Genomic DNA, 135393 nt, shown 5'->3' with positions numbered 1-135393 from the left:
CAATCCCGGATTGCACTGCAAAAAATTTACTAGGCTAGATTCCTCTTAAGGCCCAAACTAGCGCAGCCGGGCTGAGTTCAGAGGGCGTGTGAAGCTACTCCGAGTTCAGCACAGGCCTTGCAAGGCTGCACCTTCTCAGCCACACTCCGCTCCTCTCCACAGTTCGGTAACAGATGCTGTGATTCAGTGTGAACTTAATGTACAGAGGTACGCTGGCTGATGCAGCATGCAAAGCCATCCCGGGAACAGCTGCTTTTCCGTCATGTTTGCCTGACCCTGCTGCTGGCTCTCCGTGTCCCCATGCAGGCTCCTGGCTGCCGGCATCCCAGCGAGCTCTGGCCCACTAAGAACCCCTGGTGTCCTGAATGTGTGTAGCCCCTCGAATTTGGAATCCTGCTGGAACTGGAAGGATGAGGACTCACTGCCTCACCCGGGCCCTTGCGGATGGCTCTCTCTTCATCTTGCTTCACTTTTTCCCCTTTCTCATTCTCTCTCCCTCTCTCTCTCTCTTTATCTCTCTCTCTCTCCAAGCCCCTCTAAGTCGCCTCTCCTCAGGACAAATTCTGGGAAGATGACCCAGGGCCTGGGCACACCACACTAAACCCACAGCCCTAAGCCAGCAGACGCTGCACCTGTTTTCAAGGCTCTTGTCTGCCAGATACCAGAGGCAGCAGCTTTTCGGAACTCACTTTTTTCCCCCCTCTTGCATGACTAGCTTATAAGGAGAGTCTAGAGAGAGAATTTCCAAATATTTTCCACTTTAAAAAAAGTATGTGACTTCCTTTTGGCTCTAAACTAAGAGTAACTCTGGTGTGTGTAGCCCCATGGCCATGCCCGAGTCCAGGATACTCCATTCCCTTCCCCTGTTCAGGCTGTTTGTATAATTGTATATAAGAGTAGCAATAAATATATTCTGACACCGCCTGCTGCCTCCTCTCCGCTTGATTCTGTATCCTGGCGGGAGGCAGTGGCCGTCCCCGTGTCGTCACCCTCCTGACCTCGCTGCCCCATCTGAGGTTCCAGTCATCTCCTGATTGCATCAGCTGTTGGGTTGCTGTTTTGGACCAAGAGGGTTGAGGGGAGTAGAGTGGCAGAGCCAGGATGCGGAGTGACATTATTAATTCACTAGATAGCACCAGCCCTGGCACTGGAGGTGGCTCGAATGTCTAAGGACTGTGGCTTAGAGGATCAGGTGACAGCTCCCGAGTCTGCAGCTTTAGCCACTCCGCATCCGTCAGGAATGTACTGTGCATGACGGGCACAAAGGTAGCCTACAAAGACTTTCAGAAAAATCACACAAACATGCCACTGTAACACAGAACCTTCCATCTGTCACTGCTGCTTTTCAAAGACATTGCAACCTGTTGTCTCAGAGACAAGCTTATTCTACGAGGAACGTATTTAAGTAGGTAACCTTTTAGTTGGCAGATATAATGCTTGGTTTAATGTCAAGAAGTATTCTCAAACTGATGTGCCATAATTTATCAGGACTTTTTGATACTTGAAAGGCAATCATATCCTTTGTTGTATGAGAGTGTGTGTGTGTGTTTTTAAGTCAAATGGTTATTTTCTGGCCCTCTCAAATATAAGCAGAAACTGGCATAAAATCATTCAGTAGAAACGCGTGGGAATGCAAGGAAGCCAGAAGTTCAATATCCTATAGCAGGAGTCTGCTGCTATGAAAAGGCTACCCATGTATTCAAAACTTATGGCCTGTGGAGCTGGAACTATGGTGGAGCAGGTTAAATCGGTACCTGCAATAGCAGCATACCACGTCAGAGCATCAGTTCGAGTCTCTGCTGCTCCAGTTCAGATCCAGCTCTCTGCTGATGTGCCTAACAGAGCAGGTAATGGCTCAAGCACTTGGGCATCTCCTTCCTGTGTGGGACCCTGGGATGGCATTCCTGGTTCATGCTTCTGCCTGGCCCAGCCCTGATCATTAAGGCTACTTGGAGGAGACATCCAGCAGGTGGAGCCTCTCTCTCTTACTCTCTTCCTGTCATTTTTTTAAATTACATGTACATGCATACACACACGTGCACGCACAATCAATTGGAAGGCCCTTAAGGCAGAGACCTGTCTGAAGGATTGTGCCACATCCATTCTTCCTCTGATCTGTTCATGGATCCAAGAGAACCTCTGGCCATGGGCACAGGTAGCTGACTGGGGGGTGCTGCTCTCCCCTGCAAGGCCATGGGATCCTGTTTGCCTCGAATTTTTCCCCTTGTATCTAGCCGAGAAGATGACATGGAACAAGCTGCCACTTGCTTCTGGTGATAGTGCAAGTAAGAAATGACCCCAAAGAGAGAGAAAAGGCTGCATTCGTGAAAAGCTCACACATGTTAGTCTGTTGAACACTGACCACTTGCAGCTTAGAGGGTTCAAACCTAGACACAGGCTGCGGGCTCTGCCACCAGTTAGCGCTGGGGCGTTGGAGTCCTCTGCTGTTCTAGATGAGGTGTTTGGACCAAATGATTTTAAGACCCTGCCTCTGCTTAGGGTCTTCCCTCTTCTAAGAAAGGGAAGAAAGGTAGCATAGTCTTAACACCACAGGCAAAGGGCATGAGATGGCCAACGGGGGCACCTGACTAGGGAAGACTGCTGATGCGCAGGCACTTAGGAACGCATCAAGACAGTCACTCCAAGTACCACCTAAGTACATCCCCTCTAGGAAGCCATAGTCAGCTTTCCCTTTGCACCTCCTTCTGCCCATTTCTTCTTGGGCTCTCCCTGTGCCAGGCACAACGACTTTTCTTATCACAGGAACAGACGAGCAGGAAGAAACAATTGACAAATACGCAAAGGAAAATTCCTCAAGGCAGTTAAACACAGCCGCGTCTATTTAAGCAAAGCTAATGACTTGTGCATGGAGCAGCTCCCAGAACCACAGCAGGTTCTGAGAACAACAACGCAATCAGTCAGCATTTACAGGAAAACCGAAGTGAGGTGGAGAAAGCAACTTAGTGGGTTACAGCCAACTTGGCCTGTGGATGAGTCATCAAATCTGCTATGGGGGGGGGGGGGTTGCTGAACCCAACCAGAGCTCAGTCACTGCGATGCAATTCCACAGTGCAGGTGCTTTGTCCACATCCAAGACCTTGCACAGCTGCTGGACAAGGAGTCTCCTTTCTTCACCGGATACCAAGGCCCTTACTCCTAATGCCCTTGACGAACCAATCATCAGGCCCTGGTTTCTCACCTGTAGCTTGCACCACCTCAGTTTCCACTTTGATGACACTAAGCTCAATTACTAAAAATGAGTGCATTAAGGCACTAAAGCACACATTGGATTATGAATCCCACAATGACCTGGATTACAAGACTCAATTACAAGAATTCAATGTTCACTTTCTTTAACATCCTAATGTCAGGCAACTTTGCCATGTTTCTCAGGCTTTCATCCCAGGAAAATCCAGCTACACACAGCCCCTAGACAGCCTGGAGTCCACCTTCCATCCTAGCACCTTCAGAAGCCCACACCTGCTGCCTTCTGCTGGCCAATCAGAGGCAAGCCAGGAGACTGTGGACCAACCCCGCAGCACATGTAGGAGTGAATCGCATACTGCTCGACTCCAGCTCACCACCTTTAATCCCACAGGGAGTCTGGGAAATGAACTATGGTTGTGTTGCTTACCCCCACCTTTGCATAAACAGCTACTCTGTCCCACCACTCCAGTGTCAGGGACTGGCTTACTGCATGCCAGGCAAGCAGACCTGGTATTCATGGTTCTACAGCATACCCGCAAGTTGCTCACAGCCACCCACCCTAGCAGGAGCATGAAGAGCACCCTCCAGCCCCAGAAACTGTTCAGCCCTGGTTGCCTTCTACCTCCAAGAGAACGTTGCTGGGAAGGAAAGCGACTCTTCCCTAACCAGCAGTGACCCACATCAAACCTTTAGGAATGCGATAGGGTGAGGCAGAGGGTCTGCCCTACAGCACAGGGGCAACCTTCCTCAGCATAGCACACCTGCCCCAGTGCCTGTTTCTCATTCCTCTCCCAGGCGTGGGATGAGCTGTTTGGCTCAGAAAGTGGCAAGGCACCCACAGAGTCCAGTCCCGATCCTGGACTTGCCCTCTGGAGTTAGCTAGCTGGCTGGCTGCCTGCAGGAGGTGGGCAGCTCCAGCACACGCTCCTGTTCCAGAGGCCGTCCCGGGTGCTCCTGTAGGAGAAGCGAGCCTAACAAGCTCTGTGGTGGAGCCCCGTAACCAGGAAGGCAGCCCAGCCGCCCCAGGCACAAGCCCGCCCTCCCCAGCTCCGGCTGCTGGAGCAGCGAGAGGCCACGCGACAGCCTTCACCTGTGTCTTCTTCTTGCTTGATTACTCAATTGCTTTAGCACAGCGGTTCTCACCTTAACATGCCTCCCAGTCACCCACAGGACTTGTCAAGACACAGATGGTGCGCCCCACTCCGTTTCTGATCCAGCAACTCATAGGTACAGCCCAAGAATTTGCCTTTCTAACTAGTTCCCAGGCGACATGGAGGCTGCTGGACTGGGGACGGCACTTACGCCCCAGAGAGCACTAGGCTGGGGGAAGGAGTTCTATTTATTGCTGCCCACAGCTCCTAGAAGAACCCAATGTTCCGCCGGCTGAGCCAGCAGAGTGCTCTCTGCTCTGGAGGGGCTGGCAAGCGTTCCTGGGTCAGTATGAGTAATTCGGAGAAATCAATACCCTCTCCTAGCCCATGCCTCGGGGAGAAACAGACGGTTCCAAGCAGAACACACGATGAGTCAGTGCCAACTGTCTATCAGCCCTGAAATGGCGACTGGAAAAGAAACTCCAGGAGATGTGCGTCTAGCTCTCCTCTGAGCCAACCTTGGAAACCACCACACACACACACACACACACACACACACACACGCACATGCACGCACGCGCACGCACACAGAGCCAGGGCTTCCTAGTCAACAGGCAGCGTGTCGGTCTCAAACTCTGTTCCTCGAGATGAGAAAACCCAATCATCTCACACACCAGCGAACACTGGGAGGGACGTGTCCCACACGTTGCACGCAGGTGGCATTGGCACAAGGTTACCCACACAGGCATTGCCCAGTCCCCACCCCCAGGAGGGCGTCAGCCCCAACTCAACGCAGCTCAGCTCCACCTGGCACATTCTTAATGAAATCATTCGGCGTGTGCTTTTTAACCCCTGCCTTTTTTTTTTCTCCACAAATTCATGAATTCTCACAACTTCGGTATCCAGCCGGTCTTGCCGCAGTTCACACCACACAAGTATCACCATCACCTCACACAGGCCCTGGGTGCCCTCCACCCACCCCTGGAGTCCTTCCCTGCACCTTGCATGGCGGGCCCAGCGCAGCCCAGTCCCTCTCCAAGTGTCCACACCTGGTCTTCCCTCAAGCTGCCCTTCTCCCGCTCACTTCCACTGGTCAGAAAGGGCTAGGTTCTCTACAGAGGCCCACCCCTGGCTCCGTGGCTGGCATGGGCCTCAGTGACCTCACCACCTGGCTCCCAGATCAGGGTCACAAGGGCCTACATGACCCTTCTCAGCTACAGCGGTGCTGGGAGAAGCAGGGGAGCCCAGGGCCTCTTGGGCCAGTGTATTTGCGGTTGGCACTGCTCACCAGGACCCCTCAAGTGCTTTTATCGAGAACGGAACTCACTGTTCTGTGGAGGGTCCCCGCGGCCTGCTGCGGCGTCCTGATGAGGGGGTCCCGGCTGGGTGGTGTCGTGTTGAGAAAAGGACACCTCTGCCTCCACAAGTGGCTAGGTTTCCAGGACCTGGGCTGCTAAAGACGTCTCACATCCAACGCATCTGCGGAAATCACCACTGCTTCCGTGGGCGGTACTTCCGTGACCTCATCACCTCCCACTAGGCCTCACTTCTTAAAGGATCCACCGAGACCCTCACTGCTGCACACCTCGCTCCCGGCCTGGCCGAGCTTCTTGTTCACGGAATGTCCGGAGTCACTCTCACAGCGTCCCCAAGCCACGGCCGGAAGTACCCCACCTGCCACTGCTCACACTGATGCTTCCCGTCTGTGCCTGGCGGCCCACACGCCCCAGGTTCTACCATGATCCTATAGTTTGCACTCCGTATGCAAGGGTGGTCGCCTTGCCATGGGATGCAGGTGGCACTGGTGCCCAGAGGGCAGAGACGAGGGAGAACGCTGGAGAGCTTCCCAGGATGCGCAGGATGCCCGGGTCCCAGCCCCTCACACAGAGTGGAGCCTGGACCTAAACTGCAACGGCCGGGCCCGAGGGCCCTCCTCTGCACGCGCTGCCTCACGTGGGCTCAGATCCTCCATGGTTCCTGCAGAAGGCAACCGCGAGCGGTGACTAAGACCTGGCGGGGCTGTATGACCTGGGACCCGTTGTTCTGACCCGCTCCTTGGCCCCAAAGACTTCAGAAGAAAGGGTCTGCGGGACAGAGTACAACTATAGGAGGAGCTAGGAGAGAGAAGGGCCCCTCAGGACACTCCTAATTTTTGCCCCAGCCTCAAAAGCAGAGTGGGCGGCGGCTGGGCCCCGCTCTCCAGCTGGCTGCCCGGTCCTCCATCCGTGCAAGCCACCTCTGAGAGAAGCCGGCTGTGAAGGAAGAAGCTGAAGGTTGGAACACACAAGAGTCTTCCCCCAAAATCAACAGCATCTGCAGTTGCCCAGGGCTTCATCTCACACAAGCAGTACCTCCTGGATGGCCTGTGCCTGGGGCAGCAGGCTTCCCTCGCCCTGGCGAACAGGTACTGGACAGAATGGAAGGGCCGTGATGCTGGGAACCATTGTGCATGGCAGGGGAGCAGAGAGAAGGCCATCCCGCAGTCATTCAGCAAACATTCTCCTTTAAGATGGATTTGTTTGACACACACACACAGAGAGAGAGAGAGAGAGAGAGAACTAATGCATATCCTGGAAGGCAACAGGTGATGGTTCAAGTACTTGGATACCTCTTTCCCACATGGGAGACCTGGAAAGAGCCCCTGGCTTCAGCCTGTCCCAGCCCTGGCTACAATGGCACTGGGGGGAGCAAAGCAGTAAATGGAAGAGTTCTGTTTGTCTCTCTCTTGCTGTGATCTTCAAAAATAATATATTCAAAAGTAAAAGATTAAAAACATGTTCTAGGTTTCATGTTGTGGCAACGGGGGCACTGGATTGGTAACTGGCTTCATGGTTGCCTTGTGTAGATTATACTCCACTACCTTGCCTTCTCTCAGTAAAAGTCCCCTGCAGTCTGTATGCGAAGGTGATGGAAGGGGATCTTTCAGATCCTCTTCCTCGTTTGTCTTCATGTCCCTGGGCACCCTCTGCCTGGGAGAGTGAGGAGGCAGACTGGCTGTCCAGATGACTCAGAGTCAGGAGGAGATGATGGGGTAAGGGGGCGGAGTAGGGGGTGAGGTAGGTGCAGGTAGTGTTTGAAGAAGGCAGGAGCTAGAGGGCTTCAGGTTTGGTCAGAGGCTTGTGGGCGTGGGGGGGGGGTTGCAATTTGCCTGGCCCTCCCTGCTGCAACCTCCCCCACACCACCCACCACCCAGGAGCCCCAAGGCTTCCTCCTTCCTTCACTCAACACAGGCGCCGGGGTGGAGCTTGCGCTGGCACCTGCTTCGGGCTCTGCTCCTCCCTGTATAATTGGCAATGTTCATCAGGGCACGCAGTGCTTTGTCTTCCTCTAGTTAATTTGGTAACACACACAGCAAACTCCTAGAGATCAAACTCCCAGGGTTTACTGAATAGCTTTTCATGTAACTCCCCAATTGTATTTGCCATCTCCCTTCATCTTTTCACATGCATATTTGATACAGTTATTCAAATGAATGATAATTACATCCTTGGAGAGGGAAGAGCGGTGCTTTGAAGGCTGAGATGTGAGAAGGCCTGGTGCTGGGGGCCGTGTGTCTATGTGTACAGGGACTGAGGGCCATGTCTCCAGCCCCAGGACCACAGCACAAAATGAATTAAAGCCTTGCGTGTCTTTTGCTTTTGGTATTCTGGCCCCGACTGGATTCTCCTGGGGAAGGGAATCTAGCCATCTAGTTTAATAACTAGTTAATCTCATGCCTCAAGTGTGTAAATTCAAGGCACAGGGAAATGCAAAATATGGTTGCTTCCACACAAGAGTTGAGTTAGTGGTGGACCTTATTAAAAGCTACCCTAAGAGGGCTTTGTAAACAGCAGTCAATGCCGTCTGGTAGGCAGGTAGAGCTGCCACCTGCAGCGCCAGCATCCCATATGGGCGCTAGCCCCAGTCCTGGCTGCTCGCCTTCTGATCCAGCTCCCTACTCATGCCCCTGGGAAAGCAGCAGAAAGCGGCCCAAGTGCTTGGGCCCTTGTACCCATGTGACAGATCCAGAGGAAACTCCTGGCTTTGGATCTGTCCAATTATGACCACGACAGTCATGTGGGGAGTGAACCAGCAGACAGAAGAGCTCTCATTCCCCCATGTAAATTCTGCCTTTGAAATAAACAAATCAGACAGTAATAAGTGCCCTGCCTTTTACTCTTCAGGCACACACAGAAGTCTCAGGTGTCTCTGAGACCAGTGCCGGGTTCAGTAACCTCCTTCTGGCATAGAACTCATCGGACACATCCACCGCAGGCAGGTGGCTGTGGGTTTCTCTCCATGCGGTCAGCTGGCCATCACTCCAAGGCTCAGGGCAGGTAAATCTCTGGCAGGAGTCTTTCCTCCAACACAAGGGATGTCTTTGTGTTGACTCCTGGGGAAGCAGAGTGAAGGTGTGTGAGTAGGCTCAGTAGAGAACAGGAGCTCTATTTCCCCTCCCCCCAGCCTGCCATGCCCCCATGTAAAGGCGCAGCAGGTTAACATTCAAAGAGTTGGAGTATAATCGGTTTTCATTTCTCATACTGTTTTTAGAATAAATCATAGCAAGGCTGATCAGGGCCCTGTGCCAGTACTCCCGTGAAATGGGGCAGACAATGGGGAACTATAAACATGGGCTGCCTTTGAGTACCTGCTTTATCTCCCATCTTTTCTCATTGCTAAAATTGGGATGGTAAATCAACATTTAGGCAGGGATAATATCTGTTCCATGATTTTATGCAAAGATTCCATCCTAAAGCCTCAAATAGGAAGGTTTTCCCTGTCAGCGGGGTCTCTTCAAGGGAGCCAGCCAGGAGCAAATGCCTGCCACCTGACATCTCCCCAGAAGCGACCACCACCCACTGGAGGCTGTGACACCTGTTGTGCTGTCCATGGAGTCTGCAGGTTCTTATAAGGGGACTGACCCGCCCTTTCACTTAGGTCAGGAGCCTGCGGTGGAGCAAAGAGGCCTGGGCAGCCTCACCGGGCGCCAGCCTCAGGAGGCCAAGTGGACCTCAGAGGCCATCAGTCCATTCTCGGGAAACCACTCCCCTGACATTCTGGAAAGTCCAGATTTTTTTTTCAGTAATTGGTATTTGTTACAGTATTCATTTCTCTTTTATGAAATTTGGAAAATCCCTTCAGGCAAGAAAAACCTACCAATGGGGGTCACAAGGAAATGGACTTTGCGAACTGCCTAAATATTAAATCCTGAAAATAGATCTTACCATTGAATCCACCAGATTAGAGACAGCTTAACAGGATAGATAGGGAAGACTCTGATGAGAACATCTGAAAATTACATGCACTTAAACATAACCTCTTCTCCCCAAGAATTGCTGCCACTGAACATACACGAAAGTTTTCTGTTTTAATTCATTTGATCTTAACAGCCCCAGGAGAACAGGACCCTCCGTACGCCCTGTGAGAACACCCATGTGCTGTGTCTGAGTGAAGGCTGTGTGTCTGGGGAGGAGGGTTGGAGATGCATCCTCTTCATTCTTAGGGTGAAGGGTCACAACCGCACCTGGAGAAAAGCAGTGTTAGAAAGCTGCCCTCAAGACTCTAAAGGGGCTGTGGTTGTGGCTCAGAGGGTTAGGATACCACTCGGATGCTCCACTCCCCACACTGCTGCACCTGGGCTCCAGTCTTGGCTCTGCTGCTGCTGCTGCACACGCTGCGAAGCAGCCGAGGATGGATCCAGTCCTTGGGTCCCTGTGCTCACATAGGAGACCAGAACTGCAGGCTTCTCACCGCAGCCAGCTGCAGTCCCGGCTCTTGTGGGACTGGGGGACTGAACCAGCAAAGGGAAAGTCTGTCTGCTTTTGAAAAAATAAGCAACCAACAGAAATCTTTAAAATGTTAAGAGATTTAAAAAGGAATCCCTACAGGGTCTTTACAGACACCACATGAACACCGTGCACTTGACAACAGCTCCCAAGGCTAAGGCGCAAACACTAAGGACATAAGTTTAACTGGGAGGAGACCCAGTTGTTAAGTTTAGATAAGATTCAAACACTAATAAAGTCATCACGGCAGTTGCTTTTCACAGATCTCTTCCTTCCAAGTGCTACTTCATTCATCAACATGCAGCACCCCTTTGTCTTCAGACAACAGTACTAAGGTGGGGAGTGGGGGGTGAGTGGGAGAAGGCACAGAGTTCTGGCTCAGCTACTCCGACAGCTCAGCCTGAGGAAGCACCTGCAGCCCGCTCCCGTTCCCAGCCTAATGCTTATCTTGGATAGGTTGAGTTCCCTGCCAATCAACAAGTGAATCTGCCCACAGAGCCAAAATAAACAGACTACACCTCTAGGATCCTAAGCAGCTTAACTTAAGATCATGAAGCGGGCAAGAAAGAAAACTTGACAAGGACAAATAGCCATCTAGGAAAAACAAACAAAAGTCAATGTCTGAAAGGCAATGTGAGAGGAAAACCTTGCTATCTGAAATAAAACTTCCTTTTATCCTGACACAGGAACCAGGCATGTTAAATCAGGAAGGCCATTAGAATGTTTGGGTACTGTCACTGTGTCTCATACTTCGATTCTGGAAAACTATTAGAACAGGGTCAGGAAGATTTTTTAATTTCTTTTTCTCTCTTCCTTTTTCTTTCTTCTTTCCCCTTTCCCTCCTTTTATTTGTTTTAATGGCAGAATTATACAGAAAAGGAGAGCTTTCACCTGTTGGTTCACTCTCCAAATGACCTTGGGCCAATCCAAAGCCAGGAGCCAAGAGCTTCTTTCCGGTGCAGGGGCCAAAGCACTTGGACCATCCTCTGCTTCTTTCCCAGGTTGTTAGGAGGGAGCTGGGTTGGAAGTGTAGCAGCTGGGACTTTAACTGATGCTGGGATGCTGCTTTACTTACCATACCACAGCAGCCAGCCCAGGAGGATACTTTTTAGAATGGTAGGAACTTGAGCAAAAGTGTGATGATGGAAGCAGCATTGTACTTTATTACCTGTGTCCTTGAATTGTTCTTATGCCCACCACCATATATAACTGATCTTCAAAGTTACTCAGGGGTGGGTATTGCAGTACGGGTTAAGCCCCCGCTTGGGACATCTGTATACCTTATCTGATGCCCTTCACTTCCAATCCAGCTTCCTGCTAATATGCCTCGGAAAGCAGTGGGAGATGATCTGAGTACTTGCGTCCCTGCCTTGCATGAGGGAGACCAGGGTGGAGTTCCCACTCCTGAATTCAGCCCTGCCCAGAACCAGCTGTTGCAGGTGTCTGGGGAGTGAACCACTGGATAGAAGCTCTCTGCTTATCATTCTCAGTCATTCAAATGCCCAGGAGACAGAAACATTCAAGCACCTCCTTGAAGGGGCCATGCGGGGACCCAAGCCTCTCGTGGTTTCACCCACTACAAAGCTCAGTGAATGAATGGGTCCAGTGCCCATACACAGCTCCGCACTGAGGACCTCTGCATCTTTGCTAACTCCTGGACTTTCTTGGCAAGCGGTGAGGCCTCCCGACATTTCTTGTGAACTCACTGGATAAGTGACCCGTTTTAATCACCATGCTCAGCTAGATACCTGAAGACACTTCAAAATCACCAGAAACAAACCTGGAGACAGATGAGAAAGGCAACACACCAAAAGCCTTTATCGCTGGTTGTGATGTTTAATTTCCATTTTCATAGGAATGAATTAGGCCTCTAACATATTAATACCACAACATGTGCTTACACTTTACAGCACGTAGATGAAGCCACCAACACTGCATACAGGCACCTGCAGAACTGCAGGCCCGCGTGCTCATTTATTCAGCATCTGTGCTAAGCCAGGGGTCACTACCCTCATGGAAAAAAAAAAAAAAAACAACAGATCACCATAAGCAAAATGACTTTCTAAAACATTTTTCTCCTCAGTGAAAGAATCACAGTTTCTGAAAGGGATTTCCAAGAGATCTAGCACACTGCTTTTGGGATTTTAAAAGTCTCATTACAAAAGCACACAGGACAGAGGGCAAGTGACATCACATTTGTTTATCAGAGGGCTGCTCTAAACACATGACCGGTTCGCAGGGTCTACTATCAGCATGCCGCTGTGGTTGGGAGAGAGAGATCTACAAGGAAAACATCACCTTTAGTGATCTGCTGTGTCTCTTTGTGAGTATTTAACACAGAGTGAAAGGTCGCGAACATTCTTCATAGACACAAACCACTGCTCACCAACGCCAACACCCTTTTCCTTTGGAGTGTCAGTTGCTTTAGAAAAAAAACCCAAAAGGTGGTGAAGGTTTCCTGGACTACCTTTGTTATTCATCTGAAATGCTTGGATAGAACACTGGCCATCTGACACATGGCTTGGAAAATCATACTCTACATATTTTACCAAACTAAATTAAATGTGTGTGACATTTTCCACTGCCGATTGTTTTTAAATCCGAAAGACTCTAAGGATCTTAGGAAGAAAGTCCCTTTTCATGCAATATCTTATTCTTACCACAAAAATAATACGCAAATTAACAGAAAACACACACACACAAAATTATGTAACCATTTCAAACAAGAAACCCCACTAAAAACAAGAGTAATGTTCCAAGTTTTAAAGAAAGTATGACCAGGTAAGCAGATGGTGATGTTCACGAACTATTTAATGTTCTCATGAAAATGTTATAACACCATACAGGAAGCATTACAGGGAAACATGCTCAACGGTGGGTGCTTCAATGATTTCCAAATTACACATGATCATATTAACAACATCATTCACTATTGGCAGTCCTAAGATTTCTTAGGAATCTAAACATTTGGTCAGAGAAAGCAGAAACACAGTTGCTTGCTCATTAATAGTCACAATGTAACAAATACACTGACATTATAGCTACAATTATACTAGTCACAATTTCAAATTGTACAAAAGAAAGCTTTAGTATGTGAAATCACAGCATACTTATTTTCTGTAAAACCAGTATTAAAGAAAGATCTGTCAGTTATTGGAAGCCAAAAAAACGAACAGAAGAATGAAACTGACAAAGGCAGTCATTAAAACATTTGTGGCTAATTATTGGCTAATTGTCAAAATATAACAGTTTTTGGTCCATGAGGCCACTGAGAAATCAAAGACAGGTAAATTCAAAGTTCATGAAAAAAATTCCAATATTTATTGAAGCATCTTTTTACAGAATGCTTTAGACACAAGAAGTATCTAATAAATAAAAGGCGTGACCAGATTTAAAAAAGAAGATAGTTTGTGATGACTGCCTCGGGCCTTATTTTGAAGGGCAGTAACAGAGGTTTTCCATGAGTGTCAAGTGAAACACAATGATTACTTCTCATATTAATACTCATCAGAGTTTACTCCTTAATGTTGTCCTTTCAGGGCAGAGATCATGGCCAAACGTGGCCTGCTGCGCATTTCTGTAAAAAAAGTTTTATTGGAACACAGCCATGCATATTCATTTACATGCTGTTTGTGGCTGCCTTTATGCTGGAGGGGCAGAGGTGACCACAGTACTCAAAATCTGAACGAGTCACTGGAATACACTTCACAGAGAAAGCCGGTCAACACTTGCCTTAGGGGAGACGCGGACAATGGCAGATAATATTTATTTTTTTCCTATTTCTGACTCTGCACTTTCTTCAAATGCACCTTGTGTCATACAGCTTTTTATACATCTTGTCTATTGAACACATCTTGTAAATACAACATCACAGGTGCATGTTCAGCTTTAGTTTACTTGGAACATAAGCCAATCTGTAGCCATGATGTGTTTGAATTCTGTTAGCTCAGGAGTTGTCTGGGACTTAGACAATAATAAAGACGAAGGAGCCATGCTCCTAGCCAGAACATCGTACATTTTTATTTTATACTGACTAAGGAAGTTGGATGGTAAGAAGAATAACAACAGCAACAACAAAAAAAGTATTTACTTTAGAGTAAATGACGTAAGTCAGGAGAAAACAGCTTAAAAGTTTTACACATACACACACACACACACACACACACACACACACATACACACACCAGCCATTCTCCCATACAACACAAACTAAGACCTACAACATAAAGCATATTTGTTTTATAAATATATTACTGTATATATACACATAGATACATTCATAAAAGGTAAGTTAAATAATTATTTATATAATCAACACAACTTTGTGTGTATTTTAAAACTGCAGTCCTATTAAAATTACCAAATTAATTTTTAAAAAATACCAGGAATAAAACCAGTGAATAGTTACTTTCCATTTAAATGGTTCTAAATCTTATCATTGGTCATGCAGACCTCAGGCTTGGCTAACACTACTGAAAGAAACACAGTTCAATCCGGGAAAAGTCAGCCATCAACAATATTCTCTTTTCCCCAGTTTTAATGCTTTATAACAATTATGTGTGTGTGTATAGATATATAAAACATTTCTTTAGTTTTATACACATTTTCAAAGCTGAATTTTTGTGAAAGCAAAAGATTCACGTTTCCACTAGTATCAAATATTTTATAACAGTGGGCATGTCTTTCCTTGTTTAGTCAATGACAGGCTCTGTTAGGAAACAAGGATTATACAAATGAGATGAAAAGTTTCTGTATCACATGAAAGACAGGTGCAAATACAAAAGACCAGTATTTGGCCATTGGGTACTGTTCCCTCTGGACTAAGAAATACAGACTAGGGACTGCTGATCACAGTGAAAACTCCAGTCCCCTGTCCACCAATCAGGGGCAGAATATTTCAGACTAAGTCATTTTTTTCTTCTATAGGTTGATCACTTCTGGCAAGTTCATGACTTATTAGCACATCTTTTTCTCTCTTTCTGGTTACATTTTTGGTTTTTGTTTTAGCAAATCTGATCAAGAGGGATTAGTGAGAAAGTATTGGCTAAAATGCAGGTCTGTGATCAGCTAGGATCTTAATCTAATGCTGAATTGGTTTTTATTTACTGCTTTGATAAAAACAAGACAAAAAGCAATTAGAAAAAAACAGAACATATTATCCCCCTGACCACAAGAAAACCACTCTTGATGAGTGCACAGTGAATGACACTGAAGGGTCTGAGAGTGGGTTAGCTCAGTGCTAGTCACCTGGTTTGTGTGGCAGTAGGGGCTAGGACTGTTCAAGAAAGATGGTGACAGTCTATTAAAAATATGAGAAAGTCAAATTAAAAGCATCACATCCATGTCTTCTTACATGCCTTTCAAACAAATTTAGTAAGGTTTGGTAGAATCTTCAAATAATTTAAACGTTAGAAGGAAGAAAATGGAAGTCAAACCTACACATACAATTAAAAAGCGATTTCATACGAAAAAGAAGAAAGTCTCAGAAAAATAACTACAAAGGTACTACATATTTGTAACCCGATTTATTTGTAACCCTAGTTTTGGCACTTGTTTAGCCTCTACTTTAAACCTGTTCTACAGATAGTGACCAAGAGACTCAAGTGGAACAGTTTCAGAACGAGTGAGTAGGGTCGCTCTGGACAGACACCACTCAGAATGGTTGGGTGGCATCACCTGTCTTACTGCAGGGGACAGATGAGTGCCACATTCACTGCAAACACAACAGCAATAATTGTGTAGAACACCACTTTCCTGAATTAAGTTTGCTGAACACGGTTCAGATTATTGGATATGTCAATATGCACAATGCCTTTTAGAAGCATTTACTGTATACCCAAATCCTACTTCATGCAACACACAGTGTCACACAAGTAGTGAAAATGTTATCCTAGTCAAAGGTGCTTGGACGTTATTTTCAGGCAGCATTTTACCTTTATTTTAAGTTCACACTAGATAAGTTTTAGGAGAAAGAAAAATGCCAATAAATTTATTCAACATTTTAATATATTATATAAAACTAAGACAGACACTTGTATTTACCTAAATTGTTACTTTTATTTTCTACCCTATTCTAAATCTCAATTTCACTTTAAAAATTTATATTTCAATAAGCGATAAAATGTTGCCCAAAAGTCTAATCATAGTTACACATTTGTGTTTTAACTAGATCTACAAATCAAAATAGCTCTTATAGTTAAAAAGATACAATTTGTATCAACAGTAAAAGGTACTTTCTGGTTTTTCAGGGTTTCACTTCAAACTGTAACAGTTAGAATCATCCCAGGGACCGCACAGAATCATCCCAGGGACCGGGGCCTTCAGGCAGACAGTGGAAACAGAGCTGAATGTGTCTATTACCACCACGTCATGTCTCTCTCACAACTGTCTGCCACTGATGGCAAAACCTGTCTTCTAGAACCTGCGTGAAAGCACTCACTGCCGGCAAAGCCCATGACTCTGAAACCAGAAATCTCCCTTACTAATACTAGAACAGACTTGAGTCTGGATCTAAAACTACACTATTTGTGGCAAGAATCTGGCCTTAATAATATAACAGGTCCCCCCCCCCCAAAAAAAAAAAAACCTACCTTCAGGAAAATGGAAAATATACAGTATCTTACAAAAAAAATTAAGTTACCATTTACAACTTCTTCATCACCGTTTCTATAGTGCAGTTATCAATAAAGGTTGCATATCCTCAACACAGAAATTCACTCAGGCCAGTCTTGATAAATAGCAGGAAAGCTAAAGAGTATATTAAATATAAAAGTTGCATTGAGAATAATTAGATTCATTAAAAATAGGCCAGTACTGTAAAAGGGTTATTTTATCCAGTATTATTGTGCCCCCAAACAAAAAGACATACATATTGAAAATACAGGCTAAGGAAAACCTAGGAATCCCATTCCATTGCTACTGTCTAGAAGCACAGTAGAGCTGGGTAACAAAGCTCTGACCTGTACAGTGACGGCTTTTGCCTTATTCATGTAAAAAAAAGGGGGAACAATTTTTTTCATTGATTGCAACTGTTTTCTTTTTAAATCTTATTAAATTAACTAGTTTCTTAACAGAAAATAACTCAAACAAAAACGAAAAGTGCCATACTGAAACTCATTCTAATATATGTGTGTGTGTGTATATATATACATATATATATATACTGTTGCCAATTTCAACATAAATTGGTAACTTACACTTTGTTTAAAATATAAAGTCAGTGCTGTAGTATATCTTTGTCTCTATAAATTATGATCATAGCACAAAGAAACCCACTTTCCCCAAAGAAAAATAACTTAAAAAGCTGTAAAAGATTCTAATTAAGCTTGGCTTAAAAAACCAGTTTGCTAGGTCTAGTCAAATGTTGCACATTCTGAAGATATCGTAATTGCTTGCAATTGATAGTTAAACTCCCAGTTAATAAAACATGAAACAAGGATAAAAAGTGCTGCATATAAACCCCTGATGCACCAAAGATTAATATCAAAGATCACAGATACATCTATTAAATCAAACTGGAAAAACTTCCAGCCAAGGATATAGTTTTAAAAAGCAAATGTTAAAAAAAGCTTGAATGTAAAACAATCTGTGATATTTCCACTGTGTGGGGCTATAATACAGATTCCATGATACAGTATTTCACATAAATGGATACTACATGACCTCCTCGCTGGGAAGATCACATGTGCTATTGTAGCAAACCTCCCTCAGCATTTAAGCTGAACAAAAAACTACTAAACACCACAAAGATGCATCAGCTTTCAATAACCCATTTGGGATTTCTCCACTAAAATGGCTGCGGCGAGCTGCTGGGCGTCGGTCATGTGAGGATTCCTTTTCATGACGATTCTCACAAGCTCAGGTGGGAAGATGTTGCACAGGTTGATGTAGATCTTCTCCCGGCTGTCTTGGTACCTCGGAGGATCCTGTGGCATCGCACAGTATGGCACTCGCCAGGTCTGCTCCTGCTGTTCGGGTAGGCTCTGGAAGGTGAACTGCTCATAGCACGGCTGTGTGGAGTTATCCGGCAAGGAGTAAGTCTGCCGATACCCATACGCCTCCATCCCGTAACCGGGCCTCTCCCAGCTGCCCAGCCCTTCCTGGCGGGAATAAAGCTTCCTCTGTCTGGAAGGAGAGCTGTCGTAGAGTCGAGAGTCTGAAATGCTGTCGATCCTCGTGGCTACGAGGGACCTGCCGAGGTGGGGTGCCTTAGAGTGTGTTGAACTTGGCGGGGAGGGGTAGTCGCCAGGGCAGCTGGAGCGGGCCCCCACAGCCGGGTGCTGCAGATGCATAGCCAAGTGCGCAAGAGGAGGCTTGTGATGGAACTTTGGTTCTTCATGACTGTAACTTTGCACTCTGGTTAAGGGATCGTGGAAATTCTGCAGGAAGGGCTGGGAATTAAGGCGGCTGTGAGGGTGCATGTGCTGACACTTCAGATTCTCTTCCAGCTGTGGGTCAGGAGAACTGACGTAGGAGCGGTCGTTGTAGCCCACGTAGGAGTCACTGCTCCCACAACTCATGCTCCCTTCACTGCTGTCAGAGGCTACAGAATTTATCCTGTAATCCGTGTCTAATGAGAACCGCCTTTCAGGACTTCGTGGGCCTGAGATGCTCAGATTTGAATATGCGTTCATCATGGAATAATACCCGATGTCAACTGGCGAGTCACATTTTGGATACTGTTCATAAGGCATTGGCGTTCCATGATTTTTGGTTGCCATCATCATTGGAGGATATTGTCCCTGTGGTCTTTGATCCTGAGGTGGGAAATGAACTCCAGATGGAAGGCCATTGCTTAAAGATGTAGTGCTTTGGGGTTTTGCCGTAGAAGTAGCCGGTATACTAACTAAGGAAGGTACAGACCTGGTTTCCAGTTTGTTTTTGGTGGGAAGCTTTTCTTCTAGGTCTTGGTAGACTTGAGTCCTTATGCTTGGATCTGATTGCCTCTTGGGGGCACCTCGTTTGACATCACAAGCGCTGTCAGCCTTAGTGCTGCAAGGGACACTGTTGCTTTTCACCAGTCCTCCTTCGTTGGCAGTTTTGGCCACTGTGTTTCTAGACATGGCTCGAAGTTCGTCAGCCACTGAGCGCTGAGGCTGACTGCCCCTCTCGGGATGGTAGTATTTGCACTTGTGTCCATAGGTGCACTTCTTTCCTATAAAGGGTAAGATTAATTAGGCAAAGGGACATCCAATCAGATGCTGAAAATCCAAGGCAGCCCTGCTATTTTAACCTTAAAAGAGATAAGGTCGGGCCCGGCACAGTGGCCTAGCAGCTAAGGTCCTCGCCTTGAAGACCCACTGGGATCCCATATGGGAACCGGTTTTAATCCTGGCAGCTCTACTTCCCATTCAGCTCCTTATTGTGGCCTGGGAAAGAAGTTGAGGATGGCCTAGCGACTTGGGACCCTGCACCTGCATGGGAGACCTGGAGGAGGTTCCTGACAACTGGCTTCAGATTGGCACAACACTGGCTGTTGCGCTCACTTGGGGAGTGAATCATCGGATGGAAAATCTTCCTCTCTGTCTCTCCTGCTCTCAGTATATCTGCCTTTCCAATAAAAATAAATAAATATTTTTTTAAAAAAAGAGATAAAGTCAGGAGAGGACAGGTGCTCAGTTTTCCTGATTCTTATCAATATCTGTACAGAGCCTGGCGTGGTAGCCTAGTGGCTAAACCTTGCCTTGCATGCACCAGGATCCCATATGGGTACTGGTTTGTATCCCAGCTGCTCCACTTATCAACCAGCTCCCTACATGTGGCCTGGAAAAGCAGTCAAGGACGGCCCAAAGCCTTGGGACCCTGCACCCACATGGGAGACCTGGAAGAAGTGTCTGGCTTTGGATCTACTCAGCTCTGGCTGTTGTACCCACTTGGGAAGTGAACCAGTGGATGGAAATCTTTCTCTCTGTCTCTCCTCTATGTAAATCTCATACTCCAATAAAAAACCAAAATTAAATCTTTAAAAAAAAAGCAGTACAGAAGTTGGTGGAAGACAAATAATCACCGACAGAGTTTTGGGCTAATATTCCACTTTCTCAAATCATACCTGGCTCTTCCATCTTGATAGGACTTAATAATCGATAGGAAATTCTGCTTTGAAGGGAAGCATATACCACCATGATAGAATAAACACCATGATCGCCAGACTGTAGCTAGATGTAAGAACTACAGTCTTTTATGCACCTGAAAACTAACTTCATGTAGGATTAACTGAGTTTTTCGAACCGTGTTTCAATTTGGGCAATACGCTTACATTGAATCCACTACTAACAATAACTCTCTCTTGGCTAACATTTTCTTAAATTTGATTATAATAAAAAGAACCACATTCTATGTCATGTAAAATTTTTAGTGTTGGCCTGGTATAATGGCTCAACTATCTTTTCCTCCCCTTACAAAATGCCAGGATCCCATATGAACACCAGGTTGGATCCTGGCTGCTCCATTTCCCATCCAGCTCCCTGCTTGTGGCCTGGGAAAACAGCCGAGGACGGCCCGAGGCCTTGGGATCCTGCTCCCACGTGGGACACCCAGAAACACCTGGCTCCTCGCCTCAGATTGGCTCAGCTCTGGCTGTTGCGGCCATTTGGGGAGTGAACCAGTGGATGGAAGATCTTTCTGTCTCTCCTTCTCTGTCAATCTGCCTTTCCAATAAAAAGTAAATAAATCTTCAGTAACACTGTATGTGAAGGTATCTATGATATATCCATAGAAAAAGGTACCGTATGGACAGGGCTGCTTTTTGTGTTCAGGAACAATTGGTTTCTTCCTCAGGAAATTATCCAGGCTTGGGCCATGTCTGCCAAGAGGGTCATCTGGGGGCATGAACCTGCCAAGGAGATGATAAAAAATGGTTTGTAATTCTAACAATACAATACACAGATTTGTTTGCTCTGACGTTATTTTTCCGAAATTTTAATCCCAGTGTTTTGAGTTGACATTTACAGAATAAGAAAATGAGTGTATGAAGTTTTCTTTTCTTAATGAAAACAAAATGTTTCAATCTGAACTTGTATTTGTTTTAATTCAGCCATGTTTCCAGTCTAACATGTAGTAATTAATTCTTTTCCTCGGATTTTGTAAGGATTTTTGAAAACAATTGCAATGGCATTTTAAGAGAGCTTCACAAATATTAATCTTGTAAAGTCAAAGCAAACAGGAGGGGAATGAGCAGCTGCGGAAGAGGGCAGGAGGCAGGACGCCATGGGAAGAGGAGCCTTGGCAAGCGCTAATTACTGGTCAGACACTTTACACACACCGTTCCACGTCATCCTAACTATAATCCCAGCAAGCAGCTCCATTTTAGAGTGTTATTTTTCCAATTTAGGTTCAGGTGAGTAAATTCTTTTTAACTAATGTACATGGTACATCAAGAGTCTATTATAAGTAACTCCAAAATCTATTCTCTTCTAAATTGCACAATGTGCATCTCAACTGGGGGTTGTGGGGAATAAACCTTACACAGGCAAACTTATTATTCTGGAGTGACTGCTCAATGAGTGGAGGAAAGAATTCATGGCATGCCTAACCAAATGAAAGTAAGAGTAGAGAATGCTACCACTTTAACATGCCATTGTTCATATCTGAAATGAACACAAGCATTATAAAATGTGAAGAATGTAAATACCGTATGAGCTCATGCGGTGTTTATCCAGCAAATAAAGTGCTTATTCTCAAAGTAATATGGCAACATTAAAGGTAAGACAATAGAAGATAAAGTCACTCTAGTTCATAATTTCAAATCATTTTTTCATGTGTATGTTGGATTTGTCATTGTCCACATTGTTACCACATTCAGTTTTAATTAAATTCTATCATATGCTTTTTTTAACATGAAATTTTTTTTGTATTTCTTAATAGCTTTTAAAATAAAACATTCTGAACAACAGAATAATATTCCAGCAAGAGTTGATTTCTCTGTTGTATAGTTGGTTGCCTTTGGATCCCTGCGATCATAAGCAGTATAGCAATGAACATATCTGGTGTTTCTTTTTTTCTTCATTTTAGATCCTAAGAATTGAGAGGGCCCATTGTGGTGGCCTAGTGGCTAAAGTCCTCGTTTGAATGTGCCAAGATCCCATATGGGCACCAGTTCTAATCTTGGCCTGGGAAAGAAGTTGAGGACAGCCCAGAGCTTTGGGACCCTGCACCAGTGTGGGAGACCCAGAAGAGCTTCTGGCTCCTGGCTTCGGATCGGCTCAGCTCCAGCCATTGTGGTCACTTGGGGAGTGAATCACTGGACGGAAGATCTTCCTCTCTGTCTCTCTTCCTCCCTACATATAACTTTGTAATAATAATAATAATAACGAATTGAGTTTACTGGGTTGAGAGGGTATGCATACTTTTGAAGGCTGTGCTAATTAATGTGTGCTAACCTGCACATCAATTTACATGCATCTTTAACAGTATAAGGAGTGTTGTGAAGTTCATATGTGATAAAAATATATTCTTTTTAGAGTTGGTTTACATTTTTGATTGACCACAGTTGCACTTTTTCTACATATTTATACCTGCATTTACTTCTCATGAGAAATGTTTATTTATGTCAATTTGTTCAATTGTGACTACAGACTAAAACTGACAAACCCAACTTTAAAAATTCTGTCTTTTGTAGGCTACCAGTGCTGTAATTTTGAGCCATGGTTTCTTGGGGCGCAGATGGGAATTCCCCCTCTGTCAGCCTTGCCAGGTTCTTAGAGGAAGTCTCAACAGAACCGTGCCTCACAGGCTCTGTTAGTGATGGGCAGGGCAGGGCAGGGCAGGGCAGGGCAGGGCAGGGCCTAGCTCTCCCACTGGGCCTCCTGTGGCATGGTTTTATAGTTTGCGACTGCTGCTGAAAATCTGTGTGGAAGCTGACCTCAGGAGCCTGTCTTCAGAGCTGCGTTAAGTAGTAAAAGCGGGAGGATTCCACAGCAGTTGCCAGGGGCAGCGAGGCTTTCAGGGAAGCCACCTCGCTAGTGGGTTGAGGAAACGGCTTTACTTACTTGTCATTGACAAAGGAATACATCAATAATCGCTCGTCTATGAACTTCTTCCATTCTGGTTTCTCGTTAGCCAAATCCCTGTAGTTATCATTGGACACAATGATACCGTCTGACTCAAAGGCCAGCTTCACGATGAACCTGTCGTCATAGCACACCACGCGTCTCCCCTGCACCCGCCGGGACGGGGTAAACACTAGGATCTTCTCCTTTTCTAGTTTACGTAAAACTTCCTGATCTGCCAAAACAGCAACAGTCAGACTTTAGAAATAAATACAAACATATCAAGTATGGTGATTTTCATACAACCGTTTTGTGAACTGGAATGCATATAATCATTTAATTAGGGATTATGCTTTACCGTTCATAGAAATAGCATGATTTGCTATTCCCAATATTTTTCATTAAGAATTTCAGTCGTAAGAACTTTAAGTCTAGTTAAAAGGCATAATAACACTTAAATATGAGCAAATTCTGATTCTCATTGAATAGAGCTTTTGCATAAGAGCTGGAGCCACCAGCACAAGCATGGTGACCAGCTTCCTCCCCATCCTTTCTGGAAGGGCCCTCCAACCACGCAGCTGTGCATGTACAGGTGTGAACAACAAGTCCTTAACCTCCAAAGTCCGTGTGTTTGAAAACTCTTCTATTATTTTTGAAAGGGAAAGAGGGAGGGAGAGAGGAAAAGAGAGAGGGTTAGAGAGGAGAAAGAGGAAGAAAAGACGGGGAGGAAAAGAGACAGAAAATGCTCCCCATCTGTTGGTTCATATCCCAAATGTCCATAGTGGTCTAGTTTGGGTTGGGGCTGTGCTCAGGAATCAGCAGCTCAGTCGAGGTTTCCCACACAGCCATCACCTCCTGCCTCCCAGGCTCTGTGTCACTGAGGAACTAGAACCAAGATTTGGAGCTGGGTTTAGAACCCAGGCACGCTAATGTGAGAGGTGGGAATCTTAAATGCTGAACCAAATGTCTGCTCCCTTTTTTAAAAAAAAGTATTTTCTGATTTTTTTTTTTTAAATTCACAAATGTGATGGTAAAAGAGCCTGGAAGGAAATAATAGAGACAATCAAGGTAGCAAAGGGAAATTTTTAAAAAAGATGTATACTTTCATTTGAAAGAGCTGTATAGAGAAGGGGCAAGACAAAACGATCCTCCAACCACTGGCTCACTCCCCAGGGGACAGCAACAGCCAGGCTGATTCAGGCCGGGAGCTTCATTCACATCTCCCACGTGGGTAGCAGGGATGCAAGCGTTTGAGTCATCTTCAGTTGCTTTTCATTGGCAATTAGCAGGGAGTTGGGTAGGAAGTAGGGCATCTGGGCCTCGAACCAGCATCCATATGGGATGCCAGAATCCCAGGCAGTAACTTTACTTGCTAAGTCACAGTAATTTTGGGGGGAAACAAATCTTAAAATATAAGAAGTTAAGAGAATAGATCAATGAGGCCAGATGTGTTGCTAGGGACTTGGCTATTAACTGTTTTGTGCTGCTTCCTATGCAACAGGTGTGACAACTAGCTCTATTTTATTAAGAGAAATTCTGTCTTGGGGCTGGTGATTGGCCTAGTAGTGAGGTTGCTGGTTCAGATGCCCACATTCTGCATCAGAGTACTTGTGCTCAGTTGCTGCTCCTGGCTCCTGATTCCAGTCTCCTGCTGTCATGGACCCCGAGAGGCAGCAAACGGTGGCTCAAGAGCCAGGGTTCCAGCAACCCACAAGGAAGACCTAGACTGAATTCCTGGTTCCTAGCCTTAGCTCCCTGGCTGTTGTGAAGATCTGGTGGAGTAAACCAATGGAAAGAAGCTCTTTCACTTTGCCTCTCTGCCTCTTTGCATCTCTTCAAGAGACAACTGCTATGTCCACTCGGTGGTGCATGCCATGCTCGGTGTCACGGGCAGCAGAGATGAAGAGTGGTCTGTCCTGAGACAGGTCAGTCTCGGCGCAGCGGACAGACAGGTCAGCCAGAAAGCAGGAATGTAGATGCCTTCACAGAAGCACAGCAGAGCGCATAGGAGGAGGGGATGAAGAGTGACATGAGCCTGCTCTAACACTGGCAGCTAGGTTTTACGGCATTCCTGACAACTAGGTTCGGGAAGACTGGAACCTTAGTTTAGAAAAGAGAAGGGCAACAGAAAGAAACGTGGGCATTAAAACCTAAAAAAGAAAAAAAAAAAAAAGAAAAAAATCATAGATAAATCTCAGGTGCTACTGCGTTCCACATCAGGCAGTCATAAACGCTGCTGACAGGTCATGGGGAGAAACACGCGTTAGCAAGTGTCCAGAGTCCCCAGCAGTATGTCTGCCAGTAGCCTCTTCTTAAACACTGTGCTCTTCTACTTCATGTTAACAGATGCACGTAACAGTTGATCTTTCAAAAAAAAATCCAGAGAAACCCAACATGAAATCCAAAGCCCAGGCCCACGTAGAGTCTTTGGCACATAAGGATTACCTGATGTGTTTCCCTGATGGGCACTGGCAGGGCAGACATCACATCTCATTCATCCTTGTACCCATCAGCACCCAGCCAGCACATGAGGTGTGTCAGTAGTTGTTCAATGTCCGTGAAGTGGGAGCAGGCACAGTTTACTAAGAGACCATGCTCACAGCTAAGCCACCGCACGGTATCATCCCTGAGACTGTTTACTCCTCCATGGTATGTCTTGAACGTCACTGAAAAGAGGGGAGGAGCCAGTGTGTCTGCCTCATGGGGATTATTGGCTTAGCTTGCATTTCTTCAGCAGCTGGTAAAGTTGGACTGACACTAGTTAGCATCATGTGCAAACAACTTTAACTTAAAAAGATGTACTCAGCATAGTTGCTAATTCACTAAATCTCTCCTCCTTGGCACCGTGCCTCATATATAGCTACAGCCTGTGAGATATTTGTTAAACGAATGGGAAAAGTGCTAGACTGGATCTAAGACTGACAACTTTTAAGATTTTTTTTGTTTCTGCTTTTATAGCAGGTTTCTACTACTGGATTACTCAGTTTATCAGGTATTGTCTGGAAGAGGGCTTTCATCAAGAAAATCATTCAGAGCTGGTGCTGTGGTGCAGTGGCTTATGGTGCTGCTGGCATTGCCAGCATCCCGGATGGGCACTGCTTTGAGTCCTGGTGGATGCACTTCCAATCCAGGTCCTGGGAAAGCACCCGGGAGAGCAGCAGAAATGGCCCAAGTGCTTGGGCTCCTGCACTCATGTGGGGAGACTCTTGGCTCTTGCCTGTGGCTGGGCCTGGCTCAGCCATTTGGTAAGTGAACTAGGCGATAATGGAAGCTCTCTGTCTCTAACAGTGCCTTTCAAATAATTAAAATAATTATTTAAAAAGAAAGAAAATAATTATTAGCCTGGGGTAGTTCTATCATTTTGCAAAGGAAACTGTACAGGGACACACTCTGGAGACCCAGAAGGATGGTACTTTAAAACCAAACCCAGCTACCCCTTGCACTCTGTCCTTCCTGGCCCCGCCTCTTGCTTTGCCAACCCTTTCATGCTCAGGAAGCTTTCATTTACATACGATTTTGATTAGTGTACCTAATGCTAATTTTATACAGCACATGAGAAAACTGAGGTCTAAAGAAGTTCAGTGTCTTGCTCTAATACTGGCAAAGCCAGAATTTGAATCTAGGTACCCTGCTAGTTGACTGTGCGTGTTACAATTTTCCAAAGTCTGAAGTCAAAATTTCCACACAGCTGAAGAGCAAAAACAAAACGACATGAAGCAAGGGCTGGCATTTGGTTAACAAAATCAGATTTTCGAAATTTGAAAATAACTTGAATGTCCCACCCAAGCGAATGTGAGAGTTACACTGAGCAGACAGAAACAAGGCATCTGAGTACCAACATCTGCTTGAGCCTAACACGGGAGGCAGTGCGAAGCGCCTCTGGTCCCGAGCGGGCTCACCTGTGATGAGAGCATCAGGCCGGGACTGCTCTTTCCTCCACGCAGGCACAAACACTGTGATATCCTTGTGGCCTCTCTCCAAAAACCAATCCACCGCCAATTTTATTCCTCGGCAGGAAAACACTTCTTTGTTTCCATGGCTGAAAGATTGTTTTAGAATACTTAAAACACAACAAAACTTAAATTCAATTTAATTAAAATATGTAAACAGAAATGATCACATAATCACAAACAGTAATACAGGATTTCAATGTAAGATGTGGTTGTATAGGGCAGAGAAACAGTAAGATGACTTAAAATCAAGATCTGTGACAAAGAGAAATTAAATTTGGATGATCACTGTATGCAGAATAATGAAAACTGAGTTTTCAAATGAAAAGCTGTACAGGTGAATTAGTCAAGAAGTATTAGTTCTTTTTGATTAGGACACGGGGTGTTCCCTGCTGCTCTAGTGGTTAGGATTCGGTGCTCTCGAAAGGACAGGGGAAATGCAAAGTGCTTTCACCTCAGAAAGGATAATTTCAGTCAAAGGTAATGTTGTCATATAGAAAAATACCCATAAAAGGAGTGGGGTGGAATACTTGTGAGTTTCTGAAAACTTTTCTCCCTCAAGAGGTTTTATGGGTACATTTCATTTAGTGACTCAGCAACATGCAAAGTTAAACCAAACAGCACACAATTAAAAGGGAAACACGTTCACAAGGCTTAATCTCATACAAGCAACACTTTCCAAATCCCACAATGAGAAGCCACCTTGCTTCTGTTCAAACAAGATTGTGTTGGACGAGAATTAATGATGACAAAAGGGCATTCAAGATTGGATTAGCAGTCTCAGGCTCTCAAAGAAAATATCCAACTAGGAGTGCAGGTGTTCAGTAAGCATTTATCTAGTAGGTGCTCCCGCACCCCCAACCTGGGTACACTTGATCCTAAGAAGTTAAAAATAACACTCACTCCAGTCTTTTCAAAGAAAAGGCTTCCTGCTTTGAATGCAATTAGCTATCTTCACTTAATGGTGGAGCTCTGTTTTTTATAGGTATTTTTACTTCCTAAGAGAGCTCAATGAAAGAATGCTTTGTTAACTTCTGGCATAAATCAAACATTAGGTATCTGGAAATACTGCTCTAGGGGGTCTCTGGGAAGCTCTAGAATGGTCTAATACAGGATTAGACCTTTTTGATATGAAATGGAAACTGATCCACTTGCTTTACAGATGTGGAAGACTACAGGTGCAAACACAGAGCTTGCTGATGGTTTAACAGGCCTGCCTTAACAGTCCAGGGAAATGTGAGATGTGAAACCAAATGCACTGGTCGGTGCAGAGAACATGATAAGGGAAGGGAGAGTCTGAGGCCACATTCTCTACATCACAAGGGATACTTGGAAGACTTCACAAGAAAGACTGAAATTTACTTAGTCATATGATAACCTATAGAAAATGATGCTGGCTCTTGAGAGAACATCATCTTACATCAACAATTCTTAAATACTTAAGAATTCAATTTGTGAAAAACCTTACTATGCTGTTACTCGGTATTAAGGCTAAGAAACTGACCAACTTAGGGTTTTCCTAGAAAACTAGCAATATTCGATATTCCAAGAGTTAAGCATTTAATTACTTCTGGTTCTAAACACAGGCCTACATAAATTCTGGTTTGGGCAACAATAATGTTTACTTGCTCCAGAAATAGAAGTCCCCACCCACCAATTAAAGAACCTTCATGAAAAGTGTGTAAACACAGATCCTTTACAGTCATCAACAGTGTTCTGCCAACTCTAGAGATACCAAACAGGATATTGGCCCCGGCGATTGCCATCATTCAGGCTGCCCTTAGCCTCCTACCCTCTCCTGCAGCACACCCGAGAGGGAGAAAACAGGCCTGAGGACGGGAAGTGACACGCCGAGTGTGAGCAGGCTCAGCTCCTAAACCGATAGATCTATATTGATTGCCAGCCTTGTTCCCGGAGGGAAAAATCATCCCCATCTATTTTAATAACTGAAGCCAAAGTGGTCTATTATGTGCAACTGAACATATCCTAACTGCAATGGGAAGCATACCATAAACCAAAAGAAAATTGACACTGCTGTATCAATACCAGCAGTAAGAACATTTTAAGGCTAAAACATTATCAGAGACAAAAAAAAAAAAAGTTATCACATTATAGTAAAAATAACAACCCACAAGGAGCTAAGAATAATTCTGAACTCTGTCTTCCTAACAGCAAGATGAAATATCTCAGGATTACAAGAAGAAATGAATACATGTTTGGTCCTAACAATTGACAGATGGAGAAAGTCTGTAATAAGGAGACAGACAGACAAGTGCAACAATCACATATGACCTTGGTATAAGGGATATACACAAATAACATAAATTCTGGAGAATATTATAAAAGAAAAAGTCTGAGTTCACTCTCCAGATAGCTGTAAAGGTCAGCACTGGGTCAGGCCAAAGTCAGAAGCCAGGAGTTTCATCCAGGTCTCTCAGGTGGGTGGCAGGGACCCATACACTCTTGTAATCTTCTGTTAGTTCTCTTGATCATTGACAGAAAGCTGGGTCAAAAGTGCAGCAGCTGGGACATGAACTGGTGCTAATATGGGATGCCAGCACTGTAAGCAGCAGCTTAATGCACTCTGCCAGTCTGGTCCCTTCCTGTTGTTTTTTTTCCCCAGGCACTAGTAGGGATCTGGGTCAGAGATGTAGTATCCAGGATGTAAACTGGGCATCCACGTGGGAGGCCCAGCAACACAGGTGGTAGCTTTACCCACTACACCAGCATAACAGACCCACACTATCTCTTTTTAAAAGCACACAATCGAATGTCATCAAGGACAAGGTAGACTGAACTGAGCACATGAAAGTTATTTACACAAAAGACTCAATAATAAAAAGTCACAGGTTGGGAGAAGATTTTTCGACATATAGGAACATCAAAAGGTTAGTGTCCAAAATATATTAGGTATTCTTATATCAAAATAGGTACCAGGTTTTTTTTTTAAAGGCAAAAAGATCTGAATAGTCAATTCATAAAAGAAACTCAAATGACCAATAAATATATGAAAAGATGCTCCCTAGCAGGGAATGCAAATTAAAGGCAAAATGAGACACTATTTCACACTCATCAGATTGGTAAAAATAAAGTCTGCAAACACCAGATGTTGCCAAGAATGTGTTAAAGTGGGAACTCAGACGTTACAGGTGGGAGTGTAAATTGGTGTAACTATTTGGGAAATCTGTTTGTCATATTTTATGAAGTTGAAGCATGCTTTTTCTGAAACACTGCAATTCCACATCCAGGTATAGTAAAACCCCGCATTAATCTTTTTAAAAGATCTATTCTTATTAATTTCTTACTTGAAAAGGCAGAGTTACAGAGAGAGTGAGTAAGAGCAAAATCTTGCATCTGCTGATTTGCTATCCACATGGTCACAATGACCAGACTGGACTGGTCTGAAAGCAGGAGCTAGGACTTTTCTTCCAGGTCTCCCATTTGGGTGCAGGGACCCACTTGGGCCATCCTCCGCTGCCTTCCCAGGCCATTAGCAGAGAGCTGGATCTGAAGTGGGGCCATCGGGACTGGAACTGGCACCTACAAAGGATGCTGACACTGCTCATGGTGGTTAGCTTGCAACACCATGGTGCCAGCCCCACCCACAATAATTTTAAGTTAAATTTAGTATAATTACCAATTAGGTTTTCATCCTCTCCCAAAATTTAGGCTTCAAAAGGGGGCAGGATAATGCACCATCGTGTATAGTAAGAGCCAGAGGCAAGGGGAGGTGTGTGGGGTAGACTTCTAATCTGGCCAAGAATATTAACTAGGAAAACTCCTGCAATAGAGTGACTGCTGTTGTCTTTGAAGTTTCTGTCAGTCATCAAGATTCAGGCTCATCCCTAGGAATAGTTAAGGCTGAGCAAATAATCACAGGTTGCTCTTATCTGAAGTTGCAATTTAACACTAGGAGGGATATTAGGAGGCTGAGCTTTGACCTTCCTGAAGCCCACAGGGATGTGACCAATCACAGTCCTAGTTACAGTCTCCAGAGTGAGTCATAAAACCAGTGTCACCTGATAAAGAATTAAGAAAACTAGGACATTGGGTTGTGTGCACTGCAGCTGCTAACAAACGTTAACTCTCTGCTGACAGCTTCGATTCCAGTGAAGAAGGTTCGTCATCATCCCAGAGCACGGATGTGCTTTCCATCAAATCAGCTGACTATAACGACCAACGTTCCTTTGGCTCTCAATTTCTCTTTTATTCTAACAATCTGGCAATGAGGAGGTTGGTACCCCTAAAGCAAGGCTTCTGCTGGTTGAATTCACCGGGTCTGTGCTGACTTTTCACTGGGTAAGAGGTCTGACTTCATTAGAATGTCTCCTCCTGGCCACTTGTGCTCGTTGGGATTGGGTTCACGGGGAAACTCCCAAACTCTCATGGGGAATTTGGAGGTATTCAAATTTTGAGCAAAACGGGTAATATGAGCTTGAAGACTCCCTCTGATTCACTGCTGATTATAATAATAGAAAAATAGGAGAAGCCCACAATGTTGTCCGTAGATCTCTTTCTTAACGATAAAAGACTTATTTTATTCAGCCATGTTTGGAATAGGTAGACTTCTAAAAATCCTGCTTTGTAATGGTCAGAGGAAGGTTCTTTTGAAGCAAACCGATGGGTTCAGGAAGATTCTTAGAAAAATCTTACTCAGGATAAAAGGATTATTCATGTCTCTGGCTCTCAGAAAATCAGAGAATAAGCCAGTCAGCCCTTGGCCCTTCTCTGTTGCTGCTCCTTCTGTTACTTCTTCAGTCCTTTCAGTTTCAGTCTGGGACTAGGGAATGTGGCAATGCATGCATGGTTCCTGATGTCCTCAACATCTGGGAACCACTTCCCCTTGCAGGGAGGAGAGGTGCCATCTTCATCAGAATATTCTAACATGGTTTCTCCATCACTCTTTTAAACTGGACAAATCAAAATGCAGTTGGAGAAGCAGAAACGACAAACAGGAAGGAACAAGGAGTTGGAGAACTTGGATAAAAGGGGAAACAAAACCAAAGGCGTCAGGTCACTAAACAGCAAAATGAGACCAAACTACAATGCCATTTTCATCTCTATGTGGGAAGAAATTGGCCCTATCCTCTTGGAACTCTTAGGACTCAATTAAAAAAAATATTTATTTATTTGAAAGGCAGCATTAATGAGAGAGAGGGGGAAAGACAGATCTCCTGTTTGCTGATTCACTTTCCAGATGGCTACAATCCCAGGTGCTAGGCCAGCCCAAAGCCAGGTGCCAGGAGCTTCACTCAGGTCTCCCATGTCGGTGACAGGGGTCAATCACTTGATCTATCTCCCAATGCCTTCCCAGGCCATTAGCAGGGAGCTGGATTGAAAGTGGAGCATCCAGGACTTGAATCGGTGTCCCATTGGATGCTGGCATTGTAGGCTGCTGAGCCACAAAAGTGCAAGCCACCAGATGTGTTTTATAAGAGATCCAGGACTATCATGTAGATCACATGGAGTAAGAATGCTTATATTCCTGTTTGCAGCAGATGTTATCTGTCTTAAGAGATGTTTTTCAGTGTTCTGGAAAGATCTGCAACAATCTGCTATGCTATAGGGAATGGCTTAAACTGCTGCCTGCAATGGCAGCAGCACGTGTGGATGCCGGCTGGAGTCCTGGTGACTCTATTTCCGAGAGAAGTACTTTAGCTGCCTGCTAAAGTACCTGGGAAAGCAGCAGAAGACAGCAAGTGCTTGGGCAGCTGTGATTAGGATGAAACTCTTGACTCCTGGCTTCTGCTTGGACCAGACCTGGCCATTACAAGCGATTTGGGGAGTCAACCCAGAGGATGGAAACTCTCTCCTCTCCCACTCATCCTATTACTCTGTCTTTGAAACTAGTAACATAAATCTTAAAAAAAAAAATCATCCATGCAGCATGCCATTTACTTATGGCCCTGTGCCTGAGGATGTAAGTTGGCTGCTTCATGGAAGGTTGCGTGAAACTTCTGGCTGACGTCACTTGACTGATGAAACAGATACTAACGGACAAACGATAGCCATCTGCCACCTTCCTGTGCCCGGAAGGGCTTGCGGAGGTAGCAGGAAGCTCACCAGCCATCATCCCCAACAACCTGGCTGCTTCCCAGGCCTCGGAAATGTCCATGAGTGGCCCCTGAGGCACTGCTGATGGAGTCTTGGAGGTTTTCCTGCAGGAGGAGATCAGAGAGAAGCTGCAAAGCTGGCTTCATTAGTGGTTCACCACTGCCAGGGGGAGGCAAGGATGGAAGTACAACTTTACTCCTGTCTACTTGTCTGCAGCCATAAGTAAAAAATATTTGCAAGGTAAGGGAAGACAAAATCCTCACATAGTGGAAAGACCAATTTAGTTTTGGGGGGGAAAGTGGAGAAAGATAAAGGAGACAAGAGGAAACTAAAAACTGTAGTGTTATCTACCCTATTCGAATTATTCACAATTGTAGCAAACCCTTTCTTGAGCCACCAGCAAACAAGAGAAGCCAAACCAATATCTCACCGTGTATGAAGCTAAGATACTGGGAAGAGGAATGCTGGAAGATGGCAAGGAAGATGCAATCGATACAAGCCAATTATGAAGCTTTACAACTTCCCCCAGGAGGTTCCTTCGCTGAAGAAATAGGGCAGGAAATAACTGCCTGGTTGTGAAAACCTTGATCAGCACAGACACAACAGCGGCACCTCGGTGCAAGGACGAGGAGAATCTCATGCTTGCTTTTCCTGCCTTTGTTTTTCCTGTCTTTTCCTGTCTTTTGTTTGTGAGTACTTGCAACCATACATTTTGCAGTTTCTAATGCCCTTTCCTGCCTCACTCTGGCCTGGAAGAACAAGTTGTGAGTTCCTCTGGATGCTCTTCTAAATGCTCTTTCTCTTCTGAGAGTTTTGAGCACACCCTCCACCCCAGTCCTTCTGAGCAGGGATACTTTCTCCAAGTTTCACATACATGCAACTCTATGATCTAGAAAACTGGAAACCAAGAGGAACTCACATGAATACCAACTGCTCTGACATATGAATATATTCTTCATTAGATTTTCACCAGCATGACTTTATACTAACATGTAACTTTGTGTTATATATCTAATAAGATTATCTTTAATCTTCTATGTATACTACCATGATATATCTGAAAAGCACATACATTTTGCTCTTCTGTTTTCAACAGATGGGCAAAATTCTACAAAAAGTCAAAATAATATGTTTGTATACTTGCTTGTCAATGCCATACACTATCTGTCTATGACGGTTGCTAGAATATAACAGAGAATTTTGTAATGCAGAGAGAAATTCAGGCAACTACCTACTTTAATGTAATATTTCTTACTTTGAGACCTAGAAAAGGAGAATCGTGGGTCAACTACTCCATCTGCCATATCTAGAAAACCTAATTTCACTTACCACATTTTCTTCAGTTATCTATCAGTTAGTCAATCCATATGCTAACCACAGCACAGGAAGGGTTATTGCACGGCTATAACTGCTATCTTCCAGTGTCAGACACGAAAAATAACTAAAAAACAGAGAGAAACCCCTAAAAGGGAATGAAGGTATTTGTTAAAGGAGACTGCTCTTTTTAATACTTTCTATAGCATTGGTTAAAAAAAAAAAAAAGCCGACTCTTGTCAATTAACTTTCAAATTCATCAACTTTGATTTTGTCAGTCTGCACATAACAGTTTCAAAAAATCTTGGAAATCACAGGCTATTTTTTTAATTTCCTTCTTCATATTCTAAAATTAATCTAAGTGTAATATTTATTACAGTTTCATAATATCAAAAACCTAATTGTAACTGCTATACCTAGAATGTTACATTTTAGCATTTCTACTAAAAAGCTCTTTCCAGGAACAGACCAACACAGCGACAAAAACACTGTCCTTATGATTAGACATAAGTTTCAAACCTTTCTTGGCCATTGTTCTATGTGGTGTTGGTATACTCTTGTTTTGAGCCATGATTTCTCATAATTAGAATGGGAATCACCCCACTGAACTCGGTGGTATAACACAAGAAAACCGAGCAGCAGTGCTTTGCAGAGACCTTCAACCAACACTAGCTCCTTTTCTTTCTCACATCCCTAGTCTAAATGTTTCAAAATTGGAAAATAAAAACAACACCAACAACATGCATACTTGCAAAACTGGAAGACTAAACCATGTTTATAAACTTCTATGAGGCTTTAATGTCTCATAAGAATAAACCACCTGTCCTGGTAAGGGTATCAGTTGGCCCAATGTCAGCGGATGAAAGGAAGAAGTATATATAAATCACAAGGTAACTTTCGGAAACTGGAACACTGTACACTTCAATCCTCAATACTGAATCTTTCACGTTTAGACACAGTTAGCTTAGTTATATTAGAAAATCTCATTATGGTAGGATGTATTCGATGATAATCACAGAGTAAATGTAATAGTAATGAATATTTTCTGAACATTAAATTATTAATATGAAATCCAGAAGCTTGTCAAATATTTGATGAACTTTTAAAAAAATTTTTCCTTAATTTTTTAGGCTTGATTATATGTAACCACGATGGACACTTGGAAATAATTTCAGTTTTAAAGAATTCTTTCATAAAAATGCCACCAGTAATCTCTTCACCAATGCATTTTTTTCAATAATCAATGACTGTCAGAAAAAATAATTTTACATATATCTTAAGTCCCTTTGGCTGAAAGAAAAGCAATTGGCCATCACCTCCTGGACAAAAATATGGAAATAAAAAGGTGTACTTTCTATCCCTGTAGACCAATTAAATCTCCTATCATAGTGGAGAAGCTACAAAAAAATTCTATGTTGCTGGCTCATGGGCATCTGGAATTTTTCTTTTGCACTGAAGACTCAATTTAAAAAATCACTCTGGGGGCTGGTGTAGTGGCCTAACAGGCTAATCCTCCATCTACCAGCACTAGTATTTCCCATGGGTGCTGATTTGTGTCCTGGCTGCTCTACTTCTGCTCCAGCTCCCTGCTAATGGCCTGGGAAAGCAGTGGAGGATAGCTTAGGCCATGGACCCCTGCACCAATATGGGAGCTCCTGGCTCCTAGCTTCAGACCAACCCAGCTCCGGCTGTTTCAGGTATTTTGGGTGTGAATCAACAGATTGAAGAACTGACTTTTCAAGTAAAACATATAAATCTCTTTTAAAGATATTTATTTTTATTTGAAAGTCAGATAAACAGGGAAGAGGAAATACACAGGAAGATCTTCTGTCCGCTGATTCAACTCCCCCAGGGACCATGATAGCCAGAGCTGAGCTGATCCAAAGCCAGGAGCAAGGAGCTTCTTCCAGATCCCCCATGCAGCTGCAGGGTCCCAAAGCTCAGGGCTTTCCTTGACTGCTTTCCCAGGCCACAAGCTGGAAGCTGGATGGGAAACAGGGCTGTTGGGATTAGAACCGGTGCCCTTGTGGGATCCTTTTGTGCAAGGTGAGGATCTTAGCTGCTAGGTTACTGCGCTGGGCACAAATAAATAAATGTTTAAAAAAATTTTAAATCACGTTGAAGATAGCATCCCAGGCTTGCTGGCAGGAAGCCAGACAGAAGCAGAAGGAAGATTTGATCGTAGGTCCTCCAGTCTGGGGTGAGTGCATCCCCAGCAGTGGCCTAAGCTGTTGTACTAAAATGGAAGCCCCTCTGTTTCTGAACACATTAGTAATGGTAGCTAGGTAAAGATCTGTGATCAGTTTATTTATATGCAACAGGTTCACTACAGTTGCTTTTAGCTAGCTAAAGGTTTAGAAAGCACATCTGAACTAACAGGAAACATTCATCGCTCCTCGTTCTAGCTTGGTCCTACCACACTCGTTGTGTGTTTGGAGAGGGAACTAGTGATATGATTTGAGATAAATTATATTTTATATGCCACTCTTCCCTGCATTAAATTCATTTGGTGCTTAGCAGACATAATGCAAACACAGACTCTATGCGCCAAGAGTGGTTCATCTGACATTTTTAATAAGCAAACATATTTATTCTAATACTCTGCATAGACGTGTACCAATAAGGCCTACTCAGCAGCCAGGCTATTGCATTTAATGCTATAAACTAACCAAGACTGGAGATTTTCAAGGAGAGATAAAGGAACCATTTCAAAGAGAAGACTGGTGGGTCGGGTTTTGTTCCAAAGCTTAGCAGGAGAACTTAGGCTAACTGGACATCTGGATTTTTCGTATTCTCCATCTTACTTTCTCTAAGTTTCAGAAGAAGCTGATATAGAATATGCAGTTTAGTTAATTTTAGTGACGTCACACTGGGTCAAGGACATACACTGAAGAAATCAAATACTCGGAGGAATGAAATGGCTCTGACATCAGCTTACAGCCTCAACCCTAATGGTTCACAGGATTGTGCTTAGTGACACAAGTCATCTGAACCTCAAATCACAGTGAAACTTAAAAAGCAAAAGGCATTGCGTTCATGAAAGGAAATAGATGAGTTTCTTTGACTGGATACATGCGGATGGAAACTCGTTCTATACCACATTGGTAAGCTGTACCAAGTTTAACACACTCACAGATTTTGAAGAACTGGGAAGGTACTGGGAGGAGTCAGAAATCCTGGCATCGCACGAACTCCACCTCTGCATTGTGATTACACTAACCGCGCGTCACTTCTACAGGACAGATTTCACAGCCTGCATACATTACCGAGCATCCGTCCTGTGGAGGAAGGAGGCTGTCCACATGCTGACTGACCAATCTGCTACATTACAGATTTTCTTTTTCTTTCTTTTAAAAGATTTATTTATTTTATTGGAAAGTCAGATAGACAGAGAGGAAGATCTTTCGTCTGTTGATTCACTACCCAATCAGCTGCAATGCCCAGAGCTGAGCTGAGGCAAAGCCAGGAGCCTCCTTCCGGGTTTCCCACTCGGGGGCAGGGTCCCAAGGCTCCGGAGCTCCTCAACTGTTTTCCCAGGTCGTCAGAAGGAAGGTGGAAGGGAAGCGGGGCCTCCAGGACCCGAACCGGTGCCCATATGGGATCCTGTTGCGTGCTAGGCAAGGACTTTAGCCACTAGGCTATTGAGCTGGGCCCACATATTCACTTTTTAAAGATTTATTTACTTACTTATTTTATTGAAATATTCACAGACAGGAGAGACAGGAAGATCTCTGTCTGCTGAATCACTTCCCAAGTAGCCATGACAGCCGGAGCTGAGCCAATTTGAAGCCAGGAGCCCAGAGTTTCTTCCAGGTCTCCCACGCGGGTGTAGGGGCCCAAGGCTTTGGGCTGTCCTCAACCACTTTCCTAGGTTACAAGCAGGGAACTAGATGGGAAATGAGGATTCTGTGATACAAACTGGCAGCCATATCGGATCCCAGCATGTGCAATGCGAGGACTTTAGCTGCTAGGCTACTGTGCTGGGCTCTTTTTTCTCTTTCTTTCTTTTGAAAGAATCAAAATTGCTTCATTCTCTTGTCAGGAATTGTTAGTCTAGATTCTGCAAATGTAAATTCTATTGTGTTTCATATTTCAGAAACCAAGCATTTCTAAAATTGTATATGCAAGTTTAGGGCTTCCTCAAAACTTCTTTTCCTGTCTCAGTTCACGTATATACCTCCTTTTGGTTTCTGTAACTAACAGTGAAGTAGCTGTCATAAAAATGCTAAACTATGGCTTTGTGGGGTAGCCTAATTCCTTAGGTTCTCGCTCTGCACGCACCAGGATCCCATATGGGCACTGAGATCCTACATGGGTGCCAGTTTGTGTCCCGGCAGCTCCACTCCCTGTCCAGCTCCCTGCTCGTGGTCTGGGGAAGCAGTTGTGAATGGCTCAAAGTCTTGGGACCCTGTATCTGTGTGGAAGTCCCCGAAGAAGCTCCTGGCTCCTGGCTTCAGATTGGCTCAGCTCTGGCTGTTGCGGCCACTTAGGGAGTGAACCAGCGGATGGAAGGTACTTCCTTCTGTAAATCTGCTTTTCCAATAAAAAAATACATAAATCATGAAAAAAAACTTGTAAACTAAGTTCCTGGTATTTTTCTGTGAATTTTTGGTGAACTACTCATTCCACAAGCTTACTCAAAGTTTTTATCATGGTGGTGGCACATTTTTCCAAAGGCTATTGATAGGCTAAAAGAAAAAGCCTGCTTCTTCTCAAGTAAACATGGGAGCCTGGGCTATATGTTTTGGGGGAAATTTTGGAGTTTGCCCAGCTGCAAGAGCCTGTCTCATTTATGACCTGGTAGAAATGACATTGTTAACACTGGTGCTTTAAATTTGACGTCAAATTTAAAATATACCCATAGGTTATAAGAATAGAATGGAGTGTTAAATTGCTATGCCCAATAAATGTTGCAAAACTAAGTTTAACTGTTGAATGAAAAGTTGAGATAACTAAGTTTTCATTAATTTTTTCTCCTATATTCTGGATTCAGAGTTAGCTTTTGAAGATATTGATTCCTTAATGTAATAATGACTATAATTTAATGAATGCCTATTATATGCCAAACAAGTGGCATTGATTATCTTAAAAAGGAAGCCTGCAAATAAGAATTTCTATTTTTACAGTTTGAAAACAGAGGCAGGAAAGTCTAAAGAGGTCACTCAGAATCAGAAATGTAGTATACAGAGAATGAAATATACTTTTTTTTAAAAAAAGTGTGGTAGTATCAACAACGATGCTGTTGCTTTCCTACTTAAACTTCCATTTGAAGACTCATTTTTATTAATTCTGTGGTTAATACATAAATGAAAGCAAAATGTATTCACCATATAGATAATAAAATAGCATTTTTGTTCTTAACCAACCTCACATTTATTATAATATTTCATATATGAATTTATTACATAAAATAGATTTGCTAAGTTTATCATGAGTAGAAAACTAACCTCAAAAGTAAAAGGAGATGACATTTCTCCAACATGGAAGGAGTGAAATCTTCCTGCATCGAGATTTTTGGATCTGAAGTAGATATGCATTTTTAAGTGATTTTGCTATTTTAGACAGTCTTATAAATGGCAGAATGGAAAAGTTCACTATAAATTTTCATGAGCCCTGGCATGGAACATTTTATTGTGACTGACAGTATAATGTTGCTATAATAAAAATTCCTGTCAACTTCATCTCTCCTGAAATGCCTGAAGCTTTGCAGTTCAAGTGTCAGATTAAAATCTGTGATGGAGAGAAGGAACGAATCTCTATGTCCCCTCTTTACAACAAGTGAAGTGAGATGGTGCCAGCTTCATGTGGAATTTGTTTTCAAGAAGTTTGTTTCCATAATTATAAGGATGAGTTCCTGATGTTTTAATGATGCCCTCTATTTGTGTGTGTGTGTGTGAACTTTTCCTGGGGACTGTTACTACCCAAGTCAGACGAACAGACTCAGAGATTTATGTAAATTCTCAGTTATCTAAATATTTCCACTGGGAACTAGGTTTCACAATATGAGTTAGTGTGAGGCTGACCTGAATATGACATCATTTATCTAAATGACATTCAGCTTAAAAATTCATTTCTGCAGGCTCCATGTTTGAGGTCTCAAGCTGGGAGTTTTCCAAAAGATTTGTTCCTGCCCATGTGTTTCCTTCCCATGCCAAATGTGTTCACACCTTTCTTGTCTCCTACTTGGTATTTCTGCTTCAGAAATTACACGCCTCCCACAGGACTGCTCTCTTCCTGCTCTGTGCAGGCCCCTCCTCCTCCCCCTTCAGCTTACATAGCTTCATTCTTAAACACAAAGTTAAACAAAGTCATTTCGCAACTCATCTTCCTCCACGTCCTGTCCTCTCTCTGTCAACTTCCTAGAATAACAGTCCAGACAGATGCCTTCATTCCTTAACATCCTGCAGATGGGTTTCTATTTTTAAAATATTTTGGCATTCTTGAAGACAATGACTGGCTGTCATGTCTTCTGAATTTTTTTTTTGGTACAACTTATAGAGTATCTGACTTTAAAACCTTCCTTTTTCAACTTGATAACATTTGTACATTCCTTGGCTTCTGTAGCACCATGAGTTTTGCTAACAGCAGTGCTTGCCACACTACTGTTTTCTAGAATCATCATTTTAACTCCTGACCCATAAAGCTCAATCATTGGCTACACATTAGAAATAACTGGCACTTTCAAAAATTGCTATTATTTGGCCTTTCCCACGACCCCATTGGATATAATTCTTCAAGACTACAAAGCTGGAAGATGTATTTTTTCCAACAACTCCTATGGTAATTTTGGTGCACAGTCCTGGCTGTAGGTGTTCACCAAGGATCTATCACCTGTTGTCAGTACTCTCTTCTTTCGCAATGTCATGGCCTTTGCTCTTCCATATTATCATGAAGGTAGTTTCTGTAAAGGTACTATGAAGGAACACATGTTGGTCCTCCTCCTATTTTACCTGGAGCAACAACTTGGTATCACCTATAGAACACAGTAGTTCTTAAATCTCTGTACAGAGCACTGTAAGAAGTTTTCATTTATTTGCTTTCTTTTAAATGAAAGAACACACCCTTAACTGTGTCTGGTTGCTCTACATGAACTCTACAACTCTACATCTACTCTACAATAGATAACACTCACACGTGACTATGGGGCACTCAAAATATAGTTATTCCAAAATGACATGTGTTGTAACTGTAAGATAGATTTTAAAGACTTAATATCAAAAGAATATTATAAATTATCTTATCAGTATGTTTTTAATTGATTGCATGTTGGGATTTTTTTTGATATTTTGATATATGTTTTATCTGTTTCTGCTTACTTTTTCATATAGGTATGATACAGGGGCTTGCATTGCATAAGAGTACTTCAATATGTAGAATATGAAATTAAAAGTTCAGTTTAGGGATGGGGATTTGATCTACCAGTTAAACTGCCAGTTAAGATGCACAATTCCCACAACAGAGTACCTAAGTAAGATACTTCCCCATGGTATCTTACTCCAACTTCGTGCTAACGCAGATTCTGGGAGTGTGGTCATAGCTCTAGCAACTGAGTTACTGTCAGCCATGTGGGACTGAGTTCCCGGCCAGAGGCACCATAACCATTTCAGGAGTGAACCAGTGGATGGCAACTTCCTCTCTCTTCACGAATAAAACTAATAAATTTAAACAATTTAAACATATTGGCATAAAAATTTTGAAATCCATGCACAAAAAGTAAGGTTGGATAAACTTGCTTTTTCCTGCCAAGGACCCTGTGGGTATTTATTAACATCATTTGTGGGCCATACAAGATTATCAATTTAAAAATTAGCTTGCTACAAATTTTACTGAATTTCAAGTTCTTCCTGCAATTGCCTTGTGGGGAACATACTAGATGATTTTGTGAATCTTACACAGCCTAGGCGCTACATGTTTCCAGGCCTGAAATAATGGTCTGCAGAAAGTTCATGAAACTTAACTAGTATGAAAAAACCATGCACAGCTAGAGAGATTTGGGTACCAAAATTAACTAATGCTTTACTTCTAGTTTCTATGAACTTTCTGAAGTGTTCACCTGTCTCCAATGAATAGCACCACTATAGAATCTGCATTAAAACAATTACCTTAGTAGAACGAGAGTGAGCGAGCCTGCCTGCCTGCAGCTTCACTCCCCAAACACAATGGCTCTAGCTGGGCCAGGACCAGGAGGTGGAAACTCAGCCCGAGTCTCACATGGGAGCGATTGGAACTCACTTCCTTTAGCCTTCATCTTCAGACAGCTTCGCTACTTCCTTCCTGGCATTACACGAAGCCACGGCTAGATTTTCTGACATTGGCCAAGGCACAGCTGCACTTAAGGGTCACAGTTTTCAAGATGCACATTAGCAAGAAGCTAGAATGGAAGTGGAGTTAGGACTTCAATATGGAGTATGGGCATGCCAAGTACCATCTTTACCATCTCCAAATCTGCATTCATAAAGATGAATCTGTTAGGCCGTCTTTTTTTTTTTTTGCCCTCCAGACTGTGTTTTGACAAACAATATACACAACTCTAAGCTCGGCCTGGCACGTTGGCTCAGTGGCTAAAATACTCGCCTTGCATGTACTGGGATCCCATACGGATGCAGGTTTGTGTCCTGGCTGCTCCACTTCCCATCCAGCTCCCTGTCTGTGGCTTGGGAAAATAGCCGAGGATGGCCCAAAGCTTTAGGACCCTGCACCTGTGTGTGAGACCTGGAAGAAGCTCCTGGCTGCTGGCTCCAGATTGTCTCAACTCTGGCTGTTGCGGTCACTTGGGTTGTGAACCAGTGGATGGAAGATCTTTCTTTCTGTCTCTCCTTCTCTGTCAATCTGCCTTTCCAATAAAAAGAAATCTTTCAAAAAGTTAATGAATACGATATTAAAAACTTAATGAATAATGCATATAGTTTGAAAATGATGCATATTTTTTTTTAAAACAAAACTCTAGGCACTACATACCCTTTGACTTCAGAGAACCAGTTACACTATTAATTACATACTGACAGAATTTTGATGTGTTTTACGTCTTGACCCATCCAATACATCCCCAAAAATTTATTAGAAATTTTGCTTTTGCTCATCCCAAATTCCTAAAGAACTATTTTAAGTTTTATTTCTGAAATGGAACAAATAACTTTAAAGTGCTCTGTTTCAATTTGTTTCCAAGTTAATATTTTCTAAAGGAATTAGGACTGTCCCCTTATGGCCTCTTAATTTGATATATCTAACCGGATTCCGAAGTTGATGAATGTCATCATAGCCAGGCTCTTCATTTAAAGCTAGTGATGAATATGAAAGCAAGAACATATACCAAAGTTTATGTAAATGGGACTGGACAAGGAACAAGAGATACGTCTGAAAAAAAGGGGTCCCTGTTCAGGAACAAAGACAGGAAGGCCAAGTGCCCTGGAAGAAGAGACAGAAAACATTTTTTAAAGCTTGTGTTGGGTTGGGACATGGAATGCTGACTGAAATGATTGGGAGAAGGAAGAACTGGAAAATCAGACTGCTGAGTCAAGATTCTCAGCAAGAACGTTCTTCACTTACCTCATTGCCACGTTACTGCCATCAATAACGATGGGTCTCAGATTTTCCCCATCATCTGCTACAAGCTCTTGCATAGGAGATTCAGGCCTTTGAGATTCCAGGGAAGCCGGTTCCCTCACTACGCTGTTAACTGTGCTAACTGATGGATCAGCTTCGCTTTTATTTCCAAGCTTCACAAGTTCTCCCAAAATGTCATTGATTAAAGCATCGGTACCAAGTTTGTTTAGCACAAGCTGAACTTGTTCTTCAGAGTAACCTAACTTAAGTGCAAACTCCAGCTTTGTTTGGTATTCTCGAACCACATCAGGGGGTTTCTTCACTTCCTTGCATGTAGTCTGGGACTCTTCCGGTTTAAAATCCTGCAGAATTTCGTTACGTTTGAGAATGTGAGGCTCTAGACAGGGAGACCTACACAGCTGTCTGTGAGTGTTGGTTAACAAGCATGACTCTGCTGAAATGCTCTCCAACTGTTCCGACTCGTGATCGGAATTTGTGCTTTCTTCAGAGTCACCAGAGCTCACATTCTCTTCAGACACCTCTTTTTCTTCCTTCCCAGCACTGACTGTATCCATTGCTGTTTTCTCTGGCATTGGCCAAGGCACAACTGCACTTAACTGAGGGTCAGTGCTGTCCACGTGCAGGTGGCTGAGGTCATTGCCCAGGTGATCCTTCAAGCCCATGAAGCTGTTCCGCACACTTGCCTCCACCTTGCTGTTTTGTCTGTATTCCTGAATGCAAAGCACCCCGTACTCCTAGAGAAAAAAAAAAAGTCAAGTATTTAGCATGACATGCTTAAATGGCACTGTCTACATCTTCTCATAACTCCTTGATAAGACAGTACTATGCCCCATTTTTCAAATGATGAAGTGATGAAATTTGCAGTGCTACTATAATTCCTCCAAGACAATAGAGTGAAACAGCAGTGGAACTGCTCTTATTTCCAAGTTTCGTCTGACTTTCAAACTCATGCCTTTTTTCATTATAACATGCTGCTTCTCAAGCTTGAAGAAAGACATTTTTCCATCTCTAGAAAGGCTCACACTTGTAAAGTGATACATGGAATATTGTTAGAAAGCATGTTTTAAACATGTCATGACAGGTCATATACATTTTTCTCTAGTAGAATTAAAAAAAATTGAAATATTCTAAAGATAAAGCCACATAGGAATAAAGGAGAACATGTGTTTATCATAATGGAGATGAGGTTTTAGTAACAATTTAAAGAAGTTCCCTAAAATAATTTAAATATTGAGATGAAAAAGCACATATTCTAAAATTGGTAACAAAGATTTAAGTAATTACAAAGTGAATTATATTTCACTAAGAGATGAACACAGCTTTGTCCCAATTATCATGCTTTTGTGAACATAAAACATGGCACCACAATGTATTTTTTAACATTATGTTAACCTAATTAGATGGTAGGGACACTGAGATTTCTTTCATTCTAGGAAAAAACAAAAATTCTTTTAGTGTAGGCTCATTTTTAGAAAGAAAAGCAATTAAGTATGTCATATAACATTAATAGCAAACAACCAAATACATTAAATTTTACCCCAGTTTCTTGAATTTTATGGCAGGAAAATACTTCTGTACCGTATTAGATTAATTAACCATTAGTCTGTATCGGGCTAAAAAGTTGACTTTCTCTCATTTTTCCCTTACAAAAGTATTTTTATGATTTAAAATGTGTTTGCCATTTTACTATTTTTTTTTCTTAAAGTCTGTTGGAAATGATTTTCAGTTCCCCAGTGGAAATGGGTCAGAAAAACAAAGTCACTTTCGTTTGTGCTTCCCTGCAAGGACAGTGTCCACAGGAGTGGCTTACTTGTTAAGGAAATTCCGACATTCTACACATGCACAGCTTTGATAAGGCAGTGGTAGCCGATGCGAGACTGTCAGGAAACACCTACTTAAGTCAGCTGAGAAAGAAACCAGCAAAACATTTTTATTCCGAAGCACTTAAATATCACATTTATACTACAAGAGGGTTAGTATACAAAGAGTAAAAGGAAATGCCAGTCGCAAGTTTGCAAGTGTAACGGTAAACTTACTAGTCGAGTGCTTTACATTAATGCAACAAATTTATCAATTATGGTAGCTCTGATAATAAAGAGAACATGAACTCTTTAGCTTGAAGTTGTTGTACTTAAAATTCCTTCAGTGCAGAACTTGTATACATTTCTATAAGAGTTTCTTGATGGTTTATTCCCTAAGAAATAGGTCACTTCAATATCATTGTTCCACTATGATAGTATTCATTAGTTTAAAAAAAAAAAATCAAACTCCCCTAGTTGCTGATTGCTCAACTGACAAAATATCTCTTGGAAGAGCTCTACATACATCTTGGTCTTCTATGAAGAGGCAGCCATTTCATTTTTTTTCCTGTTAATATAGATATGCATGAGCCTGCTTCTTTAGAATTGAAAGAAAAGATTTTGAAAGTAGATCTTTATGTTCCAAGATTTATTAACTACTGTAATATACTAATACCACAATGCAAGTACCACATCGCAACAGCATCCTCATAAAGGGATACAGTTAAAAGAAAAAATTCCACATGGTGGCTCTCGTGGTGCTCCCACCAAAAGTATCTCAAACAAGGCAAATCTACTGGAAGCTGGGCTGCCTGGCAACCAGAAGCTGGTTGCTAAGCTGCACTCCTTTAACATGCCATCATGAATGCTAGCACAGTGAAAGAATAATTTGGTATGAACAAAAGCCTATAAAAGAGACTGGGACTTAAGTGCGTCTGGTTTACCCTCCGAGAACAATGCAGCTGCCAAACCAATCTGGAAGCTCCGACATCATTGTTCTGTAAACCCCACAATCTGCTCTGACTGCAGGAAATGCATTTAATGGACAACATTTCTGATCTCCCCTGAAAAGTTTGGGTTTTGCCTAAGTGATGTTGTGAGATAATTCTCTAAGATAATGACTTGCTGATCCAGTCCCTGCAATGGACTAGGAAATATTATTTTAATATGGAAAGGGAGACTCTTCTCTCTCTGCATTGGTTTTGGACTCTATCAGATGACATGTACACCTCATTGAAAACACAGCCAATAGGAAACATTAAAATGGATTTCTTGTTTGAAAGGCAAGGTGAAGTTACTCTTAATGTCTCCATTTTATTCAAGAAATAAAGCCAGATATCAGAAAGTTTTTAAAGTGAAACTTAACCATACTATATTGTCTTCAATCTAATGTATTTGTAACATGTAAAGACACTGCCTAAATCTACTCCACTTTACTATATGACAATGCCAAAGAGAAAGAATGGGGTTATCAATTGCTGGTTGCTTTATGATATCAGACCACAAGAAACTCAATGGGATACTAATGTATTTAGTGAATGTCATACACTTTTAATTTGTGATAATTCAGTATTATTTGTATATGATATTCAAATAAAAACGTGCAACATTAGGCTCATTTATAATGATTAGGATAAATGTAAGCTCAACCCATTTTTTTTTTTTAAGTAACAATTTGTTAGGCAACATAATTCTGCTTAGACAGTTTTTCACGCTGACAGGCCTCTCTTTGTTTTTGGATTTCATTGGTGAGTTCAGGGAAAGTTATCTAATGTTATCACAGATTAAGCAAGCAGTAAAGTGATTTTCAGTTCCTGTAAGGAAAGAGACTAAACACAAAAAACTATAATTGATGACAGATGTGTTCAATTTCTAGGCCTAACAGATATGTCCTTCATCATATAATACTAATTTGAAATAATCTGGTCTGTACTGACATAATCATAAAGATGTGACTTTCACAAGTGTAAGTTTTAGAATACTTCCTTATTCACGTGTAATTAGCAAAAGATTTAATATGTCATTTAAAAATGACATTTAACACAAAAATGAGCAATATTCTGAAGATCACTGAATAAAACTTATACTGAAGTTTTAAAAACTGGTAATATTTTCATAGGCTATATGAAGTGCTTGCTAAGGCAATGAAATGTGTGAAACTTGCAAGGAGTCACTATCAGATACTTTAGAACAAAGAATAGATTATAAGCTTCATTTTTGTTTAGTGTGAGAGTATAAAGGAATAAAACATCACAACATATACCACCACTTGCACGGCACAAAACTGTTCTTATTTCTAATCAAGTATCAGAATTGTTTTGCATTTACTGAAAGGTAAATATATAAGCTATGTTTAATCAAGTAAATATTAACTATTAATTTTTTTTCTCATTTTGAGACTCAGCAGCATAGTATTATGCACAAAATAGATTAATTTATACTTCATGGAGTTTATAGCTTTATAAACTTTATACTGTATTAACAATTATGATAAAACTGAGAAATATTGCTTAAATTTTAAACTTTATGTCAGAGATTCCTTATAACTTGTCTTTATTTGCTGTAGTATTGAAAGCAAAGGATACTGGGCAAAAATATGATGACCTAAAACCAGATTTCTACAGTTGCAAGTCCACAGATGCCCTCCAGATACTGCACTGGAAATTATTTTTCTTGCTAAAGGCAAACTAAAAATTAAATATTGCTATTTGCTGGGAAAGAACAGCATTATCATGCTAATTTTGTACATGACATCTAATTTTTTTAATTTCTAAAAGATATTACCTAAGGTACAAGTTTATGATACAATGGCTGCTCCTAGAAACACTGTTTGAAATGCTTCCATTTAGTGAAGAGATTTTCCCCAAGTTCTCATTAGAAAATTTGAAAAACCCTTTCTCTCACACCAGGCCAAGACCATTTACTTTTCATAGTAGAAAGAACCTCAGATTTATTAGGAATACTAGAGCATAAAAATGCAATTCCAATGTATTTGTTCACAATGTAAAGTTACAATGCCACAAAAGTGGGTTTTGGTTGTTATCCAAATGGTAATACTATGAGAACAATGGAAATGAAATAATGAATATGTAATAAATACCTACTGCTGTAGTCTCTGTGCGTTTAATTACCATTGTATTAGCGTGGGTGCTGTTGTCTGTAACCCCCATCTAACAAAGGCAGGAAGTCCCTTGGAGCAGATTGGTTAATGCTCTGGGGCAACAGATGTCTACTGGAAACTGCAGGAGACCAGCAACTGGTGGCCTGCCCATCTTCTGAAAACTTTCAATAGACTTATGCATATGCTCACACAATAGGGCATGTGGTAGAAATGAAAACCTCTTTTTAACCCTTTCTACTCCCCTCTTCCCTCCTGAGGGATGAAAGTCTTTGTCTCCTTGCCTCCCCATTACAGAACTCCCGAAAGCAATAGTTCTTGGCGTGGCATCTTCAGTCTAATGTCTGAAACTAGCATAAGGGGGAAAAAGGTGAGACAATTGACACAGTGTAGATGCAGGCTGAAATTGCTGACAAGGCAGGGGAGTGCTTAATCATCACATTTAAAACAAGCTGTCTGAAACATTTGCCTATATTGATATACCGCCCTGAGGTAGACGTCTAAGATAATAGAAAAATCCATCAAATATTACTATTATTTTATAACACCAAGGCATGACAGTGACATCATAAGAAACCTAAGAATTTGAGAAGATAAAATCTAAACACAGTTGATCAAAGTCAGAAAATTTGCCCCAATAACTAATTATATATGTGATGTCTCATGCCTTATAAATGTTCATAAAACTATAAGCAATTATTTACAAAACTCCAGCGTTTTCAGACATACCAATTTATTTCAAAGACATGTTAAAGAAATGAATTTTTTGAATTCCATGTTGGCACTGTGTAATAATTTGTAGGCTTTCATTTGAGGTGTTTTCTATCCTTTAAAGAGGTTAAATTAATACTCTAAATATTTAGCAAAGTTGAACTTTCAAGGCATCAAGTAGCACAAATACTCACGTTAGCAGGAAAATACAAAGACATTGGTTTCTGTAGCAGCCTCAGCAGTAACTCCTTCACACAATTTTAGCTGCAGACTTCCAGGCAGGCAAGAAGAACAATGAATGGTTGAACAGATGGAATGGCAATGTCTTTGCTTAACCTATTACTGAGTGGAATAACAGCCAATCATAGCCCAGAAAGCTTACAATTAGTGGGCCAGGCAGATGCAAGACAACCTCAGCACCCTGCGTCAGGTTCGGAGGTTTCTAAGATAAGCAAGTTGATGTCATTCTTGGGTCTGCCCGGGGCGGCATGTGTATTAAGGAGGGGTGTGCAGCAACAATAGGCCATACAGAGCTGACTAGTAGGCAGCTGCTCTACGAGAGCAGTCATTAGGCAGCAGGCTGCCAACAAGAAACACCTGGCTTGGGCAGACTTCAGCTTTTCCTTCTTGTTTTTAATGCACGAAACAAAGGATCCAATTATGTTTTAAAGTAGTAAAAGTTGCATGTTTCCAAAAAGTGGAGGCTATACACTAGTTTATTAGCTCTCCATTTTTGAGAAGTAAAGAAAATGAGATGTGTCAAGGTCCCAAGGAGCTACTGCAGCAATCACTTTTCTTTACTAAGTGAGTTACTGGTAAAGGGAGACAGAAGGTTATAGTAAAACTAGTTCCTTGAAGATATGGGGAAATATGTATTTGAAAGTATTTCAATGTGTTAAAAGACAATAAAACTAAAAAGAGAGGGAAGTAGGATTATAAAATGGAGAGTCTTAAGAGCTCTCAGAGAGTTCACTGGAAAGACAGTATAGTAAGATTACAAGCTGCTCACCTACCAAGTAACTGAAAATCAGTTACAGTTCTATAATGTGTGGCGGTCTAGAAATAACTTCTGCAGATTATGCATTAAGTGAACATTTTTTGTAAAAGTTAAAACTGACTGACAAATTTACAGATTATTTGAAACTTTAAAACATAACTCCATCATACATATTTTGTTGGTTTGCACAGTTACTATCTGGGAAACTTTCTATGTGACGCACATTGATGTTTTGGGGATTTTAAAAATCAGCGTTTCAATACGAAAAAGAATAAAGCGTATTCCAATTGTGTACCACATAAAGCATATAAACTGCATATTTAGATAAAATTATTTCAGTGTAGCATAAAATCACAGTGTAAGATTATTTTATTATCATGGCTACTTACATATGTAATTCAGCAAAATCTGTCATTTTGATTTAATATACAAATATGATATTTTTAAAGAGTTTGTGCTTAATGGAATTTATAAGATGCAACACTAAAATTTCAGCTCAGGATTAATTTAACATTATAAATACTGTGACACTTTTGAAGAGAATTAATATAGAATAGTAAGTTCCCTAAGAGAGGAAGTTTGTTATTCCGGACTTATTTCAGCATTTCACATCACAGCATTTGTAGCACTACTGACTACTTGCTTCTGAAGACTGTAGGACTTATATTTTGAGTAGCCTCTGATAATATAAAAAATCCAATCAAAATGTAAACACTATAAGGTGCCAGGAGGATATTTTCCTACTTAAGAGAGACTGTAGCTGTTTTATTACCTATGTGATGTAGAATATGCACACTCATAAAACACTCCCTCTTCATTCCAGTACAAGCCAGAAGAGTGAAGGAAAAGAGCTGCCTCTGTTAGAAACATACACTCTCCTGACACAAACGGACAGTCTAGATGGTTTCAGTCTATGATCATGAACTCCAAAGACACGGCTTGGTTCAAAACACTGGAAATGCTCTAGATCAACCTTTCCTTTTCACACACAAATACACAGGGTACTCAAAATTGGGCTCATTTTTGAGTAATTTGAAATAAAAAACAACATTGACTTGGGGTTTCTGATCCTAGCCTTACCCTACTCTAATGCAAATGGTTAAACATTTTCAGTTATCTCACCAAAATCATTCTCCTGATGCCTGTCAAACCTCCAAAACTATTGTTTCCAGAAAGAAAACTATAATATGAAGTTTACTGTAGATTTGTGTATAAATTATTTCTCCTCCACAGAACTTAATATTATATTGGAAGGATGCCATTCCAAAAAATGTTGACAAATTTTAAAAATCTGAAATGATTTTGGACTAAGTTTACTTAGCAAGTTCTCTTTGTCAAAATAGAATTATTGTTTTCTGCCAGGGTTACAGTGATGTTACCGAAACAGTTAAATTCTTAATCTAAATTCCTAAGCCTAGTGAAGATCATGACAAAGCATCTCTAACAATACAGTTTGTTGTGTATTACAACGTGGGCTACATGGAATGCATATTTCATGTCTTGTGTGAACATAGAACTTTCCAGAAATGAAGTTAGCTCTGTGTGTGTGTGTGTGTGTGTGTGTGTGTGCCTGGTGATGGTGGTGGTTGAAAGAAGTAAGACCACTCCTGCAGTAGTGAACTGTAATTCTGGTAAAATCAAGTGTTGTTAAACAAGATAAAACTGGAGCACATAACGGACTTCCTCACTAAGCAGTTACAACTTAAAACCTAACAAAACTTAACTGTTTCGCGAAGGGACAGGGGAGATCAGTATTTAGGAATCCATATTAAAGCCTTTTTTTTTGCGTGTAGAAAGGAAACTACTGTGCATGAATAGACCATCTTCTCTTCTCCCTTGGGCTTTCTGCCTCCTCTTTATCCCTTGCTACTATAGTTACTACTTTACGGTTTTAATTCAGGAAGAGGAGGAGCAGGATCTTCTCCCTCTGCCACACAGAACACAAAGGGTGGGAGAAACCCTCTAAGAGCTTAGCAGGGTGGCTGATCTATAGCGCTGGATTAAGCATTTTTTTTTTTTTTTTTGCAATAGCAAATAAAGGCAGCGATCTGAAAAAGCTAATCAGATCCTGCTGTGGTATTTAGACTATGTTGAGTTGCTACTATTGGATAATGTTAAGCGCATTAAAACATCTGGAGGTAAAAAGACAGCCTCAGCCTGGCTTCCCCGTTCCGTGGCTCTAGTCCACTTGCCACTGGAGAGCAAACACAAACAGCTGTGCTGGGCTCTGGGCTACTGTGATAAATGACTGAGCACTGTGCACATTTAGGACAGGAAAAAAAGAGAAAGCACAGTTTTAGGAGGGCCTGACTTGTCCTTCTGAGATATGAATATCAAATGCTGGGCTTTGATGCTGGGGTTTGGAGTCAGTTTTTCTTGCTCATGGTGATCTAACCCTATTTCCTGGTGCCTCTCTCTTATAGACTTGCTGCCCTTTAGTATATACTGTATTTTTATCCTAGCAATTACGCCATGGACAAAAGATTATTGTATTAATTTTTCCAATTGCCCCCAAAGGACAGAAAGATTAAATTTTAAACAGAAAACTGCTTTCATTTTTGAGAGCTTACAAAAAACAAAAATGATCCAGGGCTTCTGTTGTAGCACAGCAAGTTAAGCTCTAACTCACAGCACTGACATGCCATATAAGAGCATCAGGGCTCAAGTCCTGGTAGCTCCACTTCTGATCTAGCTCCATGCTAAAGTACTTGGGAAAGCCTCAGGAGATGGTCCAGGTGCTTGGGCCCCTTCCTGTGATAGCGCCAGATGACATTTCAGGTTCCTGGCTTCGGCCTGGTCCAACTTTGGTTCTGTGGCAATTTGGGGAGTTAACTAACAGATGGAAAATCTCTCCTCCTCTCATCTTCCCTTTCTCCTTGCCGCCCTCTCTCTCCTTGTCCTGCCTGCCTCTGTCACTCTGCCAGTCAAATAAGTAAGCCCATAATAAACCAACCCCCCCAAAATCATACATAATGTGAAATATGAAGCAGGCACAAATTTTGTATATTAACAGCTACTATATTTAGAAAGTCAGACGGGTCATGAGACCTCTCATTTACGAAACCAGTCTTCTTAGTGATCTTAAAAAAAGTGTTCAATATTAACTCAAGCTACAGAACAACAGTGAGCATATAATCTCTATGAATTAAAGACAAATTGCTGTGAGTCTGGACAGGGATAAACATAAATCCACAGGGCCAACCTATTCAAGAAACAGAACATCATCTCTGACCAGGCCATTTGAGAATGTTGTGTAGAAAAAGTTAGATATTCTTCTTATTCCCCTTTTTCTCCAAAAACCAAGCCAGTTCTCAGGGAAGAGACAGTCTCACTTGGAAAGTCCCCACTTTAACTGTAAAAAAATCATAACTATAATTATCAGGATCAGATATTCAAAATCATCAGGTAGATTTTATAGTACATGAACTCAAACTAAAAAGTGTTATGTGAGAATAGCATATTAGAAAAACACATTAATGATTGGTAGCTAGCAAGCATCTAAATAGATAGTACAAACCAAAAAGCCCCAATTACATTTCTGCTAACACTTTCCCCAATGCCATGGCCATCCCTGCCACTTCTCAAGTTCATATTAAACACAACTTTCGAGTTATATGGGAGATAATCAGGTTAATACTATCAACAGGGACCGACACTATGGCTCAATGGCTGAGTGCCAGCATCCCATATAGGTGCTGGTTCATGTCCTGGCTGCTCCACCTCCCATCTACCTCCCTGTTAATGGCCTGGAAAAGCGACAGAGGATGGCCCAAAGCACTGGGACCCTGCACCCACAGGGGAGACCTGGAAGATTCTCCAGCCATTGTCGCTATTTGTGAGTAAACCAGTGGATAGCAGATCTTTCTCTGTAAATCTGATCTGCCTTTCCAATAAAAAAAATCTGAAAGAAAAAAACCCCTATCAACAGGTGTATCTACCCCAGTGGCCCCAGAATAAACTGACAGTTTTAATATGAAGGAAACTATTTTTATATATACTAAGAAATAAACTGCACCAGAAATCATATTTAGTAAAGTGATATGTGCTTCTAAAAATACTAAGTAATTACTAACAGGTAAATAAAAGATGAAAAGAAAAATCACGAAGATATAATAGATACATGCCAATCTAACTCTTATTGGAAAGACAAACAAGACTTTTTTTTAGGTTTGGGACACTTACAGAAGAGCATGGCAGAGTCCACAGGATTAAAAGCAGATTCAACACTTGCGCCTTTGGAAGGTCACAGTCCAGGACTGAATCCAGCGTTTCAGTAGCAAGCTTCTAGAATATCCATGTGAGATGACTTAGCACTATCTGTTCTCTGACTCTAATGTCTCAAGGATCTAATTCCTGAGACATGGAGTCCCATCAGCACAACTTAGGTGATAGCTTTATTATTTTGCCCAATTACTGTGGCCAGGAGCTATGGGGCCTGGATTGGCAGCTCGATTAGAACCACAGATGGAAAAGAATTTTCAAAGCCCTAAGGTGTACTTGTATCAACAAAAGCATGGGGGGAGAAAAAGCCTGGGACACAAAACATCAGGCACTCACTAGACTTCTATATAGGTTCCATGAAAGCCATCAAAAGCACTTTTAAAAGTAAAAAAATATATATATATATATCTTGGAGTGGTGAAGAAAAAATTCTGAGGGCCAAACAAAAATGAAAACAAACCCAGAATAATATTATATCAGAAATGGGAACCCATGTTTCTGATTGATTTTTCACTTACCAAAAGGAAACCACAAAATTAATGTCATTTTTGGAGAACACACGGCTTCAGTTCTCACGTCTATGAGACGTAGCGTACCTCACTCCCAATTTTCCTTTTAAAAAGTCTTGTCAAGATATTTTCTCTTCTTTTCCCTCTTCTCTTCCCCTTCCCTTCCCTATTTGAAAGCCAGATAGGGAGAGAGATCTTCCATCTATGGAATTCACTCTCCAGATAGCTGCAAGAGCCAGGGCTGGGTTAGGTCAAAGCTAGAAGCCAGGAGCCAGGAGCCAGGAGCTTCACCCAGGTATCTCAAGAAGGTGGCAGGGGCCCAAGAACTTGGGCCATTTCCCACTATTTTTTTTTAAAGACTTATTTATTTTTATTGGAAAGGCAGATGTACAGAGAGGAGGAGAGACAGAGAGGAAGATCTTCCGTCCAATGATTCACTCCCCAGGTGAGCACAATGGCCGATGCTGCACCAATCTGAAGGCAGGAGCCAGGAACTTCCTTCTGGGTCTCCCACGCAAGTGCAGGGTCCCAATGCTCTGGGCCATCCTCAGCTGCTTTCCCAGGCCACAAGCAGGGAGCTGGATGGGAAACAGGGCTGCCGGGGTTGGACCAGCACCCATATGAGATCCTGGTGTGTTCAAGGCGCTAGGCTTCAGCCGCTAGGCTACACCATCGGGCCCTCTTCCACTTTTTTCTTTTTTATAGACTGTTAGCAGGGAGCAGGATCAAAAATTACATGGACACACATTGGCATGATATGGGGAACACACAGCAATGTGATACTGGTTGTTGACATCACAGACTTTAGCTTTATTCATTAGGGAACAACACCAGAGTCTTTATTTAATACATTCTTAAGATACAGTTGATTGGGACCAGTGTCCCAATCATAGCACATTAAGCCTCTACCTGCTGCATCAGCTTCCCCCATGTATGGCAGTTTGTGTCCAGGCTGCTCTGCTTCCAATCCAGATCCCTGCTAATGGCCTGGTAAAGCAGTGGAGGACAGGCCAAGTGCTTGGGTCTCTGCGCCCATGTGGGACATCCAGAAAAAGCTCCTGACTCCTAGCTTTGGACAGGCCCAGCTCCTGCCATTGTGGCCACTGGGAGAGTAAGCCAGTGGAGGGAAGATCTCTCTGCTTCTGCCCTTCTCTTTATAACCCTTTATTTCAAATAAAAATAAAATAAACATTAGAGAGATAAAATTGATCCCCTACCTGGAGGCAACTGTCTAGGTTGCCTTGTACCTAGGCAAGTGTTTACACTGCTGGGAGTAAGGCAGCTAAAAGCTGGCAGGCATTCTGGGCTGGTTTAATGCCAAATTTGTGTTAGCTGTATCAGTGTGCCAGAATAGTTACCTAATCTTTTTTTTTTTTTTAAAGATATATGGTGAGGGTGGAGAATGCTGAGCTGGGACACACTACTCTGTCCTTTGGTGGAGAGGCAGCAGGTTGCCCAGGACAGGGGGTCTGGGGACATGTTAGAGTGGGAGTGGCTGAGGGCATGTTTTAACAGGAGAGGAATGACTTCTGGGGACTTCCACAGGCCAGGCCACTGCACTCGCAGGCAGACAAGGAAGCTGAGACAGAGTGGTTTAGAGGGCAGATACTGGAGGGCATGCTTAGTCATGCCTACATGGGAGACCTGGGCTGGACTAAGCAGCATCACTTGCTGCCCATTGGTGCATGTGAAAGCTGGGGTTGGGGGCATGTCTGGTTGGACTAGGCCACAGTATCTGCCAGTGAGTGTTTGGGTAGGAGGGTGGGGCACATCAGGCTGGGCTACAACACCCATCAGAAGCTAAGAGAACCAGGTTTTGGGGCAGATTCTGTAGGGCACTTGTGGGCTTGTCCCTGTGGGATGCAGCACCCGCTGGTTTGCGTGACAGCTGGGAGTGGTGATGGGTGGAACTCATGCTGGACCAGGGAACTCACCTGATGTCTGTGGGAGCCAGAGCTGGGAAGAGGCCAGGTTGTGCCAGGTTGTAGCACCCACCAGCACATGAAAAAGGCAGAGAATGAGGGCAGAGCCTGCCAAGCAGGTCTGTGGTACCTGCTGGCATGCCTGAGACCCCAGGGCTCTAGCAGTAGACCTAGTAAAACTTGTGGAACTTGACTAGGCCACAGCTCCTGCTGGGGGACACAAGAGCCAAGGCTGGGAGCAGGGTGGGCCAGGCAAGGCAAGGCTGCAGCACTCATCAACATTTGTGTGAGCTGGGTGTGGGGTTAGGCGGGGCTTGGCCAGGCTGCAGGTGCAGGTAACAGACTGAACCTGACCCTGCATTAGCTGGCATGCACAAGAGTCAAGTCTGAATCACCACAGGTGAGGTTTCTTTGGGGATTCCCCAACTAGATCGCTGGATTAAAGATATATGGTCCAACCTTGGAATGTATGTGTTGGGACTGGGCCACCTCAGTTGCAGATGCCTGTGCAATGGACTACATGTCCAGATACAGTTGGGAGACATGACAGCCAGCTCATCTAAGCCAGCAGAGAATACAGAGTTCCTCGTCAGAGGATGGAAAGCAGAACACATTGGACAACTCACTGGGCCAAGCTTTGCATCAAGTGCCTGAGTCTATGGATGCACATTCAAGTGGATTTGGTCAGCCATTAGACTTTGGAAAGATTTCTGCAACATCAGTGTAATAAATCTGACAATGTCTCAGAACTATCAAAAGCATTCAAGCAACACTCTTGGCATACTCTTCGCTGCATCAAGGTCTCTAATGCATCATGAAATAACTGTTCCCATCCCTGGGTTGCTCATGTAGTTTGACTGCAAAGGGCAGTTTCCTTCCCTTCAACTCGGAGCAGATCAGGAGAAAAAAATGAAAGAAAAGAACTGGGGGGAAAAAGGATACAATTGATCAATTCCTAATTACTTTCCTCTTTTCAACTTTCTCATTTTCAAAGCCATCAACAACATCCCCTAGGCTAAATACTCATTCCCTGAGGACGGATTAATCTGTTCCTCAATTGAATTCTTTCCCTGGATACCTCCAGAGTATTTCCCAAACTGATTTTCAATTATGTAACTTTTATACTAAATAAATAAGCATCAAATAAGATAAAATTCCGAGCTGTAAGTCAGAGATGTCGGGAGGGTCTCCTGTTTTCTTTCAAAGTAGTCTGCAACTTGCTTCTCCCAAGGTCCTATAATCTCATATCCAAACTTACTTCAAGTGAAGAGAGAGCACAAAATGAAGTTACAAGTGCTGAAACAGCTGCACCTTCAGTTTGGCACTGCTTCATGTACCGGGACCACACGTCATTCCAAGCCCAGCTGCAAGCTGTATTTCCCATCAAATCTTCTTGGACTAGATTAATTTGGGGGATATTGAATACTTTGAGATTCTGTTTGTCGGACTGTATTATTTAGCACTGATTTATGAGTCAGACTAGGTTTTGCTTGAGAGAATCATTCAGTCCTCCACAGTGACAGGGTACGACCTGCACAGCATGTGTGCTGGTCTCCGGAAGGTCCCTGAGTGAAACATGTATCAGGTTAAAAAGAAAAAGTCCCCTAAAAATTTTAGTGTAGCCATTCACCTGAACAAAAACGTTGCCTACGATTTAGGAAATGGACTTACATAACCAAGGGCTAGCCCCTTTGGCCATACACTTATCTCTGCTACAGCAAGGACATCTGTTGCTCGGCTTTTCAGTTTGACCTTTCTAACTCTGTAGTTCAAGGTGACTAAGTCCTCTGTGCTGTTCTACTAAGTCATGCTCCCCATTCTCTCTAGCAATGAAAAGAGCTGATTTTGTGATCACATTTTCTTGGCTCCATAGTCTAGAACTACGACAAGAAAAAAGACCCCTTCAAACCGTACCAATATTCACCAACAGACATAATTTGTCTATAAAGAACAAAAAGAACTAAAGGATAGCTTTGCTATTAACAAGAAAAAAATGGAATTAAAGACTATGTCAGACTAGTTTACATAAATAAAGTGAAAAATTAAGGAACAAATAGGGGAGATAATACGCCTCATAATCAAAATCCTAACGATCTATGAATATCTTTTAGTTCCTTGTCTTCAAGATTTGATAAATTTCAGGGCGCGTTGCCATAGTATAGCAGTTAAAGTTCTTGTCTTGCACATGCTGGGATCTCAAATGGGTGCCGGTTCTAATCCCAGCAGCCCTGATTCCCATACAGCTCCCTGCTTGTGGCCTGGGAAAGCAGTCAAGGATGGCCCAAAGCCTTGGGACCCTGCACCTGCGTGGGAGACCCGGAAGAGCCTCCTGGCTCCTGCCATCAGACCGGCTCAGCTCTGGCCATTGAGGCCGCTTGGGGAGTGAATCGTCAGATGGAAGATCTTCTCTGTCTTTCCTCCTCTCTGTATATCTGCCTTTCAACAAAAATAAATAAATCTTAAAAAACCCCTTCAATTCTCTTTAGGATTCATAGTCAATAATCATTAAATCCACAAAGACAGCATTCCTTTCCAGGGGGCAAAAATGAAAGCAGAGCCCAGCACAATAGTCCAGTCTCGATTTGCACATGTCGGGATCCCATATGGGTGCTGGTTTGTGTCCTGGCTGCTCCATTTCCTTTCCAGCTCCCTGCTTGTGGCCTGGGAAAGCAGTCAAGGACAGCCCAAAGCTTTGGGACTCTGCACCCATGTGGGAGACCAAGAAGAAACTCTTGGCTCCTGGCTTTAAATGGGCTCAGCTCCAGCCATTGCAACCACTTGGGGAGTGAACCAGCGGATGGAAGATCTTTCTCTGTAAATCTGCTTTTCTCTTCTTTTCTTTTCTTTTCTTTTCTTTTCTTTTCTTTTCTTTTTTCTTTTCTTTTCTTTTCTTTTCTTTCCTTCCTTCCTTCCTTCCTTCCTTCCTTCCTTCCTTCCTTCCTTCCTTCCTTCCTTCCTTCTTTCTTTCTTTCTTTCTTTCTTTCTTTCTTTCTTTCTTTCTTTCTTTCTTTCTTTCTTTCTTTCTTTCTTTCTTTCTAATATTTATTTTTATTGGAAAGTCAGATATACAGACAGGAGGAGAGACAGAGAGGAAGTTCTTCCACTTGGTTCACTCCCCAAGTGGCCGCAACGGCTAGAGCTGAGCCAATCCACAGCCAGGAGCCAGGAGCCTCTTCTGGGACACCCAACGTGGGTGGGGAGTGAATCGTCAGATGGAAGATCTTCTCTGTCTCTCCTCCTGTCTGTATATCTGCCTTTCAAATAAAAATAAAACAAATCTTAGAAAAAAGAATCAATGTGGAAAATGTTTCTTTTTATATCAATTCTTATTAAAACGGGAAAGCAAATGCTTGTAGTATTATTTGTAGCAGCCTCATCCTGCTGCCTTTAACTCAATGCTACTAAATTTAGATAAATTCTCTGGTGTACAAGAAACTGAGAAACATTAAGACATGAAAGAAATGAATGGTTATATTACAAATTAATGAAATTGACATAAAAGTTTACAATAAAATTATTCATTGCAAAGTTCATTTAATAAGGGGAGGTGATAATTTAGATGTTAAGAATTCCAAGCATGTATATCAAGACTGTTTTCTAAACACAAATGCACATTTTCTATAAGCAGGTAAATCTGGAATATAAATCATCTCACTTAGTTGCCCACACCATTTGATTATGAACTCTAACAGGGCAGGGTTTCTTGTGTTTTGTTTTCTGAGGCATCTCCACCAACAAGAATATAATAAGTGCTGAATCAACAGATGCCACATAAATGAGAGCCCCAAAATATCTTCCATTTATTTTCTAATATAACCTATACTTTGGTAAAATTCAAATGTTTAAAGCCGCTAGATTGCATGTTGACATCACCATGGGAGGCTTAAACCATACTGATGCCATGTTATTGTATCTAGATTTTATTCTTATTGGATTAGGGAAGGCTGCTCACAGGTGTTCTTAAAGCTACTCAGATGATTCCAACGTGCAACCAAGTTTGTAAACCCTGAGAGTTTGTTTCTTTTAAAATACTTTTCTCCACAGCTTCACATTAAACTGTACCCATTACTATTGAAATCTCAGCTAAAATTCTGATTCTGCCAAGAAACCATTCCTGGAATGCTGAAACAACAACAGAAGAATCCATCTTTGAATTATTTAAGTTTTTGCCCAAGTTCTGGCATATGACTAGGACATGACAAATGCTTAAAATGGTGTATAATTCTAACAGGATACTACATAGCAGAAACTCAATAAACACTTACTAAAAGAATGAGATGGGATGGACACTTTTGGAATAGTGCCTGAAGCCATGCCTAGGACCCATGTACTCTCGATAGAGTGCCTGGGATTGAGAACTGCCCTCACTTCCAATCCAGCTTCCTGTTAATGTGCCTAGGAAGCAGCAGCTAATAGCCTCAAAACCCGAATCTCTGCTATCCACACAGGAGACCTGGATGGAATTTCTTGGCTCCTAATTTTGGCCTTACCCAGTCCTGCCTCTTGTGGGCACTTGGGGAGTGAACCAGCAGACTGAAGAGCTCCTGTTCTATCTCCCCCTCTGTGCTGTTTTTATGTTTTAAATAAAACATAAAAAATGACTTACCAATAGATTCTTATGATTTAGATTCTGTATTTACCAACTTGTCTACTTGCATAAATTTATGTATAAACATCAAATTAGTATTAACGGAGCTTTTGAGGTGACTGTAGGAACATCAGCATAGGAAAGCGGTGAAAAATTTGACTTGCCTAAGGCATGCATTCCAGCAGAGGTGGAACAGTGCAAAACTTTGCATTCACATTTCAACTGATTCTGTAACCAGTGTCCTATCTTACAAAGTCCACTTAGTGCTGTTTTCCACTCATTTTTGTTGGTGATTATGGTGTTTTAAGTAACCTCCAAGTGTAAAGCACAAATGGTATCTAGTGTTCCAAAGTGCAAGAAGGCTGTGATGCGTCTTAGTGAGAAAAACACGTTAGGTTTAATGGCTGAGTTTCGTTTTAATCAATCAGCAATACATATATAACTAAACAAGGGGGTCCTCAAATTCAAAGTTGTATGATGATGATGGGTTAATGACAATGTTGCCAGAAACTTGCAGGAACTTAACCCAGGAACCTAACCCTGTATTTTCTCTAGGAGCACATGATTCAGTGTTCACAAATTCACTGTAGCAACTTGATAGAACATAACTACAACAAATAAGAAGTAATTGTTGATTCTTCCTATCTTTGGAATGCTTACAGATCTTATCTAATCTTAAATGTTTCATTCAGTAAGTGGAATCTTCTACATGCCAGACTCTGAGACTATATCAAGAATGAAGTTAGACCCCTCCACAGTCTAGTGTGGTCAAAGGGGCAGGAAAAGAATGTGAACAACAAATACAGCTCAAGTGATGGCAATGACTTCTCTTAAAATATTTGTGCAGATAACTGAATGAAGTGAAAGAAAGGGATGACAGCCTTGGTCTGAATGCTGGTGTCCATACAACAGCTCAGTACTGAGTCTAACACTAACAACAAACAATTAAGAGACATTACCACCCTTTTTAAGAGGCTGAGGGGCAGTGCTGAGGTGTAGTGGGTAAAGTTGCAGTTTCCAGTGCTGGCATCCCAAGTAGATGTCAGTTCAGGTTCCAGCTCTTTCACTTCAAATCCAGCTCATTGTAAATGTATCTGAGAAGGAAGCAGAGGATGGCCTGAGGCCTTGGACCCTTACATCCATATGGGAGACCTGGAACAAGCTCCTGGCTCCTTATGATGTACCAACCTGGCACTGGCTGCTGTTGCAACTTGGGGAATGAACCAGCAAATGGAACATCTTTCTTTGTCTCTCCCCATCTCTGTCTGTAACTGTGCCTTTGAAGTGAATAAACAAATCATAACAACAAAAAGAGAGGTTGCAATGAGCTCCCTTGTCCCCCTTCCTCCATGTGAAAACATGGCAAGGTACCATCTATGAGGGTCTGGCTTTCACATGATATGGAACCTGTGGGAACCCTGATCTTGGATTCTCCACGCTCCAGTACTGGATGAATTCCTCTTGTTTACAAATTACCCTAACATATTTTGTTTTCGTAGCACAAAGGATAATAAAGCACAGAGATTGAATATCTGGTATGTTCAAGAATAAGAGGTGGTCAGTGTGATGGGCAGCAAATTAGGTATGGAAGAAAAGCAGATAAGTCAGAAAATGAGGCAGGCAAATCAAAGCCAAGGAAAGCCTAATCATGTAGACCACCGAAGAGCAATGTTTCGCAAGCTTTCAGATGCATTAGAATTGATTATGCAGATTTTGATTTAGGAGTCTGGGGAGGAGCCTGAGAACCTCTGGGTACAGTGCATTAATTCCATAGATGTCATTGCTCCACGGGACCCCTCTGAGGAAGGTTGCAGATCACAGCAAGGAGATTTTTCTTTTGAGAGGAGGATTTTGAGGAGAGAAGTGATGACTCTATTTTCTGCTCATATCTTATGAAAACCTGGGCTTCTACAGTCCCAAGTACATTCCGTTATTTTTTTTTTTTTTCTATTTTTGTGCCTGCACCACAGATCAAGAGCTGCAGGTTTATGATACCTTGGGCATTTTGCATGTGCAACTCTTTTTATTATAAAACTTCCCCCTATTTTTCATCTTTCATATTGGCTGTATTTGTATGTGCATATTTCCAGGCATACTTTAAAACTGTTATAACCAAAAATCTCTGAAGTTTGATATGATTGTGCTGCAGTAGTGTCTGCTTTAAAAAGCATGATTCAATTACTGTGTTAAATTATCCAATCAAGAGCAATTTATTGAAATTTTATTTTTCAATAGTTCCCTAGATCTTTTTAATGAGATACTTTAAATATTTTCCTTTTTGTTTTTACTACTGTAATGTTGAGGTTTTCCTTCTCCACGATACTGTCCTATATGAAACTATCTTTAAAAAATAATTTTTCTTTTACCTAAAGCTTTAACAAGCAATATGAGTTATTATGTATACCTGGAAAACCCAAGGACCTCTGTGAAACATTATGTAATAGAGACATTAAGTTACATCATAACTCATATTGCCTTTTTACTGGTTTTTTAAAAATCTTGCTTCAAACTTTTGTCTAATTGTACTATAATGCTAAAGAACAATGTTTATTTTATATTTCCCTTGATATTAAGGGAATGACCCTAGTGATTTATGTAACATATCTATATAATGTAATATATATTACATAATATATATTATATGATTATATTATATATGTTATATGTGTGATATATATATATATACATATATATATATGATATGGGAAAATTAATCTCCCCATGTTCCAGCTTTCTCATCTGTGAAAAAGATTTTTTTCCTAAAATGTAATGGATCTAATAAATATGAAACTTTTAGAATCAATAATAACATTGGCTTGTCATTTTTGCTATCAGTTTTGCTTTGCCACATTTTGGGACTGCTATTTTGTTGACTTTAAAGGGTTAGGGGGGCAGTGTTAAATTTAGCAGTTAAGAGATTTTGGAGTTTCATGCATAGTTTCAGCTCTTGATCCCAGTTCCCTAATTATGCAGTGTCTGGGAGGCAGGAGTGCTGGTTCAAATAACTGGGTTCTTGCTACGCATGTGGGAGATGGGTAAGGCTTCTGGCTTTAAGCTCGGACCTGGCCCAGGCCCAGTCACTGTAAGCATTTAGGTAGCAAGGCCGTAAATGGGAACTCTGTTTTTCAAATAAGTACATACACATACATAAAGTTTTAAATAGGGATATGGTATCCCATCCCAAACTATTTCTCAACACCAAAAAAAAATCAACTGGCCAATGATAGAGGGAGGTAAGCAAGACTACTTATTCCCATTGAGATTATTATTTATAGGAATCTTACTGGCCTTCTGAAAACTTACCATAAATTCCAAAGTACGATTTCCTTTGGCATGGAAATCAAACAAAAGGGATGAATAATAGGGCAATTTTATAATGCATGGATAATTGGACTCATTTTCTCTTCCCAAAACTAACCAAGCAATTTGGACTTGTCACTTAACATACTCGCAGTTTCCTCAGCTGCTGCATAAGCGCTAACACCACCACCAATTGCAGAGGGTTGTTTATGAGCATTGGGTGAGTTAACACAACAGTAAATTAAAACTATGCCTGGGATACAGTACGTGGAAAGCACAACTCCAAAAAGTTGACACATAAGAAACTGTCGTACAAAACCCACCAATTTTAATGACTTACTTTATATTCTCGCTAATATAATTTTAAAAGTTATTAACATATAGAAAAGAATATTATATATAGGCAAAGGTTATAATTGTGTCACCATCTCTTCTCACTACATTTATATCTAGAAAGTAAAATGATTCAGTTTCAATGCTTTACTGTATCCCTTTGTCTGGATATCTTACCATATGACTTCTGCAAAATAAATAGAATAATTTAGAATGTTTCTCAAAGGGAAAGGGAATTAATACTTAATTTGAAAAAGTCAAATATGCCACTCCCTTTTATTAAGAAAAGCTACTGAAGATTAAAGTATTATGGAATATCTCGATTAATGAGGATAATGAGACCAGTTTTGAAGTGTCCCAGATTGCTGGAGAAGAGGCTAGAAAGTGGGGATATGGCTAATTCATGGAAAGTCTAAATGCCACACTAATGAGTTTCAACTTTAGTGATGGGAAAGGCTAAAAGTTTACAAGAAAGGGAATAATTATTTCTATCCATGCTTAAGAAAGGTAATGAGGAATCATTGCAGGATTTTGAGTATACGAATGACTTGTTCCTATCCATATTCCACATGGTAAATCCAGCTGTGTTCGTTTTGGTAGGTAAAAAACTCAAAGACAACAAGAAGCCTTTATAATACAAACAAAAGGTGATCAATATCTAAAGTCAGGCAGGGAAAAACAAATATCAGATATTATCAAAGACAGAGCCAACAGATCTAATCAGGATTAGATTCTAAACCCCAAAGAAGAAGGTATTACAAAAGGGGCCAATTTATATTACAATCATCAAAATATTTAAAATTATAAGTGAAATATATGCCTTTTAAACTAACATAACAAATTGTAGCAGTGGATCTAATAATAATCATGATTCTGAAGAAGCTACAAGTATAAATGATATCTTAGGGTGTTTGTTTCAACATCTGTGATTTCTGTGGGTGAGATACTACTATTAGTGAGTTCGATGTTTATATTCACAATTACATTAAGTACTAACTTCAATTACAGATAATGAAACATTCCATCCAACATTATAGGATCCTCAAATTCTACTCACCGACTCTCCGGGCAACCACAGGACATATGTTATAAGTGTGTACTGGAGAGGAAAAGGTAGTTTCTGTTCAGCAGATGAAGCATAAGATAGAGAACAATATTTATGGGCTGGTGAGGAAGGATAGGAATTGTTTCAAAGTTTCAGAAGAATCTTTTCTCCTTTTGTGGATAAGAAATTTAGGAGAATGGATTCAGTAAGGCAGAGGAGATGAAAGGTATGCACACACATCTAAGTGGATGAATGAGAATAACCAAAAGGACAGTAACTTTGGGATAAAAAGGAGTTTTAGTGAGGTGCGATAATAGGATTCTTGGTTCCATCATGCAATCGTTGGCTCTCTTTTATCCTGTAATTCTCTGCTAAAACTAACCAGCCTGCCACTCTCAACTCTCCAGTCCTCTGCCTCCACAAGACTCAGGGGGCAGGACTGACTAGGAGTGAAGAGGGAAAGGTAAGAGAAAGGACCTTCATCGGAGCAGGTCAACTCTGGTTGTGCCCTTCCTCCTAGCCAACTCCACCCTCCTCAGCACTTCAGAAACCTAGAGGCTTAATGCTGCACTTGGCAATGTAACTATTTCCACTGAAATTGCTCCTTCCAGTATTTTCCCATAAAAAAAAAATTCAAAATCACCTCCTGACCCTCGCCAAAATGCAGTGGGAGTGTCAAGATACATCTAAACGGGGAGACTTTTGAAGAAGAGGGTAAATGCAATGATTATTCCAAATAAAAACTGAGAAAATACTGTTATATAGGAATCTTGTATACTTCCGGTCTCTGGAGCTCCTTCATTAATCCCACACCTTTCTTCCTCTGTTCCTGTGCACTAATGCACTGAAGTACAGGCATGTATCTGCACACACATGGAACGGATGTAAATGGGGGATAGAATCACTCCATTTTCTGACATTTGGAAGACACTTTCAACCCATTGTGTATGATAAACAAAGCATTATAGGAAAAGCAATGATATGGAAGTTTTAAAAAGTCAGTCTTCAGAACCAGTATTTCTACAACAAGCAACTAAGCATTTTATGCTACTTCCTGATGACAGTTATCTTTTAAAAGAGATTAATACACAAAGTTGAAAAAGAGGCTATCACACATTGGGAAGTAAGAAAACTCTATATACTCAAGGTTTATAAGTGAACACTATTTCAGGATCTTGATTATACATAAATCCATGTTGAACTGTGCCACTTACATTAGATATATATCCTCAAATATGTACCCAATCTATTAAAATGCATATGAAATTAAAACACTCATTTGCTACCAAAGGGGAAATGAATACATAAGATCTACCTGTTATTTTTGAGGACTGTTCAGACCCAAGAATCAGCAACCAGTAGAACATTTGCCAAATTAGCATTCTGGCTGCTGTCTCGCCACCCAGGAGTTCCAAAGTACTTTCTGCACCTGCCAGGTCTTCACTCAGGCGCAACTGCAATACCACTTGGTCTTGAAACTAGGCTGCCGCTGCCAACTAGCCACGTGCTCCCCACCTATCTGGGCCAGCAGGCAAATTCTCTACCTCAACCAATCACAAAATTAATTCTGCACATAATATGATTTCCTATTTCCAAAAAAACTCATACTTTATCCATATTGCCTATACTCTGGAACTGTTTTTTTTTTTTTTCTAATTACAGAAAAGATTTCCAACTTGTGGAATCCAGATTTAAATTTAGCTGGCTATTATGCCCTGCTTATTTTCTTATTCAAAAGAAAGATTGCAAATGTACAGTGGCTTGTTTAAATCCACTACTCCTTTGATCTCTTTATTTATTCTAACCTTAATGACTACATGAAAAAAAAGTCATTTTTATTTATGAAATTTTACCATCTCAGGGGTGAAGGTGGAATCACTTTGAAGATACTCCCTAAAACATTATCAAACTGGGAACAAGAACATAGTGGGTCCCATGGAAAAGCCACAGGCGCCAGCTCAACCAAACCCCCAAGAAATCCTAGAAAACCTGAAGAAGGGAGCAAACAAGGACCAACGAGGGCCATGAAGGATATTCATCTATCAGCAGGGAACTCAAATATTTGAAAAACAAGCTAGAAAATCAGTTTATTGTGGAAGTTACGATAGCCTATTCTCACATGATCAGGACAAAAAGTCCTCATAATTCCAAGTATCAAATGTATTTCTCTTATTCACAGGCCTTAAATGATGATATCTATAGTTAACCTCCAAGATATATAGGCATTTAAACAACAACAAAAAATCACTTGAAATACTTACATAGTAATTCACTATGTGTGTTTCATTTTCAAGGAAGAGGTAGACATCTATATTAGATCAACTTTTTCCAGGTATTGAGGAAAATCTCAGCATTTGAAAGTAGAAATATACTCTAAATATTATCACAAAAATGAGAATTTAGCAGTAGGTAGATAGCCAAAAACAAACACAAATCTTAAAAAAAAGTATCTCTAAATCAAAGTTCCTTTCCAAATAACTTCGTAATTAAAAGTAAAATTACACACTATTCAGAAATGGATAATAAAAATGAAAACCTACAGGAAGTGATTAACAGAATCTCAAGGGAATTTTATGTTAATATACTTAATAAAAATAACAAAATAATCAACCATTTATATTGGAAACATTAATGTGAACAAATAAACAAAGATAAAGGGGAACAAAAGAAGAAAATCAAAAGCAGAAACAAATGAAGAAGCAAAAACAAAGGTGAAATCATTTAATATAATGGAGAGCTGGTCCTAAATGGTAGATGGATGAATGAATGAATAGTCTGAAAAGTCTGACGTCAAAGAACTCCACAAATATATTTCAATATCCATCTTCAGCAAGATGCAAAAAGTTCTTTCAATGTAACATTTCTGCATAAATCTCTATCATTTCTTAATAAACTAACAACTGAATCATAAAGATGTTGCAAGTATGAATAATCATGGAATAAAACCGTTGTTAAAGATTTATGTACTCTATTCCATTCCTGATAAAGCCTGCTACTGCTGTAGGGTCTGTGATGTATTCTGGCAAAACCTCAAAGTTTCCAGCAACTCTCATTATTAGTTCATTCTAGGGTGTTGAAGAAGATGGAAAGCCTTCTAGAAGCCTTCAAGAAGTTGGTTACGTGGCTAGCGTAATTCAGCTGGCAAAGCCCAACAGAAACATCCCTAATCTACTAATAAACGTGTAGATTAATCCTACTTCAATATAAAATATCAGAAAATGATTTCACATACTCAAAGTATAATAATAAGTTGGCCAGGTACACTTTATTCAATATCAACAATTTTCCAATATTAAGCAACTTGCCATTTCAGTATTACATGTATTGGTTAAAGCTCGTTGTGTCAGTTTTGAGTATTGGACAAACACGAAAGGTTTCAAAACTGTCTAGAGTTTTGGTGTGGGCAGATGAAAAGGAGGCACTAGTATTTATTAACTTTAGAAAGGAATCAACTTGAAGGGACAAAAAACTTTTTTTTAAGGTAATTTTAGTTTCAAATATAGCAGTGTAGGAAATGCAGGATTACGGGCAGCAGCAGAGTAGTCATCCACATGCGTGTGGCACTTTAGAATGCAATCAGATGGACTCATTTTGGAAGAATGTAGAAAAAAGGCAAGTGTAAGTCAAGTTTTAGTAAGCTTAGCATAAACAATATCTAGCTTTTGTGCCTTTATTTTCTTTTTTATTAAGATTTATTTTTATTATTTATTTATTGGAAAGGCGGATATACAGAGAGGAGAGACAGAGAGGAAGATCTTCCGTCTGATGATTCACTCCCCAAGTGAGCGCAACGGCCAGTGCTATGCCGATCCGAAGCCAGGAGACTCTTCCAGGTCTCCCACGTGGGTGCAGGGTCCCAAAGCTTTGGGCCGTCCTCGACTGCTTTCCCAGGCCACAAGCAGGGAGCTGGATGGGAAGCGGGGCTGCCGGGATAGAACCGGCGCCCATATGGGATTCTGGGCGTGCAAGGCGAGGACCTTAACAACTGTGCCACCACGCCGGGCCCAGTGCCTTTATTTTCATAATAAAATATTTAGTAAACATAAGTAAAATGATGACTTTTGTCATAAAAATTAGCTAATAAGAGCATCAGGCCATCACAAAGTGGTTTGCCTGCTAACCTCTGAAAACTTCAGTAGTACTTTTCTTTGGGATTTGTAAATTATGTGACTTTTTGTTGGTGGGACATGGAATGGTACTCTACGAAGATGCCCACAGGGCTGGGTAAGGAAAGTAAAGGAGTGTTTGTCCTGTCCCAACCGATATGAACTTTCTTTTACTTTTGCCCATATTTTAGAGACATGCTGTAAGAAGTAGACAACTATTTATAAAAGTAAAACAGGCCTCGAGTAACAAGAGAATAGGTCGGTTGAAAACAATTAGATTTCACTTCTCTTGGATACATGCTGATGAACTGCATCTTCAATGAAAAAGGAAGAGATTATATCTTTAATACTGAAAATATATTGCTAGGACATTTCTTTAAGGATGTTTAAGAGTTTTGATAATTTCAGGGATTCCCCTTGTAACAGGCAAGTTTATTTTTAATTCTCATTTTTAACCTTGACATTTTCATAACATGCATTTATAAGCAAGGGACACCTGTGTTTAAAAACAACAGTAATCAGCATTTTGAAAAGTGAAATACCAAAATGAAAGCCCCAACTAAAATTAGAAATAAGCCCAAAATGTATATTACTGAATGAATATGGTTCTCTGATTTCAGCTGCTGCAACAAGACAAGGGGAAAAAATGCATAGTAAAAATGCTGGGGAAACTCCCAGGTATTATTAGGGGTTTACTTTCTGAACATCAAGAAATTCAACTGAAAAGGTGTCAGAGCTAGGCTCTTTAACTTATCTGTCAGTACATTAAAAAGTTCAGTGCTAGTCAAATGTCTACAAAAATGAACAGCTTCCTTTCATATCAGCTATACCAGGTATAAAATCTGTTACCTAAGATGTTCTAGTCTAGAAGTGTTTCAGATTTCTGATTTCCTTAGATTTTGGAATATTTGCATGTACATCATGGGCTGTCTCGGAGCTGAGACCCAAGTCCAAACACAAATTTCCCATTTGGGATGTCATGCTGATTTCAGAAAGTTTCAGTTGGGTGAGTTTCTTTGACTTTGGATTTAGGATGCTCTGTGTTTATATAACATGGTGAAACTGTGTTCATAATAGAGAATCTAACCACAATATCTCGATCTCCACAGTCATGCTATTAGAATGAAAAGAAGTCTTGTCACCATTTCAAAGAAATGTGATCAGCATCATATAAATAACCAGCAAGTGTCCCAGCAGGAGTTCAAATGTTTTTGTTACTTGACAAAATTGGACTTTAGTACTATTACATCTATTATTTATCAAATCAACTAAAATAGGGCAAGGGTGGTGGCATAACAGGCTAATCTTCCACCTGAACACCAACATCCCATAGGGATGCTAGCTTGAATCCTGGTTGTTCCACTTCCTACCCAGCTCCCTGTTTAAGATCTTGTAAGGCAGTAGAGGCTGGACCAAGTCCTTGGGTCTCTGTACCCCTGTGGGAGACCCAGAAAGAAACTCCTGGCTCCTGGCTTCAGATTGGCTCAGTTCTAGCCCTGTGCTCATTTGGAGAATGAACCAGTGGATGGAAGACTCTGTCTCTTACTTCTCTGTGAAGTCTACCTTTTAAATAAAAAATGAATGAATTATTAAAACATATGCAATGTGGGCAAACAGTCGTAGGTGCACAGAAATGGATGTTCAGGCATTGCTAATAAATCTATAAACAGATGCAACATTTCTAGAGGATAATTTGCATGACTGCATTTGGAATATGTTAAAAATATCAATACAGATGCTGATATGTACATTTATGTAAATGTATATACACATTTGTTTCACTATGACTTATTATAATGAAAAAAAAACTGCCCACAATCTAAATATTCAACATGACCTTGATTAAATTACAGTACCTGAATATACTAAATGACATTCAGCCAATAACAATTGTTTGCTAGAATGATATTTAATGACATAGGAAAACAATTATATAATACTGAATGAAAAGCAAGAAACAAACAAAATGGAAAAGCAAGAAGGAAAACTATACACGCATGAGGGATATTTCAAAAAGTTCATGGAAGATCTACATTACAAAAATTACGCCAGTATTGCAAAAATTTTTGCACCAAAACGAACGCTCATTTCACTTTCATTGAACTTTCAAAAGTATCCTATGCTTTTTATACAAGGATGTGTTATATTGAGTAAAAGAGTTTGAAAAATAAAGACAAAACAATGGCTGTCATTTAGCTTAGCAGTGAAGTTGCCAGTGAACATGCTATGTTGTGTATCAGAGTGCCTGCCTGGATTCCTGGCTCTGGCTCCGGATTTTAGCTTCCTGCTAAAGACTTCCTGGGAAGCGGCAGGGATTCAAAATGATGATTCAAGTAATTGGGCTGTTGCCACCTCCATGGCAGACGTGGATTAAACTGAAAACTTCTGGCTTCCCATGGGCCCAATCCTTGCCATTGGAGTCATTTAGGAAGTGAATCAGCAGGTGGAAGTTCTCTTTGACTCTGCCTCTTAAATACAATTTTTAAAATAAAAAAATTTTAAAAACCAAGTATACCACAGTTATCTCTATGTAACAACTATGGATGGTTTTCACAACTAGTTTACACTTTTCCTATATTTTACAATTGTGATAAAAGTATATTAAAATAGTAAACTGTAAATTTAATTGTAGAAATTGAATTACTCAAAATAATAAAAATGCAGTTTATCAATTTAAAATAATTTTTCCTAGTGCATGATATTGTTGATTTTAATAAATGTCATATCCACAATTTTTATGTTAAGGTACTTTTCTTAGTAAAAATAGAAATAATAATTTATTTTACCTACATTACGTCATTTATTTCACACTTTTGAAGATCTGTACTAGTCACTTAAAATTATAGGAGAATTCCAGACAGTATCTAATATATAATATGCTCATTAATTCAATGGGGTCAGCATGATCAAGAATTTTTTTAAAAGTATTAAGCCAACAATGAGAAGATAGCCTTAATTTCACAGGGAAACTGCTCTCAAGTGTACAAAATAACAAAAATAAATTAGAAAGTAAAAGCCAAGATTTGAAACAGACTAAATCACAGAAAAAAGATAAAAGTAAGTCCACATAATTGAGAATAGGAAATGAGCACAGATGACCAAGAATAAAGAACAAAAACCAATTTTAGCTTCACCCTAAAAGACATAAAGATTTGAAAGCCCTTTGAAAATCATAATATAAATTGATGTTTTAGAAGCAATAAACAATTTTATGCAAATTTTATGTGTAAGAATAACAATTAATCAGACTACAACTAAGACCAAGCAGATAAGTAGTAAACCAAAACATAAATATGGATACTGTTAAATTGCTTCATAATTTTAATGTTTTCTTTGTGTCAGACATTCGTTAATGTTCTACATTCATTAATGTAGTGTTAGAGAGATGAGAAATCAAAGATAATTTGAGGGCCCGGCAGCGTGGCTTAGTGGCTAAAGTCCTCACCTTGAACGCACCAGAATCCCATATGGGCGCCAGTTCTAATCCCAGCAGTTCCACTTCCCATCCAGCTCTCTGCTTGTGGCCTGGGAGAGGAGTCAAGGATGGCCCAAAGTTTTGGGACCCTGCACCCACATGGGAGACCTGGAAGAGGTTCCCGACTCCTGGCTTCAAATCATAGCATCGGCCGTTGGGGTCACTTGGGGAGTGAATCATAGGACGGAAGATCTTCCTCTCTGTCTCTCCTCTCTGTATATCTGACTTTGTAATAAAAATAAATAAATAAACAAAGATAATTTGAGAGCCTTACTTAGGATCACAGCCAGAGAATGGGAGAGCCACTCACCCAAACCCAGGTAGAGCTGCTCTTGGATACCACCCCTCCTCTCTTCAGATTGTACAAATTTCAGTTTCTTAACCTAGACTAAGCTTGAGTTTCCTGTAAGCTTTTAATATTTACCTGAAACTTTTTTTTTAACATGTTAGCATGTTGCAACCAAGGCTTGTAGCTGATACCTCAACAAATTGGAAGGAATGGGTGACAATGTTAGCATGGAGGGAACTAGAATCAGTGATATGATCAGTATCAAACATCAATTCATGCTGCTTTACCCTCCACTAAAAAATAAACAAGCATAACAGGTATAACATATTAGCAATTCTAATCACTTTGGCCAAGTTACTTCACCTTTCTAGCACCAGTGAGGCAAAATACTGTAAGTCTTATACAACTGTTGTCAAACTGAATCAGATATATAAGTAAAAGTCCTTAAGTCTAACAGTGACTTAATGTCCAATATGAAATAATAGACCACACATTATTTGAAAGCAGAAAAATATCTGGGTATAAATTCTTCCACTCAAAACAGTTAAAATATTTTGCTCCCTATTTGGAAAACTCACTTTTATAATATCCTCCCCCTGTTAACAAGGATAAATCAGGTTAATATATTCTTAAAAGCAATTGCATATGGCCTCTCAAGGAATCATGTTATTTGTTTAAAATGGATTTTTAACTATTTAGGTAACAACTGTGTTATTTGCTCTGCACTGATTTTTTAAAGATACTTTTAATTTGTTTTCATCCTGTTGAACGGCCTTGACAGAGATATCTTCCATCCGCTTCCATCTGCTAGTTCATAGCAAGGGCAGAACTAAAATCATTGCTACAAATCAATATAAATAGTTCATTCCTCATACTCCTACACCCGAGAGAAACAAGCATTACAGGTACTGCTATTTAGAATACATTAGAAATTTCAGTAACCTCGCCAAGTTACTCAACTTCTCTAGCATCAGTCAGGCAAAATGCTAATATAAGCCTATCGCAGCTGCTGTCAAACTGAGTTAGATAATTTAAGTAAAGTTCTTAAGCATGACATTGACTTAATGTCCAATGTTAGCTCTTATCTTTCAGACGAGATCGGGTGCGTTCAGGGTGGCATGGCCGTAGACAGCTCTTATCTTTCAAAATAAGAGAAACTGGGGGGGCAAATATTAGGGTGTACTGGATTAAGCTGCCACCTACAACACTGTCATCCCATAAGGGTGCCAGTTGATCCCCAGCTGCTCCACATTCAATCCAGCTCCCTGTTGATGTGCCTGGAAAAGCAGCAGCAGATGAGTTGGGTGCTTTGGCTTTTGCACCCACTGGGGAAACCTGGGAGAGACTCCTGGCTCCTAGCTTTCACCCGGCCCCAATCCTGGCCATTTGGGGATGAATCAGCAGATGCAAAATCTGTTTTACACCCACCCCATCTCTGTAACTCCACCTTTGAACAATCCAATCTCTGAACAAATAAGTGAAACCACAGACTGGCTAAAGCCAAGAACTCCATCTGAGTTTACCCCAGGTGACAGAGGCCCAAGCGTTTGAACCATCATCCAGTGCCTCCCAGAATGCATAGCAAAACTGCATCAGAAATTGAGCAGCCAGAACTTCAGCGGTCATTCTGACACGGGATGTGAAGGTCAAAAGCTGTGGCTAAACCCACTTGTGCCACAATGCCCACTCAAAAATTATTACCCATCTCATATCCATTTATGTGCCTTTGTTCTTATGTGAAAATTGGTAGATTCAGTTAAAGTACTAGGTGGCATTTAATATTAAAAATGCATTCACAAAGTATCTGCTATGTGCCAAACCCTGGAGAAAAATTAGGATAAAGCATGTGGACTAGAGTCCTTGCTTTCAGGAAGCCTAAAGATAACCAAAAAGATACAACAAGCAAATCTAAGCACAGCATGAAACAGAATTAGCATTTTGTTTTAGCAGCTAATCCTATGACAAAGGTATGCACTGGGCAGTTTTTTCGTCCCACTATTTTATAAAGAGCAGAGGCAGAAATCAGAAATGACGAAATAATCATCATGCAACATATGAGTGTCATGGAAAAATATGCAGCATTTTGAAAATATAGGGGATGGAACAATTCATTACACCTTTGATAGGAGGATTAGGAAATGCGTTGGAGTATGTTTTTACTTAAAAATGCACGTATACATTTTGGAATGCATAACTACACAAAATAAAAATAACCAGGAGAATATCCAAATATTTACATAAGTTATTTTTGGGCCAGGAGATCTCAGATGGCTTTAGTTTTCACATTTTATTTTTATCGTAATCAACTTTTACTACTTCATACCTTAAAACAGAAATAGAAAAGTCAACATGAAAATTAGGTACTAAGGCTCATCTAATATCAAAGATTTTCAAAGTGAACAGTTCAAACATGGTACAAAATCAGCACACTCTGTGTTAGTGATGGGCATATCAAAACATTTTCTGAAAAGCTTTTTAGCTATCAAAAACCTTAAAACTAATTCTTTCTGATTATTACCTCTAGAACCATCGTAAATACACAAATGTAGAGATTTTTTTTTTCTGAAATGTTTGGTGAACACATTATATTAAAAGACTGAAAAACAGTTTAAATGCTGGGCCTGGCGCAATAGTCTAGCGGCTTAAAGTCCTTGCCTTGTACATGCCAGGATCCCATATGGGTGCCAGTTCGTGTCACGGCGGCCCCACTTCCCATCCAGCTCCCTGCTTTTGGCCTGAGAAAGCAGTCAAGGACGGCCCAAGGCTTTGGGATTCTGCACCTGCGTAGGAAACCTGCAAGAAACTCCTGGCACCTGGCTTTGGATCAGCTCAGCTCTGGCCACTGTGGTCACTTGGAGAGTGAATCAGCGGGTGGAAGATCTTTCTCTGTTTCTCTGCATATCTTACTTTCCAATAAAAACAAATAAATCTAAAAAAAAGTTTAAATGCCACAGGACAATTATTTATACATTGTTATGTACTGATTGTGTGGAAAGATGGGATCAAGTTCTCTAAGCAGAGCATTTCCAAGTACGTAGGAAAGTAAAATTTCTTTTTAACTCCCCAGAAATATGATTTCGTTATATCACTTAAACTGAACAATAACAAACGGATCTATTAATATGTATTAGGTTTTACAGAGGCCTGAACACTTAACCAGGAACTCAACCCAACTACCCTGGAATCCTCACTCTTCTATCATTAACCATATGACCGGTGTTGAAGACAGACCAGCAGTTGAAATACAAGCAGCTTTCTTACAACATCTGGTAGATTTGAGATCAAACCTCAGACTCTTGGTATTTTAGCTTGAAGTCTGCAATCCTGATTTAACATGTCCTTATTATTCACTACTCATTTAATATTCATCTTTCTAATAAAAAAAACTACTTGTCATCTTAACCACCATGATCCACATAACCCAACACTGTATCACCAGCTCTCTGCTTTCCTGCCATGGTTCCTACACACTACACACCTAGCAAGGACTCCCACTCAGCTCTGTCTACCTGAATCTTATCTACTTCCCACTCCTTTTATTTTTTTTGTAAAGAATTCACTTATTTTCATTTTATTTGAGAGAGAAGTGGGAAGAGACCTTCTATCTACTCGCTCACTCCCTAAATATCTGCATCAACTGGTTTCCTTCCTAAAAGCCCACAACAGCTGGGGCTGAGGCTGACCAAAACCAGGAGCTGGAAGCGCAGTCCGGGTCTTTCATGTGCATGGGAGGGCCTCCAGCCATCATCTGCTGCCTCCAAAGACATGCATTTGCAGGACACTAAATCTAAAGGTAACGTCAGAACTCAAGCTCTACCACTTGGGGGGTCTTAGCTGATGAGCCAAATGCCTGTTCCTAAATGCTTCCGCGAATTCTTCCCTTGATTTTGAATTTTTGACCTATTTGCCCATGACACTTTGAAAGTAGTATCATATTGTCTGATGTTTTAAAGGTCAGGGGTCTTAATAAAGAACTAAGGTTGACACTGAATAATCAGTTGTTGGAGGAAGAGAAATACACCAGTTTCAAAAGAGCAACAAATGCAGGTTAGTTAATCATTAATGTTACATTCTAACCCTAAGAATGTTTTTCTTTTTTAAATCCCTAATAAACCTGCTATCAAATCAGAACACATGAATTGTTTTCAATTTATTTGCATAACAGTGGAAGACATTGCAAATAGATGAAATGAGAGCAACTGCTTTCCACTGTGGTCTAGCATGAAGGCAAAGTAATCTGGCTGCAGAATGAGAAAAATATTTTCAAGGCAATTTCTACCCGACTACGTGGGGTTCAATTTAGCAATTTAGCAGATGTAACCCATGTAAACTCAGCTCCAGAGAAGCCTGCAGTATAAAATAAGACATCTTCATTAGTCTGGTAATTAAACCTAGGATTTAGTAACGGAAGTGACTAACAAAAACTCCCATTAGCACACCAGCATTCCAAGTTTCTGTTTCTAATCCTTCAATATTTCCCATTATATTAAAATAATTCTATTGGGCTTTCACTAGTAAACAGAGGTTAAAATATGTATAAGCTCATTTTTTCTTGATGATCAATGCCTTCTGTATAATGCTTATTAAATATTTTTATGATGATCAGATGCTAGAAATATAACTGTAAGTTACTTGAAAGTTAAATCAATTTTAAAGTAAAAATACTGAAAATTACAGATCTCTTAGGTTGTTATCTTTATGGTACTTTCAAGCACATAGATTTAGGTAACTTAATATAAAGGTACCCAGTAGGAAAACCAAAGCAAGTGGACACTGTGGCAAGTCTGAAACAGGCATCTTCCTGGGTTTACTATAATGATTTATTTTGTAACTTTCTTCAAGCCATGCCTATATTCAAACCAGAGAACACTAAAATTAAGCCAAAGGTACTAAGATGAATTGCATGATATGAATAAATGAGGGAAGGTCATACCCTCTAAATCATGAACAGCACATACAATATCTAATATGTGTGTGTATGTATATATGCTGATTTTGTGACACCTTATGGTTCTTGGAAAGTCCAGGAAAAAAAAAATGTATTTGAGGCATAGCTTTAGAAAATGTAAAGTCACCAAGGAAGCAGGAACATAACTTTTCCAAATTTCTAAGTATGCAGAATTTAGGCCTCAAAGCTCTGTATCTATTCTAAGATGCTGGAAAAAAAAAAAAAAAAAAAAAAAACCTGAATCAATAAGCGCCTGGTAGGCCTTGGAGATACTCCAACACAGGCTTGCATCCAATAGGAAAACTTTCCCTGGATCTGGCTTAGGATTTCATGTCTTTGTCACAAAACTCACGGTACAAACCAGGATTGTTAGCGGATGCCCAAATGTCAAGAAACCCGGTTAGCATATTCCAGCAGTTGCAAGGTACCGTTCTTTTAAAAAGCTTTCAGGGGGTAAAAAATAAAAACCACTTTCAGGAAGCAAAGTGGGGTTTCGTTTCTCCAAGTTCTATTTGTTAACACCCCTGTGGGGAGTTAAATGGGAATGGGCTGCGCGAACAAGAGCAGAGCCGGTGTAAGGGAACTGGGCTGGAGCCTGAGGGGTCAGGAGGGTAAGGAAGGACCTGGAAGGGCTGAGGGGTGTTCGTTTCGACCGCCCGGGAGAGCGGCGGCAGTTTGGATGGAGTGGTAACAAAGCCAGAGGATGGGGCTGCATCTCCTACCCCACGACAGCGCTGAGGGTCAGAGCCGCAGAAACCGAGAGTGGTGGGTCCATTTCCATCCGGGGCGCCCGAGCCCATCTCCATCTCGGCGGCCGTGCCCTCCAGGCGGGCGGGAGTGGACAGTGCCTTAGGCCGCGGCGGAGCGGGGGACACCGGCCTCACCTCGCCCGAAATCCCGGCAGAGACGGCACTGCCTGCCGGTAGGATGCGCTGGGCTTCCCGCTCCGCACCACCTGAGCCGAGGGAGCTCAGTGACCCCACCTCCAGGAGCCCGGGCGGCCGGGGCCTGGAGATCCACCCGGCTCCGCGGCTCCGGCCCTGGCCCCTGCCCGGACCCCGGCCCCTCAGCCCCGGCGCTCCCCTCACCTCACTCTCCCCCCAGTCCCTTCCGGAGGACATACCTTGGAGCCGCTACCCGGCAAGACCAACCCCGCGGGGGAAACGGCGAGCCGGCGGCGGGGCCCGCGGCGACAGCGGCCACCTCGGCCCTCCCCGCGGCGAGCCTACCAGCCGCGCCCGCCCTCCCTGCGGGCCGCGGCCCCGGCGCCCTCCTCCCCGGGCTTGCACAACTCCTAACCCCCTACGCGCGCGTCCACGGAGCTGTTGCTCAACCTACTTGCAGCCTCTTCTCAGCAGCCATCACAGCATGCTCGGGAAGCCGGGGCAGCCCCGGGGCCCTCCGGTAGGCGGCCGCCTCTTGCCTCTCAGCCCTGGGCCGCCGCGGCCGCTGCTAGGGCGCGGGGCAAGCGGGAGGCTCCTCCATCGTCGCCCGCCAGCCCGGCCAGCCGGCCGCACGCCGGGGCCCCGGCTCCGGAGCGACCCCGGCCCTCGGCTCGGCCCCGCCGGCCGCGCCGCTGCTCCGCGGGCGAGAGCGAACCCGGCTCTGCCTCCTGCTGCCTCGCTCCTCGCCCGCCCGCAACCGCGGCCGCCGCCGCTTCCTCCTCCCCTTCTCCTTTCCTTCGCCTCTGGAGAAGAGGTTGGCGAACCAGCACCTGCTGCTGGAGATGCCTAGAACTGAAACAGGAAACCCCGAGCCAAGGGGAAAACCCGGGAGGCGTGCTGCGGGGTGAGGGGAACTGCGGGAACCTGTCGGGCGCGACCCAGCCGCCGGGGCTGCCCAAAGTTGCCGCGCCTCCTCCCCCAGCGCCCATTCCCATCCTGGCCCTACCCGGGAGCTCAAGGTTCTCCCATCCCTGTCCCAAAGGGCGCCTCTTCTCTCCGCACTCCCTTCCCCGTCCACCTCGCACAAATAGGGATTGTGCCCAGGGCAGTCAAAGAAATCAACCATGCGCCTTCTCGGGGGCATGTTTCCCGTCGTTGTTTACTTAGGAGCAACATTCAGTGAACCAGGGAAAGCCAAACCCTAGGTTAACAAAACCAGCAAAGAGCAATGAAAGTGTTGAGATTTCACCCAGGCAAAGAATCTCTTTTCAGCAAGCAGATTGGCCATGTTGGAAATGGTAACCACTGTTCACGTCGAGGTTAAACCCTAGAAAAATCCACATCTCTTTAAAAAGGTGGAGGAAACAGCCCTCTGCGATGCCAGCAGGAAAAGCACTGACAGCTGAGAGGCTGGCTGCTTCAGCGCGCTGTTCCGCACCCAGCACAATCTAGGTCAACATTGCAGAATTGTTCAAACAAACTTAGTCACCTTCCTGTCCCTAGGCTGTGGCAGGGTGGATTTGCCTCTGGAATTACAGGGAAAAACACCTGGTAGACTGTGTTGCTACCACGTGTTCCAGACCAAGCAGCCTGATCAAAATGGCTTATTCTATTTCATGGTCACAACAGCCAGGGGACTTAGGGATTGCAGTGTTTTCTTCGTTAGAAAATTTCCCTGTAGCTGCATAGCTAGAACGTGAAGGATCCAGTTATGCCACATTCAAAGAGCATATTTGCTTCACTGGAGCCAGGTTCATGCCTGGGATCAAATTTTTCACCTCCTCATAAGATAATTTCTTGTCTCTGAATGGTTTTCAGTAGGCCGGTATGATTTAAGCCTTCATCTGTTGAATTTGCGTCGGCTTCTTAAGGGCTGTGATATTCTTGCTGCCTATTGAGGCTTGAACTTCATGGTTTCCAGTTTAATGTTCTCTACCAAAAAAAGTCGCCTTTGTGGCTCAGTTGATTGGCACAGATGTCCTGCTTCCTTGGCCAGCATCTTTTGCTGCTCTTTAACTAGCTATGGTGGGGTTGCAACTAACCACAGACTCCTATGGGCATCCTAATTCTGCTGGTTTGAAAAAAAGAGAGCAAGTCTTCCTGTGTATGTTTTTCTACCCTACTGGGCCCAGTTTGGGAACCTTTTAAATAGAATCGTACACAAGCAGGCTAGCTTTCCTGGTTCACAGCTTTTAGTACCATTTACAAGAATGTTCTGGAAAAGCAGCCCCTGTGTGTACTGGGCCAAACTTTTAGAAGTCTCTGGATCAAGATTAGTGGCAATAGCTTAGTGTCTGGTTGGCAACAGCCGATGACAAGCATTGAAGGCATGATTTTAGTGGGGCCAAGAAGTTCCCCTACTCTACACCACACCCCTACTGTCTAAACATTCTACCTCTTGCCTTGAGTGCCCACTATTGCCTCAGCTGAATTCCAGTGAAAGATCAGGGTATTCTGCCAGAGATGGGTAGTCATTAAGAGCTAGCATTTAATGAGTGCTTACTGCATTTCAGATCCTATTCTAAGCCATTTATAATGCTAACTCATATAATGCCCACAAAACTGTAAAGGAATACCTTTCACTGTTTCCGTTTCAGAATTGAACAAACTGAGAGCAAGATTACAGTGAGCAAGTAATATACAGTACATGGAGTAAAATTAATCTAGAATTAACATGCGGTAACTGCCCTTGGTAGCCTTATGGCCAAGTTGAAAAAATAAAAACATGCCCAATTAAAAGACAAAATGTATGTGTCTAACATATGCCATGGCTAATACATGTCATAAGGTCTTAGCAGGCAGAGGAAGTGCTTCCAAGTGAAGAAGTTGGGAAAACACACAGAGAAGATAAGTCTGCATTTCCAGAAGGGAGAATTCAAACTGGATTATGACAGTTGAATAGTATTTTAATAAGGGGAGATTTTTTTTTTCTTTTTTGGGGGAACTTACAGCATAAACAAACACAGAGTGCCAGGGAAATTTGTGAAACAGGGATAAGAAAAGGTTAAAGAGGAAAAGTGGCACCCAATTATGAAGATCTACTTCTTTCATTCATACATGCCTACACAGACACAGACACAGACAAGAATCTGTGAAAAGTTTTAAGCAAAGGTGATGTAGGATGCTCTGTTGTAGGAATACCACTACTGTAATGCTTAGTGGATGATTTGTAAATGGGAAGAAAACAAGATTGTGAATGATTTTAATGAACTTAATGGAGATGGGCTGAAGAAAAGGGAGAAATCTACAATGACGTAGGAGGCATAAACGTGAAACCTGTAAGTGTAATGATAGAGGAAGTTTTCTTCATTTAATTTATCTGCAGAAAGAGAAGGGGAGACAGGCACAAAAAGAGGAGAAGGGACTGGTGAGGGGTCAGGGAGAGAGAGGGCAAGAGAACAGGAGCACACAAGCTCCCATAATTTGATTCACTCTCTAAGTGCACACAATGGCTGGGTAAGACTGAAGCTAGAAACTGGGAGCTCAGCCCATGTCTGCCGTGTAGGTGGTAGGATCCACCCAATTACTTGCTGCTTCCCAGGGTCTGCATTAACTAGATGCTGGAGCCAGAGCCAGGAACTGAACTCAGGCATTCTGCTAGAGAACATGGCTGTCTCAACCACTATGCTAAATGCCATTCGCACATCTTATTTTCAGTGTTCAAAATAACTTGGTTTTCATTCTGTATTTCAGGTAATAATGAGTTATGTACTTGGAAATGCTTTATAGTATATACAAAATATTGATGATAGGATAGATGAGGTCCTTATCTGCTACTGAAAGCATGAAAATTAAAAATTGTCATTATTAAAATAGCTGGAGTTAGAAGAAAATTTCTAATATTTCTATTACTCCATATTAAATAGACATTAAGGAATTCCACTTATATTTCTTTTTCCTTTATCTTAAATTATATTTACTAAAAGGAAAAGAGAATATGTAGAAGCAAATTTCCTTGAATTCAGACAATGCTGGAATAATATAAGTAAATTTAGAGATAATTTAATTTGACTCTTTTATTTAAAATGATGAAATTGAGTATCAAATAGTGAGTGATAATAAAGCTTCAAAATAGGCATTAGGAAATATGGCACTTTGGAAATTACCATTTCTGGATGGGATAATCATTTCTGGATGACTGAATTATATTTTAGTTATAAAATTAAGTCTGGACCTTGACTTGTGATGTTGTGACATAATTGAAGAACTAATGTGATAATTGCTCCATCTTTGGCTAAGTCTTGGGGCAAGCTTCCTAGTTAAAAGCAAATGATTTGGAAAGAAAGATGGGAAAAGAATAGGTGCAAAAGAAGCACTCCACCTTCTAATTATGACTCCCAGATAGACTTCCACATATTAGATTCCCATTTGAGCCAGGAAAGGTAGCATTTCAGATGGCCATCACACCCCACTGTAGTTGCGTTAGAGTGGGATTGCCAATCATCCAGACCTCTAGGGGCTTCAAAAGATTAGGTTTAGGATCAACACTGGCACATGGACCTGGTAAATTGCCTCCAGTGCAAAATAAACTCTTAGCAAGCGCCTTAGGTTTTCTCATCGAAAACATTACTCTTGAGGTTGCAAAAAGAGTTATTTAGCCTACTCTCATTTCTCATAGCTTTTACATTTCTGGCAAAATACTTACATTAGTTGAGGGAAGGTCACAGGTTCCTTTGATGCACCTTCATCTCCAGCATTTGACTTCGTGTGGTTGAAAAGCTTCACACACATATATATCCTGGAGACTATCCATAGTTTCTTTTACGTTTTTTTTTTTAAGTTCTGGTTCATTATAATGACCCGTGGAATGTCCAGCTTCCTTTAACACCATGTCTCAACACGGTCATGTAGTGCATATGCCTCTGTGTAAAACAGAAATGGAAGACTAAGCACATTCTTGTCCATGAGATTCTATGACTGGCTACTTGCTAGTAAGACTGTTCTTGGAGGAAAGGAAACTAGGAAGCATAAGATGCAGGCTGTTGACCAATCCCACGGCTTCTTTCTCCAGCATGTGACCACAAGATCACCAGCAGTGTGACTCTTCATTTCCCCCTCAGGGCTTGTGGGAGGCCACCAAGCAGCTGGAGAGTAACAATATGCTAGTGTCATCAGTCATGTGCCCGGCTTTCTATTTGAACCACATAGGATGGTTATTGTACTTTCACCGCATTTGGCAAATGAAGGGATTTTGAAAACAAGCAGCAATAATAAATGTATTTTTTTATAAATGCACCTAAGGTGAAGTTTTTATCATTGTGAAAAGGACTACACCAATCCCAATACAATTCACCTGGCTCACAAAGTTTAATTCCCATTGTACTAAACATCTTCTTCATCTCTACAAACCTCTGTTTTAAAAGGAAACTGGTGTAACAGAATTATAAAAGTACAAAGTTAAGACACTCAGGGACAGGTTTATGGAGTTTTCAGATCAGTATGTATCTTTGTTAAGAGGCTACATTGCAAGATTATTAATTGTACTATGATTTACAAAGTCAAAATTATAGACTCACCTACCTGTATCTGTTAATAGGGAACTGCTTATTTAATTTAATTTTTAAAAAAATATTTATTTATTTTTATTGGAAAGGCAGATATACAGAGAAGGAGAGACAGAAAGGAAATCTTCCATCTGCTAATTCACTTCCCAAGTGCCCACAAGGGCCAGAACTGAGTCAATCTGAAGCCAGAAGCCAGAGCCTGGAGCCTCCTCTGGGTCTTCCATGTGGGTGCAGGGTCCCAAGACCTTGGACTGTCCTTGACTGCTTTCCCAGGCCACGAGCAAGGAGTTGGATGGGAAGCTAGGCTGCAGGGACACGAACCAGCATCCATATGGGATCATGGAGCATTTAAGGTGAGGATTTTAGAAACTAAACTACTGTGCCACACCTTATTTAATTTAGGTTTTAATATTGTTTACATAGTTGAGAGAGTTACATGCCCACGTGGGTCTCTGAATAGGGTGGGGAGGGTTGAGGTATGGAGCAAGGTGGCTGGGACAAATGTTTCAGCTTTTATCTCCCTCCTATGCCTGCAGTAATAGGCAACTATTTAAATAAGCTGTAGCATCTCTATGCATTGAACACTATTCCAAGTAGTAGAAAGATTTTATATGTATGAAATAAACATTAGGATATTCTCTCTATTGAAAAAGGATAGTGAAGACCAGTGTATGAGGATACTTTTAAAAATTTATGAAAAACAAAATTAAAAGATACTTCGGAATAAAACTTTTTGAAATTTGTGCATATTTTATATGTTTGAAGAGCCTCATATTATATGCTAACATTTTCATGAAAGAAGACTTTCTGTGTTTGCTGTCTTTGTTGATATATATGCATAATAGCTCTGGTTGGCACACAGAAACACAGTGTTGCCAGAAACTGGTTATCTCTTGGAAGGATAACTGGATAACTGACAAGAGTGATGTGGAAGAGAGATTTGCTTTTAACTATACCTTACATAGCTTTTGAATTGGATACTTAAATTAACTACCAAAGCTCTTTTTTAAAAATAAAAATCTTAATTTATTGAGGACATATGCTTTGTCCTTATCTCTCTATTTGATTCTATAAGTAGCTACCAGTTGTTTTTTCAATATGGAAAAAGAAGACTGAATTAGGGAAGTTTGGTGAGCTGTGTGCTATGCAGTCTGGGGCTTCCCAGCCAAGAAATGATTCCCATGATCATGTGTAAGGGGAGATCCCATCATTGCTCAAAGATCCCCAGCCAGTATTAGTGGAATGAGTCATTGCTTTTACACTGTCCTACTCTAACCTCAGATTCTACCACAATTCCTTATGGGAACTGTTTGATCCAATAGGAACATTAAAGATGGTCTCATTAACAAACAGAAGGAAGTGCACATCACAGAGTGTTCACACATGTGGGACTTGCACATTCATTCATAGTATATGCATCACCTAAAATCATGTTTACATTGTTTTGTTGTTGTCTGAGTTCTCATGAATGCAGGGGCTCTATCTGTGTTGTTGCCTGCAGTGTCTTCAGTTCTTTTGTGCTTGACAGGTGTAAGACCTTCAGGTAGATAACAGCAACAGGAATCCCCAAGGACTCTTCAGTCTCTGACTGCTCATTAAGGCACCAATCTATTAGAATGTAGGAAAGTCAAGGCAATGGAACTAGGATTTGGTCAAGTTAAGATTCAAATCTCAAAGGAAGTAGAAATTTTAAAATACTCATGCAATGCAAGGAGCCAACTACTGGGTTAGTAGAAGGCAGGGATTTTGTTTTGAAGAAAGAAAAAAACAAAAGCAATCGAACAACAGCTGTAAAACAAATTTAACAATCCCCAAATAAAGAGACCAAACATAAAATCAAAGACAGCCCCATAATGAGGGGTGCAGCTTATAGCTTATAAGATCATCAGTAGAGCAAGTTTGCTGCCAAGTTAACTGTACCACAGGAACCCCACCTGGTTGGCCTGAATCAAGTCAAGAGGAGTTTGACCAGTTTAACCGTATCTCCATAAGTTGCAGCAATAAATGTCACAGGCTTCAGTGGGAGCTGATGGAGGTGAAGAAGATAAATGGGCTAGAAGCACTGGATGGACTTAACGGTTTTAGTAGACCACAAATGAGGTAGAAGTGGGCTGTGATTTTAGAGGAGATATTTATTTTCTGCCTTCTCCATTTTTTGTGGAGACTTTAATATATGTTCGTTCTAGGTCAAACTGTACTTCACAGTACAGTAGCGATATCCACTTATGCCCATGACACCTGCTTCTGTATGTTGATCAAAACAATTTGAAACAAAAACAGTAGTCACTTTAAATATTTCTCCACTTTTCAATCATCATGTGATTTCCTTTAGTTTTTTAGTACTGAAGGTTTGTTAAGAAGCGTGAGACCTTATGGATCATTCTTAGAAGACTATATCTCTTTTTTGTTTTTTAAGGATATTTTATTGATTTATTTTAAAGGTAAAGGCACCCCACCACACACATATACATGCATACACAGAGAGAGAGCAAGGGTGAGTGAGAGAGAGGCAGAGAGATCTCCCATCTGCTGGTTCATAATTACAGTAATAGCAGGGACACAGCTGGGCTAAAGCCAGGAACCTGGAGCTCCACATCACTCTCTCACATAACAGCAGGGGCACAAGCACTTAGGGCATCTTCTGTGGCTTTCCCAGGTACCCTAGAAGGGAACTGAATCAGAAGTGATGCAATCATGAAGTCATATGAGATGATGGAATCACAGGCCATGTCTTAACTCCCTGTGCCACAACTCTGGCCCCAGATGCATCTATATCTAAACATGAACATTACCTGTCTTTGGCAGTTCCTCTCCACTTTCTAGTGGAGGTCCCTCTAGAGAAATTCAGGAACTTGCCATTTTATTTTGGGTAACTGCAAGAGGCACGAACAAATTGTTTATGAGATTTATGAGACACTGCCCTGATAAAATCTATTAGCACTGCTTTCTGTGGTTGATTTTAATGTGTTTGCAAGGAGCATTTTAGGGTGTTGGTAGGGTAGGGTTGTGTGGTAATAATGGTCAAGTCCTCAGGTACAAAACTGTTTTATATGTATGCCAACAGGGCAACTGTGGTTCAGGTGCTTCAGCTGCATGGATCTTGAATGTGGTCTAGTGGAGGTAGATTTCACTGTCTTTGAAATGCAACACTTTCTAACATTTAATTTATGATTTGAAGTTATAAAAGGTATATACACATTTATAGAAAATTAAGTCATAAATTTTTGAAAATACAAATAATCTCTAACCCTATCATCCATAGATAATCAAATACCCTCATAATTTCATTCTTTTCTATTCTATTTCTGTACTATAGTAGTGGTCTTGTTTTAATTCAGTCAATTGTTGAATGGTAGTATTGGACTCAGAATCAAAATAAAAGCTATGACCCATACCTGAAACAAGCTAAATAATTTCTTAAAATGAGAATAGATATAATTGAAAAGAGAAAACATCAAATTAAATAAAACCAAGAGCTAAATTTGCCTGAGTTAGGGATTTCCAAGTCATCTAGGATCCCCAGAAATCAGTTTTTAAAAATATTTATTTTTTGAAGTTAGGGTTATAGAGAGAGGAGGGAGATAAAAATAGGGGGAAGGGAGGGATAGATGGAGGGAGGCACACACACACACACATACACACACACCAATAGAGAGACAGAGAGGGGAAGAAAGAAAATTCTTTCTGCTGGTTCACTCCCCAGATGGCCACAATGGCCAGGCCAGGGACAGTCTGAGCCAGGAGCCTTCTCCAGGTCTCCCACATGGGTCCATATGGCCCAAACAGTTGAGAGCTATCTTCTGCTGTTTTTGCCACACCATGAGAAGGGAGCTAGATTGGAAGTAGAGCAACTCAAATGTGCTGAAATGCAAACCTGCACTCACATGGAATGTCAGAGTTGCCAGCAGCAGCTTTATTTGCTATGCCACAGGAATCAGTTGTTAATGAAATTCTCTGTTAGCCTTGGAATATCAGTCCTCCCACATATGTTTATTGAGCATCTACTATGTGACAGGCATATATATCTTACTTCCTGAGGCAGACCTGGGCCTCCCATACTGAGGACACTTGCTGCTTCTTTCAGTATAGTCTGCTAGTGCCTCTCTTCCTCCACCTATCTCACTTCTGCTCCTTTTTTACCAGCCACATCGATCTTTACACTCTTATTAATTCTCTATATGGAACATTCTATACCAAATATCTACAAGGCTTTCAAGTCCTTCAGACTTCTGTCAAAATGTCATCTTATCACGGAAATCATCCTTCAACATTGTTTCTAAAATGAAAATGCTTTTGGGCGTGGTGGCGTGGTGGCGTGGTGGCGCGGTGGCGCGGTGGCGCAGTGGCGCGGTGGTTGGGGTCCTTGCCTTGCATGCCCGGGATCCCAAATGGGTGCCGGTTCTAATCCCGGCAGCCCTGCTTCCCACCCAGCTCCATGCCTGTGGTCCAGGAAAGCAGTCGAGGACTGCCCAAAGCTTTGGGACCCTGCACCCGCGTGGGAGACCCGGAAAAGGCTCCTGGCTCCGGATCGGCATAACATCGACCGTTGCGCTCACTTGGGGAGTGAATCATAGGACAGAGGATCTTCCTCTCTGTCTCTCCTCTCTGTATATCCACCTTTCCAATAAAAATAAAATAAATCTTTTTCCGGCATCCAAGATGTCGAAGCGAGGACGTGGCGGGTCCTCCGGCGCCAAATTCCGCATTTCCCTGGGTCTCCCCGTGGGTGCCGTCATCAACTGTGCGGACAACACAGGAGCCAAAAACCTCTACATCATCTCCGTAAAGGGGATCAAGGGACGACTGAACAGGCTCCCTGCCGCCGGCGTCGGGGACATGGTGATGGCCACAGTCAAGAAGGGCAAGCCAGAGCTGCGGAAGAAGGTGCATCCTGCAGTGGTAATTCGACAACGAAAGTCCTATAGAAGAAAAGATGGTGTGTTTCTTTATTTTGAAGATAATGCAGGAGTCATAGTAAACAATAAAGGCGAGATGAAAGGTTCTGCCATCACTGGACCAGTTGCAAAGGAGTGTGCAGACTTGTGGCCCAGGATTGCATCCAACGCAGGCAGCATTGCCTAGTTGTTCAGTGTATTTGTATAAAAAAGATAACCAATTAAAAATTATTTGCGCCCAAAAAAAAAAATAAAAAAAAAAATAAATCTTTAAACAAAAAAAAAAAAAAAGAAAGAAAAGAAAATGCTTTTATTTACTTATTTGAGAAGGAGGAAGAAAGAGAGAGCCATCAACTTTTCCATCAATGGGGTCACTCTCAAAATATCCACAAGACCCTGCAATCCAGGAGCTAAGGAATTCTAAGTCTTGGACAATGGTGGCAGAGGCATCCCCTGCTGCCTGCTAGGGTCTGAGTTAGTAGGATGTTGCCTGCCCCAGCATCTGCTCATGAATATCACACATATCTTCCTTTCATAGACATTCTAATCATTATCCATCCATCAACACTACTATTTTTATAGCAGTTATAATCACTAGATTCATCATATAAAATATATATGTGTAATACAATAATTAGCATGCATACTAATATGTGTAATATATTATACATATTATATCCTATAATTATCTATCACACATGTTATATCCTATAATATATATTATATATGATATGATATTTATGGTATTATATATATATATCTCAGAATGCTGATATTGCCACAATTTTGAGAAATGGGGAATTGGATAAGAATCAAATTTAAGAATTAGGTTCTGACTTATTAATAAAAAGAAATTTTAGAGGACAGGTACAGTAGCAGTATATGAATGGAAACATGCTTACTTGAAGGTGAAAATATAGAACAGTTGATGTGATGAGATGCAAAGAGCACTGACATGCCATCATTATTACGCCACAGGACATCCTGAGAGATAGCAGATGTACCAAGTTAGATCCTCTTCAAAGAGGTCTCCAAATGGTACAACAATGAGACAATGTAATGAGAGAAATCCTAAGCTTCTTAGCTGTCTGCTACTTCTTAAAATTAGCAGAGCCTATTATCTATCAAGTCATACTGGAGACTGCTTTACTCTGGCTTTGGTGAGATCGTTTCTTTCCTGGCTTCCACCTTGCTTCTCACCTTCTATTTATGCCCACAAATAAGTTCTCTCCAACCCATTAGCTCCTGACTCCATATAGATGCCCTGTTTTTTCCCCTAATCTTTCCTGTGGCATTAGCTACTTTCCTATATTCTTATGGTTACCAAATCTATCTCTGCAACACATGGTCTCCAGCACTGAGTTCATATTAAACACACAGCAAAAGGCATAATTTATAGAAATGAAGTCAATTATATATTCTTCATTTATATATATATAAATGAATATAAATAAATATATATATATATATATATATATTTATATATGAAGCTGTGTGACAGTCATTGTTGCATGTGCTGGAAAGGTTTCCTGAACCAACAGAGTTTGTATTTTATATCCTAAGGTACAACTAAACAAATACATGAAACAGACATGCTATTAAAAATGACATTGGAGTGGAATACACACTGGTTTGAGCTGCTTTGTGAGTGGTGATCATTTATTTTTATAGGAAAGGCAGATTGACAGAGAGGAGGAGAGACATGGATCTTCCATCCATTGGTTCACTCCAAAAGTGGCCTCAATCGCAGGACCTGAGCCAATCTGAAGCCAGGAAGCAGAAGAATCCTCTGTGTATCCCAGGTCAGAGAAGGTATTTTTAAAAATTCTGTTTGAATTTGAATTTTTGGATATATTCTCCAGAAATATATCGAGGTAGAGCAAAAAGAAGGTAAAAGAGCTATAGGTGATGTAACATGGGAAGAGCAAGGCAAAGCTTGATGAGGGAGGGGGGAGCTTGATATAATCTAAGAATGGTCTGCCCCTGTTTTTTAATAAACTAATTAATTTAAGAGGGAGGGGGAGTGCAGGAAGGAGAGTGCTCCCATTCACTGGCTCACTCTTCAAATGTTTGACCTGGGTAGACCTGGGTAGAAATCAAAAGCTGGGAACTCAATGAAGCCCCCTGCCTCCCACTTGGGTGGCAGAAATACTATTACTTGTAACAATACCCCTGCCTCCCAGGGTCTGCGCTGACAAGATGATGACATGAAAATGGAGTCAGGAACCAGAACTGGGTCTCCACTGTGGGATACTAATGTCTTCCCTGCTGGGTTAATTACCTGCTCCCCAGCCCTTCTAACTGGGTATATGCTCTTTAGCTGGCCACAGACCTTGTCTCTCTGTTGAGTTACCCTGGCCAGCCTCACTGATTTACCTTGGCTGGCTGACTCCAGTAAGCCTTTATGCTGTGACCCTTCCTCTCTTGTTGAACTGCCCCGGTAGTTATGAAAACATTCCCTGCTCTTGTACACATCTAGGCCTTTAAATAGGCCGCTGTCTCTGCTTGCAACACCTTCCATCTAACAGTTTTGTGAGCAAAGATTTAGCTCAGTACTTCATTCCATTCTAGCAGGACTTCTTTGATCTTATCTACCAAGGTTAGATGTCCCTCTTCTATGCTCAGAGTCCCATGTGGTGGACAAGTTGAACAACTTCCTCCAAATCAGACAGCAGAGGCAGGCTTTGAACCCAGCTCTTAACCTCCATGCCTCAAAAGGCTGTTGGGAGAATTACATGAACTGATGGATGTGAAGTGCTTAGCACAAACCTTAACCTTTGGAAAACACTTGATAAATGTCACCTTTCATTGTAGACACAATACTCCCCCTACCCCACCCCAAAGAGCTTATCTTTAAATGAGGGAACTAAAACTCTAGTACACAAATGAACACACTGAAGAACATAATTAGCTACTTGGATCTTTACTATAGTTTTAACTATTTCTCTTATTTATGTTCCTTTCTGTAAGTACCTGCAACTTAATAACAGTGAAGGTGACATTCCTTAAGAAAATAAAATATTCAAAGGAGAATTAGGCTTTTATAGTAAAAGGCATTTATTCTTATGTTGTCTCCAGAATATTTAACTAGAGAGGACTACAGGCTGGACAAATGGAAGGACAATTCACCCTTTTGCTTAAACATTGCCCATGATTCTTCTCTTTCTTTTCTTTCCTATGTAACTCAGTAGCATGGCTTTATTGGTTTGGCTTCCAAAATGCATTATAATCTGCTGCCTTCTCTTCTTCTCTCTCTTCATCCTGATCCCAAAGACACTTTCTCTGTGCCTTGCTTTCTTCATCTGTAAAATGGGATACTAATTGTGTTTACCCTGTGGGGTTGTAAGATAATCCACGTGAAACACTCAAAATGCTGCTGAGCATGCAGGGCAAGGTAGAACTACAAGCAGAAAGGGAACTAAGATTGTGTGGGGTTATGGAGTCCAAGGAATGAACATTTCTAGAAAAGTAGTTATCAGAAATTAAGAAGATCGAGAGCTTCTGAACATATGCTGCCCTGTTCTACTGGGACATGTTTCATAAAGGTGGTGAAATGGGAAGTTGAACAGACTTATTTCACTAAAATCAACTAGTCAGAATTCTGTGTGTACCTACTGTCTCCAGAAAGCTTTGAGTCAACTGGAGTCTCTTGTTTAGAAGGAACAAGACTCAATTAGAAAGTGCTTGAGATAGATCATTTCTGCTGAGTCAACACTTTTGTGCCAGGCTATCTGTCTAACTGCTGACCAATCTGTGGGTTGATTTCCAATGGGATATTTCCCCACGTTGGCTCAACAAGGGGAGGTCAAAGAGAGGGTAACCAAACCTCCAAGGTTAAGCAGGGCTGCCTTTATCAGTGGGAGCTTAAGGTAAAGCAGACTGCCTTAACAGTGGTTGTGGTCTCTGGGTATGTCAGCTTAGGAAGACATACTTAACAGTTGAGAGACCCAATTATACTGTGGAAAAGTACAAGGTTGCCTAATTTTGAGTGCCAGCAACCCAGTGCTATATGGAATCATCTACGTACCTTGACAACTTAGCAAATTTCTTTAATACATGATGTCTCCTTTATTAAGAGACTATGTCCACAATTTTATAAGGATTTGCTTTGGCAAATATTACTTTGGCAACTATTATGTAAACAGTACCCTGAATCACCCAGGTACCTCAAATCTTCAAGCTCAGTAAGAAGGGCACTTTTAGCGGAACTATTTTTTTAAATTAATTAATTAATTTACAAGGTGTATTTCCCCAGAGATGGAGAGACAGATACACACACACACACACACACACACACACACACACACACACACACAGAGAGAGAGAGAGAGAGAGAGAGAGAGAGAGAGAGAGAGAAAGAGAGAAAGAGAATCTTTCATCCATTGGGGTACTTCCCAAATAGCAGCATTGACTGGCACTGGGCCAGAAGCTAGGAGCTTCTTCCTAATCTTCCTTGTGGATGCAGGGACCAAAGCACTTAGACTGTCTCCACAGCTTTGCAAGGTGCATAGGAAGGAAGCTGGATCAGAAGTGGAGCAGTTGGGATTTGAATTGGGATGCTGGCATTGCAGGCAATGTTTAACTTTCTAACAACCCCTTAATTGAGCTATTATTCTATTTGCTGAAAGCCTTTGATAATATAACTGTTTAAAGGGGCACTACTTCTAGACAATAGGACACAATTTTCACAATTATGAGAACTAGCCAACTGTATTAGGAATAGTCAACATGGAGTCAACATTGTGCCACCTGCAATGTCATCATCACATATTAGCACTGGTTCAAGTCCTGACTGCTCCACTTCTAAGCCAAATTCTGATAATGTGGCTGGGAAAACAACAAAAGATGGCCCTATGTTTGGACCTCGATGAAGTGCCTGGTTCCAAGGGCTTTGCCCTTGCCCAGCGCTGACCATTGTGGTCACCTGAGGAGTGAGTCAGTAGATGGAAGATCTTTTTCTCTTTATGTCTTTCCACCTCTCTTTCCATAACTCTCAATAAACAAATAAACAAATGTTTAAAAAATTAAAATTAGGAGCCAGTGTTGTGGTGTATCAGGTAATGCTGCCACCTGTGGTGTGAGCATCCCACATTGGCACTAGTTTGAATCCTGGCTGCTCCACTTCCAATTCAGCTCCCAGTTAATGCAACTGGGAAAGTGTCCAGCCTCTTTATAGACCCAAAACTGGGAGTTCTGATACAAAAATAGAAAGGAAATGAATGACAAAAAGTCCAATGAAACAAGAAGGTTGGCCTAGAATTTTACAGATGTTCTAGCTTAGTGTGGAGAAAGAACAGGAAAATACAACATATCAGAAATAGGATTCTGATATCATACAACAGAATTTAGTAAAGAATGTTGGCTGTTGACACAATGTCTGGAAGTGCTGGAGAACCAGCACTTGAGGATGTATAGAGCCACCCGCCAGTCCTAATATCACGCTGTAATGGATCCCAGGAAACAAACAATGCCTCTGCTCATGGGCATAGAAACCATGGCATGTCTCACACCAAGCCTGCATGCTGGCACTAGATGTGGCCACTAGAACTTCAGTGCTTGCTACCTCCTGCCTCTAGTGAAGGAATGTGTCTGTCCCTGATATCATCTTTTCCACAATGGACTCTAGGGGGTTTCCCTTTCATTAGTCATTAGCTTTTGATTCAAAATCTGGAGTGAGTACATTTAATGAGAGGAATCCCAGATCCTAGCTGCAAGAGAGTCTGGGCCAGCTAGGACCTAATATTCGGATTTTGTAGTAGCAGGTGTGTCGGGTTATTTGCTATGCATGATTACTTATGCATAGTAAAGGAGTTTAGGTGCTGTGAAATGAAAAATATTAAAAATACATGAGATTTATCTTGTAAGAATGTTTGATTTTGGATACTAAATCCCTTATATTGTCAACATTAGATATATTTATCATACAACTAACTCCTACTATACTAGATAGTGTCTTTTTCACTCTCAAATAAAAAGATGTTTTAGAGTTTATTTATTTGAGAAGGAAGCAGAAGGAGGGAAGAGAGAGTAAGCTTGAGATTCTCTGTCCATTGATTCACTTTTGAAATGCTCACAATAGCCAGGCCATGGGCAGAAAGCGGGAACCAGAAAAGCAGTCAAAAGCAATGCTTGTCCTCACATAGGTGCCAGGAACCTAATTGTTTAAGCTTTTAGTACTGCCTTGTAGGGTCTGCACTAGCAGAATAGCTCTCATTTTTCTTGGTAATTCCTGAGAAGTAAAGACAATACTGATTCCTCAGACCTCTTTCCCTAAACATTTTTTTTTTCCTGAAGAATATAATGTAACTACTAAGTTCAAAATTTTGAACACTTATTAGCATTAAAATCAAAGTATGTTTTTATTATACATACATGCACAATTGTTAATAGATTGAATAATCATTCATAGAAACAAAGAACAGATTGGGAAACTTATGTATTACAAAATGTTTTCCTTTTTTTTTTTAAAGATTTATTTATTTTTATTACAAAGTCAGATGTACAGAGAGGAGGAGAGACAGAGAGGAAGATCTTCCATCCGATGATTCACTCCCTAAGTGACTGCAACGGCTAGTGCTGTGCCGATCCAGAGCCAGGAGTCAGGAACCTTTTCTAGGTCTCCCACACGGGTGCAGGGTCCCAAAGCTTTGGGCCATCCTCAACTACTTTCCCAGGCCACAAGCAGGGAGCTGGATGGGAAGTGGAGCTGCTGGGATTAGAACTGGCGCCCATGTGGGATCCCGGTGCATTCAAGGTGAGGACTTTAGCCACTAGGCCACGCTGCCGGGCCCTACAAAACGTTTTTTACACTGAAGATGGTAAAGATTAGGGCTGGTGTTATGGCACAATCAGTTAAGCTCTCCCCTGTGACACTGGCATCCCATATGAGAGTGCAAGTTCAAATTTGAGCAACTCTATTAAGTTTTCTGTTAATATTTCTTGGAACTCAGCAAAAGATGGTCTAATTGCTTGGCTCCTGTCACCCACATGGGTGACCTAGATGCAGTTCCAGGTTCCTGGCTTCGATGTGACCTAGCCTTGATTATCCAAATCATTTGGGTTATGAAGCAGTGGATGCAAGATCTCTTTTTGTTTCTGTCACTACTTTTCAGATAAATTAGGTAGCATTAGAAGGTATATGTTAATATTAATATTTAAGGAAGGAATAGCACATGAGGTATTTTATTAGATTTTTTAAAAAGATGCACAGACATCTGACAATTCGTGCTTATAGTAAAGAAGTTTCCATTTCTCCTTGTCATTGATGAAATATTTCTGCAGTACAATAGCTACTGTATTGACAAGTTCTCTTATCATGTCTATCTAATAGTCATAATTGAGTAGGCATGCTCTTTGTAACACAGATGCATTCCACATGTAAACATTTTTGATATCTAAGGACCCTGTACATGTCTCCACAATTCCTTGGAGTTAGGAAACATAAGCCAGATAGGAATTTGATTACCTTCCAAAGCCTGGGCGATTTTTCTGCTGTTCCATCATGAGACCATATCAACGTTAATGAAGGGATGAGTGGCCTTCTGAGGATGCTTACTCAGTCTTTGTCTTTCCTGTGAGTCATTACTGTTTTCCAGCTAGATGCTGTGGCCGGCCTTGCTTTCAAAATGTCACTTTCATTCATTTGGAAACTAAAGAGCTGTGCTTTGTACCATGTCCTTAACGTCAGCAAAGCCAGCTCTGTTGGATTGAAATGCAGAGATATGTTTGTAGCCAGGGCAGAGTGCTGTGGGCTGCCCATCTCAAGGAAACAGTATAGAGAGCATGGTGAAGGTTCCATTCAGAGAGCCTGCCAGGCTGGAAGCCTGGGGCTAGTAACACCTCAAGACTGGCCTTGGCAAGAAAGCAGATCTTTATCTTTGTGACTAGGAGATGCAGAACACGTCACGTAGAGGAAGTGTGGGCTCATAGAGCTCCATAAAAACAGTGGCACGTTTATCTTTAAGACCCCTGTGGGACGAGCATCTTGTAAGGAAGGAATGAGTTATTATATCATGTAGAGCCATGCTCAGTTACCAACTACATAGGCTAGTGGTAACAGAGGCTGGAAAGGGTGGGAGGGGTCTAGAGGGATATTGGCTAATGAGTACCAAAGCATAGTAAGATATAAGGAATATGTTCTTGTGGTCAATAGCACAGTGAAATGACTGAAGTTCAGACCCAACATGATAGCCTAGCAGCTAAATCCTTGCCTTGTATGCACTGGGATCCCATGTGAGCACTGGTTCATGTCCTAGATGCTCCACTTCAATCCAGCTCCCTGCTTGTGGCCTGTGAAAGCAGCTGAGGACAGCCCAAAGCTTTGGGACCCTGCACCTGCATGGGAGACACTGGCTGCTGGATTCAAAATGGCTTAGCTCCGGCCATTGCGGCTACTTGAGGAATGAATCAGTGGATGGAAGATCCTTCTCTCTGTAAAGCTGCCTTTCCAATAAAAAATAGAAATGACTAAATTTCACAATATTTTACACTTTAAAAAGAACTAGAAGAAAGGAGAGTCCAAACATAGTAGAGATAAGGAGATGGAAATGTTGAGTGTTTTGATTATATCAGTGTATGCTGCACACAGGTGTTAAAATATAACACTGTGCCCCATAAACATGCACAATCACTATAGGTTAATCGAGTTCAAGAATTAGAAAACAACTGTCAAAGGGTTTTTGTTTTAAACACATATGAAGGTGGGCAATCTTTATCACACTTCCATTCACAGGGATGTTGAATTAGTAGCCCTGGGTCATACAGCTGGATATTGGTGGAATCAGGGTCACAACCCAGTTCTGACATTCAAAGGTCTTTATTTTCACCTGTGAACTCAGATTTAAAGTCTAGAATTATATTCTGTTGGTGAAAAGAGGGACAAAGTGTTGTAGCTCACATGGAAGGGAATAGATAAGAATGAAAGAATGCCCAGACCAAAAACACCAACAAAGAAGCAAAGCAAGAGCAATGACAACAAAAACGTCAGCTTCATCACTTGGAAGCTTCAGAATGGAATCATTCAAGCTATGACTAAAATCCAAGTAAAACTCCGTGAGTGATTTTGTTGACTTCTGATCTCTTTAGTATAGTCGCACAATCACCTACATTACTTCACTGTATAAAGAAAGCCACAGGTATGGGGAAACAGAAAAAGAAGAAATAAGAATTTGAAAAATCACAAGATAACCCTTGGGCTGGTGACAATAATCACAGTGCCCCAGTAGCTGCTCAGTAAATGTGTTGTTAATGAAAAATCTAAGTTTGTCTCAGAATATTTTGTATGTAAAGCACAAGCTTTTGGATCATAATGAAAATGATTTATGGGGAAAAATTTTAACAGGTGTTCTGGAAAAAAAATCCTGTATCTACCCCCAAACAAACATGTGGTTATGTAAAGCAGGAAGAATTATTGCAGTGAATTCTAGGAGGCTCAGGATGCTCCAGTGAGTGTGGTCCCAGGTATCCCATAGTTTTAATGACATCTTTACAATTTCAAAGGGCTAGATATTTCCTTAGGGAGCAATCCTGTGCATGAACCCAAGGAAGAGCTCTTTAAAGTCTGTCATTAATAGAAGGGGTGCCTCGGGATACTTAATTGATCAATGAACTTAGGAGATAAAGAATCTACCTTCAAAAGACCCTGTTCTCTTCATTTTAGCCAGACTGCATTTTGTGACTCCAAGAAATTGGTTGGCCTCACAAATCTCCTGGGTTCAGTTGGCATATGGTGTTGCATCCTGCTGTGATACCCTGCAATTCTTGGCTGCATTTGCTGGTTTGTGTGTCTGTCTCTTTTCTAGAGATGTGTGCTGCCCATGCTCACTAGGGTGTCTCAACTGCCTGGCACATTGCTGGGCACATGGCAGGCACTTGCTAGATAATTACTGAATGACTCACATTAAGCCATAAAAGAACAGGAAGTTTTGAAGTTAGCAGGGGAAAAGGATGCTTGCTAATTGCAGTTGTTATGGGTGCCCATATGAATTGTTATATAAAATTCTTTGAGTTTGATCACTCTGAATTCTAGTAATTATGATATACATATTTTATACCATTAATGGGCTTTGTTTAAGGCTCACTCCTTGTGCAATGCATGTGTGTATGTCCACTTGTATGTCCTGTGGTGAATAGGAAATGGTTGTTATCCTCAAGAAGCTGCCAGTCAAGTAAATAAAGTGAACCTAAATAAATAATTACAACACAACGCCATCGGATCAATGGTAAGCATTGATCCTTCTGTTCTTCCAAGCATGGAATCTGTCCTTGGGCTGTTATTTCAATATGGCAGGTGAACCTGTCACTGCCTGTGATGCCAGATTCCATATAGTTGTAAGTTCATGCCTTGATATCTCCTTTTCTGGTTCAACTCAATGCTAATAGCTTGAGCAGTAGAAGGTGACAGAAGTGTTTTGGTCCCTGCCACCTATGTGGGAGACGTGAATGAAGCTTTTGGCTATGGCCTGGCCAGCACTGGCTTTGGAGGCCATCTGGGCAGTAAACCAGTGGGTGCATGATCTCTTTTTCTCCAACTCTCTTTGTAACTGACCTTCAAGTAAGTAAATAAATCATTTTTTAAAAAGAATCTGTTCTAAGTACTGTATAATATTTATTTCAGGTAATTGTAAAAGTTCTATAATTGGAATAGGAAACAGATCCAGAAATGTTACACAAATTGTTCAAGATCACATAGCACTTTAGTGATAAAGCTAGGAGATGAACTCAGCTGAATCTGAATTTATAAACCAAATTAGAATTCATGGCAAAACAGAAGATACTTTTGAGAAGATAATAAGAGAAAGAGGGGAGGGTTACCAGCAGGAAGAAAGTGTTCCTTAATCAATGACTTGAATGATAAGTGGAAATCAGTCAGATGGACAGGTTGCAAAGAGGAGTAAGCAGAAAGAGCATTTTTAATGATGTGGTGAATTGAAAGACTTCAGGTTATCAGGGAGGGAACTGGGGCAGTTTCACATTGATTAAGCAGAGCATGTGAGGCACAGAGGGGTGAAGAGGCAAAGATCGTATCATGGGAGTTAGAATACCCTCAATGCCAGCAGACTCTGGCAGTCTTCCTGTTTGGAGGGGGTTTCAAATGGCTGATGATAAGCATGTGTCTGCTGCCTGCGGAGGCCTCTGTAAGGACTGATGACTGGCGTCTGATAGCACTGCACAGAGCCTGAGGTTCCTAAGAGAAAAGTCATGTGTTTGTACAGGAGCTAAAGATGACCCAGCACGGCTGGATTCTTAATTTATATCGCAGGCTCTATGCTTGTTTCTCTTATTCACATCTAATGTGTAGCACAGTGCTTGGTAAATAGCAAATTCTCAAGGCATATTTTTGCATAAATGAATAAAAGAATAACATGGGAAATTAACTATTCAAAAAGACTTCAGCCTAGAGGACATGAAATAAAAGCAAGGTGGGATGGAGAAGATGGGCTTATAAATATAAGAAATGGCAAAAAGGGCAAGAGTAGCTATATCTCTTAATAATGGGGACACAGAGCTGTTACTGCAAACCAGGGCTTAGAGACTCCAGGGAAGCTGAGACAGACTAGAAACAGGACACACAAAATCGAGCCCTCCCCCATCTGACCACTACCTGTCCCCTGATTTACGGAGCCATGTCCATTTGTAAACCAATCAAGAATCGGAGCATCTACACCCTAATCACAACAGATCTCCTTTATTGCTTGTGTGTATGCCCAGAATTACCTAATGAAACATGTAAAACCTTCCTGGAGTGGAACAACAATGCCATGTTAATGTGTTATGTGCAAGTGAAGTAACGGCACATGTAGAAAATGTGGTCCATGAGTAAATCAAGGTGAAACGTGTTGAGGAGATTGAACCAGAATGCAAGATTGGGAGCAGACTGAAGTGCTATGCGCATAGTGGTACCACCACACCTCCAACTTGGTAAAAGTCCCAGCGGTTACTGGGCCACTCAGTGGAACTTCTGCCCCCTATGTTGTCTGGTCTGAGCTCTTGCATAAACACCCAGTAAATCTTACGCTAGTTACTTGTTCATTTCTATTACCAGGGGGTCAAAAAACCGCTACTGGGTATCATATACATGGTGACATGGATGGAATTTTCTAACGGGGTCATTTTCCCCTAGGAAGACAAGGATCAGCAGGAGTGGCAGGCAGAACTTCCCTTTTTGATAGCTTAGTGGCTGCCCCAATTCTTGGCTTCAGAGTCTCTGTTTTGTGAGTTCTTCCTGCCCTCCCAGGATCCCTGTGCAGCCCACCCAAATGATGCTTCTCTGTTTCATTGCGGCTTGGTTCTGTCTTTCTGAATTCCTTTGGCTTATGTTTCGGTGCTAACTTATTGGTTTGAGTGATCTTAATAGACATGTATATAGGATGGATTAAAACCAGGTTAGAGCAGCCTTATTAGACAGCCATGTGAGATGGGTTGCAGCCACTGGCTCCTGGGACTAAGTACCTTAGCAGGTGATAGACAGATGTGGCAGACAGCACCTCTTCACCAGCCTCTGGCTACAAGTTTGAGTCATCTTAATAGACATGAGGTGGATGGGATGTATTGACTCCTGGGACTGAAGTTTTGGGTTTCAGTTTTGTTTTAATTCTGTCTAAAATAAACCACCGCTCTCACTCCTTACCTTTTTCCTCTATGATCTTCCACCCAGGACATCACTTTGCTCTTGTCCACCAGTCCTGGCTTCCTCCAATGATGGGGATGGCTGGAGCTTGCCTCCAAGCTCTGTAGATTCAAATGCCTGGTGGATACCCACTGATGGCAACCACTGAGGAGCTGGCAGTGATCAAAGTGGCATAGGCAATCCACAGAGATGTCTTTGAGGTCTTTTCCCCTGAATCCCTGAGCAAATCGGGAACATCTGCCTTCTCCCTCTCTGATATTGCCTACTTCTTTCTTCTCTACTGATTGTATGTGCAGCAGGTCAGAATCAGGAGTGCTTGTATTCAAGTATAGCCACTTGGTAGTGGAGGCTATATCTGGCTAATAGACTCTACTGAAAGGCCCATAAAAGGAAGCACTCCAGGCACCTCCAGACACTCCCCACTGGGTTGCACCAAAAACAACGGGGAACTATTTAGGCTGGATGGCTTCAAAAGGAATTGTAATACCATTTGGCCTCAATCGAAACTGGAGATCCAGGAAACACGGCCCTTGAATGAGTCACTAAATTGTAACACCATTCCCTAGCTGTATTTATCTTGCAAACATTAAGGAAAATGAGGTGAGATCCCTTACATTCAGTTTTATGAAGGCTCCACCAGGATGCCAAGACTCATGGATCTTGCAAAATCTGCACTGCCACTGTTCCTCAGCTGCCTTGACCTTCTTATTAACCACATCCTCAGGATCCCTACGTCTACCTCCAACATGCTTCTCATCATCTCAACCACATCAGCAGCCAAGACACCAACTCAGACATCCAAAATATCCACCTCCCCCAAACCTCTACCCTGTTCTAATAATTATTGAAGAATAAATCCTTCTTTGGTGTTCTTCCTCAGAGGCATCTATTTGGGGATAAGCCTGTCTTTGTCCTTCTCTTTCATGTCCCCTTCTGTCTGGGTCATTTTTCTTTAAGAGAACTATTACAGTAGGAAGATGGAACTACCAGTGTATGTGTTTCCCAACTCAGAAACTGAGTAGGACTAAAGAAAATTATGGCTGGTTTTCTGAAGATTAATAAAAGTTTAATGACAAATTTATAAAGTTTGATATTTTCACTTACTTGGACCAGGGACATAGCTGTTATCACAATTAACTACTCCTGATGAGAAGGATCACATATCACTGAGAAGGCCTAGACTTATAGATGTGTATTGTGTATTTACTCAGAGTATTATGTCTCTCAGGGTTTCTTAGATAGTTCCTCAGCTAATATTTTGAAATGTACTAGGAGTGTAAAGAACTCTCTCTAAAAAGTGGTACCTCATCCCATTACAATACATAGATGATTTGTATGTCATCAACTCTTCTTTGTGATGTTCCTTGTCTTCCCCTAAAAACATCCAAATTTCTTTACAAAGAATCCAATATCTGGAGTTTTATCTTGAACCCAGGGTCCTAGTGGCTTACCAGGAGAAAAGGCAATTGTTTCTTTATCATTCCTCCAAGGCAGGGAACCACTTTGGGAATTTCTGGGAATGTTAATTATCTGTTACATCTGGATCTGAAATGACTAGATGATGGCAACATCCATATATGAGACAGTAATGGGAGAATGAGAACAGCAAGAGCCTCTATACTGGAACCCAGAAAGCCATCAGAAGTTTGAGGTCATAAAACAGAGCTGGGTCAAGTCTGGCTCTGGGACTTCCAAGCATAGAAAATACACTCACTCATTAAGTCTGTCAAAGGTTGAGTATTGCCTTAGAAGTTCTGATACAAGACTAGAGCTTAGCTGGAGACAAATGGCCTACCCTTGAAAGCAACTGCGTCCTGTGGCTTTGGGATGGCTCAGCTGCCAAACAGTAATAGCTGTCACAGTTTTTGGTGAGTGAGGTCTTTAGATTAAAGCAGGGACAACACACAGAGACACAGGATCTCACTAAATGCAAACTACATTAGAAGTTAAAGGACACCAATGGCTGCCAAGAAGATGGCTAACGAGACACCAAGCTCTCTTAACAGATACATTTGACACTAGCTTAAAAGTCTATTAGACTCTAAGGCTTTTCCCTTTGTTTCTTCCCTGACCCAAGATACAGGGGGAAAATGATAATATTAGTGTGGAAACAATGGTATTACCCACTTACCCACTTTCATCCTGTAACCCTTGACCCTTTGTACCCTAATCAACTAAGTAAGATTATTTTAAAAAAAAAAAGTCTATTCGACTCTAAGTACACCCATTGTCCTTCCTACCATGGACAGCAAAGTTCCACATTGTTGATGTATTTAAACTATAGAACAAACCTGCTTTAGCAGGTCTAACCTCTAGGACAAGTCCATTGACAACCTAGCTGCCAAATCATACACACATGGTGGGAGTTCTGTAGAGGTAGGAATTTGAAATGCAGGCTGTGCTGTGGTGAGTTTAACTAACACCAAAGAGGTAGGGACACTTCCAGCCATCTCAACTTCACACACAAAATGGATTTTACTCTAGTTCAGTTCTTATAAGGGAGAAAAGATAAAATGGAAAACATTTACCCTGAAAAGTTCCTGATTTTTGTTATTACATGCACATGCCATTATACAGAAGGAAAGGGGGACTTCTAACAGATAAAAATTCCCCTATAAAACATAAACATCTAATCCTGGTTATTTTTTTTTTAAGACAGTTCAGCTTCCCTAATGGTTGGCCATCATTTATACATGGGCCTCCAAAAAGAGGATCTATTGTAAACCGAAAAGAGACAAGGGAGAATAAGGTTCCTAAACTGATGGCCCAATCACAAGAGCCTAATAATATGATTGTGCTAATGATAGCTGCTTCCAAGCTTCCCAAGCATCCCTGGCGCTCCCCAGAAGGATGTAAGGAAACTCAGAGCTTAGGAGACAGGGAGGAGGACACTGGATGATTCTTCAAAAATGAAAACATTCTATTGCATCAGTGGACCAATGCAAACTCATTAGCTCCTTCCATGATGTCACACACAGTAGGAAAGATATCCTATGGAACCCAGTCTGAAGAGTCTTACGGGGAAAGACAAAAACCTAAAGCAGATGATCCTGTTCTGTGAAAGATGTGCCCACAATTCCTCAAATCATTTCATCTTGGCTCCGTTCACAAACCAATACAGCACAGAGGAAATACCCAGGAGAAGACAGGCAGTGAAATTTTACTCAGATGTACCGCACATGCAATCCAGATTCAAGCTTCTTCTGACATTCATCAGTACAATCACAGGCTAGATGAAGGAGTCTCCAACCCACATTTGGAAATAATAGCAGTTTGTAAACTCCTCTGAAAGGAGATAATTCCTTGATTTGGACTTAGGAAATTCCTCCAGACTGACAACAGACCTTCCTTTGCTGCAAATGGTAATCAGTCCCTTTCAATTGTTCAAGGAATACAGCATAGGTTACATGCCTCTTGGTACCTCCAGTACCAGGAACTGCTGAAAAGTGAATTATACCCTTCTAAAAGCCAGAGCTAAGCTGTGCCAATAAACTCACCAGGCATGAATCAATATATTCCTTTTGGTGTCTCTCAGAGTCCCCACTTTCCCCAAGGTAAACTTAGATTGTTTGAAATTGATCTAGGGAAGACCCTTCTTAACCACTGGCCTCCCCACAGATGGGGAACTGAACCAGGGCCTAAACCACATAAACAACCCGGGACAAGCCCAGGCTGCTATTTTGGACAGAGGGAGAAAAACAAGTTTTTGCAGGACTTGATGAAGAGACATCTTTGCCCACCACAGGGGATCATGTTCTGCTTGACACTTGAAGAAAAGGGTCCTCCAAAGACCAGCTGATAGAAACATAGAAGGGACCCTTCCAAGGGATCATGTGCAGCCCCACTCCAGCCAGACTTGAAAGGGTCTCCAGCGGAGTTTACCTCTTCTGATTAAAACAGGTTTCTTCTAAAATTGTACCGGATCCTCTCAAAAAGCCAGGCTACATGCTTCTTATATTTCTTCCTGGTGCTAATTATTCTGACTTTTTTCTGAATCAGCACCCTCTGGGAAACTATCTTCTTTTTCAGTTTTACTTACATGCCAGCTGAGGGAAACAATCTATTAGACATATCATGTGTAGCCCTAAGGGACGTGAATGGCCACTTTATTTCCCTCTTCTTATAAATAGGCACATAAACGTAACAATATCAAAGCAGACCACAGGCCTTTTTAAATCCAAACTCTTCATTTATGGTTGAAATAGATCCTTTTGAAACCCCATTCTCCTGCATAGACTACATCCCTAGCTTTACCAGTGCCTCTCCCAAAGAGGTAGGTGGTATAAAGTAAACTGCACATTTTGTTTGCTTTCTATGTCCCATATGGTACCTATAAAAATAACCAAAAGACTATAAATCCTCTCCAGTTTTCTAAAATTCAGTGTCATCCTAATCAAATTAATGGTGCCCTCAAGGTGGGAAGATCTGGGAAAACTGTTGCAGTTTGTGGTCTGGGGTGAATAAGCTGAAGGGTTATTGGGAAACACTCTTTGGAACACCCAAGCTTACAACCAAACTTAAGAAGGAGTTAACAGGGGGAGATGTTATTGGAAAAAGCCTGCTATTTCTCCAATGTAATTATACCCAGGATAGTAATGTAGGGGATTGGAAGATTCAGTTGGGCCAGGCCCTAAGTAATTCCTTTCTCACACATAAACACACACACAAGGGTATCTGCCCACTGGAACACTGTCTCTGAGTCTTCTTATAACAAGCTTCCATATCACAACAGTCTCAATTCTTATATCCATTCCACTAACTTCTCAGCCAATGCCCCCACAATTCTCAATATACAATGTATGTTAGGATGAAGGGGCCTTGGAGATCATCTTTTCACAAGCTACTTCAAGTGGGGAGGACAAACAGAGCCATTGGTCGAATTCTGGCTGAGATTGGGATGATGAATCTGTCAAATAAAATACTGGTTGAGTCTTCAAAAACTTCAAAGTATCGCTCAAAGTGAAAAGTAGCTACAGACTGTTGGCTTGCTTTGGACTATCAGAGTGCTAAACAGGGTGGAGTCTGCATTGTAACTAACACCTCTTGTTGTACCTGGGAAATATGTGGGAGGTTGAAATGAATATTAAGTAGATTTATAAACAGGCTAGTTGGGTCCTGAGTTTGAATAACAAAAGGATGTCGCCTCCACTATTGGGAAAACTGCTTAACATGCCATCCTTAGTGTTACTTAGTATCTGCCTCCTCATAGGATTCTTGATTGCGTTCCTACTGTTATTCATTTTTAGCCTTGCCTTTTTAATCTTCTGGTGAAATCTATGTCTTTAGGCTCCAACAGTTCCACCGCACTGATGCTGGCTCAGGGCTTCCAACCCATTGTTTGTTAGTTAGTCCCAGTTTTTGTTGTCATTAGAACAGTGAGAGATTTTTATGCCTCTAGGATTTAGGTATCAACTTCCTCAAAAGGAATCAGCTACATAAGATAAGACCTTCAGCACACTCTCCTTAAGGACAAAGAGGATAAAATCTTTCAGGAAAGCTGAGAAAGGATAGAAGCAGAACTCACAAAGAAAGCTTTGCCCCTGCAACCTGACTTTGTATCCATCTCTAACTCCAAACCCATCAGAAGCAGGGTCAGCCACAAAAGACCCCCTACTGGCTGTGCACATGCCCATGGTAGCTCAATATAGCCAGTATATGGTGGTAGTGAACAACATTAATATTTCGAGCACATTGTGTACAAAAGAAACAACAGTACCTGTGCAAACCACTGGACTGGGGGAAAAGTGAGGTGCCACCTGCCTGAGGGAAGCCATCATGCCTCTGTAAGTGATGAAAACCCTTGTCCACTCCCTCATTGGGCCAGTGGGTGGTACCTCTTCACACTATGCTGTTTCCCTTGCATCCACAAATAAGCCTCCAGTAAACCATATCTGGTTGCACATTGGCTTCTTGTCAATTTTCCTCGCGAGGGAGTCAAAGAACCCCAGGTTGGTATCAGAGTAGGCAGAATTCAGGGCTACAGTTTTGACTTATTTATGAGAGAAGCTGGAAGCACAAGCTGTGTCTCAGAGTAGCAGAGATTTTTCAGTTTTTTAAAAAAAATTTAAAAAAGATTTGTTCATTTTTATTGGAAAATTAGATATGCAGAGATGATAATCTTCCAGCCGATGATTCACTCTCCAAGTGGCCCCAATGGCTGGAGCTGAACTGATCTGAAGCCAAGAGCCTGGAGCCTCTACTGAGTCTCCCATGTGGGTGCAGGGTCTCAATTGCTTTCCCAGGCCACGAGCAGAGAGCTAGAAGGGAAGCATGGCTGCTGGGACACCCATACAGGATCTGGTTCATGCTAGGTGAGGACTTTAGCCACTAGGTTACCATGCCAGGCCCCAATTTTTCTTTTTTAATGAACAACTTAGTCAGTGGTAGAATTAAAGCTAAATGTTTCTATGACAAAGGACAATCATCTTAAATATTGTTTGTTTAGTAAATGCATTCAGATGAATTATAAGGGCAGAGGCAAGCTCCTATCTGAGAAAGGCTTAGAGTATATGACACTAAAGGAACTCAAAACAAACCAAGTCATTTTAATGTCATAAAACTTGAAGGAATCGAGGGGAGCGAAGATGGCCGACGTAGGAGGAAGGCTGTGAGGGAGCGTCTAGTGAGAGAGGGATAGAACGCTACAGAAGCAGCAAAGAGGAACAGCAGGGAACCGCAGGGAGAGGTCCGTGAAGCTCCCTGGGACAGTGTGGAGCCAAAAAGATCCACACAACTCGGAAGAACAACGAGAACGGAGCAGGGCAAAGTCAGAGAAACCGACATCCCACTCTAGACCTGCTGAGTCACTTTTGAAAACGGCCTGACGGGAGACGCGGCCAGCTCGGAGGCAGGGAGATCAGGGGGATCGTCGCTGGCGGGAGGCCTTCGGCAGCGGTGGAGGCAGACTGCAGCAGCCGGACGTTTGGTGAGCTCGGGGTTGACGTGGCAGCCTCCGCATTTCTCGCCCCCTGCTGAGATTCCAGCCTCTGAGAAGGCGGAGCAGGCGGCCGAAACTGTTGGGTCTGTGTGGAACTACGCACAGTGGTGTTGTGTTGGTGGCTGAGGGGGGCCGCGGGAAGGCGCCTCGGAAGTTCCTGCGCTGAGGGGACCAGTGCGGCTCGGTGCGCAGAGGCAGCTGGCGAGGGTCTGGAGTCCCCCACATCCTGCCTGGTGAGTGCACGAAACCACCGAGCGCACTGGTGAGTGCGCGCCGCACCGAGCGGGCTGGGCGCCCCGCCTGCAGCAGCAGCACCTCCGCAGCACAGGTGTCAGGTGTCAGGAGAGCTCAGATTTGGGAAGTGTAGCGCTGTGTGTCCCTGACACGCAGGTACCACTCCCATAGAGTGAACTGCTCACTTCTCGCCTCCCACCCTGCAGTTCTGAGCGTGGGCGACCCACCAGGAGAGCCCTGAAAACTCCTGCACCAAACTGACACGGTGCGAACCTGCCGTGAAGTCATTATAACAGGGCGCCTGGGTCACTCCTCCGCTAAGGGCCTGTGTGGGGGAGCCACACGGGAGCAGGGGCTCTGAACACCCACACACCACGAGTGGTGGATTCACTGCACAAGAGCCACGCCTGGAAAGTGCCTCACCCACAGTCCCGTGTGTGGGAGACGCACCAGGTGGGCTCTGAAAAACCCTGCAGTCCCTGACACGGAGAACGCAGGGAGAAAGCACATAAAACCTTCTACGCCCTGCGGATTCCCGTGAAGGGGGCACACCCAGAGAGCGCCTCCATCCCTCCACGCCCTGGGGTGTCACACCTGTAGAAGAGGTGCCCAGAGTGTGCCTGGAATCCACTGGGCCCCCAAGGTGGTGCTCTACAGCCCCGGGCCCTGAGAACGCACCAACGGTGCCTTGAAAATAACCACGCCCGGCAACACCACGCCTGCAGGCTCCAATCTCTACAGGAAAGCACCTGACAGCCCCTCAACACACGGGTCCATTTGCCTCACCAGAATACACCAACGCAATGGGAAAAACCACCAGAAAGAGTTGTGCTCCAGATGAAAGAGCCAGCACCCCACCAAACAAGGGCCAAAAGCCATTATCAATATCGACGATACGAGATGAAGACATGGAAGTGTTACCAGCAAAGGAATTGATGAAAATAATGCTAAAATTTCTCAGAGACGTGGACACAAAGCTGGAAGACTACCAGAACCGCATAATCACCGAAATACAACAAATCAAAACCAAACTGGACGCCCAAGATAATAAGATTGAAAGCCTCATCAACAGAATAAATGCGGCAGAGGAAAGGATCTCTGAAACAGAAGACACACAAAATGAAAGTGCCCAGCGAATCAAACAGCTGGAGACAAACCTCAGCAAAACTAATAAAATGATGCAAGAGATGAAGGATTACCTTAGAAAATTGAATATTCGGATCATCGGCCTCCCCGAGGGAGTAGAAAGAGAATCTGGGATGCAAGCAGTGCTCGATGAAATTATACAGGAAAACTTCCAAAACACTTGGAACACGAATCCACCCCGCATACAGGATGGACAGAGAACTCCCAACAGACATGATCCAAAGAGATCTTCACCCAGACACACGGTGCTCAAGTTCTACTCCAATGAAGACAAAGAAGGAATCCTGAGACAAGTACGAAGTAGAGAAAAGATCACATACAGGGGAAAACCCATCAGAATCACTGCTGACTTCTCCGAAGAGACCCTACAAGCAAGGAGAGAATGGACAAAGATCTTCCAAGTCCTGAAACAAAACAACTGTCAACCAAAAATAATCTACCCAGCAAAGATCTCATTTGTATATGAGAACGAAATCAGATACTTCAATAGCAAAGAAAAACTAGAAGAATATGTCTACACAAAACCAGCTCTGCAAAGTCTCCTTAGAAATGCGCTAGTCCCGGACAAAAAGGAGGCAAATCACAAACAAAGTTGGCAAATAAGAAGGTCTCCAAACTAAAGGCCGCACAAACAAGACAATTACATAGGCAACAACACACACACAACACAATCACATGGCAGGGCAAAATTGCAACCTCTCAATTTTAACTCTCAACACAAATGGTCTAAATTCACCAATCAAACGACAGAGATTAATAGAATGGATCATCAAACAAGACCCAACCATCTGTTGCCTACAAGAAACGCATCTAACCAGAAAGGATGCAAAGAAACTGAAAGTGAAGGGATGGAAAAAGATATTCCACGCCAATAGACGAGAAAAAAAAGCTGGGGTAGCTATCCTAATTTCAGACGAGATAGATTTCATTCTAACTAACATCAAAAGAGACAGGGAAGGCCATTTTATACTGGTGAAAGGAATGATCCATCAAGAAGCAATCACCATCATTAATGTTTATGCACCGAATCTTAATGCACCTACTTACGTAAAGCAATTACTTACAGACTTAAGGGAAGACATAGACACCCGCACAATTCTTGTAGGCGATCTCAACACACCTCTAACAACAATGGACCGGTCTACGAAACAAAAACTCAACAAAGAAACAACAGAGCTCACACAAACAATAGAACAACTGGACTTAGTAGACATATATAGAACTTTTTATCCTAAGGCCACAGACTATACATTCTTCTCAGCGGTGCATGGCACCTTCTCCAGAATCGACCACATGATAGGACATAAAGCGAATCTAAACAACTTCCAAAACATTAGTATCATACCATGTACCCTCTCAGACCACCATGGGATGAAACTGGTAATCAACAACTCAAAACTCCCCAGGAAGTATAGGCACTCTTGGAAATTGAACAATATGCTATTAAACGAACAATGGGTCAGAGAAGAAATTAAAGATGAGATCAAAAAATTCATGGAAACCAATGAAAACTCTGATACAACATTCCAAAACTTGTGGGACACCGCCAAAGCAGTGCTACGAGGTAGATTCATCGCAATCGGAGCGCATGTCAAGGCCCAAGAAAGACGCCAAATACAGGAACTAACCTCACACCTCCAGGATCTGGAAAAACAGCAGCAGAAGAGTCCCACGCACAATAGGAAACAAGAAATCATCAAAACAAGGGAGGAGATAAACCAAATAGAAATCAAAAAAACTATACATAAAATCAACAAATCAAAAAGTTGGTTTTTTGAGAAAATAAACAAAATAGACACTCCACTGGCCCGATTGACCAAAAAAAAACAAGAGAAAGTGAGAATCAACAGCATTAAAGATGAAAAAGGCAACATAACAACAGACACTGCAATCATTAAGAAAATAATTAGAAATTACTACAAAGAACTGTACTCCCACAAATTTGAGGACCACCAAGAAATAGAAAAGTTCTTGGACTCCCACCATTTACCAAAACTCAGTCCGGAGGCAACTGCAGAATTAAATAAACCCATAACCGAGGTAGAGATTGAAACAGTCATCAAGGATCTCCCAACGAAAAAAAGCCCAGGCCCAGACGGCTTCACTACAGAATTCTACAAAACATTCCGAACAGAACTAACCCCAATCCTCTACAAGCTCTTCAAAACAATAGAGGAGGAAGCAACCCTCCCAAACTCATTCTATGAAGCCAACATCACCTTAATCCCAAAACCGGATAGAGAACCATCAGAGAAGGAAAACTACAGACCTATTTCTCTGATGAACATTGATGCTAAAATTCTCAACAAAATCCTAGCCAATAGAATTCAAAAAATCATCAGACAGATCATTCATCCGGATCAAGTAGGATTCATCCCTGGAATGCAGGGATGGTTCAACATTCGGAAATCCATAAATGTTATAAACCATATCCAAAAACTGCAAAACAAGAACCACATAATAGTTTCAATAGATGCAGAAAAAGCTTTCGACAAAATCCAACACCTCTTCATGCTAAAAACTCTAGCCAAAGTAGGCATAGATGGGAAAATCCACAACATAATTAAAGCAATTTATGAAAAACCCAACGCCAGTATCATACTGAATGGAGAAAAGCTAGAACCCTTCCCACTGAGATCTGGAACAAGACAAGGGTGCCCACTATCACCACTGCTATTCAACATAGTCCTAGAGGTACTTGCAGAGGCCATAAGACAAGAAAAAGAAATCAAAGGCATACGTATAGGAAACGAAGAAGTCAAGCTTTCACTATATGCAGATGACATAATCCTATACATAGAAAAACCAGGAGACTCAATACAGAAACTGCTAGAACTTATACGAGAGTTTGGCAGAGTGGCGGGGTACAAAATTAACGAACGAAAATCAACAGCCATAGTGTATGCAAATAACACCAAGATGGAAGAAGATCTAACCAACAGGATACCATTCAAAATAGCAGAGAGAAGTATGAAGTATTTGGGAATAAATCTAACCAAAAGTGTAGGAGACCTATTCGAAGAAAACTACAAACTATTTAAAAAGGAAATTGAACAAAACCTCAAAAGATGGAATAACATCCCGTGCTCCTGGATAGGCAAAATCAATATCATTAAAATGTCTATACTACCACAAGCAATATACATTTTCAACGCAATTCCAATCAAATTGCCCAAAACATTCTTCACGGAACTGGATACAATGATTCAACAGTTCATCTGGAAACACAAAAAACCACGAATAGCTAGAACCATCCTGAAAAATAAGAAATTAGCAGGGGGAATCACAATCCCGGACCTCTGGACATACTATAGAGCAGTGGTAATCAAAACAGCCTGGTACTGGCACAAAGACAGAAAGGAAGATCAATGGAATAGAATAGAAGCACCAAAAGGGAATCCACACAGATACAGCCAATTAATCTTTGACAAAAAGACTAATGACAGCTTAAGCAAGTGGGAAGGACTCTTTAGTAAATGTTGTTGGGACAACTGGCTGATAGCCTGTAGAAACAAAAAGATAGACCCACATCTATCACCATACACTAAGATCCAATCTACATGGATAAAAGACCTAAACCTACATCCAGAAACCTTCAAACTCTTGCAAGAAAATGTAGGAAATACCCTGCAAGACCTAGGAGTAGGTACCGACTTTCTAAGAAGGACACCAAAAGCAATAGCAGTTGAGAACAGAATAAACAAATGGGACCTCATCAAACTAAGAAGCTTCTGTACAGCAAGGGAAACAATCAACAAAGTAAAAAAGCAACCCACAGAGTGGGAGAAGATCTTTGCACACGATATAGGCGATAGGGGGCTAATTTCCAGGATATACAAAGAACTTCAAAACAACCAAAAAACCAAAACAAACAAGCCACTCAAGAAATGGGCACGGGAAATGGGCAAACATTTCACAAAGGAACAAGTCCAAATGGCAAACAAACATATGAAAAAATGTTCCAGCTCCCTAGCAATAAGGGAAATCCAAATTAAAACATCGATGAGGTACCACCTAACACCAGTAAGATTGGCCCACATAAACAAGAACACCAACGACGCTTGCTGGCGAGGATGCGGGGAAAAGGGAACCCTACTCCACTGCTGGTGGAGCTGCAAATTGGTACAGCCTTTATGGAAATCAGTCTGGAGAACACTCAAACAACTCAAAATCAGCATACCATATGACCCAGCAATAGCACTCCTAGGAATATATCCAAAACACCTGTTTTACGACAAACCAACATGCATCCCTATGTTCATTGCAGCACAATCAGTAATTGCGAAAACATGGAAGCAACCGAAATGCCCATCAGCAGAAGATTGGATAAGAAAGCTTTGGTTCATCTACTCCATGGAATACTACTCAGCTATTAAAAAAAACAAAATGCAGTTCTTTGTGGCTAAATGGGCACAACTGGAAACTATAATGCTAAGGGAAATGAGCGAATCCCAAAAGATTAGATACCACATGTTTGCCTTGATTTAACCTGTAATTTTTTGTATGGTGGTTTGTTATTTTTTGAACCTGTCATTGATACTGTCTCAACCCAGATGTTTCGAAGAATGGAACTTGCATTATTTTTAACATATTGTTTACCCAATACTATGTCAATTAATTCCATAATGTTGTATAATGATACTGAGGCCTTGTTGGGGCTTTTAACTGACTGGATCTTTACTCTGTTAGACCTATCTTCAGACCATAGAAGGTCTCCCCAAGAGGCCACTGAACTTATCTGGACAATAAGACGCTGAACTTTATGCTAGGCAGGTGTTTGCAAGCAATGAATCTCAACTGAACTTGAACTATGGTTATGCAACAAGGTGGAGGAATCCACCATGGGGGGAGGGGTATGGGAGGGGTGGGGGGGATCCCCAGCGCCTATAAAACTGTACTACATAATATAATGTAAGCAACAATAAAAAAAAAAACTTGAAGGAATCGCTTTTTAGACATACTTTAGCATTTTTGTAGCAGAAACATTTTTAGAAATTTGCACATGGGAAAAGTGTAAACATTAGTCATGTAAATCAGATTATAGGGATTCCTATCATGCTTCATTTGATAAATTTTTTTTCAAAAAATTCAACTATAACTACTTCTCATGACCATTTGTATTTACTTGACTCTTTTAAGCTGCAAAAAGAAGGAATGTTTCAGTCATCTCAAAATTGTTCAGTAGCTCTACTCTGGAGCTTGACTTGCCTGCTTGTCAACTACAAGGTCCCAACGTTTCATATAGTGCTAATGTGTTTAATCATTAAATTCTTTAATGAGAAAAGTCAGAAGTGCCTTGGAGTCACCTGTAGGCATATCTGTGTACCAGATTCTTTTTTTAAAGGTTTATTTACTTGAAAGTTGGGGTATACACACATACATGGAGCAGCTAGGATTCAAAGTGACACTCATATAGGATGGAGGCAGCGTAAAATGCTGGGCTATAATATTGGCCCCTCTGTGTTCCCTCTTATCTTGCCAACCAGCCCAAGGTGATTCTTGCTGCCTGAAAGTCCTTATCAAATACTGCAGCAAAGATGAGGCAGCTCTTTGCTAATGTACCTGGGAAAGCAGTGGAGGATGCATCAAGTACTTGGGACCTAAGAGATTCAGAAGAAACTCCAGGCTTTTGGCTCTCGGCCTAAATGGTCATTTTCTACACAGACTAAACTACGTATCTAAAGAAGAAGTTAATTATAGAAGAATAAGGAAGGGCTCTCTATTAGGAGGTTTACAATATATATATTTTTAAAGCTGAGAAATAGGTTCCTGAGGCTACCATTCATCAATATTGGATGAAATTCATATATTTCGGAGGGAACTTCTCATTTAGGTCAGATTAAAATAGCTCTGTGGAGGAATGACCCAGGGCATGTGGTTCAAACTGTTTCAGAAAAGATGTTGGGCAAGACAGATGGCAATCTTGACATCACAGTCCTCAGGCAGGATTATCACTTTTATCAGAGGCCAGACACCTGAACCATCCTGCCAAGGCAACCATCCTGCTAAACACAGCGATAATCAGTGTCCATCCCACTAAGGCAACAAACACCAAGGTGTTTCTTGTTCCTGCGCTAAAGAACAGAAACAAGTGGGAATCACTGGATCGTTTCCCTGCGATTCTGAGGGCTCTGGGACAGTATTGTTCACATGGCTTTACATTAAGCAGGCTACTCTTTCTTTCTTTGTCATTTTTTTGCCTCTAGAAAGATTAGACTTCAGTGATTGAAAATGACATTTGTTTTCTAAGTGCATTTCTCAGTGACATAAAATATTAAAGCACACAGACAGACATTTGTTCTTAGGAGGCTTTTCAAGTCTATTTTCTCTGTTTGTAGCAGCAAACCTGGGACTGGGTAATTTACGGAGAAGAGAAATGCATTTGTGACTCAAGGGTAGGAGGTTCAATCTACACAGAAGAGAAGTTTATTTGTGACTAGAGGCTAGGAGGTTTCCAGATGGGATAGCCACTTCTGGTGAGGGATTTGGGCTGCTTCCATTCATGGCAGTGGAAGTGGAAGGGCAAGCTGGAATGTGTGAAAGACAAAAAAAAAAAAAAGAAAAAAAAAAGAAAGAAAGAGTCTCACATTGTAACAACTAGCTCTTGAGAACACTCATCTATTTGTGTAAGAATTAGCCCAGACTCTTGAGCAAAATATTAATCCCACCTGTGGATTAGTATTCTCATGCCCCAACAACATGCCAAAGGCCCTGTTTCCCAATACTGGTATATTCAGATTCAAATTTTAACATGAGTTTTGCTTGGCACAAACCGTATCCAAACTAGACCAGATATCATCCTATTACATTTAGGGAGGTACTTTTGTCATTTGATGGACTTCTGGTGACTTTCTGGGCCTTACACTGAGACATATCCTAGAGGAATACTCCTGGGTGTGGTGTGCACCTCACACACTGAGTCAATCTTTCACTGCTGGTTGAATACAGAATCAGAAAGTGAAAACTCAGAAGGTCACATGCATCTAATACACTCTAGTCATCGAGCCAGCCAACTGAGAAGCTGTGCAACCATAGTAATTTTAAGAGGGGCTGAGGCTCCAAACACAAAAAGTTTTGCAAGGAAAGTGAAAACATGTATAGCATATCAATTGATATTTCAGCTAAAAAAGGCTGGGTTGGGGTGGGTGTATTTCTACGTAAGCACACTCTTCAGGAATGTCAGTGAAAAATTAATGCATGGACCTGGCACAATGGCTCAATGACTCAATGGCTCAATCCTCACCTTGCAAGGGCCAGGATCCTATAAAGGTGCCAGTTTGTGCCTCTGTTGCTCCACTTTCTATCCAGCTTCTGCTTATGGCCTGGGAAAATAGTGGAAGATGGCCCAAAGCCTTGGGACCCTGCATCAATGTGAGAGTCCCAGAAGAAGCTCCTGGCTCCTGGCTTCAGACTGGCTCAGCCCTGGCTGTTATGGCCATTTGGGGAGAGAACCAGCAGATGGAAGATCTTTGTCTCTCCTTGTCTCTGTAAATTTTGCCTTGCCAATAAAATAAACTAATCATAAAAAAAAGAAAAGAAAAAAACCCTAACTTGGTCTTTCCTTTAATTTTGTGAGAATTATGAACATGGGCTGGGTCCAAATTACTTATCAGGTTGATTATAGAAGACAAGTCCAATCAAAATGGCATTCTGCATTTTTGGGGGTGGGAACTGAGCGGGGACATGTAAATGTCTTGGCTTAGTTTCCTTTTTTGACAGAGCAGTTCCTTTGTGATCCCTTCAGTGGAGGAATGAGGTGTGCTTTACATTCTTGTGGAGGTTTGGGGTTCCCCTCGTACATGAACTGGTTTAAAAGATTCTGGTCATCAAGTGATCACACAAAACAGAAATCAAATCAATGTAACTATCCAGGTGCCTACCTATCTGAAAAACCAAACCAAAACGAGATGCCCATCTTAACTAGGTATAGTTTCAACCATGGCTTATTTTGCCTCAGCAATTAAAACAAGGGAGATGAGAGAACTACTCCAAAATACAACATCACATTTAGAAAACAGAATCATCATGTTAAGTAAAGGCAGGTTGAGGGACTTTACATTTTGAAATTTTTTTTTCTGTTTTTGATGTGTTTTTCCTAGGGCAGTTGCTATAACATCTGAAATTCCCCTTTCAAAATGAGCGTGGGGAAGCATGAAGAAAATCTGGCACCACTCTTGCCTTTTTGTACAGTGGTTATTCTTAGGTCTTGTTCCTTTCCACTGGTTTTACACAGAAGACACCATGGATTCTGGATTACAGAACTTCTCACAGAATGATATGGCAAAGCAAAGCATGAGAAACAAATACCTTTCCATGTGTACAAGTCACCTTGCTAGAAGAGGAAATCGTTTTTGTCTAAGGAAGAATGGTGGCTTCTGGGTCTCCTGAAGTATCTGATTTAAGGTTTTAGTTAGAAGGAAGGCATTTGGCACAATGGCTGAAACACTGCCTGAGGATGTCTATATTCTATATCAGAGGACCAGGATTCAGGGTCTGACTATCTTCCTTATCCCACCCAGCTTCCTGCGAATGCACACCTTGGGTTGCTGCACACATGAAGTATCAAGCAAAGACAAAATGGGCCAAATACCACTAAAATAAATCTATCATATGAAAAATATTTAGAAATATACACTAGCACAATATGATAAGGTGAAATTAAACCATTTATTTCCTTAATAAACCAAGAAAGTAAAAGTACATGAAGTTAAAAGTGAAAGTAAAAATAACAGTTAAAAATTCCAGGACTTTACCTTTCTCTGCATGTACAGATTTCCAAAGCTTTCAAGATGATGCCATGGCTGAGCCCACAAGGAGGTGAAAGTCAAGAGCCAGGACTGTGGTGTCTCTTCTGCCCCTTGCAAAACTGCTTCCCATCCAAGTCCCACCTGGGTAAGTGCTCTCCCTGGTATAGCACAGCTGTACACAACCTCCCCTTGTCAGTAGCTGTATACAACTCAGCCTGCCACACCAAGTACCAGCCATATGATGCTGGACAGTTCCAGAGAAAAGACTTGCAAGACACCCATGAAGTATATTTGCTTTAAAATGTCATGGTTAAAAATAATTGATGGAATCATGTGTTTTGGGATGTAAATTCACTATAACCATTGTACTGTGATGTTGTCTCTTGCAGCCTGTTAAATCAAGTAGTGGAAATGAGTGTGTACTTTAGGCATATTTTCTTGCAGTGGAATTGTAGGCTGAATAATTACCAGAGGGTTGGAAAAATACTGGAAATCGCAGATGCCCAGCCTTCAGAGAAGGAATTCATTAGGCACTGAGTAACCGCAATTCAATGTGGGGCATGAGATCGATGCGGCAATCCTCTCCCTCATCAGTGTTTCCCATGGGTTGACACCACACCATAGCATACCACACTATACCACACCACACACTACACACACCACAATATACCATATCACACCACACCATACCATTCCACACCATACACACCACAGCTACATATCATACCACACCATACTACACTACACACCACACATACCACACCATACCATACCAAACCACACCATACTATACACACCACACCATACCACATGACAGCATATCACACCATACCATACCACACCACACAACACCACACCACATCATGTAACACACTACACTACATACCACACCACACACCGCACAATATCATACCACATGACACCATATCACACCACACCATACCACAACACACTATACCACATATCACACAACACAACATAGCACGACAACACACTACACCATACCACACCACAACACACCACATGACACCATATCAAACTACACCACACCATACCACACGACACAACACCACATCATACTACACAGGACACCACACCACACCACATACCACATAACATGACACGACACCATACCACACCATGACACATCACATGACACCATATCAAACTATACGACACCATACCACACCATATGACAACATACCATACCATATCATACCATATCATACCATACCATACCACATCATACCACATGACACCACACCAGAGCACACAGCACCATACCAGAGCACATGACACCACATACTACACATGAAAGGACACCACACCACATCATACCACATCATATCACATACCACACCATGCCACAGCACACCACACACCACACTACACCACATGACACCACACCAGAACATACAACACCATACCACACCACAGCACACTGTACCACAAGACACCATACCACATCTTGCTATACCACATACCACACAACACCACACCATACCATACAATACTACATCACACCATACCATAGCAGTTTACACTACAAATTTCACTTCTATAGCCAGGACCTAAATTTCAATGATTTCTAGTAGTAAAAGGGTGTTTCCCTTTTTGAAATCTCATCAGAGTGTCAAGAACTGACTTACAGTTTTTATTCTGGATGGAAATGTGCCAAATCATGTCTTTTGGTTTGCACATGTTGTTGTATTCATACGGCTGTACATATGCTATATGGGTAAAGATGTTTTCAGGTCTTTTTTCTTTTTTTGGAACAGAGTCTATAGGATTTTTAGTTTCATGAGTGTTTCAAGGGATTTTTAAAGAGGCATTCATGTAAGGGTGATTATTTTCTTAAATTTTCAGTACTTTTCCTCTTGCTCTATCAATTAATGATATTACTTTCTAATTCTCTGAAATACTGAGATAAACACGAAAGAAACAGCACAAACTATCACAGTATGTACTCACTATGTTAATTTATAACTTTGAGAAACATGTCCTCCCAGTTCCAAAGCACTATGTGGCTCCAGCTCCTCCATTGGGGTACTACAGCCATGATTTTTCTTGCCTAGTCAAGGACATTGCTTCATAATTTATCTTTTTTTATGCCCTTTTTAAGAGTACAACCACCAGCATATAAATATTCTGCTATTTCTCCCACTCCTAAAACCTCCCAGTTGCCACACCCATTTCTCTACCATTCTATTCCTTGCTCTTACCCCGAATGCAGAATGATCCTATTATAAGTGCAGGCACATGATATTATTCCTCTGTTAGAATCTTTGGGTGGTTTCCTATCTTAGAATAAAGGGCCAAATCTTCAAAATGTTTAAAAAAAAAAAAGGCCCATTATGATGTACTCTCCTCAAATCTCACTTCTTTTCCTACTGTTCAGTTGCCTGCTTTATTTTTTTTCACACCAGGGAAATTCCTAATATAGGACCTTTATCTCTGCTACAGTCTCCTGTCATCCTTCTCCACCTACTACAAGATTTTACTCCAACAGCACTTTCTTGGTGAGCCCCACCTTGATCATGAGTGTAAAATTAGAACCCTCAAGTTAGACATGTGACCTCATGGTTAAAACGCTCACATCCCATATAGAACTGCCTGGGTTCACCTCCTGGCTCTGATGTTGAATCAGCCGAACTAGCTTGATGCTTCTGTGTATCTTGGGAAGCAGTATCTTGGGATGGCTTATAAATTGGGTCCTTGCTATATACATGGGAGACCCAGACTGAATTCCTGGCTTCTGGCTTTGGCCTGGTCCAGCCCTGTTTCTTGTGGGTATTTGGGAAGTAAATCAGAGAATAGGAGTTCTCTCTCTCTCTTTAGTAGAAGTAGACTCCCTAACCGTACTCCCTATCCCCACTTCCTTTACCAGGCTCAGTTCCATTTCCTTACCCTCCCCAAGGGTTATCATCTTCCAATACACTATAAGTAAATTATTGTATTATTTTCAGATTTTCCTCCACCAGAATGTAAATTTCCTGGAGACAAGAACTTACATTCAATGCTCAGTACAAGACCCAAGACACAGCAGCTTCAGTGTTAATGCATGAGCCTGTTGATCAATGCTGGCCTTGTTGGCTTGTATTGTTGTATCCTCAGTCCCTAAGGCACCACCTGCTTAATATTTGTGTGATAATATTTGTTGGATGAAAGGAGAGAGAGATCAAAATTGAAACTAGAAACTAAGGGAAAGAGTGTAAAAACTATTTTATGGCACTAAAGCAGTTACCCACCCCATAGAGTTGGCAAGACATTCTTTTTAACCTGCATTTGCCTCTGAAATGATCCTGCTGGAAACATGGATAATTTATGGTCTTCAGCCTCAGCTGAGTCCTCAAATATCTCCAAAGCATAGGGTGAGAAAAGGGAGGGAGGAAAGTCTGAATGGTTAGAGTATAGGGAAGGGTAGGGATCACTCCAGGCCATTGATTGCACCCTGGAGTCAGTCTACTGTATTGAGAGTTTATTCATTTGTTCAGCAAATGCTTCTAACATTGTATCTATGTGGGGAACACTAGTGATACAATTCGTGCATTATTCTTTCACTCAGCAGTGCTGAATACTGGCCCTGTTCAAGTAACTGAAATTTAACTTCACGGAGTAATAAATGTCCAGATGGAGGGAGTGAAGAATTGGGCCCAGGAAAGGATACAGAAATTAATTAGGGCCCCTTTCCTGGAGGGAGGTGGCCAATGGAAGTACTCCTTCCACTCTAGATTGGGTTTCCATTAGGCATCCTCCCTGACCCACAGAATACTATGAATCTTAGAGGCAGATATTACCTGATTATTCTTTGGTGATGAAAGAACTAGGTCTTGGAATGCTTAGGAGATAGTTATTATTTCTCGTTCTTTGTTGTCAGTACCTTGTCTGACCTAAAAAACCAAAAGGTTACTTTGATGTGGTATTATAGTTTTAAGAAATTTTGTCTTGAGTGCTTATTTGATTTCTGGTGATGGGATTTATGCTTTGGGTCAAAAATCAGATTATGAGCAAGAATCCTCTTGCAAACATCCAAACAGTGTGTACAAAGACATTCAGTTGCAATTAATTTTATTTAATGTGTTTTCACATATCTAGGAGAACATTTGTCTTTTCTCTCCTGCACCATTCTTATGTATGGCTCAATTCAATTTTTTTTTTTTTAATATTCACTGTGCAAAAAATTTGGTAAGGAGTTGGCATTGTGGTATGGCAATGGTGGGCCATCTTGTTTTGGAGTCCTAATTGCTTCATTTCCTTTCCAGCTTCCTGTTAATGTACTTGGGAAAGCAGCAGAGGATGGCCCACGTGCTTGGCCTCCTTCATTTGGGAGATCTGCAAGAGGCTCCCGGTTCCTGGCTTCAGTTTGGCCCTACCCAGCCTATTGTAGTCATTTGGGGAGTTGATCAGCAGATGGAAGATCTCTACCTCTGTCTCTCATCATCCCTGTAATTGTGCTTTTCAGATAAATAAAATAAATCCTTAAAATTAAAAAAAATGTCAAAGATCAATCACCTCTTAGGATATGGGTCTAGATACTTCTTACTGCATTGGTCTGAAGGGGAAATGAGAATGGAGATATAGATTATTATGAAATGCCTGATTATGAAAAGATAAGTAGGTAAAACAGAGGTAAGGGAGGACTCCAAAACAGAATGTGAATTCCTTCACCATGAATATGTCCTGAGGGAACTCAGTTGAGAGGCAGATACTCAGAACACACAGAAGAGAAAGGAAATGATCAGATTATGATCAAAGGAGTGAAATAATATGCCTAGGGAATGGAAGGTAAGGTTTGAAATAAATAGTGAAGGCTTAGAATATGACCATAAGTCAATAGATCAGAGATTGACCATGGACACAGCGGGCCTGGCTGCACCACAGATGAGACCCGTGCAAGCTCAGTAGAATAGTTTTAACTGAACTATCTTTCAGGAATTGGAATTAGAATGGCCTTTGTACAGGCTTAGCCTTTTACCTGGCATGTAGAAGCCCCCAGGAGCAATGGCACTTGCTTTGTTATGATTGAGTTTATGTGTCCCTTGTAGGGGTATGGTGGGGGGATGTTTTTAGAACCCTGTAAAATAATTTGACTTTTGAAAAAGATTTCAAACCAGCACAAAGATTCATGTTTAATTTTCACTTAACTTAATAGGTGTTAACATATTATTAAAACTGTTTTGCCATTGAATTTATAGTTTGTGCTCTTTTTCAAAAGGTTCATTTCTTTGAAAGTCAGAGGTAGAGGGAGAGCCAAAAGGGAGAAAGCTAGGGGGAAGAGAGAGCTATTTTCCATTTGCTGGTTCACTCGTGAAATGGTCACAATAGTCAGGGCAAAGCTAAGGGCTTTATTCAGGTCTCCCACATGTGTTGTAGGGGCCCCGGGACTTCTGTTACCTTTCATGACTTTGCCCAGATCATTAGTAGTGAGCTGGGGAATGGGTACATGAACTGGCACTTATATGGGATGTTCAAGCTGCAGACACTGGCTTAACTTGTTATGCCACAATGGTTTGTGGCCAAAAGTTACAGCTGGTTCCTTAGTTTTTTTTTTCTATATGTGAATGCATTTTTTCCTGGATGTGTTTCAGAATAAGTTGATAAGTTGAGATACATTTTATCTCTAAATACATCAGTGTATTTTCTCCAAAACAAGAACAGGCTCTTACAAAACCAAAGTACAGTCATAAAAGTCAGGAGATTAACATTAATCTGATGCTATGACTTCAATTATCCTTACTCAGATTTACTTTGGTGGGATTTTAAAAGGTAAATTTTTATACCTGACATCTTTGAATAGGTTGGAAGAAACATTTTTCTTATTAAGATTATACAGTCTTTGGGGCAGGGGTGGCTAGACTGAACAGCACACACCAGCAAGTGTGTGGGCTAGAAAGTAGGGCTGGTTGGGTTGAACTAGGCTTCAATGTCCATTAATACATAAGAGCTGAATGAAATGTGGGTCAGACTGGTGGACAGAAATGTGGACAAGTCGCTATACATACTGACAAGCACAGGAACTAAGGTAGGGAGCAGGCATGGTGAGGGTTATGGGGAGTTGCCCGGATTAGGCTGAAGCTTCCACTGGTTTGCATAAGGGCCAAGTGTAAGATGGGCAGAATCAAGCTTGACTTCACCCATCAGTTTGTGTGGAAGATAGGTCTGGAAACAGAACTGACCCAGCAATTGCAATGACCAGTACAGGCATAAGTTGATTGGGGCGATGGACTGTGCCAGACCCTGTACTGGCATTCATGCACAAGAATCAGGTCTGAGATCACCTCAGACAAAGTTTCTTTGGGGATTTCCTCCAACTTAACTGCTGATCCCAGAACTCCAATCATGAAGAGAATTGCAGGTTCCACGGTCCGACCAAGGAAGTCAGGTATCGGAGCTGAGCCTCTGAGGAGGCTCATTCGGAACAGTGGCCAGTATATGTAAGTGCACATGAAGGAAATGGCGGTCCATTGGAGCCTACAGAGAACACGTAGTACTACAACAGAGGACCCTAAGGTGGTCTATGTGAGCCACCAGTGTATTCTGGAGAGATTTCATCATGCTTGGAATGGCAAGATGGGCAGCAATTCAGAACTGTAGAACTATTAAAACCATTTGAGCAGTGCCCTTGAAGAATGCCCCACGTTGGGGAGCCTGGGATGGGGTGGGAGGCTGGATGGGGCTTCTCCCTTTGTCTCCCTCCTTATCCCAGACACACACACACACACACACACACACACACACACACACACACACAAACACACAAACACACACACACAATGGTCTTACCCACTTTCCTGTAACCCTTGATGTTTTGTTCCCTAATCAACTATGTAAGGTTTATCAAAATTAAAAAGATTATTATGCAGTCTTAGTCAATTAGTGCAAAGACCATTAGAAAAGCATGGCTTTAAAAACATGAAGCTTTTAGCAACTGTGTATTCAATTAGAAATGCTGAATTTAGAATAGAATTAGATTGATTTAAAATTGTTTTTGGTGGTTACAGGAAAGGGCTATTCAAATATGGCTAATGGAGTCTTCAGTAATGGCAAAAGAAAGAGAAATGACTGGGTCATTGTTCTTACAGTTATTTGCCATAGAGCTCAGGATTAGAAATAACTAATGGAGATGTAGAAATAGCAACATAACATTTCCCACTACTCCTTGCAAAATGGGGACTTTTATTTCTAGTGTGTAAAAACATCACTATTCGTTCAAAGAGAGACACAAAACTTGGTACCACTGTCATAGTCAACAGCTGGGGTCCCAGGGTTACAGAAAAGTCAGAAAACCTGACTGCTTATTGCTGAGCAGATAAACTTCCCAACAGAGGAAGAGAGGACAGTTAGATGGGTGGGCAGCATTTCAAGTGAGAAACGATGGTGTGTCACCTTGTCTTCCACAGCATGCCACTCACAGGTCCACTGGATCCTGGCTGATGCTTGGCCTTTAAGTCCACTTCAAGGTACTGTGTATACTCTACTAGTCTTTCTCCCTTTTATTTACATTACCAAGGCTATTTATAAAACATTCTTTATCAAGTTGAAATGTGATAACTTGCCATTTTTGCAGATAAAAATAGTCACATGAGTGGCAATATCATATTGTTCATTTTGCTAAAAGATGTGCAACTTGATAAAACACTAAAACAGGGGCAGCCTTTGGCCTAGCAATGAAGTCGCTAGTTAGGAGGCATGGATGCCTTACAGGAATGCCTGCTCCAGCTTCCTGTTCATGTGGAACCTGGGAGGTGGTGCTCATAACTCAAGATGCTGAATTCCTGTCACCTAAGTGGGGATTCACATGGAGTTTCTAACTTCATCTGTGGCAAGTATTTTGGGGGTGAAATCTGTAAATGAGAGTTTGTTTCACTCTCTCTCTCTCCCCATTTCCAGTAATTTTTAAAAAGTCCAAATGATAGAAAATACAGTAAAGGGCTGGCACAGTAGAGTGTCAGGGTAATTTGCTGCTGCAGAGTCAGGATCTGTGGACTGCTCCACTTCTCATCCAGCTCCCTGCTAATGGTCTGGGTAAGCAGTGGACTTGGGGACCTGGAAGAAGCTCTTGGCTCCCAGCTTTGGACCAACCGAGTTCTGGCCATTGCAGACATTTGGGCAATGAACCAGTGGATTGAAGATCTCTTGCGCTCTTGTCTCTTTCTTGCTCTATAACTCTGCCTTTCAAATAAAATAAATCAATCTTTGAAAAACAACAAAGATTACAAACACACACACACACCCTATTTATTGAACTTAGGAGAAGGGGTGAATTCCAAATATTGAAGAAGTTAAAAGAAATTTTCATCCTTACTTATTTCCACTACCTGTTTTGGGGGATTACTGTTTTGTTTTTGGAATGTATCTTTTCACTCTCTTCCTAAATGATGACTTGAAATAAACACATACTCAAAATGTGTAAGTGAGTTTATTTTGTGTTATTTCATAAATTTTACTGCATATGTCTGATTTCTATTTCAGAAAGTTTGGTCTACTTCCTGGTAAAAGCTGCCTTTCTTTTTAAAAATTTTTTATTTTATTTTTTAACTTTTTTTTATATTCTTACTTATTTGATTAGACTACAAAGGGTCAAGGGCTACAGGAAAGTGGGTAAGACCACTGTTTCCACACTAATATCATCACTTTTTTCCCTGTATCTGGGGTCAGGGGAGAAACAAAGGGAGAAGCCCCACCCAGCCTCCCATCCATCCCAGCTCCCTGATATGGGGCATGCTCCGAGGGCACTGCTCAAGTAGTTTTGATAGTTCAACAATTCTGAATTGCTGCCAATCTCGCCGTTCCAAACACAATGAAATCTGTTCAGAATCCACTGGCTGACATAGTCTCTTCATGGTTGGGGTTCTGAGATCAGCAGTTCAGTTGGAGAAAGTGAAGCCAGATGCCTAACTTGCCATATGACTGCTTCAGGGGTTTATTTAACCATTTGCTTATCTTTACAATTTATATAAAACAATGTATTTTCAATATACTTTATATAATTTCCTTTTAACATATAGCTCTTTAATTGGCCAGTAGTATAATGAAAGTTATAATATGTATTTATTTTTGCCTTTGGAAATATTTACGTAAAATAGATTTCTAATAATAGAATAGTTAGGCCAGAATTACAAGGGGTCTTTAAAATGTTCATGAAAAATGTGTATTATGAAAAAACTATGAGTGAATTTCAAAAGTGTTTTATAGTAAAATGAACTTGTTGTTTAATTCCATTTCCTATGAACATTGATTTTTTTTTATATAATGTGGAATAAACATCTGATTTTCTTCTATGTATTTCAAACAGATATTTAGGCTAATACTATTCATTGAATGACTATATCCTTTCCAAAAGAATTTAACTATCGCCTTTATAGAATATGCCTGATTCTTATATTTATAGGAGCCTATTTCTGAATTTTACTTGTTTCATCTATATGCTTCTATACCCATGACACATTAATATGATTATTAATTTTAAAGTATTTAAAAATATCTGTGGTGAGTCACATCCTCTCATAATTTTGTTCTTCAAAAAAATCTTGGCTATTCCTTCATCTTTTCTTTACCATATGAAGTTTCACTCAACATAATGTCTGAAAAATCCAGTAAGATTTTCTCTGTATAGAGTCATAATGCTGTCTGAAAAAAAGGAGCATTATATTTTCTTTTCCAAGACTTATGCTTTTTATATTGCTTTCTGTTTTATTATATTGAGAAGAGCTTTCTTCATATTTTTAATAACTTTGGACTCCATTTTTTTGAGATTAATAAAAACTCTTGACAATTGTGTCTTTGGGTTGAATTATCCCTCTTTTTGTGGCAAACATACATAGTAAAATTTACCACTTTAAGTGTATAATTTTGTGGTATTAATTACATGGGCAGTCATTACTAGTACCTAGTTCCAGCCTTTCTTCACCTCAAATTCTGAACACATCAAATACCAACTTCTTATCTTATCCATTACCCCATTCAACACAACCACAATCCTACTTTTTAAAAAAATAATAAATTCATTTTATCTTTGACATTTATATAGTTGAGAGGGATACCCATGTGGACCACCAATTAAGGTAGGAAGAGGTTGAAGAATAGGGGAAGTGGATGAGACAACTGCTTCCAATCTCCTTTTTTGCTTCCTGTGTCTAGGGAAAGTGGGGCGAGAAGGAAAGAAGGTTGTTCCTCACAGCCCAACTGCATCAGTACTCAGGAATGAAGGCTGGCCACCTGATGTCATCCCAGGGTCTGCAATATGGAGCATGTTCTGAGGATACTACTTAAGTGGTTTCAATACTTTGAGACACTGTTGATTTCTTGTTCTAAAATTGAGGAAATGCTTCAAAGGTCCATTGGCTGACACAGTCCACCTTAGAGTTTCAATTTGCCAGATAGTCATTGTCAAAGCTTGACCAGGAGAGCTGTCCAATTTGTTTTGTCTTCCATGGTATTAGATGTCCTCTGCAGGCCTCAATGAGCAGTGATGTGCCCTACGAGCATCTGGGCATACCATCTGCTGCACAGGCTTCATTAACCATTGGAGTCAGTTCTGATGATTGTTTCCCATGGCCAGATCACAGATCCTGTGATTTTCACTGTGGTTAGATGTCTGAGTCCAGTGATCCAGTTGGGGGAGGAACAGTACGGGCAGGGTCCCCAAAGAAACCTTGCCAGAAGTGACCCTAAATTGACTCTTACATATGTCAGTAAGTGCAGAGTCTGGCTCAGTGCATTACCTACATTAGTCTACACACACACTAGTGGTTGTAGCCACCTGGTCAGATTTACCCAGCCCCATCTCATATACAAACAAATGGTGCTGTAGCCTAACCTAACCCTGCCCACCACACACTTGGCCCTTATGGACACCAGCAGGAACTGCAGCCTAGTTGGAACACCCCAATAACCCCTACAAGGCTCACTCCCCAGCCCCATCCTGTGCATGCTGGTATGTGCAGCAGACTGGTCCAGTCTGTCCTGCATCCCATTCAGTTTTCATATACACCTTGGAGCCTAGCTCAGTCCAACTGACCCCATATCTAGCCCACACTCATGACAGTATGTACTACCTCCTGTCTATCCAGACCTACCCTCAGCACTGTTTCTCGTGCTTACAAAGTGGGAGCTGCAGCCCATTGAGGGGTGTCCACAACTTCCCTACTGTGCCCACTCCTAGCCCCAGATCTTGCATTTTCCAGGTGGTTCTATGATCTAGCCTAACAGGACTTGCCCTCAGTCCTAGCACCTGCCAGCTGATGCTGCAGCAGAGCCCAACCTACCTGCACTTACTCTGGCTCATGCATGCATGCATCAGTGGATATGGTGCTTAGCCCAGTCTGGCTCCCCTCTAACCCAGTTCATATGTAGGCCAGTGGACTTTGCAGCTCTGCTCAGCTTGGTCTCTCCCTGGTTCCAGTTCTCACACTTACCAGCAGGAGCCATGCAGCTCCTATACCGGGCTTATCCACCATCCTCAGTTTTATGTGTGCTAATGGGAGCTGCAGCCCAGTCTGGCATGTCTCGTGTCACCTCAGCATCCACCAGTGGGTGCTGGAGCCTGGTTTGGTCCAGCCTGTCCTGAATTCCAGCTTATGTTGACAGATGCAGCAGCTTAGCCAATCCCAGCCAGCCCCCAGTCCTAACCCTAATGTGAACTGGCTGGCATTGTGGCCCAACCAGGCCTGTCCTGCATCCCATCCTGGTTCTCACATCTGCCAGTGGTTGCTGTACACTGGCACATCCTGGCATACCCCCAGAACTCACACACATATATGCTCACGGGTACTTAAGCTGGCCTGATGTGGGCTGCTCCCACTCTTGGTTCTTGTGCCCAGCTGTAGGGACTGCATCCTGACCAAGGAGTTCCCCAGGTGCCTCTATCATGTCACCTCCCAGTGGCAGATCAAATGCGCTCTGGTGAGTTCCTGGCCCATTTTGACCTGGTCCGTTTCCTATAGTGGCTGCCTGGCCAGCCCACACCCATTCTGGCTCTTATCTTTAGGTGCTATACCAGCTATGCCTGGTCTATCTCAGATCCAACTCTCATACGGTTCAGTGAGTAAAGAGACCTAGCCCAGACTGTCCTACTCCCACCCTGGCTTAAGAGCACCAGCAGGCGCCTAGCCAAGTCTAGTGTAACCCAGGCCCAGTCCACACCCATGCTGAGCCATGTCCAGCCCAGTTTGCTGACCCCATTCTGGCTCTCACATTCAGCAGTGGTAACCATAGCTCATCAGTGGCGTCACCTTAGCTCCCCAACCAGGCTTGCTCCCAGCCATAGGTCCTGTGCATGCCAGTGTTTGTTTCAACCCAGCCTAACATGACCCATCACCCATCTTGGCCTCTATCAGATGCTGCAGCCTAGCCTGGCTTTGCCTGCTCCCAATCCCAAATCTCACTGGTGAGTGCAACCGCCTAGCCATTCCCAGCCTACCACCATCCCTGGTCTTCCTGCAAACCAGTCAGTGTGATAGCCTAGCCTAGCCCAGCATGACCCACATCCCACCCTGGCACCTGTGGATACCAGTGTGCTATGGTTTGTCCTGGTCCTGCCTGGTCTGCACCCCAACCCACACACCTGCCAACAAGTGAAGTGACCCTGCCTGGCCTTATCAACACCCAGCCCTGACTCACGTGCTCACCAAGGGGAGCTATGGCCCACAAGGAGAGTTCCCCAAGTTCCCTTACCAGGTCTAACTCCCAGACATAGATCTTACCATGCCATTGGGTGTTAGGCCCTTACCTGGCACAGTCTGTCTCCCTAAGTGTTAGCTCTATTGTGTGCTGGTGAATGTTGTAGCCTGGCTTGTCCCACACCCAATTTTTGGGTGTTCCTGCAAGTGCTCTAGCCAGGGTCAGCCTGGGATGCTCCCATCCCCAGCATCCATTGGTGTTAGTGAGTTGGTCATGCCTAGCTCAACCATCAACATCCCCAACCCTGGAGTAAACCAGCTGGTATGGCAAATCAACAGAGGTGAGGCCATGATCTCCCACAGAATCTGCTGCCAGCCCCAGTTCTCTTGTGAGCTGGTTAGTGTCATGGCCCAGCTTAACATGATCCATACCCTGCCCAGACACTCACTGGCAGGTACTGTAGTCAAGCCCTGCCAAGCCGACCTTCAGCCATGGCTTTCATGCACGCCGAGAGGTGATGATTGATGCCAACTAACCCAGCTCAGGCCTACTACGTGGGTCAGTGTATTGGTTTGGCCTCAAAAGATCCTCCAGTTTCCTTCCTCTAGACCACCTGATCTCAGCTCCCTCATTTACCTGCAAGTGCAGTAGCTTGGTTGGTGAAGTCGCCCAGAAGTCACTCCTCACCTGTCACACTTCCCTGAGCAATCCACAGTCCCCAAGCCCATGAGCACAGATCCCTAAGCCTGGTCCTCCAGTGGTGTGCTGTGCCAGCCTAAGGCTCTGCTTACCAGCTAGGGCCCAGCTAGTATGCATGCATACTGTGGGTGTCTGTGGGTATCATGCGGGTCTCCAGACACTGTCTGCTGGTATACCAGCGACTACTCCCCATATATCTAAAAAAAAAATAGTATAGGTAATTATACTGGCACACTAATACAATTAACACAAATTTGGCATTAACCAGGCCCAGGATGTCCACCAGCTATTAGCTGCTATTCTCCCAGCAGTGAAACACTTGCCTGGGTACAATGCAACCTAGGCAGTCGCTTACAGCTGGGGCATTCCACTTCCTGTCTCTTGATATTTTATTACTTCAGGTTAACTCAAATGAATGAAATCACCTGCTAACTTTTTTTGTGACTTGCTTATTTAATTTAACCTAATGCCTAATGCCATGTTATACATGTGTCATAACATGAAGATTTTTATTTGACTTTTTTGAAGACTTAATATTTCATTGGATATATACATAGATATATACAAACCAAATTTTTATTAATTTATTTTATGGATAAGTCATACATAAATGGGCAGCTCTTTTTAGTTATAGTGAGTAATATTCGTCCATGTTTTCAATTATTTTGGATATTTCTCAGAAGTGGAATTGCTAGATCATGTCATAATTTAATGTCTCAATTTTGGGAAAACTACCATACTATTTTTCACAATGGATATATTGCTTTACATTCCCACTAGCAAGGCATGGTATATGTGCTGCCGAAGCGAGCACTAGCAAGGCATGGTGTTCCTGTTTTTCGGCTTTCTTCTTCTTCTTCTTTTTTTTTCTTTTTAACATTTGTTTATTTTTTATTAGAAAGTCAGATTTACAGAGAAGGAGAGACAGAGAGAAAGATCTTCCATCTCCTGGTTTGCTCCCGAGTGGCCACAACGGCCTGAGCTGAACTGATTCAAAGCCAGGAGTTTTTCGGCTTTCTTTCCAACACTTATTTTTTGGGTTTTTATTATCTATGCTAGTCACCAAAATGGATATGAAGTGGAGTCTGTTGTGGTTTTGATTTGTTTTTAACAACTTATGATGTAGAGCATTTTTTTTTCATGTGCTTATTGGTTATATGTGTTTCTTTGGAGAAATCTCTGTTGAAGTCCTCTAATATTTTTGTTGGTTTTGTTGTATTGTAGAACTTTATACATTCTGAATATTAATCAATTATCAAAATGTTTTCTTTGCCTATTCTGTGGGTTTTTACTCTGTTATAGTGAATTTTGATGCATAAAATTTTATATTTTGATTAAGTTATTTATTTTTGTTGTGTGTGTTTGTAATTTTATATCTCAGAAACCATTGCCAAACCCAATGTTACAAAGCCTCTCTTTGTCTTTTTCTAGAAGTTTTGTAGTTTGGAGTATACCCCTTTTGGGTATAAATTCTGTGTATCTATTCAATGCATTTACCTTGGATTATACATCCTTGCTTCCATACCACTGTTGGAAAACTGAAAGGGCACAGATTGTTATGATAATTGTGGCCATTAAAAAAGAGCAGGAGGCACTAGTTGATGGACAAATTTTGGCCTGATTGGAATGCTGAGAAAGCGAAAGAACAGGAAGAATTATGGAGATTTTTGAAAGCAAATACCCTCCTTCTAAAACTGCATTTCTAATGAAGTACTTGGAGCTTGATTGTGGGTTACGCCATAGATGGAACTATTCGTAGGGTTTTGCTAGTTAGGGTCAAAGTATTGCCCTCTATGGCTGAAGAAT

General features: G+C 41.7%; 2 protein-coding genes across 5 annotated transcripts; one reads left to right on the top strand and one right to left on the bottom strand.

The window, feature by feature from the left end:
• Window positions 1-14784: 14784 nt before the first annotated feature.
• ZC3H12C (zinc finger CCCH-type containing 12C) lies at window positions 14785-85097 on the bottom strand. 4 transcript variants are annotated; one of them, XM_040976905.1, is made up of 6 exons: window positions 84822-85097; window positions 43914-44665; window positions 26949-27088; window positions 23050-23284; window positions 20788-20894; window positions 14785-19217 (listed from the first exon to the last, which is right to left on the bottom strand). In XM_040976905.1, exons 2-6 carry the CDS (start codon window positions 44591-44593, stop codon window positions 17824-17826), a joined length of 2556 nt encoding a protein of 851 aa, XP_040832839.1. In that variant the 5' UTR covers window positions 44594-44665; window positions 84822-85097; the 3' UTR covers window positions 14785-17823. The 4 variants fall into 4 exon arrangements, with proteins under 4 accessions (XP_040832839.1, XP_040832837.1, XP_040832836.1 ...); XM_040976903.1 differs by lacking the exon at window positions 84822-85097 and adding an exon at window positions 80631-80749; XM_040976902.1 differs by lacking the exon at window positions 84822-85097 and adding an exon at window positions 49754-49876.
• On the top strand, window positions 81174-90866 carry LOC121154096 (60S ribosomal protein L23). Its single transcript, XM_040976907.1, has 2 exons — window positions 81174-81195; window positions 90340-90866. Exon 2 carries the CDS (start codon window positions 90340-90342, stop codon window positions 90760-90762), a length of 423 nt encoding a protein of 140 aa, XP_040832841.1. The 5' UTR covers window positions 81174-81195; the 3' UTR covers window positions 90763-90866.
• Window positions 90867-135393: the final 44527 nt, after the last annotated feature.

The sequence above is a fragment of the Ochotona curzoniae genome, unplaced genomic scaffold (assembly GCF_017591425.1).
Source record: "Ochotona curzoniae isolate NIBS_2020 unplaced genomic scaffold, NIBS_Ocur_1.0 contig_2723, whole genome shotgun sequence".
NCBI classification, from domain to species: domain Eukaryota; kingdom Metazoa; phylum Chordata; class Mammalia; order Lagomorpha; family Ochotonidae; genus Ochotona; species Ochotona curzoniae.
This window is presented reverse-complemented; position numbering and strand designations above follow the sequence as displayed.

Excerpts from the sequence above, each read along its gene's own strand:
- ZC3H12C (XM_040976903.1), bottom strand. The coding sequence starts at position 80,654 with ATGGCTGCTGAGAAGAGGCTGCAA. Across the intron at positions 20,895-23,049 it reads TATTCCTTTGTCAATGACAA|GTTCATGCCCCCAGATGACC; the intron begins GTAAGTAAAGCC and ends TCTCCTTGGCAG. Across the intron at positions 19,218-20,787 it reads AAAGCAGCCCTGTCCATACG|GAAAGAAGTGCACCTATGGA; the intron begins GTACCTTTTTCT and ends TACCCTTTATAG.
- LOC121154096 (XM_040976907.1), top strand. The coding sequence starts at position 90,340 with ATGTCGAAGCGAGGACGTGGCGGGTCCTCCGGCGCCAAATTCCGCATT.